The 108,519-nt window shown below is 41.5% G+C and overlaps 9 protein-coding genes across 20 annotated transcripts in view; 4 read left to right on the plus strand and 5 right to left on the minus strand.

Annotated features, from left to right (window-relative positions):
- LOC146649625 (uncharacterized) overlaps positions 1–1,964 on the minus strand; it is a 4,793-nt gene extending 2,829 nt beyond the window's left edge. The window contains exons 1-5 of one of the 2 annotated variants that reach the window (XM_085387787.1): positions 1,810–1,964; positions 1,460–1,596; positions 1,289–1,382; positions 820–1,152; positions 556–741 (exon numbers count right to left, since the gene is read on the minus strand). In XM_085387787.1, coding sequence (XP_085243913.1) covers positions 556–741; positions 820–1,152; positions 1,289–1,382; positions 1,460–1,596; positions 1,810–1,848 — 789 coding nt within the window. In that variant the 5' untranslated portion in view covers positions 1,849–1,964. The other variant, XM_085387788.1, reaches the window with a different exon arrangement.
- Positions 1,965–4,955: 2,991 nt separating this feature from the next.
- Positions 4,956–21,320, plus strand: LOC146649626 (peroxisomal succinyl-coenzyme A thioesterase-like). Its single transcript, XM_085387789.1, has 11 exons — positions 4,956–5,028; positions 5,546–5,751; positions 8,850–8,949; positions 9,410–9,594; positions 10,342–10,502; positions 11,184–11,303; positions 15,511–15,593; positions 15,666–15,763; positions 15,871–15,950; positions 16,736–16,877; positions 18,627–21,320. The coding sequence occupies exons 1-11, from the start codon at positions 4,976–4,978 to the stop codon at positions 18,749–18,751; spliced, it is 1,353 nt and encodes a 450-aa protein (XP_085243915.1). The 5' UTR covers positions 4,956–4,975; the 3' UTR covers positions 18,752–21,320.
- Positions 21,321–21,630: 310 nt separating this feature from the next.
- Positions 21,631–34,063, minus strand: lg17h12orf56 (linkage group 17 C12orf56 homolog). Of its 2 annotated transcripts, none has more exons than XM_085387738.1 (14): positions 33,650–34,063; positions 29,352–29,547; positions 29,133–29,148; positions 27,770–27,953; positions 27,498–27,653; positions 26,758–26,828; positions 25,911–26,055; positions 25,725–25,819; positions 24,994–25,083; positions 23,945–24,032; positions 23,798–23,872; positions 22,868–22,945; positions 22,604–22,785; positions 21,631–22,480 (listed from the first exon to the last, which is right to left on the minus strand). In XM_085387738.1, the coding sequence occupies exons 1-14, from the start codon at positions 33,899–33,901 to the stop codon at positions 22,369–22,371; spliced, it is 1,740 nt and encodes a 579-aa protein (XP_085243864.1). In that variant the 5' UTR covers positions 33,902–34,063; the 3' UTR covers positions 21,631–22,368. The 2 variants fall into 2 exon arrangements, with proteins under 2 accessions (XP_085243864.1, XP_085243863.1); XM_085387737.1 differs by having other exon boundaries at positions 27,770–27,956.
- Positions 34,064–36,645: 2,582 nt separating this feature from the next.
- LOC146649628 (CD9 antigen-like) lies at positions 36,646–55,809 on the plus strand. Of its 2 annotated transcripts, none has more exons than XM_085387764.1 (8): positions 36,646–36,841; positions 48,628–48,730; positions 52,592–52,689; positions 53,301–53,375; positions 53,465–53,566; positions 53,675–53,764; positions 54,009–54,092; positions 54,831–55,809. In XM_085387764.1, the coding sequence occupies exons 1-8, from the start codon at positions 36,773–36,775 to the stop codon at positions 54,894–54,896; spliced, it is 687 nt and encodes a 228-aa protein (XP_085243890.1). In that variant the 5' UTR covers positions 36,646–36,772; the 3' UTR covers positions 54,897–55,809. The 2 variants fall into 2 exon arrangements, with proteins under 2 accessions (XP_085243890.1, XP_085243891.1); XM_085387765.1 differs by lacking the exon at positions 36,646–36,841 and adding an exon at positions 40,499–40,656.
- Positions 55,810–56,197: 388 nt separating this feature from the next.
- cwf19l1 (CWF19 like cell cycle control factor 1) lies at positions 56,198–63,704 on the minus strand. Its single transcript, XM_085387743.1, has 14 exons — positions 63,555–63,704; positions 61,860–61,944; positions 60,782–60,866; positions 60,473–60,574; positions 60,175–60,389; positions 59,973–60,088; positions 59,692–59,776; positions 59,159–59,311; positions 58,889–59,036; positions 58,708–58,787; positions 58,403–58,612; positions 57,612–57,731; positions 57,423–57,520; positions 56,198–56,765 (listed from the first exon to the last, which is right to left on the minus strand). The coding sequence occupies exons 1-14, from the start codon at positions 63,575–63,577 to the stop codon at positions 56,621–56,623; spliced, it is 1,665 nt and encodes a 554-aa protein (XP_085243869.1). The 5' UTR covers positions 63,578–63,704; the 3' UTR covers positions 56,198–56,620.
- A 131-nt stretch (positions 63,705–63,835) lies between these two features.
- On the plus strand, positions 63,836–73,937 carry dmtf1 (cyclin D binding myb-like transcription factor 1). 3 transcript variants are annotated; one of them, XM_085387732.1, is made up of 17 exons: positions 63,836–65,978; positions 67,843–67,958; positions 68,895–69,029; positions 69,366–69,451; positions 69,674–69,785; positions 70,299–70,375; positions 70,458–70,615; positions 70,697–70,729; positions 70,816–70,925; positions 71,010–71,238; positions 71,316–71,467; positions 71,580–71,765; positions 72,037–72,119; positions 72,192–72,350; positions 72,425–72,646; positions 72,972–73,077; positions 73,534–73,937. In XM_085387732.1, exons 2-17 carry the CDS (start codon positions 67,850–67,852, stop codon positions 73,566–73,568), a joined length of 1,992 nt encoding a protein of 663 aa, XP_085243858.1. In that variant the 5' UTR covers positions 63,836–65,978; positions 67,843–67,849; the 3' UTR covers positions 73,569–73,937. The 3 variants fall into 3 exon arrangements, with proteins under 3 accessions (XP_085243858.1, XP_085243857.1, XP_085243859.1); XM_085387731.1 differs by having other exon boundaries at positions 65,947–65,978; positions 68,895–68,990; XM_085387733.1 differs by lacking the exon at positions 63,836–65,978 and adding an exon at positions 66,020–66,038.
- A 1,948-nt stretch (positions 73,938–75,885) lies between these two features.
- On the minus strand, positions 75,886–82,819 carry tmem243b (transmembrane protein 243, mitochondrial b). Of its 6 annotated transcripts, none has more exons than XM_085387784.1 (6): positions 81,386–81,532; positions 80,741–80,837; positions 77,833–78,006; positions 77,556–77,606; positions 76,379–76,483; positions 75,886–76,295 (listed from the first exon to the last, which is right to left on the minus strand). In XM_085387784.1, the coding sequence occupies exons 3-6, from the start codon at positions 77,908–77,910 to the stop codon at positions 76,176–76,178; spliced, it is 354 nt and encodes a 117-aa protein (XP_085243910.1). In that variant the 5' UTR covers positions 77,911–78,006; positions 80,741–80,837; positions 81,386–81,532; the 3' UTR covers positions 75,886–76,175. The 6 variants fall into 6 exon arrangements, with proteins under 6 accessions (XP_085243910.1, XP_085243906.1, XP_085243907.1 ...); XM_085387780.1 differs by having other exon boundaries at positions 77,833–78,104; XM_085387781.1 differs by lacking the exons at positions 80,741–80,837; positions 81,386–81,532 and adding an exon at positions 82,706–82,819 and having other exon boundaries at positions 77,833–78,104.
- A 6,479-nt stretch (positions 82,820–89,298) lies between these two features.
- Positions 89,299–95,580, plus strand: dclre1c (DNA cross-link repair 1C, PSO2 homolog (S. cerevisiae)). Of its 2 annotated transcripts, none has more exons than XM_085387333.1 (15): positions 89,299–89,556; positions 89,648–89,699; positions 90,018–90,102; positions 90,200–90,259; positions 90,386–90,441; positions 91,106–91,207; positions 91,374–91,446; positions 91,738–91,878; positions 92,242–92,343; positions 92,564–92,700; positions 92,784–92,838; positions 93,274–93,362; positions 93,525–93,622; positions 93,875–93,949; positions 94,182–95,580. In XM_085387333.1, exons 1-15 carry the CDS (start codon positions 89,448–89,450, stop codon positions 94,805–94,807), a joined length of 1,860 nt encoding a protein of 619 aa, XP_085243459.1. In that variant the 5' UTR covers positions 89,299–89,447; the 3' UTR covers positions 94,808–95,580. The 2 variants fall into 2 exon arrangements, with proteins under 2 accessions (XP_085243459.1, XP_085243458.1); XM_085387332.1 differs by having other exon boundaries at positions 89,300–89,556; positions 94,179–95,577.
- Positions 95,581–100,974: 5,394 nt separating this feature from the next.
- On the minus strand, positions 100,975–104,537 carry LOC146649633 (overexpressed in colon carcinoma 1 protein-like). Its single transcript, XM_085386466.1, has 5 exons — positions 104,406–104,537; positions 102,199–102,223; positions 102,046–102,081; positions 101,783–101,859; positions 100,975–101,048 (listed from the first exon to the last, which is right to left on the minus strand). Exons 1-5 carry the CDS (start codon positions 104,473–104,475, stop codon positions 100,975–100,977), a joined length of 282 nt encoding a protein of 93 aa, XP_085242592.1. The 5' UTR covers positions 104,476–104,537.
- Positions 104,538–108,519: the final 3,982 nt, after the last annotated feature.

Below are 108,519 nucleotides of genomic sequence, written 5' to 3' on the forward strand. Positions count from 1 at the left end.
GAAGAAGCTTTCGATCCAAGACTATGTAGAAGCTGAAAACCTGTGCTTTTGAAGTCCCTGTGGCCAGGAGATATGGCTGAGGGTTTCCTTCATTGTTCATGAGGTGATCCTCAAGGCTCTGGCAAGACTGAAACACAATAAAAAGCATCACTTTATAAACCCTTAGGTTAAGAAAAAGTGTTCCATGAACCACAGTATCTGGAACTGGATCACATTATCTTGACAAACCTTGTGAAATTTAACCAGATGATCTATTGCCTCTCCAACACTCATCTTCTTTGGCTGTTTCCTTCCAGCTGGTTGTGGCGTGAGAAGGTGCAGCAGAACAAGAAGAGAAGCCATGTCGCTGTCCCACTCTGCAGACAGTGTTAAGGAGTTAAATACTAATGCTGGAAAGGGGAGACAGAACTGAACTTCACTAACATATAAAAACTGGTTGAGGGTATGAGCAGAAAATAAGTGATCCATACACACATTATCCACACTGCTGCTTTTTTGATAACTTTTAAAAATGAAAACTAAAATTACTACACTAATAAAGTGTTACTTTAGGACACTACCTGGCTCATCAGCATCATCCATTTCTTCGTTCAAAGCAGATTTCAGCAATCTTTTCAGAAGACAAGTCTCTTTAAGGTCTCTGGCTTCCCTGGCAACCTTGTCTTTAAAACTGGTGTTCCATTTTTCCAGGAACCTGGAAGCAGTCTCTACTCCAAACATCATTGCAAAGTCCTGCAAAATCTAACAAAGGAGAAGTATGTCCATTAAAATCAATTTTTTTAAGTCAAGTATTTTTCAGATCCCCATTTGTTTACCTACCAGTCCTTTAGTGTCCAAAAACCGAGGAAACATCTGAAGAATGTTTGCTGATTCTTGTGGGTCATGGAGTATCTGCTGACGATAGTAGAATGTCTCTCTCATCTTCTGGAAGACTATATCTTGGTCAGTGGTGTGATGAAGAAGAGACATGGCTTCCATACATTGATCTCTTGTTTGCTGGTCATTAGTGAAACCAAACTTCCTTTGTGATGTGGGCCCTCCTTTCAGTTCCACCCTGTTCTGTGATGCAGTGGGGGGTTTGGATTGACGTTGCACAGTCTTGATACGCCACTCAAGAAAACCTTTGTTGCTCTGAATGTCATAGAAATGCTCCTACAGAAAGAAAGAAATTGCATACATTGTAGAGTGTGTATATATATTTATATATATGTGTAGGGAGAGAGACAGAGAGAGAGAGAGAGAAAGAGAGCAAGTCTTATTACACACTACAGTTGCAGAGCAAACTCACATATCCCTTTTTGGAGTACGGATCCTTCAAAGATGGGAAGAGTGACACGATTCCAAGTGCATGAAACTCCTTCGTTGCTTTACTTACAGTTCTCCTGCAAAAGCAGAAGTGTTTTTTGATAAGATCCTTGCCAGTTTTAAAAATGAATAGAATAAACATCATTCCTCTTACCCTTCCTTTTCACGCATGTGAGCTACAATGATGTTCACCATTAATCGCCTGGTGGAATCTTTCAAACTCCCAGTTTTTTCATACTCATGGATGACAGTCACCCCTGCTGGTTTGGAAGTCAGAATCTGCTCCACTGTCTAAACACATTTGATACAAAGAACAAAAAAATTGACAAAAAATGAGACTATTTTAACCCAAACAACAATTTCAATCTGTGGATTATACATATGAACTACATGAAATACTATATCAAATTATTTTTCTCTAATCTGTTTTATCTTCGTGTTTAAGCTTTTTCAAGTAATGACAACTAAAGAGTCAAATACAAGTCTATTAAGTAATGTATCTACATTTCTTGCATGTATGCTGTCCAATAGAGGCTGAACCATTTGAAGTCCGGCATCGCTTGTGTCACTGCTCTGACTGCTGGTGGTTGAGACAGACAATGTATCTGTTAGACTTGGAGAGGAGGGCTCTTCCACATGTTGCTACAGGACAGTCAAATCTGAGGGTGACAAACAAAAATATTACAATATAAGGCATATACAATCAAAAATCAACCACAACAAAGCTACCATTTACGCACATAGGCACATACGTAAATTGTATGCTTTGATTAAATTATACTTTCTCCCAGGAGAACAGATGGTTATTTTGTATTTTATTATGGTAATATACAATTTACATACCACAAGGTGTGAGTGTCACATAGTGTGTTAGGTCTGAGCAGTCACGCAGCTTCTTGGATGATTCTGTTTCCAGGATGTCTGAAATGCATGTGATAAATCCAACTTACTGTTGAGCCATGAAAGCAGCATTTTGTGATTGTTACCACAGGATATTAGACAAATTAAAAAAAGGTTTATTTAAGAGTAACTGTAGAAATCAAATCCCACAAAATCTATCAGAGCATATATTTACTTACCTTCAGCTGTATAGATGACAAAACACACCTCTTTGACTCCTGCAAGTTCAGGAAAGACATCCTCATCCACCTCTATACCCTGCTCATCTGTGACTTTCAGTGCTGCATTTTCTGGTATGAGAAACTTCTGCTGCACTGAAGTAAAATCATCACTTAGTTAATAACAACATTATCATTTCCTCTTTAATGACTTGGTACAAACCATGTATAACTTACCTGCACTCATAAAATCTGTGAAGCTGACTTCTTCCAATTTGACATATTTCTTTGTCTCTCTGTGTTTTACTTTTATCAACATCTTGGCCACCTATGGAAAAAACCTTTACTAATATGAAACATAACATGTGGAAGAAGAAGAGGCTGTTTATGATAACTTTATGTGAACTGTGTATAACGTAATCCATAAACACTTTCTAACATTGCGCTAGCCTGTCCACACTAGCTACTGCTTAAAATCTATTTAGCTAGGCTAGGTTTAGCAGACAATGTGACCGCATGTTTGCCGCGTCCTTGTCTTTTCAGGTGTGGCGAGTGGCGACAGGGTTGTGTGCATATCTGTGAAGCAGGACTAACTAACTTATGTTAATGGTACCTTGATATCTCATTAATGCAGGCTGCACCTCTCTTTGGTTAAATACGGCCATTACCATGAGTCTAAACATAATATTACTGTAGTTAGCTAACGTTAAATGAAACATTAGTGTTAAAAAAAAAGAAATACAAATGAACGTTTTCATTGACAACGTGAAATGTGTATCTTCAAATACAGTAAGATAAGTTAGTTAGCTAACTTTTGACTAATGTTAGCCTAGCTGCTATCAATGAATCAGCGTAACATGCAGAAAACACGTGTAGTGCTAGTTAGTTAACTTTATATTTTACTTATGCATCCATGTAACTGAATATATATATATATATATATATATATATATATATATATATATATATATATATATATATATAAATAAATAACATTACTACACTCACAGAAAATTCCAAAATAAATAAAGTATTTTTACCTCCTACATGTCGGAGTCCAAGAGACAAGCACAGATAGACAGGGTAACGGTCGACAGACAAACAACACCAGCAATGTGTTGAATTAGACTCCTTAGCACTCAGTGAATGAACACCTAAATATTACACCGCTTGAGAGTACTCCCCAACACTAACTGTAGTATAAGGTGAAAAATAAACTCCTGGAATGTAACTCTTGTGCACTTTTATGCCTTACTCCAAAATATTTAACTCCAGAGATTTGCTGTGCAAGTTGAAATCCACACACAACCAGGAAACCTGAGCACAGAGTTTTACACAGTTTTTTGCTTTGTATCTGTAACCAGACCTTAACAAAAAAAAAATTGTAACTTGTATAAATACTTTTTACAAACAAATCTTTCTACACACACACACACACACACACACACACACACACACACACACACACACACACACACACACACACACACACACAAATTCTCATCTATAAATGCACAAACATAACTTTTTCAGATATTTTGGTTTACAAGGTCACAAAACACAGTTCACAAATATGCATCTGAAGTACAAAATATTTATGACCGCAATTTGAGCCCATAAATATCCACAAAATGTGTCTTTTTTGGCTACAAATTAATAAAAAACAAACATGAACACAAATTCAAAATTCTGCAAATGAGCTGAATCCTGAATACATGTACACAGAGGGGCTGAGACCTCTGTGTCACAGTCTAGCTGCAAAGCTGACTGTGTGGACTGAGGAGGTGGACCCAACAGCAACACACGAAGAGACAAAACAAAACTTGAGTGTGGCAAACGAGCCGTTTATTTAAAAAAGAAGACAAACTAAACAATAACCTAAACTGGGTGAACTAAGACTGAAAAACAAAGAAACCTTGAACATGGGACCAGGCATGGATACATGGAAAAAAACTGGAAACATGACGTGAACTTGGCAGACGTCCTGACGACGAATGACTGGAAACACACAGACTAAATGCACACATGAGGTGATCAGCGGAAGTGGAAACACATGGGGGAAAAACCTGATATGAATGAACAGGGGGAGAGTAAAACTAAACACATTTGAGCGTAGAAACACAAGATCTCATCAAAATAAAACAGGAAACATAATGAGACGCAGACATGACAACAAGAACTTGACAACACAAGACATGCAGACATGAAACACATGAAGGGCGAGGAAGACTTAACACAGGGGTTGAAGACACAAGGGGAATCTAATAACAAAGAACTATAACAGCAACCTAGGCATAATAGAAATGGACTTAGAAAACCTTAATGGACTTAAACATAAACCATAAACATCAAAATACACTAAAACTCAAAATGCTGGGTCAAAAAAAACGCAGGATAGTGACACTGAGGTTTTTAGACAGCACCAGATCACAAATCATCAGAGTTGCTGAAAGGAGGCGTGGTTTCATGTCTGTTTATTAAAGGGGGTAACTGCATCAGCGGCAGAGCCAGGCTGCTGACCTTGAGTACCAGCTGCAGCTGAAGTTTGGACATTTTTATTTTTGCCTGCCAGGAACTGAGATAATACGAATGAGAGGTTTATCAGAGGGATTATGTGGAGTGTGACCAGGCCACTGCTACAGGAGTGTACACTCGCCTGCTACAGGTAGCTCAATTTGACGTGGTAGACCGCCTCCTGAGCCAGATATTTCTTTCAGCTGCATCCTCACATGGCACTAACCATTATAGATTCATAATCATTTTCCTGGACAGACGCAGGGGTTGTCCTTTCTTCTTTTGAGATACAGTTACTACATACACAAATACTTAAATACATGTATAAATGACAGCAAAGGTTGCTAATGTGTGCCATATGATTTATAAACGAAAGCTAAAATAATCCAAAACAACAAGGTGTAATGGCTCGATACATGCCTTATTATCCATGTTAAGAAATCCCAGAAAGTTAACTTTGTTCATAACACACACACACACACGCCTTTATTGTGAGTTGATGCAAAACAACTAGAAATAAAATTAACATCTGATTAAAAACCAAATAAAACGGCTTTTTTGTCTGTGTGTTTGCATCTAAATCTGTGCTTTTAATTCAGCTTAGACCTGAACGTCACTGACGGACCGACCTGTCACTGTTACTCACCTGTCACGGTTTCTCTCCACAGACTGCTCTCAGCCATGACACAGGCGGTTCCTCCGATCCTCTCCATCACCCCGAGTCGGGCTTTGGTTGATGAGAAATTTCAAGTGTTGGTGGAGAATCTTCCTCCAGGATGTCCGGTAACCCTCCACTCCCTCCACCACTCTGAGGACAAGGACGACTGGGAGGCATATGGTCACTACGTCAGCGACCACAGAGGCGTCGTATCAGGTGGGTCACCACTGACTTAGGATGCTGTCTCAGAGCTGGTCTTTGGAGGGTGAACAAGCTAAAAATGTTTGTATTGGACAGTTTTTATTGGAATGTGAACTCGACTCCCTATGTGAGCAACTTCCTGTCCTGCTCATCATGCTTAACCCTTGTGTGGTGTTCGTATTTTTGTTACTCAGCCAGTGTTCATGGGTCTGGTGGACCCGCTAGAGTTTTGGCTTTCCAAATTAACACTATCAAACAATTTTATGTTAAATTACTCAACAGATGTTTACTTCATCCCAATTACAAGACATATGAACAGCAAACATGGTTAATTTTTTCCCTTTACCTTTGTTAGATCACATTTATGAATTAATGTGCTTCTCGTTTTTCTTTTATATAAAATGTTATAAATAAATCAGTTATAATCAAGTGGAGTGAGTGGAAAGACACAACACATTTACACGTGAAAAAATAATTAATTGTTTAATTTTTCTTTTGAAAAAAACTGAACACGGGTCTCACAGACCCGAACACCATACAAGGGTTAAAGAGATTCTCACTCTTTTTACCTCAGTAAGCTTTAAAACGCTTACCTGATGTTTTAGTTTGGGGTTTTGGCAGTTTGTGTTTCTTGGTTGATGCTGATGACTTCACTAAAACTGCTTTATTAGATTTTCTTTAATACAAAAAAGGCACTGTTGAATTTGGAGTGTGCTTTCTGATGTGTAACTCATTGTCTGTTTACATTAATGATCAATGCGGAGATAGGTGACTTAGAGTCTTTGAATTGTCTGCTGTTTAAAGAACATGTCACAGTTCTGTCTCATTGTGACTCAGCATTTTGAGTTCTTATGTTTTGGTTTGATTTAGCATTACGGGTTGTATTCCTACTTCTTAGGTTTTGTTATTGTGCCCTCGTGTTTAGTGCAGGTAAGGTTCAGTGTCTAGTCTGCATCTTTGTAAATTGTTTCTTGTTCTCTGTTTTATTTTGAAGGTCCATGTCTTATGGCAATGCTACTCGTTTCGCTTCTTCTGTCTCGTTAGGTCTTATTTCTCCCGGCTGTGTTCCCACCTGTTTCTCATTCCCTCATGTTCTTGTCTGTGTATTTATAGTGTGTATTGTTACCTTAATACAGTTTTACCCGGTTCGTAGATTCCTCAGGCCTCCAGAAAGAACACCGGGGACTCAGTAGTCAATCTACAACACTTTTATTAATCCACACTCATTGATTACACTTATTGATTACACCTTCTAGAAGGGAGATGTACAGGACCCCGGAACTCCTCTGCAGATCTCAACCCCTTTGTCCGTTTCCCTCAGTTTTGTAGAAGTGACCCCATGATAAATTGCATACCCCATGGTAAGCTGCAAACTCTGTGTCTGTGTGTATGCACAAGCCTGTGAGTGCCTGTGTGTGTGCGTACCCGTATGTCTATGTGAGTGCATGTGAGTGAGTGTATGCGCGTACTTGTGTGTATGTGTGAGTGCACGTGAGTGAGTGTGCGTGTGGATGTGTGTGCGTGACAGTTAAAACACTATGTGCGTATATTTCTATGTATGTGCCTTCTTGAGGGCCATAAAAGTCCATCTCCCTCCCAAACCAAAGATATTTAGTTACAAACTTTGAGACTCCCACCCAGGCATGGCCTGAGGAATTTCCACTCAACATTAACTCCTTTTTGTCTTAATCTCACAGTTCAAGTGGGGGAGGGTCTCCTAGAAATCTACTTCTAAGTTCATGACACAATCAGGCCTTTATTACATTGAGGGCAGTGTCAGTGTCTCTACAATAATTCTAGATTCTATGTTAACACATTTCTAAACTCTAAATCAGCTAAACATTCCTACAGTATCCTCCAGTGTTCAGCGTTGTGTCATCCCTCATTGCTGTGTTACGCTCCTGGTGTTTCCTCCTGAACTTCGATCTCCCAGTATAGTTTTGTTTTGTATGCTTTTCCCCTGCCAGCAAATAGAGCTGTGGGTTTTTTTTTTTTTGGTTTGTTTGTTTGTTCAAGTTACCGCGTCTGTGAGTAATGCGTTTGGATCCTTTCCTGCCTGCCTTCACACAGCACATTCACCGTGACAGAACATCAAATACAGTCTTGTGCACCCTGGAAGATTCCTTCCCTGTCTGCCTTGATTTAGATAAAAACCACTGAAAACCGAACCACATCTGGACCTTAATAATCAATAAACTAACTTGTTACATTGCTTGATTTCAATTACTCAAAATATCATGCTCATGTATCATAATTAGGGAGTACTACTAAAATACTAAGTTTATTATTATTAGTAGTAGTAGTAGCTGTATTAATAATTGCTGAAATTATGATGCTTTCATTGCTGTGGGAATATTTAAATCCATTTATTGTACCTTCACACAACATTGATGTATGTGTGTGTCTGTGTCTCTTCAAGGTGAGTATCACCTGCTAGTCTCTTAACAAGTGTCACTGGGTGACCTTGATCAAGTCCTATTCGTGAATCCCAGGAGGTGGAAGGGCAGGACTATGGGCAGATGATCAAACTACTGACTTCGTTTACATTATATACAACACTGAAAATTAATTTACCGATGGCCACCTAATAAACAGGGTCTTTCTCAGGATATGGGGGCTATTTTTGATTTTTGGTAAAGGCCATCTTCCGGATCCTATTTCTGTGATATGGTTTGGAAGCGATTCTGAGATTTTAGTTTGTCCCATTTGATCACTGGCAGAATATAGTTAAACCCACTCACACAGCACACTCATTCTTATATCCCATATGTTGATATCCTCCTGTTACAGTGATTGTTTTCCAGGTTGTGTTGTTCTTGTCAGTCTTCTGTGTCCTTGGCACAGATATGCTGTCCTGTTTTGTTAATTTAAAAAAGGGTGGGAAAGAAATTAAGATGGTAACTGATTATTGTCAGTGTGAGCTCTGCTCACAGACTTTTTACTGTGGTATTAATCAGTAAAGTAAGTAAGTAAAACTCTAAATGAAAAACAGTAAAAGAAAACACTAGAAAGAGTTAATTATGATACAATCAGATGGACTGGTAATGTAAAAAGATATGAAATAAAAATGAAACCAAGTCAAATGGAATAAAATGGTTTTTATTTTCTTATAGTTACAGAGGATTTGAGTTTTGGAGGCACGTATACGGGAAAAGAGCCCATGGGCTTGCTGTGGAGCATGCGGCCGGTCCCAGGCAGCCGCGAAGGCCTCAGGTAAGGATTCGGTGGTCATCTTGCCGAGCTCGTGGCGTGTAAAGGAGCTTACGTTATCACATCAATATTTATGTCGATTATACCAGTTTCGGCATGACAAGGACTGACTTGTACGCCTTTCGGGAGGTAACAACAGACATAATTAGGCTGCATAAAGCCAACGGTGAAAGTCTTTGTTTAAGAAAAATCCTGTCTCCATAAAAAAAAACAGCAGCCTGTAATGTCATAATAAGGAATTACAATACTCATCTTGGCAACACTGTACAGGGAAAAGAAAGGAGTAATAGATATTTGTTTAATTTTGTGCATTGAAGGACATATGACTAACTAACACCATGACTAGTGTGTGTGTGTGTGTGTGTGTGTGTGTGTGTGTGTGTGTGTGTGTGTGTGTGTGTGTGTGTGTGGGTGGACTACCCTTTGTTTATTCTGTTCAATAACTCGTATCATTACTGGTCAGGTTAAGGAAGATAAACGTGTGCACACCAATGCTGGTCAACATCTCAGTCCACAGTGGACACGAGGACTTCAGGGACCGGACCCCTCTGGCATCAGCACTCGCAGAGAGATGGTACATGGCTCCTGGTGTCAAGAGAATTGATATTAATAAGCAAGGAGTGCAGGGGACCCTGTTTATACCACCAGGTACACCGGAAATAAAACATTTACTACTTCTTTTTTTCTTCTTTTTTTTTTTTTTTTAAATAATCTGGATTTTGTGTGATGGATGGGTGACACTTCTGACCCCGAAATTACTACATGAGGAATATCCTCTTTTCCTGACATCAAACTGTCATGGTCCTGGGCGTTTTGTGTTTAGTGATTATTTTCCTCTGTTCTAGTTATTCTGTGTCCTCCCCCCTTGTGTCCGGTTAGGGTTCTAGATTTCCTGTTTTGTTCTGAAAGTCTGTGTCTGTTGTCATTGTGTTCAGCTTGTCTCCTCCGGTCCTCATGTGTATTGGGTTCAGCTGTTCTTCCCTCCTGTGTGTGATTACCCAATTACCGTGTGTGTGTGTGTGTGTGTGTGTGTGTGTGTGTGTGTGTGTATATTTAGTGGGTGTCGGTCTGTGTTCATTGTCGGCTCGTCTGCGTTCTATGGTGTTCCGTTCCCGTCTCTGCGGCTCTCTGCCCCACACCCCTTTTGTATGCTCTCAGGTTTGTCATTTAGTTCTCCCAGTTTAGGTTTCTTCAGTTGTTTTCTCATGCTTCGTTGTCTCTTCTGCCACTGTCACCTGTAAATAAACCCTCACTCATATCATCAGTCGGCTGCCTGCATTTTGGGTCCTCCTTTCACTCCACAACACGACTGCTGCCCCAGCCGTGACACAAACAGAACTAAGAGTAGAAAAAACTGACTAAAATACTGTGTTTGATTCTGTTTTTTCCCCTCAGGTCCTGGACCCTTCCCTACGCTGCTAGACATGTGGGGAGGCGGTGTAGGGCTGCTGGAGTATCGCTCTGCCTTATTGGCATCTCGTGGTTACGTTTCTTTCTCGCTGGATTACCTAAGGTCTGAACACCTGTCAGCAGATGTAGAGTTTAAGTACTTCGAGGTTTGTGCGATTTACATACTAATGTGTTTTATGGGGTTTTTTGTTTTGTCTTTTTGGACAAATAATACTTTTCCTTTTTTTTTTTTTTTTTTTTTTACTTACACTTCCAGTTTTACATGATTAGTAATTAAACTCTGGGTGAAATCATTAAAAATAATAATAAAAAAAAAATCTTTCAATCTAATTTTTCTTCAATGCCGTAATATCTAACACATTTCATTTATTTCACACTTGGTTCAACAGTTTCCACAGAGTTCTTTCAGACAAACCAACCACACTTTCTCTCGGTATAGCACTGCAACTATGCCTGAAAAGGAGCAGGAAGAAGAAAATATTCTTTTTAAACCCTGCCCCCTATCTGCAATCCAATTTATATTACAAGTGGGCACCAAAAATCAAGGAACAAACTAACATTTATCTCCGGTTCTAACGCAAACCAAACAACAAATTTACAATCAGCAATATACCACTTCACATAGTAACAAGGAGAAAAGATAAGTAAATAGAATAAAATGAGGCAAAAAATAACGGATCCTTTTTCAATTAACTCCAATTTCATTCATATTCTTCATATTGAGTTATCGTTTTAGACATGTAACACTTTTTAAAACAATGTAAATTTATACATATTAAAACCTTGTTTTAATATCTCATTAATTTCCAGTATCACTCTCCTATTAGACAGCATTTAACATTATTAGGAACCATCCTCAAGTGATACCAGACAGAGTTGGAATTCTTGGTATTTCCCTGGGCTCCATGGTGGCCTTCAACTTAACAGCCTACAGCACCATTATTAAGGTAAACGTGGTGGGTAAGATTTCCTTCCTTCTTGATGCAGTGATATTGTGGATTGACAGTGATGAAACTGATTGTCAGTCTCTTGTAACAGTTTGGTGTCCTGTGGATTTGGTGGCTGTCAGGCGTGAGGGCCCCGGTGGTCTGATCGCCACTTGAAAAGTCTGGCTGTAGGTACTTAGGATGTGGCTTCTCTGTTAGGAAAGGAGCCTGAACTTCTTAACCACCAGAAAAGTCAGAAATGAGACCGTCTTTAGCATCCTGAAGAGGGTCTCGACTCTTTCACTATGGAGTTGCCCTTGGTGAGAGGCAGCATGCAGGTGTGGGTATACTATTTTCTACTCGGTTTAGTGGGTCCTGACTGCTGTTTGCACCTAATAACAATTTTTCTTAGACTGGTGGATAAGGTGCTGGAATGTGCTCCATCTTGGCACTCCATTGTCCTACTGGGTGAATTTGGCACTTATGTGGGCAGATGAGGTGTAAAGTGACGATGCTTGATGGACCTGGCCTGCCCAAACATACAGGGAGTGCAGAATTATTAGGCAAATGAGTATTTTGTCCACATCATCCTCTTCATGCATGTTGTCTTACTCCAAGCTGTATAGGCTCGAAAGCCTACTACCAATTAAGCATATTAAGTGATGTGCATCTCTGTAATGAGAAGGGGTGTGGTCTAATAACATCAACACCCTATATCAGGTGTGCATAATTATTAGGCAACGTCCTTTCCTTTGGCAAAATGGGTCAAAAGAAGGACTTGACAGGCTCAGAAAAGTCAAAAATAGTGAGATATCTTGCAGAGGGATGCAGCAGTCTCAAAATTGCAAAGCTTCTGAAGCGTGATCATCGAACAATCAAGCGTTTCGTTCAAAATAGTCAACAGGGTCGCAAGAAGCGTGTGGAAAAACCAAGGCACAAAATAACTGCCCATGAACTGAGAAAAGTCAAGCGTGCAGCTGCCAAGATGCCACTTGCCACCAGTTTGGCCATATTTCAGAGCTGCAACATCACTGGAGTGCCCAAAAGCACAAGGTGTGCAATACTCAGAGACATGGCCAAGGTAAGAAAGGCTGAAAGACGACCACCACTGAACAAGACACACAAGCTGAAACGTCAAGACTGGGCCAAGAAATATCTCAAGACTGGTTTTTCTAAGGTTTTATGGACTGATGAAATGAGAGTGAGTCTTGATGGGCCAGATGGATGGGCCCGTGGCTGGATTGGTAAAGGGCAGAGAGCTCCAGTCCGACTCAGACGCCAGCAAGGTGGAGGTGGAGTACTGGTTTGGGCTGGTATCATCAAAAATGAGCTTGTGGGGCCTTTTCGGGTTGAGGATGGAGTCAAGCTCAACTCCCAGTCCTACTGCCAGTTTCTGGAAGACACCTTCTTCAAGCAGTGGTCCAGGAAGAAGTCTGCATCCTTCAAGAAAAACATGATTTTCATGCAGGACAATGCTCTATCACACGCGTCCAAGTACTCCACAGCGTGGCTGGCAAGAAAGGGTATAAAAGAAGAAAAACTAATGACATGGCCTCCTTGTTCACCTGATCTGAACCCCATTGAGAACCTGTGGTCCATCATCAAATGTGAGATTTACAAGGAGGGAAAACAGTACACCTCTCTGAACAGTGTCTGGGAGGCTGTGGTTGCTGCTGCACGCAATGTTGATGGTGAACAGATCAAAACACTAACAGAATCCATGGATGGCAGGCTTTTGAGTGTCCTTGCAAAGAAAGGTGGCTATATTGGTCGCTGACTTGTTTTTGAATGTCAGAAATGTATATTTGTGAATGTGGAGATGTTATATTGGTTTCACTGGTAAAAATAAATAATTGAAATGGGTATATATTTGTTTTTTGTTGAGTTGCCTAATAATTATGCACAGTAATAGTCACCTGCACACACAGATATCCCCCTAAAATAGCTAAAACTAAAAACTACTTCCAAAAACATTCAGCTTTGATATTAATGAGTTTTTTGGGTTCATTGAGAACATGGTTGTTGTTCAATAATAAAATTATTCCTCAAAAATACAACTTGCCTAATAATTCTGCGCTCCCTGTATATTGAATGTGTGTTGCAAGCATGTAGCTAAGGCCCTAGTCTTCAAGATCTTGAATTTCTACCTCTGATAGAACTTAAGGAGGGAGGCTGGGGATACAGAGTCTGAGAGAGTCTGAGTGGACCATGTTCCATTTATTGTCACTGCCAAGATATTTGTACAGAGTTTTGCCCATAAAATCATTGGCACCAGTCATAGTGGTTTCCTCAGAACCAGATTTACACCAGAGAGGAAGGAATCCATTGAGCTGGAGAACGAGTATGTGGTGGAATTAAGGCATGACGGGACCACAGATCCGTGTTTTGAGCCATGTTTATTTTTACATTTGTCCCACCACCACAACAACCCTCTCAATCCTGCTTCTCCGTGATTTAACACCGCAGGCGTGATCTGCAGGTGCGTCCACAAGGCACCACAGACCACGCCCCACCACACACCCCATCGCTCGACTGAGGCCAGGGAGCCATCCAGCTGAACCTACCTACTTCCCCCGCCCCACCGGCCTCAACCCAACGACAGGGCAGTGTCTTTTGCTGAGGCCGCCCAAGTCTCCTGCGGTGATGGCAATGCTGGTCCGGAGGCCGGCCACACTTATAGCGGCAACGCTGGCCCGGCGGTCGGCCACCTGGCGAACTGGCATGACCGTGCAGGCACAGCCGTGAGCACCTGCTCACTGCCGGCTGGACCGGCATCAGCCCGTGTCTCGCTCTCGGCCCCAGGTCATGCAGGTCCCCCTAACACGGGGACCTCCGTCTCCCCACGCAGCTCCTCCATCGTCTCTGGCTGGAGCAGCTGCTCCACTGCTCCACCGCTCCGCGCAAGGTGGTGCCCAGGGGCATCTTTTCAGGTGGCGCTCGGTCTGTTCCCACAGCTCTTCCTGCTGGTGACACACCTCCACCGCCTGCTCCCGCTGGATAGCCGCCGTGCCAGCGATCATCTGGGACAGCTCCTCCCTTCCCTGGCTCTGTTGTGGGCCTGTCATGCCGCATCCTGGGTTTCGGCACCAGTGTGGTGGGGTTAAGGCACGACAGGACCACAGATCCGTGTTTTGAGCCATCTTTATTTTTACATCCATCCGCATGGACCACAGACCACGCACCACCACAGAGTGCTATCGAGCTTGGATATCTTCCAGAACTCTTGCTGCAGCTGACAAGTGCTGGCAGGCCAAGCAGAGTGCAGCCCTAGAAGCCATGGAGGAAAACTTTCAACTGGTCTTGAAGCAGTTCCAGAAAACCATCAGGTGTCTCAAGTAGGGGAAGCAATGCTGTACTCACACTGTGTACAATATGCATGAGACCCAGTCCGGGAGTCGAAGGAGTATTTCAACAGTCATCTCAATCACACCTACTCGCCTTCTTTAGAGAAAACAGAGGCGGATAATGAGGGGGACGACTCGCTCACAACTCGTGGAGAGGTCAACCTGGGGTGGACCAGCTCTTTATCCTCTTAAAGACATTTGAGGGTCTGTGGGAGTTTGCGCAACCAGTCTGCATGTTTCGTAGACTTAGAGAGGATATGCCCTGGGATGTCCTGAGGAGGTTGGGATCTCTGTCTGATTGTTGCAGGCTGTTCAGTCCTTGCCCAACTGTAATGAGAGCTTGGTGTTTTTTTTTCCAACAATAAGTTGGACTCACTCAGAGTTTGACCTGAAGTCAGTCAGGTCTGCCTTTTATCACAAATTCTGGTCTCAATTTATGGGACAGAAATTCTAGGTGGAACCAAGTGGCAGGCATACTCCCTTTTAGTGGTGTCAGGATCACATCTGGTTTTTGCAGGTGACGTGGTTCTTCTGGCTTCATCACCTGATGACCTCCAGCTTGCACTGGGACCGTTCACAGCTGTGTTCCCAGTTGGAAAAGAGTGGAAAAGTTTTTGGTTGAAGTGTAGCTTAGTATTTTCCATTAATGTGTCTATATGGGTTCTGCTAACTTTGTGCAATTGAGAAAAAAAGATGTACATTTACATTTTTCAGTATGACAAAAATAAGCACATAAAAGAGACCTTCAATGCAGATGGTCAAAATGGCAATTCCAGGAGGTTTAAACATTCCATGTTTTGTTGAAAACTAAGTTGGAAGCTGGTCTTTGGGTCTTTTAATTCAATGTGCAACATCAAATGTTTTGATTTATCATTGTGTTCCAGCCTCGCTGCATTGTTTGCATCAGCAGCAATCACTATCACCCACCTGGGACCACCCTGAAGGCCGGGTTTAAAATACTAAGCAAGTACGTACTGTTGACTGTTTGTCATGAAAATTTAATGATAATACAAATTATTGTTACTAATATGTATCATAGGCATTTTCACAAGGCACATTTCGATGAGAACAACTATATGAGCTGGAGAAGTTTTGCTCTGGATCTTATCGCTGACCCCTCAAACAACGTGGAAGTGAGTGCTGTATTATACTGCATTATACTACCAGTAGACCTAATGACCTCTCCAAACCTGAGTTGGACCTCTTAGTTCCTGTGGGATTTTTAAATCTGCTTTGTTGACAAGTGGGGAGAATTAACTGCCCGATGCTGCTGGTTAATGGCTGTGACGATCAGAACTGGCCTACAGTGGAGACAGCGGAGGAGGTTAGTGATGCTCTAAGACACGGGTCTCAAACCCGTGGCCTGGGGTCCACTTATGGCCCACGTCATCCCTGCTTGCAGGCCGTATATTGACATGAAGAAATATAATGCAATTTGGCCTTTGAAGTTACTTTTTTTTTTTGTTAGGGAGAATTTGTTTTTTGTTGAAAGCAATATTAAAAAAGGTTCTTTAAAAAGCAAAACATTATTTAATATAAAGGCAATATGAGCAGAGAGCCCAAACATGTTGAGGGACTGGCTGTGTTAGTTCAGTGAGAGAGTTATTTGTAAAGAAAACTATTTTCACTAGTAGTCCAAAACTAATGCGTACACTTATTTCCGCATTTTTATTTTGTTAAATACAAACAAAATTATAGCAGAAGTGCTGCCACGTGTCTGGCCATTAAGAGAGAGTACCAGTTTGTTTATTTGGTAGTTTAATGAAAGTTAGTTAAGAGTGAGGGGGGGGGAAGAATATTTCGTTCACATTCGAATTTATGGTTTGTTATACAGTATTTGAAATTTAAAAAAAAATAAAAAATTTGTGCGTGGTTTCTTGTTTTTTTTTTTTTTTTTTAAGTTTGTTTTCTACTTGAACACCAAAGTGGCCCTCCAATGAGATGACAGTGCCAGCAATGGACCACAGCTCATTTAAGTTTGAGACCCCTGTTCTAAGAGCATTGGTTTAAAAGATGTATTCACACTCCAAAAACAATAAAAATTTCAGAATATGAACTTTGTTAAATGATGATGTCAGCATAAAATTAAAGTTGACCTCTGACCCACAGGTGGCCAGGTTGTTGCGTGAAGGTGGAAAGGAACACCTGCTGAGCAGATTAGCGTATCCGGGTGCTGGACACCTGATTGAGCCGCCATTCTCTCCTCATTTTAGAGCTACGAAGTTTATCATACTAAACAGTAAAAAGAAGGGTCAGTTTCTTTCTCTCTCTCACATACTCACACACACTTCAACCTGACTTCCAGGAAGAATTTCTGGTTGTAACCACTATACAGGGAGTGCAGAATTATTAGGCAAGTTGTATTTTTGAGGAATAATTTTATTATTGAACAACAACCATGTTCTCAATGAACCCAAAAAACTCATTAATATCAAAGCTGAATGTTTTTGGAAGTAGTTTTTAGTTTGTTTGTAGTTTTAGCTATTTTAGGGGGATATCTGTGTGTGCAGGTGACTATTACTGTGCATAATTATTAGGCAACTTAACAAAAAACAAATATATACCCATTTCAATTATTTATTTTTACCAGTGAAACCAATATAACATCTCCACATTCACAAATATACATTTCTGACATTCAAAAACAAGTCAGCGACCAATATAGCCACCTTTCTTTGCAAGGACACTCAAAAGCCTGCCATCCATGGATTCTGTCAGTGTTTTGATCTGTTCACCATCAACATTGCGTGCAGCAGCAACCACAGCCTCCCCGACACTGTTCAGAGAGGTGTACTGTTTTCCCTCCTTGTAAATCTCACATTTGATGATGGACCACAGGTTCTCAATGGGGTTCAGATCAGGTGAACAAGGAGGCCATGTCATTAGTTTTTCTTCTTTTATACCCTTTCTTGCCAGCCACGCTGTGGAGTACTTGGACGCGTGTGATGGAGCATTGTCCTGCATGGAAATCATGTTTTTCTTGAATGATGCAGACTTCTTCCTGTACCACTGCTTGAAGAAGGTGTCTTCCAGAAACTGGCAGTAGGACTGGGAGTTGAGCTTGACTCCATCCTCAACCCGAAAAGGCCCCACAAGCTCATCTTTGATGATACCAGCCCAAACCAGTACTCCACCTCCACCTTGCTGGCGTCTGAGTCGGACTGGAGCTCTCTGCCCTTTACCAATCCAGCCACGGGCCCATCCATCTGGCCCATCAAGACTCACTCTCATTTCATCAGTCCATAAAACCTTAGAAAAACCAGTCTTGAGATATTTCTTGGCCCAGTCTTGACGTTTCAGCTTGTTGTGTGTGTCTTGTTCAGTGGTGGTCGTCTTTCAGCCTTTCTTACCTTGGCCATGTCTCTGAGTATTGCACACCTTGTGCTTTTGGGCACTCCAGTGATGTTGCAGCTCTGAAATATGGCCAAACTGGTGGCAAGTGGCATCTTGGCAGCTGCACGCTTGACTTTTCTCAGTTCATGGGCAGTTATTTTGCGCCTTGGTTTTTCCACACGCTTCTTGTGACCCTGTTGACTATTTTGAATGAAAAGCTTGATTGTTCGATGATCACGCTTCAGAAGCTTTGCAATCCCTCTGCAAGATATCTCACTATTTTTGACTTTTCTGAGCCTGTCAAGTCCTTCTTTTGACCCATTTTGCCAAAGGAAAGGATGTTGCCTAATAATTATGCACACCTGATATAGGGTGTTGATGTCATTAGACCACACCCCTTCTCATTACAGAGATGCACATCACCTAATATGCTTAATTGGTAGTAGGCTTTCGAGCCTATACAGCTTGGAGTAAGACAACATGCATGAAGAGGATGATGTGGACAAAATACTCATTTGCCTAATAGTTCTGCACTCCCTGTATTAGGTACACCTGAAAATCAAGGGTTTGAATTTTGAGGTCCCTTAAAAATATGTTTACACACCAGGTTGCTAAAATCTTCTGCTTTGTGCTTTATTAGTTAGCTCTGTAACTGTGTGTTTTTCAGTGATATTACTGTGGGGAGGACACACTAAAGCTCATTCAGATGCTCAGGAAGACTCCTGGAGGAAGATCTTGAGTTTTCTGCAGCTTCACTTGTACCATAGCCCGAGTGTTAAAGCAAAACTGTGAGAGTCACATGATGTCGAATCACTGGTGTGATATACTGACCATGGTTTCATTCTGCAACTGCTTTACTTAGATGAGTCAGGCTATGTCCACACGTACGCAGGTATTTGTTAACACTAGGATTCTGTGTCAAAAAAGCTCAAAGTGTGTTGTTGTTTCAATGCAGGCATGAAGCCATAATAATTTTATAACCATATTTCTTATTATGAACCTTGCTTGATTATGTAAGCTCATAGTGAGTACGTGTTTTCCCCCCATATCATTAGTCTAAACTGTTGCTTTAAGACCCTAAAAACACCTTTCATCCATACACAGTACTTTCAATGCTAAGAAATATTATTATATACACTACATACATACTTTCACTGATATTTTCAGTAATTTTATTCTATTTAAGACAGTGTATTATTGTCTTAATGTAATTGTTTGACTAATTAACCTCAGGTGAAGTCATGGTTGCCCGCCAGACAACGAGAAAACAAGTAGCTATTGTACGTAATAGGCAGTTAAATAAAGAAAACAACAAAATACATAAAGCCGTGAGAGAAAGAACTCTTAAAGATACCTGGAAAAGAAGAGAAGATAAACAGAGACCATAGAGTCCAGCTAGCTTAAACACCAATGCTAGCAACTCAAGCCAACCAGACACATAAAAAGAAAAGTGTCAGTATGGCTCAAAGTCATGTGACACGAAAGCGGTTTGCAATACTTGATTCACCGCGATATGGATCTCTCAGCAAAGTGCAAGGATCTCCAAAACAGATTGAGATGTATGGATCTCAAAAGGAAGTGAAGGAAAGGATACGGTCAGGTTTGTGAAACAGCTACTTCAAGAATGATAGTGACGTTCCTCAATGCAGCAATAAAAGATAAGATTATAGAGCAAGCATGGAGCCAGAGACAGGTCTTCTTCCAAGATAAACGGATCTTCTTCAATCAAGACTACACTCCCAATGTAGAAAAGAGCTAAGGTTCACGAAATCATAAAACAACTAAAATAAAAAGAAAGTGCAGGCGAAATGTCTGTACCTGGCAGAAGTGAAAATTAAATTGGATACCACAGAGAAGACCTTTGCAACACTAACAGAGGCTGCTGAAGGAGCTCGAAGTCAAAATGCGCTGCAGAGAAAGAGGGGCACGGAGCTGTCAACACATTGTTAGATAGTTAAATATGTTTATTGTTTAAATAAGGGAAGCATATATTATTGTACAGAGATTATGACTTATTTACATTTTGTAAATTATAATGTAAGCAGAATCATTAACCCAATCAAGAGAAAAAAATTTTAAATGTGTATGCCCAAAATGAAGACTGCACTTTTTAAAAGGGATTGCACCTTTTGTGGCAGATAAAGGAGGAGGAATTATACTCAGGGGAGGAGATTTTAATTTGTACTCTGAAGACTAAACTAGACATATTACTGGTAATGATAAAACCTCAGTCCAAAATGATCTACTAGGCATGATGACTGAACTGGAACTGGTGGATGTCTGGTGTCATTTTCATCCTAACAACAGAAATTTTACATTCGTGTCCCAAATACATGGAAGATACACAAGGATAGTGAAGATATGCGTACCTATTTTAGAGTTTAGAAATGTGTTAGAATGTAGAATTATTGTAGAGACACTGACACTGCCCTCGATGTAATAAAGGCCTGAGTGTGTCATAAACTTAGGAGTAGATTTCTAGGAGACCCTCCCCCAGTTTGAACTGTGAAAGTGAGATAAGGAGAGGTTAATGTTGAGTGGAAATTCCTCAGGGCATGACTGGGTGGGAGTCTCAAAGTTTGTAACTAAATAACTTTGATTTGGAAGGGAGATGGACTTTTATGACCCTCAGGAAGGCACGTACATAGAGATATACGCACATAGTGTTTTAACTGTTACGCACACACATCCACATGCACACTCACGTGCACTCACACATACACACAGGTACGCACATACACTCACTCACGTGCACTCACATAGACATACGGGTACGCGCACACACAGGCACTCACGTGCTCGTGCACACAGACAAAGAGTTTGCAGCACACCGTGGGGGTGTTATGATGGGGTCACTTCTATAAAGCTGGCAGTAAATAACAAAGGAGTGAAGATTTTGCAGAGGGACACCGGCCTGGCAAGTCTTCCCTTCTAGAAGAATGCATGCTTAAATGAAGATGAATAAAGGTTTTGTGAAATAACTACTGAGTCCAGTGCATCTCTGGATGCTCGAAGAATGAAAAAGAACCTGGGTAAAACTGATTTCCCAACAATAGACTTTTCATGTCAAAAATCGACATGTATAGGATAAAACAGATGACAATTGAATCAATCATTGTTTCTGACCATAGCCCAGTTGTTATGAAAATGAATATAAGATCAAATGACAATTTAAAGACAAAGTAAAAAGACTAGAGAGAGAACATCAACAATATACATTTAAAAAGCTAAAAGAAGCTAGACAACAATTAGATGAGCTACTACCATACAAGGCAGAAGAGGGTCTCAGATATTAATAAAAACTGTTATTGGCCTTTCAGCTCAGAAAAGCACAGTTCCTAAGATCAGAAATCAAGAAATGAAACTCAAACTAAAGAAATATTCAATACTTATGTAAAATATTACAGACAGTTGTAAAGGAGGAAGCACAAAAACCTCGGAAACAAAAAAAATTGAGTTCCTTAAACCCCTTAAATTGGCTAAAATATCAATGATGGAATAAACTAAATTAGTAGTACCTATCACAGAAGCTGAAATAAAATAAAAGAGTCAATGCTAAATTTAAAAACAATAAATAACCCCCCATATTATGCAAAGTATATAACTCTACACTAAACTCAAGAGACGCCAAAATCATGGCTGGATGCAATTATTACAGTCATGCATATGGAAGGAAAAGATCCTATGCATATCATACCGTTCATGGTAACACCGGTATAATGTTGGGCAACGATAAGAAAATGAAATATCGCGATAGAATATGGGTAAACGCGCATGCGCAGAGCCTTTGTTTTCATACGCACATGGCGGAAAAAGCCTGGCAGCGACTAAGAATGAGAAGGGCAAAAGCGGATCGTTGAATGAAACAGATGAACCAGAACTGGTTTGTAAAAATGCTGCAACTTCAGTGGTGTGGAACTGGTTTAGCTTTCGTCTGTCAGATGCACAACAAAGCACTATTTTTGGTAGAGCATGCTAGCGGGCCGTCGTTATTACCGTGTTTTTTGGAAAATACGGCACACTTAAAATCTGAAAATCGACAGTGTCCCTTATAATCCTGTGCGCCTTATTTATTAATTCTGGTTGTATTTACTGACCTCGAAACAATTTTATGTGGTACATGGCGCTCGAAAATCTGTCTAATGTTTCAGTCCGACTTTGCTAAGCTACGAAGCCGCACCACTTGATGGACTGTCAGAGAACCGCTTCAGGTTATTAGGAGTGCACATCATTTGAACAGTCTTTACAGGCCAAGCATATATCTCCATCTCTCTGTCTAACAGTAAGATGTCTGTGATATATAATAATCCAGAAACTTTAAGCCGAGCATCCCGAGGACTCCAAATCCTGCTTCCTTCCCTGAGGATGCCTTTGTGTAAAGTGAAGGCTAGGAGCACGCTGGTGTTCAGTCACCTGAGCAGCATAAGAGTTCGAATGTGCTCGACAAGTCTCAGAGTGGGTCGGCTGATAGGATAGTGAGGTGGCAGCTTCACTTCAGAGCCCGACGGCATCACAGAGTATCTGCAGGACCAAAACAGATCTGAGCTGTCAGACTTTGGAGCATTTACACATTTCTTCTTTATAATAAGAAGTTAACGTGAGCACGTATGTACTTAGTGACTGTTGTGGCTGTCTTGAGCATACCTGAACTCCTCTCTGAAATGCGAGCGCAGGTGCTGAGCCAGCTGGCTGTTGTACTGCAGACAGGCCAGCAGGAGGTTGAGGCGCTGGAACAGCAGGACGGACTGAACGGGACTGGGGACCGACACTTGCAGGCCCGTCAGAACCAACACCACCTGCTGGACCTGGTAACCAATGAAGGAGAGCTGCGGGGACGGAGAGGGTCAGCGTTTGAGTAATTCTTATCATTCTGACAGAAATCACAGTTAAATCTGATGAGACCTTTACCAGGTGGGGATGAGGCTGCAGGACTCTGAGGATCCAACCGACAGACAGGAAGTTTTCAGCAGAGACACACCTGCTGGTCTGAAACACGAAGAGTTGAACAAAAACTGTGTTTGTTTCTTGTTATGTGGATATTCAGAGCTTTCTTGGACCATATCATAGCAAATAACAAATGTTTTAAAGCTATGCAATCTGTATATAGCAGTTGAACTTTTTAGATAAGTCTACTGTGTACACAAGAATAAGAATAACTTAATGTATTAAGCTAAACTGGCTGACACTTTCATATTATTCTTGTGATTTCTTATTGGCCCTGTTTATTTAATGCAGGCCAGGTGACCCTTTTCTGGTTTAAAAAGGATGGCGAGCCAACAAAGGGCAGGGAGCAGGATTCTTAACACATCATTTCCCCCGTTTATGGACAATAGCGCTTGGACATTTCTCATGGACACCCAGATAAAAATCATGGACTTTCTCTCATCAGTGTGGACCAGTGTTTTTGAATTGGTGGTGTGTTATTTATGGGGAATATTATTGAACTTGAGAAACTGTATTGCTTGATCTAAGCTACAAGACTGTTTAGTTGTCTTTGTGCACCTTAAACCGGGCACCACTGCACCAGGAGTAATTATTTAAGTTTTTCCTTTTCTTTCCTTGTTATTTTTCCTTGGTTTTGTTTAAATACATTGTACCTGCAATAGCGTTCTGTGTTGTGTGTATTTATTGATTACTGACCATCAGCTTCAGTAGCCGTTCTTTAATCTTCTGATTAATAATATTCTGCTTAATACCTGACGTGTATTAATTCATTAGTGCTTCATCAGTGTTACAGTTGTTTAGTTTTTGTAATTCCCAGGAGAGCCTGAGGTGTTGCATAAACACATTTTACTCACAGCTGAGAAGCGCCCCCGTTGTACGCTTTATCAAACTCACCACGTGGCCTACGAGCAGCAGTTCAAAGAGCAGAGAGGCGGCGGTGTCCAGATACTCAGGGAGTAAGGCCTGAAGCTGTAAGAGGCACAAGGTTTAATGCATCGAAGGCACATGAAAGACACTTGATGTGAGCAGAGAGCAGCTCACCTCTGAGTACGTCAGAAATCCTCCGCTGTGAGTTTGTGGCTGAGGGTCACATATTAAGGCAAGCAGCATTCGGGAGGCCAGAGCACCTCTGCAGGGAAACAACAGTTAATGCAGAAAAGGGAAGGTGTGCTAACATCTGGAAATGAGCTTTATAACTCTTCTCTGGGTTTCACCAGACTACAACAAAGGAAAGCAGCTCCAGCTGCAACCAAAGAAATGATAGAAAATCTCCCTGAGAATAATCACATTTATTATTTTCTCACTTTTTATTTACTATTGTTAATAGATAAACCTCACAAACACACTGGAGACACATCAGTCTATAAGCCATGAATCTGTGTACATTTCTCTCATTTTAATACAGAAAAAAAAATAAGTAAAGACTCCTCTGGAGCTCAGACTGAATTCAGTTTTTGCCATCACACTGGCATCATTATCCATCTATCGTTCAAGCCTGTATGATTCAGATTTATACCAGTTTTTACAAGAATTTTTCTTTTATAATATTTCACAAAGACACCAGTCTTCTTTTGTAACCACATCCTCTTCAAAAAGGCAGAAATCCTAAACTTCAGCAGTACGGGGAATCTCATATCTCGGCATTTTAACTTTTCCTCAGGTACTTTGGTTTCTGCACTGCCTCCAATGACTCGGATGATTTACTCCTGATATATGATTAAAAAAAACAACTGATGTTTACTCGCCACTTCTTTAGTGGATGTTATGAACTCAACCCTGAACTTCAGCCTCGTGTGATATGCCAGTGTTCTCTTCCCATTTAACTTAATGTGTCCAGTATTCATTTCATTTTGATCCTAAACCCTTCGAGTAGTTCTGTAGTCCTCTGTGTCATTGTGTATCATCACTGTGTCAGTTAGTGTATTGACTTCCTTAGATGTGGATCCCTCACTTGTAGATACATAGAAAATCTCTTTATTCCAATCTAAGCTCCTTTTAGGCCTTTACAGGAGCTGCCAACAGATATTTCAACATACCTGAAATGAGGACTGTTTAATGAAAGGAACAAACATACACTGTGTTCTGTTTACTTTTTGGCAGAGAGCAGGCTGAGTCTGGCAGCTTCGACCTCCGTCTCTCTGAACATGATGGCGAGCGTGTCAACGATCAGAGAGCTCAGTCTGAAACACAAACAGCAGAGCTTCAGTCACATGCTCATCATCATCGTCATAGCAACACACAGCAAGGAAGATATGACCTGCAGTTAGTTATTATATTGTTACTATAAATATTATCACAGTCGCAGATTCTTTCAGTGTTTTAGGTAATATTGCGGTCTTCATCCACTCACTCTGGATTTGTTCCTGAACAAACTGAATCCTGTGAATACTGCTGTTGTTGGTATAACCGCACGCAACAATAACAGGACCTGTTCTCAGTACCGATAAGTGCGAACATTAATGGGACTATAATGTAAACTTCAGCTCTTTACATGTTCTTTATTATCTACTTTATGAATGAGGAGGTGAAACTGCTTCAGGCTCGACAGGAGAAGGCAGAGAGAGGAAACCTGCCAGTGAGCAGGTTAGGTTCACAGTGTGTTATGCTGTTAATGCAAACTAAGTTTAAGTTAGCTTGTTTAAAGAAAACTCAGTTTCCCTCATCTCAGGCTTCAAAAATCTGAAGTTTTCACAAAACCCACTTTCTGGAAACAGCTGTGAAATAATGCACATCATCTCTGTAATCGCCACGCTGAATACAGTCAAAGAAACATCTGAAATCTCGCCTCTGTGGAGCTATGAACACCTGCTAAGGGGCTTACAGGAGCTGATCTGCTGTGTAGAGTCCACCGAGGCTCTGGCGGCCGTGAAGACATCCCTCCAGAGTGCAGAGCAGGAAAGTACACACCTCACTGGACTGGAAAACAGAAAATGAGTCATTCACTGCAACTCACAGGCACGTTCTGTACGTCAAACACACAGTGCCGAGCAGGTTTTATAAACTTTACCCTCCAGAAGAGCCGGCGCAGGGTAACGCTGCGGTGCGCGGCGGTCCTCAGCTCCTGCAGCAGCAGGTACATACTCTCCACGCTGCTCCCGTCCTGCAGGAGCTCGGAGCTCAGCTGGCCAAACAGGTGAGCCGTCCGCTCCCAGCTTAAATATAACATCAACATTAATACCGACGTTTGAGCCTGTTAGCAATAACAAGTTTAAATGAGCCTAAACTCGTCACAGTCTGCTGTGATGAACCTTCAGGGCTCAGATGAGGTTTCTCAGAGCAGGTCGAAATCTCTGGAAATGTTTTTATATAAATCTTTATATTGGAATATGAGCGCTACAGCACAGCCAAGATAAAATAATATTTCAGTTCATTAAAAATATTTCATGGTCTCATTATTTAAGCTCCACTCAAATGTAAACTAAACAAATGTACGTGTTTGCAAATATTAAATGTGCAGTGAAACATCTGGAGCTGATGCAAAAGAGGTGCAGTTCTCCTGAATGTGAACTTCTGCATGATTATGCGTGGCTGATGCAGGCGGCTGTAGCTGCCAGCTGTCTGATAGGCTTCACCTCAGCTAACTGCAGTCACTGAGCTGGAGCTTTGTGGGGAGCTACCATACTGTAATCTACAGCTACTCCAGGACGCCTCGGCTTCAGTCTCAGAGAGTATCCACAGCACTAATCAGTAGAGTGGAGTCCAAAACCAGTGGGTGCCGTCACAGTGGCTATGTCCAGTGTAGTCTATGAGTGAATGATTTCTGTTTCCACAGTAACAAACTGACCTGTGACCTTTATTCTGACTGGACAAGCAGGAAGTTGTGTGTCTGCAGTCTGCACAGAACAGTTTATTACCTGATGGCAGCAGCAGACAATGAAACGCAGTTCCTCCTTCTGTAGAGCGGATCTAACAAAAGGGTGGACCTCTGAACACACACACACACACACCTCAGAAATCTGAGCGAGTACACCATCAGACACATGTTTTATACTTTTATACTTTTTCATTTTATACTTCCTGTTTTTTCTTATTTTGTATTTTCTTTGTGTTTATGAGCCTTTCTGATCTTCTGGTTCTTGGTATTAGTTCTTTATCGTTATAACTAAACTAGTTCTCAGTGTAGTTACAGATTACTTTAGGGTGATTAGTTCCCTTTAGTGCTCCCATTCTGTCCTTTTATCTTTCTCGCCCCCCTTTCAGTTGTGCCTCACTTCCTGCTTCATTTTGATAGTTGTTCCTTGTGTTTGCTTTCAGTTTTGCTTCTTTTGTCTCATCCTCTGTGATTTAGCTCAGCTGTGTTTTGTTCTCCCAGCTATCTCCACTTCCCTCATTACCTTTCTGTGTCTGTGTGTATGTAACAAACAGCTTACCTTTTGTTACATACAAAAGTTAATCCCTGTTTTCTGTGACTGCATTTAAAGTCCATATCATTACACAGGACACGCTCTGTATAACCTGCACACTGTGACATTTACTTATCTACTCCAAAAATCCACAGGGCACCTTTAAGCTCCACTTTCATATAAATAACCACAACATTTCTAAAGCTAACAGTCAATGTGTTAAATACTATTCATAGACAGTCTTCACTCACAATACTGAAGCTGTTCCACAAGCTCTGCAGGTGGAGGTAAAGTCTGGACTTCTCTGAGACGGCGTACAGGTGGAGCTCCGCCTCCCACTCCTCCTCGCTGTCCACGCAGCCTCGTCTCAGCAGACGTGACAGGACCGAACCGATCCTCCTTTGTAACTGTAACAGCACACACAACAGAGCTCGACCAAATTTACAGAGACGTGTGACCCTTGTCTAAGTTACTTCAAATTGAATTTGAGTAGATCTTCATCGGAACAGCCGCACGTTTATACCTGACCACTCTCGAGGGTCTTCAGGCTTTTCTCTGAGAGCAATGGCGATGAGGCAGGTGAGACTAAGGGGGAGTAAAAGGGGGGAGGCTGCGGGACTCTCGTGAGGCCGAGAGTCTCTGGGTTCGGGCACGAGGCTGAGCGGGTGTGCTTTAACACTGGGGGGAGCTCCTCCTTCCTCCATTGGCTGCTGGAGAGAAGAAACAGCGCAGACATCAGGTTTCTGTGAAGTGTCTGCATCATCAACTGTGTGAGTTTCATGTCGTATTCCAGCTGCACAAAACAATTAAAAACACTTTCCTGATCAGCTAATGGTCTCGGTTGCTAGTTTGAAGTCTACCTGAACACAACACAAGGTTCATGTAGTAAATTAACGTCACACTAGAGCCAAATAAGCCTCTAAAATATGCTTTGCTTTTCAGAACTTCTTTATTGTTTTTCTGCACAAATGTTGCAGCTTAAAAACAGAAAGAGCTCTCAGGTAGATTCACACAGTCATGATAGTCGTGCTCCTGAGACTTCACGCTGTCAGCTCATCCTTAGGTTCAACTTTACAAGCAGTCTAAGGTTTGGGAGTGGCAGTGAAAGAAAAGTGTGTACGTTTAATGACCTACCGGGGGTGAGCACAGCTGAGCAGCAGGGAACATTACCGTGAGACAGCTTTTACATTTTATGCTGTTTGCGTCTGTTTTACAGTGCTTCGTCGTTACCAGGCAACAGTTCAATGACAGTAAATCTGTTCCTTCCTCCCTCCATCTCCTGCCTCATTCACAGAAGAACTCAAGGAGGATCGGAGCCCCGCATGCAACCAAGTAAAAATGCAAACTGTCCAGCAGCGAACCAGCAGGTCCTCTTGCTGTGGGAATTTATAAAAACGTGTTTGGAAAACACATCTCTACATTTCAATCATCAGTGGGCACATTCTGCTGAAAAAGGATAAATGATGGACCAGCAGTACCAGGTGGATGTTACCTGCTGCCTGGTGTGTGGATGAAGCACTGCAGGTGTGATATTGAGGAGCAACACTGGAGTCACTCTGTGAACATGTTAATGAGCAGCAGGTAAACTAGTCCCTGGAGTAAATAAGTCATGAGCTACCTGAGACACTGGGGTGGTCATTACATACTCAGGTAAAGTGGCTCAGCTGTTAACAAGTTCACAACAGACAACCACATTACAGTGTTGAAGTATCCCACACATAAACTTTCACTGTCTGCCTCACTCCTTCCTGGGAGCTTCTAAAATGATTATAACCAAATTCAACACTGGCATTACGTAATGTGTTTGCAGGGAGGACTTAAAAGCCTTTATGTGTGAGTATCCTCAAATAAAACATGCTTCTGAAGTGTGTCTGTGTTTTACTCACCTCTCTGTGGAAAATCCTGTGGAGGAAATGGAAACACAGGATGGCTAGAGTTACAGATAAAGAAACAAGACGACACATAAACCTCACTGGTGTCTTTCCAAAGGATCAAATCTCTGAAGAGACCATTCCACATGTCTCTGACTCGTCTTACAAAAAGCATAAACTTCAGTCTGATATCATTGCGTAGCATCATCAAATTACATAAACTGTCTCAGTTACCTTGTAATGTGCTTGTTATTTCAGGACAGTGGCTGTTTCGGCGAGAGGACGGGGCTGCAGGAGGAAGGCCCTCTTTCTTGGCTCTCTTTAACCAATTGCGTTGCTTCGCTGCAGGTTTTTTGGTGACGTAGACGATCCGTATGTGTTGGCAGCGTTCCTGATGCTTCCCACTGAGGAAATCTGGGATGTCGTTCACCTGTAAAAAAAGACAATGCTGTAAAGATTATAAAATGTGACAATATGAGGGAGCAGAATCAGAAATAAGACAAAACCAAGCGGTGCAGAAACGAGTCGACAGAAAACTGACATTAGCGCATCGATTCTAATGATTGACTATTTTTCAAGCAAATTTTGGTTTTGTAGAAACTATTAATCAAACTATTAATAAAAAGATGAATCTATACATTATCATGAGTTTCAGCCCTTAAAATAAAAAAATCGGATATTTACAGAATAACAAGATTAAATAAAGATAATGTTTATATTTTGTGCCATATACAACCTTTGAACATATATACTGTGCACTTATAGTGGGTATTCTCACATCTTTCATGGATATTGATCATCTGCTGTAGACTGATTTTGATCCTGTGTGTAATAAAAGGATGTAGGATAATCCCACACTACTTCAGTAATCTTGAGGTCCGGGCACTGGGGGGTCCGATCCATGACTGATATCACTCTACTGTGTGTTTTTCCCTCCTGACAACATCTCATCTCTCCCTCAGATCTGGTTCAACAATTTTCAGTCGTTCTTGTGTCATTTTAATAATCAACCTTTTCTCTGTTTCCCTTCCTTAAGAACAGCTTCTTGACAGCCGCTCTTCCACTGAGACCTTTTCTGATGAGGCTTCAGTGATCAGCAGCTGATCAGCTGAAGGTCCTCCTCTCATATTTTTCATGGATATTGATCATCTGCTAAAGATAGATTTTAAATCTAAGTTTTCAGCTAACAGATCTTTGTGAATAATGTTGTTGTTGTAAAAATATTATTTTGTGCCTGTGAAACTGTGTCATCTTTGGCAACTTAATGACAGAAAGAATGATTGTGTTTTTTATGACACACTGCTGTTGTCATAAAATAGTAAACTGGTTCTTTGCTAATATTCTGTTATGTGTGGAGACAACACTGGTTCATCTGAGTTAAGATCCTTTTTTATGCTTGGATCATAGTTACTTTGAAAGCCTGGAGAAGTATTGCTAAAGAGCACTTAAAAAAACAGCAGAAACATCTATAAAATACAAAGAAATCAAAAACTTCTGGATTGTATTTTGTCAGATTTTATTTTATTGAGTGACTCTAATTTATTTAACTGCTTTTTCAATGTTGCATTGAATATGTTGGCGACTGCTTTGTCACGGGAACTTGAATAAAGCACGTCTCATCTTCTGAGCGGCTTTAATTTTGCGTTTGCCAAAGATCGCGTTACAAAAGACCTGATTTCTGTTTGTTACAGTGAGCAGGTTCGAGTCCCAGTAAGTTTCCATGAGCTCCCAGTGCTCTGAAGATCCTCCACAAAGTGGCTAAAGGGTGGTGCTGAGGCCATGGAGAGGCCAGCACAGGTCATCAGGTGGTAATCTTAGAGTTAATGCAGATGGGATTAACTCTGTTAGGGCCGAGTTAAACCTCTGACATAACGAGATGAAGTTAGAGGCTCGGCGTGACTTTTGCTGCATGTATTGCAGCTCTGTATTATGTGGCATTGGAACTATTTTAAGCTTTTAAAGTTTAATTAAAATCTGAGGATAACAGCTTCCTCATTAACGGTTTGTCTGTGCTGTTCTTTGGCAGGTTGATATACATGAAGTACTTGAAACGGTCACATGGGCAGCCCTAACAATAAGTACATACCAACATTACTGACAGCTGTTAATCATACCTGAGTCCTGCTCCGTGATTGGTTTCCAGGCTTCCTGCAACTCAGGTGCTCTGAGGCTCAGTGCAGCTCAGTATGAGCAGACATGAAATATGCAAACCAGAGCAGGTGTTACGCTCTTGTTCTCGCCATCAGCAGTAAAGGTGAGAAGTGAAACCTATAAATCGAACTAACTCGTGTGTAATCTGAAGAGTTTAACAGGGATTAATCAGCAGAAGCCGGTTAGTCAGTGAACGCATCATGTGACATGCATGTAATCTAACGTGCTTTAGTCGTGGTTTGGCTGTCACTCAAGGTTATGTCAGTTAAGTCTCCAAAAACCAAAAACTTATTGTCACGGACCCGGTGCCGGGGACTCGGGGTTCGTGAACAGTGTGGACCTTTATTGTTATTAGTGTATTGGATGTATGTTTGCTGCACTGTGTTCTTGTGTTCCATGCTGGTGTGTGTGTGTGTGAGGCTGGAGGATGAAGGACAGCCACCTGCAGGCCTGATGGGTGTGGCCCTGCCAGCTGCTGGTCACGCCTAGCTTACCACACACCTGCTTCTGATCAGGATCGTCGGGGGAGCTACTTAACAGAGCGATGGAGCTTCCTCCGGCGCAGGATCGTTGAGTTAGACTCCATGTCAGTGTTTGTAGTGCTGGTCAGTGTATGCCTGCTGGAGTTGGTGCCATAACGGCTGTGTCTGTGTTTTTTTTCCTCAGGAGAGTGGAACACAGGACTGCAAGACACACGGGGTGTGTGAAGGCACAGGGGCAGAGAGCACGGGATACCAGCACTTGGGAGAAGACACGTCACGGGAGTCGAGGGAGCACTTTTGGAGATTTAATGTGTGGTGTATATTTACCTCACTGTAAATAAACCCACTGTTCATTTCATTAAGTCCAGCGTTTGGGTCCTTTCTCCAACATCCCCCACGGTCTGCCCCCCAGACCGTGACACTTATTCAGTTTACTGTCAAATTAGACAGAAAAAATTGAGCTTTAACATATTCTGCTAATAGAACTAGCTCTAAAGATCCACTAATTACCTCATTGGGTTCAGCTTTAAAGATGTCACAAGTCAAAAATAATAGAAATCTATGGGGTCCTAATTATAAACTGCAAACTTCATCCATATTTATCTCTAAATGTTCTTTAAAAATCTGGAGCTTGGTTTTAAACCTAAGCGTGAAGACTTAAACGTCAATATCAAGTTTAGATTTAAAGTCTGACTGTAAATTCTCATCTTTACGGCTCTGGTCAGAAAAAAGCTAGACGAAAGGCCAGAGCCATTTAAATGTGTGTGATGCTTCTTCAGCCCTAGCTCTCAGCCGAACTTCACTGCAGGAATATCAACCAAAGTGCAAACAGGTCACAACCCTTTGGGCTTTGTTTTGCTGTCTTCTCTGGTTTGTTCACAGTTTAGGTTTCAAAGATAACTGAGATTTTCCTTGACTCAACATCCACTCTGTGATGTCAGTCTGGAGATTATTTCGTCTTGATGCATTCTCAATCATCCAGGTAAATTAATCTCCAAAGGTTGATTCTGTTCATCTGGATGTAGCGTTTTCAGTGGGAGAAACGTTTCGTCACTCATCCAAGTGACTTCTTCAGTCGACTGAAGAAATCACTTGGATGAGCAGAATCAACCATTGGAGATCTGGTGAATATTTGTAAAAGAAATACAGATATTTTCTTCTACAGCCACTTCAAAATGTAGGCCTTGTCTTGTCCTCTTTCACCTGATGTGATACACGTTGCAGTTTTGACACAAATCCCTTCTGAACACATCCTGTAGACTCATTACAACACAGCTTCCAAATGCAATGTTAGGATTTAACTATTAAAGTTTTCGAGCCTTTACTGAACAAATGAGACATGAACACTTCACAGTATGCCTATTTTCTCGATTCATTGATAAATATTTGGTCTGCACAACAATATCCATGACAGACATTAAAACAGTCACGTCATCATTTAAGATAAAAATACTGGAAATGAGTGCTTTAACTCTGTACTGTTTCTTTTAAAAGTTTACTTTTATTTACCTTAAAAATAACTTACCTTAAACGCCAATTTAATAGAAAATCCAATAAATATGGTAGAAGGTTTTTCTGTTGATTTTATATCAATATTAAAAATACATATATTTTTTTATCATTTATTGAAAAAACCCGACGTCTTAGGTCTTCACAGTATTTACACTTATTTTCTCCAATAATAACAAATATCTATCGGCAAAATACTAATTTTTTTTCAAAATATCGTATCTTACTTTATTAAAATCAGGTTATAACAGGTCATGTTCAGATTTTTTGTTTGTTTTTTCGTTTAATAAAATCAGCTTTTGGATTTTGTGTCGGTTAATTAGGGCGGGATTAATGCAGTAGAAACAAAAATAAATACTTTTTTAAATCACTTTTTCTGTTCAAACTCACCAGCTCGATGTAACGCACGCGCCTGAAGCTAACGGCTGCCGTGAGAGTGCGTGGCGAGTACTCGGTGAGGTACACGCACTCGTCGCTGAGCACCACGTGCATGTACACCTTGTTGATGGACTCGGACAGCACCACGCACGGCTCGTAAGCCCGGATCCGTTCGTACACCCTCCGCTCCAGCTTCCGCTGCAGGAACGAGTCCAGCCGCGCGTTCCGCCGGCACAGCAGCGACCCGGAGCCGCTGTGGGCCATGACGGGACCGCTCCGTGGAGCCGCCGGTAACGCCTCTGAGATTTCAACCGCCGCTTTGTCGCGAGGCAGGTGCTCACAGGTCCAGCTCCATCCGGTACGTTTGAAAAGTCGAGTTAAGATGAACACACGCCGCTGGTTCTGTCCCGGTTCTGGACAGTGAGCTGTAGGTAAAGCGCCAATGACTCGAGCCGTCAGTGCGTCTGCTCTCTGATTGGTCAGCGAAGAGGAGCGGAACATTGCTGATTGGCCAAACGCAATAATTATGTAGTAATTACTGTACTTAAATAATATATGTCATGATTAAATATATATATATATATATATATATATATATATATATATATATATATATATATATATATATATATATATATATATATATATGTTTTACTGAGCCGTCTGAGTGAATAAATAATGATGCACATGAAGCGTGTCGCTCCCAGTGAAGGGATGGAAACTTACTGGGGCTCGAACCTGCTCACTGTACCTCTTTTTACATGTTTTATACAAATAATGGTTTGATATGGAATTAAACCTCATTTTATATTTAACATTAGTTATTAATTAAATGATTCTGTTTATTCATAATATTTTGGGGGAATATTTGTTAATTTCTCATATTTTATTTGCTTAAAATAGATTACAGGTTGCAGTTTTATGAATTTCTTGTGATGGATATTAGCCTATAAATTAGATTGTTGTAATTTAATAGCATTATAAAAACATACAGTCTGCGTTAAACCTTTTGAATGATAATAAAATATTTTTTCTTTTAATTTCGATGTTGTTGCACTTTCTGACTCTTACCACTAAGAGACGGCAGACTGCAGATTATCACAGTTTCTTCCTGTCTCTCTAACACGGTTCAGTGAAGAATAAATCTTTGTGCTGCTGCTGACAGATTGCGTCTGTGTGAAGCATGAAAAATGCTGAAAATGTGGCATTGTCTCCTTCATCCTCCTTGTCCTCCTCATCTTCCTCGGGATGACCGTTTCAAGCGCAAAGGCGGTTTGAAGGGAAGTTTTGTAACGGGATGAAAATGTTAACGGAGGACCACACACACACACACACACACACACACACACACACACACACACACACACACACACACACACACACACACACACACACACACACACACACAACATGAAGGTTGTTGTTCTTGCAGTGTTGTTTCAGAGTCAATCTTTTTCACTCAAAGAGGTTTGGTAAAGATTCAAATTCATCTTAATCTGCTGTTTGATTCTGTCTTAAAAAAATTCTAAATTTTGTGTTTTCAGCATCCTCAACTCTGAATAGACTCCAAAACACCACAAAAAAGTGAATGTTTATAAAGACTAAATCATAAAAATTATGCCCTTTCTCTTGTTGGGTTACAGCTGTCACTGCTTGCAGTTTTAGTTTACTGGTCCTTGTGAGCCGATCAGTACTGTACTCCTTTATCACCATCAGCACCATCTTCCTCACCATCACTGTGTCTGTGTGCAGCTGCAAAGAGCAGCGGTGGGCTGACCGCGCACACTACCGTCTTTGTTCTGCAGAAGAAGAAGTAAACACTTTGCCAGCAGACAGAGGGAGAATATAGCCTCATGACAAACACACACACACACTGGATTTGGTTGGTTATGACCTTTGTGGCATTTTGAAAGTATCAAGGATTGTAACATCTAGTCTTTTTACTGAATCAAAAGGAGATGCTGGAGTTTCATGAGTTTGTGTTTGTCATTTAAATTCAGTCTTGCTTAATACACAACATTCAAATTACTGTCACCTTACAGTAATCCTGATACTTGTACTTGATGTGTTCAGTTTAGTTATTTGCACTTGCGTTCAAACTACTTCCAGTCTTCTTCTTCTTCTGGCGTTGTTACAGCGGATGATCTGCCTCCATCTCCTCCTATCCCAGCATCCTTCTTCTGCCCGGCAGTTCTATCTTCATCATCCTTCCTCCAGTATGTCTTCTCTCCCTCGTCTGCATATGTGCAAACCATCTCAGGCTCTCTGACTCCAAGCTGTCCCCCTGTCCTCCACTTGCTTCCAGTGAATATCTGAACATGTTCAGCTTGGCCTCCAAACCAACATCACAGCAGAGGGTTAAGGTTTAATTAATAACTACTAGTTAGCACCTCCACCCTGCCAGCAATCTCTTCTTCTTGTGCACTCTGTTGCTTTGGATGGTGACTTTCATTCCTCTTCTCTGCAGAGCATCCTTCCACTTCTCCAGGTTCTCCTCCACCTGCTCCTTACTCCGGCTGCAGATCAAAGTTTCATCTGCATCTGTATTCTCTAGATGTTTGCAGATCTCCAGTAAATTGCCCAAATTGCTCAGAAATGTAAATTTTTACAGTTGCAGCATTAACAGACACCCCAGAGTAGCTTTTCGAAAGGCAAGTGTAAACAGACTCACACGGCTTACAGTCAAACATTTGAATGTTTGAACTCTGATTCTGATTTTGATTTTAATAAATATGAGAGAGCACAGTGTTTATTTCTGACTGTGGTATTTCAGTTTCTGAGGCTGTTCTCTGTAGATTTGACGGAAACGGGATTTTTGTTAGACTTGTGGTTTCGTTTTTAATAAATCTGGAGAATTGTTTTATTCAGAAGTTTGATGTTTGGTCCTGTGATGAACAAAAGTCCAAACAAAAGACAAAGACGTACAGAGATCTCTCTCTCTCTCTCTCTCTGTGGGTGTCGAGCAGTCGATGGTCTGTTTCCTCCCAGCAGCAGCTGATCTGATCGGAGGCTGTCTGAGCAGAGCCGAGCAAACGGCGACAGGTCGACAGCAGGAACCACGAACATCACTGAGCGAGAAATAGGAGATAATTTCAAGACTGAATTAGTCCAAACACGGCTGAACACTCCGCAGGGATGACGGCTCTAACTAGCTGGGAGCTGTGCGTAAAGTACGCGCTCTTCATCTTCAACTTCGTCTTCTGGGTAAGTTTAAACACGCGGGATGAAATATTTAAAGCTCCAGCCGCCCGTGTTTATTCATTTGCGCACAGAAATAAGTCTTCATCTCTCAAATTTGAGCCTGGAAAGATGAAAATGTATTTTTGTGTGATGTGGTTTGTGTTTAACAGAGATGAACCGAGGAGCGTTTTGTTTTGATTTAGCCTATGGCATTTTGAACACTAGTGTGTTTTGTTTAAAGTCGTTCCGGTTTGTGTGTGCTCTTTTATATGAAGCTGATAATATTAATTTTGTGTTTGTGTAACTATCCACTAAAACCGCACTTCGCATTTTTCTGTTTTCTTGTTTCTGACATTCTGGGATGCTGTTGCAGCAGCTGTAGACAGCTGACAAATTAAAGGAAAACCCCACGGAAAGCGTCAATAAAGTGCAGACACACGACAAACCACCGGAACAGCTTCGGTGTTCCTCAGAGTACTAAACAGCCTGCTAGTTGATGGTGTTCATTTCTGGTGACTTTAAAGTTTCGTTGGTTTTGCAGTAGTTCAGAAATCCAGTAGGGGGCGTAGATGAGCCTAACACGTCATTCAAAGACAGAGCGGTTGCCTAATCAGTGCTTTCACCTCCTACTCAGGTGTCCTGTGCAGCGAGGAAGCTTAAGGCAGTCTGAAGGATGGCTCCTTAAAAGTCTGAATGATTTCTCAGGGCAGAGGTCAAAGGGTCGAAGGGCCAGCCTCGGGTCCACACCTCCACCTCAGGAATGTAAAACACTCCTTTACATGTTAAAAGTCCTGATGTACATTTTAAATTCATCCATCAGTTCAAAGAAATAACTTCTTTTTTATTATTAAAATGAAAAAACTCTCACAAATCTTATCGTTTTTTAAAACGTATTTTTACTACCACACTACAAACTCATATTGAAAATGAAAAAAGAAAAGGTTAAAAATCTGAAATAAATCAACCATCCATCAACCATCTTCTAATCTAGCTATCCATCTCAGGGTCTGAAAAGCAGGGTACACCCTGGACTATATGAACTGAGTTAAAGGGAATCAAATGTCTGATTTGTTCCATATGGGACATTAAAGTGGAATATTAAGTGCTTCCTTATTGACTCTGGTAAGCTATTGTTGATAAGCTTCATATCATTCAGCACAGGACAGATGGGGATTATTTTGAACTGTGAATCATCCAAAGCTCCTCTGATGGAGTCTACGAATAAAAACATGGAGCTGAAAATGAGCAGAACAAATCTTTTTAAGGATTAAATTATTTGTACCAGTTTTTTCACTCATTTATGTCGAGCTGCTCACTCACTTTCTCTGATGAATGATCGAGTTCAGTCAAGCCATCAGAGTTTGAGCTCAACAAACAACAGCAGCTTATCACTAAAGACATCCTTAGAGAGAACGAGAGTGACGAACAAAAGACAGGCGGGGAGAGATAACGGAGGCCGACAACAAAGCCGGCGTTGTTGGTTTCACTGGGTCCACTGGGAGCCGATGCAGCGTTGAGTTACTGCAGCAAACAATGAGTCTCCCAAGAGGTGTGAGGATACACCTGTGGAGTTTTTGTTTGTGATTCCTCTGAAACAGCTCGTCTTTTTTTTTTTTTTTATCTGTTTTTAAAGCCAAACGCAGGAGTATGGAGGTAAAACTGACAGCATGAGTCCAGCTGTGCAGCACAGAGGTTAAACTGGAAGAGTGTTTTTATCTTAAAAACAGCACTCAACATGTTTGTTTCTCTTTGTTTCTTTTCAATCAAAGAGCATACTTTTAAAATGCTTTATTCCAATTAGAATCAGTTACGGCTAAGCAAGTCCCAGAAACTGCAGTCCTCTAGCATCCACTGGAGGCCCTATAGAGTGAGGCAGTTTCCACAGACTCCAGTATTAAACTGCCCAACTTATCTGAGATCCCCATGTTGGCATTATTCCTGCATTGCAATAACGTGATTAAACTGCTGTGATATTATAGCTTTGAAATGTGAGGGACGAGAGAAAGAAGTGCCTTTGTTTACATAAACCTCTTCTGAAACAAACGCTAAGCATTTCAAGTGTTTCCTTTATTGATTTATATAATATAATAAATATATTATCAAGTTGGGTTTTTTTGGGGGGTTTTTGTTACTCATGTTGGTTTGCTAGAGATAGTTTTTAATAGCATGAGCCAAATTCTGGGCTAATTGTAATTGAACGCTGAGACAATGTGATTGGTTAGCTGCAGCGTCACCAACATTATTGTGATGATATAGTAGGATGACCAACTGTCCTCTTTTTTTGCACACGCTGACTTCTAAAAGCTTATATGACATATTTTTATTTCACCATTCATTAACCGCACAGAGAAGGCATAGTTTAAATATGTTAACGTTTTCTTTAAGCAAACTGTATTATTAAAGTTCTTTGTGACTGGCGCAAGTGTCCTCTTTTTTGGAAATCAAAATATGGTCGCCCTATGATATAGGGTTAACTTTAATGAGGCTTTGCAGACACTTGATGTTAACTTGGACACCTCGAGTCAAACGGACTTAGAGACCACGTGTCATGAGGGGAAACTGGGTTCCCTGACCAGTGGTTGCTGAGAATGTGATTGTTAAAGCTTCGGTTACACAGACCTAGAGACCAGTCAGTGACAACCACCCTGGCAGCCACCTGTTGCTTGGGAAAATTAAGTATTCCCCAACCTGTTGCCAAAAACCTTGTGGTTGCTTTGGAAGTTTGCATGTAGATTTCCTCTCCAGCTACTCTCTGAGCTGTAGTGAGACAGTGAAAAAAGGATTTCCCTTCAAATTAAAGGTTGTCCCCTTTGTAACACATTGGCTGCAGCGCTCAGACACAGCTTTTACTTTGAAGGCGAATCTTGTCCATTTCCAATTTTCCAACCTTTACTGCTTTAACTGCTTTAGTAGTTTAGAGTAATTGCAGACAAACTGCAGACAACCAAAGAAACCAGAAGGAGGTTTTTGGTGCAGCAGCTTCTTTAGAGAGAGGCAGAAACCTCCAGGAACTACTGCCACATTATTTCCCTAGCAACCGGCGGTTGTATCATGTCCAAATTGGCAGACTGCTCTTGAACAGTATTTGCATGATGTCACCTAAAAAAAAGCAGAAATAAACATGTTTACAGCCTCTGTGCTCTCTATGGATGGTTTAAACCTTTCTATGAATTGTACTGTGGGTAATAATTCATCCCCATGGAAAACTGACATTAGTGGTGTGGCCACTTTGATTTAAAGGCTGTTATTGAAGCCACATAAATGAAAGATAATCAAACTTTAAACTGAATCATTTGATATAAATCTTTGTTCTTCACACAGGAAGCAGATTTTCTCTCAGCCTCAAGTCTAGCAGCCAATCAAACTGGGAAACACAGTGTCGATTAACATTTATGAGCCACATGTGAGGTATATGAAGGTTTTTAATTAATGGTGGTCCACAGTGAGTTAGGAGTTGACATCTTGTTTCATAAAGGAAGTGTTAAAGGAGGTAATACAAGAAGTACTGAGGCACCTTTCATGAGTATTTAGAAAAGTCAAGAGGTGTTAAATGCCTTCACCTGTGTTAGACAAGCTGGGTTATGCAGCACACATCCGATTGGATGTGTGCCCCTCTAGCTCCTCCCTCAGCCAGGTGAGTGCTCAGCAGGGTGTGGCTCACAACAAAAGCTGCCTCTCTCTGTCACCTCTCTTCATTCTCCTTCTCCTCCTCACTGTGTGACACTCAGGGCGCTTTTTCTTCCATTTTTCTGCGTAAGAAGATATAAACAGATCCGAGCACCATGAAGAGACAACAGTGCATCAAGTACCTGGTGTTTATCTTCAACTTTCTCTTCTGGGTACGTAGCCTGGTTTAGTGAGTGGACTGAAGTGGTTTGGTTGCTTTGGATTATGCTGCTTTGTTTGATTGTTTGATGGTTTCTGTGACTGGATCAGATTTCAGGAAAGACTCACAATCTAAAACACAGGCAGTTTATGTTTGGCTGGAGCCACAAAATCTTTAATAATTTGACTATTTTTGATGTTTTGGGAGCTTCAAACCTCTAAAACCATCATTAAATTTGTGCTTTTGTCATCGAGGCTCTTTGAAAGAATCAAAGTGGCCTCACGCAAACCCACGTAGCACTTCCTTCTGGGGAGTTTCAGCTCACAAATCTTTGCTTTTAATTCGCTTCCAGTCTTTATTTTATGTCCCACACTAATCTCTGTAAATGCTGCAGTTTGTTGCTTCTGCAAACTAAATCATCAGTGCTGTGACAGTTTATCAACCTCACAGTCCATCACAAGACTGTCGAAGTTCTGGTGCCTTTGAAATGGTCACAATCTCGGTCACCTCCGATGCAAAAGGATTTGACTTCAGGAGTATTATGAGTACATGGTCTGTGGCAACCACGGCCATTAAAATATGTGAAATCATCACGTCATACTGAAGGATGGGGGGGGGGCTTGTGAATTGTGGTCAGATGGATGGATGAGTGATTGATGACTCACTGTTGCAGGAGCTTAAGGAATTTTCTAGATGGAATTTCCTAAAAATGTTCCCCTTTATGGTCAGGTAGATGGTCAGGTGGAACTGACATGGAATGACACGGCACATCTGAGTTTTGACATATTTGCTAAAACTGATTCAAAAGTTAATGCAGTTTAAGGCGAAGGAATGAAGATGGGCAGGAGACCGAAGAATGTCATTTCCTTGACTGCAGACAGATGGACATGCTTGGAAAACGTGCAGAGCGACTCAAAATGAAAGAGCAAGATAAACGAGTGGCTAATTTGCTCAAGAACTGCAGTGACTGTAGGGCAGCATGAAATTACAGCCTGACTTGGTGGTTTGGTGCAGTGCATGCAGCATGCAGGACAGAACAAAGAGAACTGGCCGGGTAGCTTTGAGCCACTTTTATGTTAAGGTGATGTCACACACATACAGGTGAGAGAGTGAATGATCCCCAAGCCTCCTGATTCATCTCCAGGATGAGGGATTTTACAGAAATTACAGAATCAAGTCTAAAAATCACAGATTTTAAACAGACTGTGAATAAATGGCATTAACTATTTTAAGCAAAACTGCTTGCAAAGAAACAGTTCTCAAACTGTGGGTTGTGGACCACGAGGTGGGAAATATACAGGGACGGTAACAGAAGCTTCAACCACTACAGTTCAACTGGAATGCTTTTTAAATGGTTTTGATAAATGCAAATAAAAACCGGTTAGACATGAGGTAAAACCCGAGGTGTAGGTCTGACCTACTAAGTTTAAACGGTGTGTATATATTAAGAAAAGACATGATTTGCATATGACTCAGGTGTGCTGAAGCTGCGCTGCTAGGATGTCAGGTCATTATTTTACAATGTGCACCTGTCAGAAATTTATGCCAGCACTGATGAGAGGACTGGAGTGAGTGATAAACTTCCAGGCGACTGGAAAATGTGTATCTGTGTCTCTGCAGTGCGTCACCTCCGGCTGTTAAATGGTCTTTTGTCCTGTAGGACTCCATCTCATTGGTGGACCACCCTGCCCTCTAATTTAAGTTCGTCTATTGGCCCCCTCCTCCAAACACAAACGTGAGATTAGACTGATTTTACATTGAGTCGGCCTCGAGTGTTTCTGATTATTAACCTGAAGAAGTTTCCCACAGTGTGAAGAGCTGTAGGTTCAACAGCACCACTAATTTTTTTTTTTATCACACCTGGAATCAGTTTTGCTTCACCTGTCCTCACAAGCAGTTACACTTCACCAGACTCCATTCACAAAAACTGCAGTTTTATTTTCCAAAACATGGGAGAAATTCTACTTTTGATTTGCTGTTAGGTGGTACCAGCCTGTGCATCGCCAGAACTCCCAAACTAACCTCGTCATGGTTATTGTTGTTTCTGCATGGCTAATAGTGCTGCAGAGCAGCTCTGTGGTTAATGAGAGCCAACATGAACCTCAGGGGAAAATGCTGTTTTCATCTCCTCCACACACAACAGTCGAGTCCCTAGAGTGTTTGTGGTTCACTAATACCAACATCCCCAGCATTCAGGATGCCAGACGTCCTTTCCTTTCTTTTTTCTATATCCCTTTTTTTTTTTTTTTTATTGTTACAAATTAATGACAAATGTTTATTTGGGTTAATTCATGTTAAATATTCTGCAAATGTTGGTAATGGTGCACTAGACAAGCGTGAGAGCGATGTGAGAAGGCTTCTCACATTAACTCTGCTATTGTTCATAACCAGCGATTTTCACTTTACTTTAATTTACTGAAACTGAAGTGGACTGTGCGTGCCCTACATGAAGCCGTATGATTTGTAAGATCATTCTTCTAAACTTGGCTGAAAATTGAGTTTACTCCCTCAGATTAGTGTCTAGGAGGCTCATGGTTCGTGATAAAGTTGCCACCTGCAGTTATGAAAGCTGAAACTACCCACAGAGACTAAAATAGTTTTCATAGCTGCCTGTAAACATGATTTTTTTTTTTTGTTTGTTTTGTTTGTGTTTTTGCTTTTTTTTTTTTTTTTTTTTTTAAGTAAAGCGGGATGTTGTAACCTGAGTGTAGACAGGGATCGACTCAAGTGGACAAGAGGAACTGCAGTTAATGGTAGCGCATTGATGATGTCTCAATATTCATATACAGATACTGGAATTTAAATCTATTGATCTGTGAAGAGATTCATTTGAATATCTGCTGACTAGTCTGGACAATATACTATATATAATTAGATAGGGATGATTAAATGAAGAATGAGTGGAAAGTTATCCATCATACATTAACTAATACTTGCATTCAAACAGTAGCAGGTAAGATGTGGTACTTTAGTCAAAGGAGCTTGCAAAGAAAAGCGTCTGGACTTCTTTAAGTTGCTTGAAGACGTTTCACCTCTCATCCGAGAAGCTTCTTCAGTTCTAAGGTCAAATGGTGGAGAGTCCCAGATATAAACCTAGTGGGAGTGACCCCCCACAGAGGGACAAAAGGACCCCCTGATGATCCTCTAATCGCCTGAGCCAAGGTGTGAAACATCTTCAAGTAACTTAAAGAAGTCCAGACGCTTTTCTTTGCAAGCTCCTTTGACTACGATGACCTGGATGACTGAGAACCTTCACAGACATGTGGTACTTTACTTTCACAACATGATGGGGTCATTTCTGACTTCTGCTGTCTATGACGGATATTTTAAAATGCTCTATTTTCATGTTAACATGGACTCCTGCTATTCTAGCCCTGTTTATTGCAACGCAGTGTAGAGATGAAGTGGAAAGTTGTGTTGAGACTGAGTGACACTAGTGAAAGGTGCAGAGGCTTAAACCTCCATTCTTTACAGAGCGAGTGGTTGGATCAGACAACGACTGCAAGGCAAATAAAGCAAACTGATCCTGCGTTCTTTAAGCTCGAGGCTACGTTTGGAAAGATTTACTGATGATGATCATAAGGTGTGCCTGGCTGACTTAACGCTGACAAACCAGCGATGGGATGATGTCACATGCTGACAGTTACAGGTGTGGCTCTGATTGCTGGAAGATTTCTACTTTCAGTTTACTCACATTGAGGTCACACTAAGTCGAGCAGCCCAAGGCGTTATATAAAATGACCCTCCTTATGATGTTTCAGGCAAGTCTGTGCATCCCAGTTTGGATGACTGACTTACAGGTTAATCTGACATGGAGCCTGAAACGCACAGTTGTGTGATAAAAGTGAATGAAAGCAATGGTGTTTGCTTTTAGAGGTGTATGAATTATGCAGCTGATGCCTCTAATTCTCCTACATGTTTACAGCCTGATGCTGTTTTAGTCTCTGTAGGAAGTTTATCTTGCAATTGACTACAGGCCTCGCCTACGAGTATTCATCTTCATGTTTTATCTGTTGGAGCATTTATTTGATAACCTGGCACTACAGTGTTCACAGTACAGCCAGTCAACTTGTGCTGCGGGTTTAATGAACGTCTAGTATTTTACAGAAAACAATGGCGTGATGATCCTCCAACTCGGTTGGGAATTTACAGCTGTGCTTCAGCATGTTAGCTAATACTTTTTAATGAATTAAATATTTGCTACTTGAAACATTTTAACAGATTGTTATTTAACTCTAACCCTCTGTTGCCTCTAACGCCCATATTAAAGTGTTTCTTTGTTAAGGATTCTGGTTAACAACAATAAAAGGATGGCACACTAGCTAATGCTAGCATACAAAACTAACAATGAAAGGGAATTTTTCCCAATGACATTAAAAAACAAGGTAAGCTGCTACGCTCGTTGTCATATTATTTGTATGCCTTGGTGAGCTAACGCTGGCTAGAAAAATAAAGCTGTCCAACAGGGTAGAATTGTCAGAAGTAATTTAAAATTTTGAGTTGATATCTCAAAAAAAAAATTTCTTAAATTTTATTTCTGCATTTAAATTAAACATAACATGCTTATACAAATCAACCGAGAACAATTACTGTCTTTAACATTTGTGAACTTATAAGCATGAAAGGAGAAAAAAAAAAAGGGAAAAAAAGAAAAAGACCTTCAACTTTCAAAACCTTCCTATTCATTTGCCACTTAAATTTTTTAAGCAGCTTGATTCATTGATTCACTCATTCATTTGGGCAGGAAAACCCCCTCGGATATCCATGGCTCATCTTCAAAAAAACACTTCCTGCGGGGGGTTAGGTCTCCCTGTGTTTAGACATTATTATTGGGCAGCAAATTCAAGAGCTCTATTGTACTGGCAGTGGGGTTCGCCTATTGATTATTGTCATGACAAGCTTCCGATCTGGCTCCAGGTAGAGGCAACAACAGTATCTGAAGCCTCATTACCGGTCTTATTGTTTTCTAACACGGGTTCTTGTAATAATTCGCTCAGTCGTAATTTTGTTGTTAAACACTCCTTAAAGATATTAAGTCAAATGAGGAAATCTCTCAAACTACCTGATTTTTCAGTAGGAATGCCAATAATACATAACTACGTGTTTAAACCAGGTAAAATGGATAGGGTGTTTTTAGAATGGGGGGGGGAAAGGGATTGAAATACATTGAGGACTTATATACAGATGACAAATTTATGTCCTTCCTTCAACTTCAAGAAAAGTTTCAGTTACCTCAATCACATTTTTTTTCGTTATCTTCAAATAAGGAATTTTGTTCAACAAAACTTTTCAGACTTTCCACTGAAGCCACGAAGTTATACATACTTTGATATAATTCGGAAAGCAAATTTTAAACATTTGATATCTCAGTTTGTTAAGTGCTTTACAATCCCAGTTGATTCCGACCAAATTAGGAAAACATGGGCTGAAGACCTTGGGGTCTCTCTGTCTGAAGAGCAATGATCAAATTGTTTGTCCAATATTCAGAAAGGCTCAATAAATGCCAGATATAAACTAATCCAGTTTAAAGTCATTCATAGACTACACTTTTCTAAACTCAAACTTAACCGGATCTATAATTCTGTATCTCCCTTATGTGACAGATGTAAAGTTGGTGAAGGTTCCCTTGCACATTTATTTTGGCATTGCCCTGTTTTGAATGCTTTTTGGAGCCAGATTTTTATGTGGTTTTCAAACCAATTTAGGAAAAAAATACCACGTGATGGTACATTGGCTATACTTGGATCATTTGCATCAGTCGAATCTTTTTCCTTTTCACAAAAACAGATAATTACAATGGGTATGCTGGCTGCAAAGAAACTTATTCTTTTACAGTGGCGGTCTTCTTCGGCCCCGTGTTTTAACAGGTGGCTTAATGAGATGGTCTGTGGCCAGGGTGGAGCAGATAAGATTTGATAGAAAGGGGAAACTGGCGAGTTTTTGTATGATTTGGCAACCATTTCTAGAATTCCTAAAAGAATAACTGATCATAATTTATGCCTCACACTCCACGTGAATTATTATTATTTATTTTTTTAGTCTATTTCACTCTTTATTTAGTTAATATTGTTATAAATTTTTTTTTTTTTTTTTGATATCTCAAAATTTTAATTTGCCAAGTATTTTGGAATTGTATTTGGAGTTATATTTGAGTTAGTCAAACTTTCAAGAGAGAATTCAAGACCTTGATTTACAGATAGCACCCCCACCCCAAAAAACCAAAATCCTGAATCATGGTCAGCAGACCGTAGGAGGAACCAGACGGAGGACATGTTGGGGCAAAGTGTTGCCATTCGGCCTGAATGCTTTATGGTGTGCTTCATATACTCCCTGTTGCACAACAACAGACGTCAGCGTCATGCTGCAGGACATTATGGGAGTTATTTGGGTGGCAACAAAGAGTTGATGTAAACTGTTTTGTGGTTGCTGAGGTGATTCTGAGTCATGGTAGTGGGTAATTACTGTTTGAGACAAAGTATGGCTGTCATTTATTTATCTGTGGATGCCTTCATATCTAAGTCTCCGTTGTGCAGAGGCTCCACATGTACTGAAGTCATGTTTCCTGGATGGCTCCTCTGTGATTGGGTTGGTCTGGATTCAGGAGAATAAGCCGGGCAGCAAGTCGAACTTCATTCCTCAAACGTTAGCCTCATGTTCACCTTCAATGAAAGGGATTCTTATTCATCCACACTAACATACTTTGATTTGAATATGAAACCATTGCATTCCATACTAGCTGCACATAGTTTTGCAACAGTGAAGCATCACATCATCATACCTTACAAAAGCCAGTTCTTTCATTTTGCTCTGAGAAGCTGTTTTTGAACACCTGTCTAAATGACTGTGATGGGTCCATAAGTTCAGGGATGAGTTCATGGTCTCCGTAGTTTTCTGTGTTTTTTTTTTTTTTTTTAACACAACCTCAGTTGTAAATCACTGCAAAGCAGGATTAATCTGGTTATTGTCTAAGGTAGGATGCTTTATACTCGATCAGCTGCCACTGTGTGGGTGTCCACCTCTTCATGTCTCTGCATGTTGTTTAACCCCCAATCTCTAAATAACGTTCACATCAAATACTCTCCTTGTTCCTGCACGTCTCAGATTATCGTGCTGTTATAGTCTGGTTCTTATGAGTTAACTCAGATGTTTAGGATAAAGTTGCCTCTGATGTACTGTACACTGCAGCATCTTTTCCTTTGTTCTTTTGTTGTGTGCTTTATTTTTTTCTACGGTCATCGTTCGAGTATACAGTGTAATGACAGTGGAGTGCTGTGAGGCAGGTCCAGGTGAGCCCTGTGGTTTCAGTCAGGTGATACTTCTCAAATCCAGCCTCATTCGGGCTTTTCACTTCTTCTCTCTGTATCTAACTGGTAATGTGTTGCCTGTGTCTTAGACCCCCGGAATTATCGACCCGCGCCTACAGCTGTTGTTGGATTTGATGAAAGTGTCTGTTAATGCGACAGACTTGAGCTGTATGTGCCTTCATTATTTTAAGAGTGGATAATAACTCAATAACAATTTGAAAAAGTGCTCCGGTGGTGCTGGCTCTGTTAACTTACCTTGTTGTGAGCACAGTGTTCTTCCAAACATCAGGAACAAGGTCACACGTGCTGCAATGCCTGCTTTAGAAGCATTTCTGCAGGTTCAGACCACAGACATGGACATAGCTTCTGCTTGTATGAAAAATGAAGTCTGCGTCAAACTGCCTTTACAGCTGCATTGGGGTTTTTTTATGCCCACCAGGGGGCGACCCTTGCGGTTGGATAGAAGTGTAGAGGCTCAGTTTCTCTCTGACTTCAGTCCTTTTCTTGGCTCAGTTGCTAGTTCTGTATCTTTTTGCTTAACATGAGTTTCTCTGTGGTTTATCTGTAAATATCTGTAAATGAGGACAAATGTGCAAAATGACACTAGTATTTGAATATAGTCTCACGGAGAGAACATTAAACCTCCTTCAGAGACAGTAAACATGTTTTTCGTCTTGCAGCTGGCAGGAACCGGCGTGCTCGCTGTGGGACTCTGGCTGCGTTTTGACTCCAGGACGGCAGGACTGTTCGAAGGGGAGGAGTCGCCCTCTGTCTTCTTTACGGGTAAGGCCCCTGCTGGTTAAACCCTGGATGCAAAACACTTACATGGAAACAAAAGACCATGAAGGAGAATAACCTTGAGGATGGCAAGAACCCTTTATAGAGCACAGGTGAAGCATCTTAATCGCAGCAGCTTCACTTTTACATTTTTGGATATCTCACAACCATAAACCACAAAATAACAAAAAGAACATACAAAGATTCAAACTGCACAGAAGGACGGGGAATGATCAGCTCCTCCTCCACTATCATGGTCTTTGAACCTGCCATGGAGTGATGGTGGTGGGTGTTGTTGTAATTACAGCTGACGTGTCTGTAGTGTAGCTTTGACGCACATTACGAGTCTGTTCGTTTTATCATGCTGTCCTATCAATGTAAAGTCTGACACTGCTCATTTCACTCCAACCAGCAGAAACCGTGCCGAATAATCTGCAGCTGAAAATAGTCCCCAGTAACCACTTCGTCCTGTTTATTAACAACCACAGCGTTGTTTCTAGAATGAAATCTTTATATTTGTGGAGGAAGTCATAATTTCAAATTAAATGCACTACAGCTGCATTTAGCTCTGTCGGGCTCTGGACGTGGATATAACCTGACCTCAGAGAGGCGGGGCACTCGGAGGGCAGCTGAGGCCAAAGTTGGTCCACAGCGAGGCGGCTCGTCCAACCCAGCAGATCCCTCCACACATAGCGCTCATTCTTCCCGGCGCACAGGGACTCCTTTGTTCTCAGACTTCTGTATTCCCGGAGGAACTGTCCCCACCCTCCCGTCTTTGTGCGTTGCATCCATCAAACTGATAAGAGAAGTGGGCAGAGAGGAGACGGAGGACGGGCCTGACATGACAAACATCTTAATAACGGCTTTGGAGGAGTATTTGTGTGTGTGGCTCATGCGCTCACTGTTGTTGTTATCCGACAGCCTGTTTATGATTCATCCTCATGAAGTCACCGTTGAAGTGTCGAATCATCGCTCTAAATCACCCTGCAGCTGATTCCCACTCACCAGATCGTGACTGAAGGTGTTTTTGATAAATAACTCATTAAAAACAGCTTCTGGTGCCTCTCAGGCCTTCGTGTCTGTTCGAATCAGAGCGGCAGCAGCCCTATGAGCCAGAATGCAAATCACTGATGTACATTTACATTTTTAAAAGGCTTGAGCAGGTAAATCAGGGCTGATTTCCAATCAGCCTTCCACATGCACTTGTACACTCACTGACACTTTATTAGAAACAAAGCATGGGTTCTGTTAGAGTTGATGCTTTTGAGATTGTCATTTGTGCTAAGATATATAGACGTGGACAAAATTGTTGGTACTCTTTGGTCAATGAAAGAGAAACTCACAATGGTCACAGAAGTAACTTTAATCTGATAAAAGTAATAATAAATTAAAACCAATGAAAGTCAGACATTGCTTTTCAACAATGCTTCAATTGAATTATTAAAAAAAATAAATGCATGAAACTGGTCTGGAAAAAATTATGGTACCCCTAGAAAAGAATGAAAATAATGTGACCAAAGGGACATGTTAATCCAAGGTGTCTACAATCTTGTAATCAGTCAGTGGTCCTATATATGGGACTCCAGGTAGTCACTGTGTTTGGTGACATGGTGTGTACCACACTCAACATGGACCAGAGAAAGCGAAGGAAAGAGTTGTCTCAGGAGATTAGAAATAAAATCATAGACAAGCATGTTAAAGGTAAAGGCTATAAGACCATCTCCAAGCAGCTAGATGTTCCTGTGACTACAGTTTAGGGCTGGGTATTGTCACTGATTTCTAAAATCGATTCGATTCCGATTCACAAGGTCCCGAATCGATTCTATTTGCCTCAGTCAGAAATATTAAAATTCTGATCACGTATCAAATATCCATATTTTTATATCTATAAAAAGAAAGCTGACACTTGAGACTTTATCAAAGGTGTAAGCATCACATCAGATGCCTTTGTGTCAAAGTAACTGAGGATAAAACAGAAAAACATGAAGGTGATTTTCCTGGCCTGGGATTTTATAGCAGATAACCTTAAAAATATTCTGCAGTAGATCAAAAACAAAAGAAAGTCATTAGTCAACATATGAACATTACCTGATGCTGCTGAAGTGAAGCAAAGTTACAGAGGTTTTATTAGAGACACAGCTAAGCATTTTGCAATTTTGCATAATTTTAAAAAGTTTAAATTATCGTTATCCAAGCTAGAATTGATTTTAATTGATAAATCAATAATCAAAACCCAACCCTACTACAGTTGCACATGTTATTCAGAATTTAAGATCCATGGGACTGTAGCCAACCTCCCTGGACATGGCCGCAGGAGGAAAATTGATGACAGATCAAAGAGACGGATAATCCGAAAGGTAACAAAAGAGCCCAGAAAGACTTTTAAAGAGATCCAAGCTGAACTTCATGCTCAAGGAACATCGGTGTCAGATTGCACCATGCGTCGTTGTTCGAGCCAACGTGGACTCCATGGGAGACAACCAAGGAAGACCCCATTGTTGAAAACAAATCATAAAAAAGCCAGACTGGAATAAGCCAAACTACATGTTGACAAGCCACAAAGCTTCTGGGAGAATGTCCTGTGGACAGATAAGACAAAATTTGAACTTTTTGTCAAGGCACATCAGCTCTATGTTCACAGACAGAAAAATGAAGCATATCTAGAAGAGAACACTGTCCCTACTGTGAAACATGGAGGAGGCTTTGTTATGTTCTGGGGCTGCATCTGGTACAGAGTGTCTTGAATCTGTGCAGGGTGCAATGAAATCTCAAGACTATCAAGGATTATAGAGAGAAATGTGCTGGCCAGTGTCAGAAAGCTTGGTCTCGGTCACAGTCATGGGTCTTGCAACAGGACAATGACCCAAAACACACAGCTAAAAACACCCAAGAATGGCTAAGAGGAAAACATTGGACTATTTTAAAGTGGCCTTCTATGAGCTCTGACCTCCAATCCTATTGAGCATCTTTGGAAGGAGCTGAAACATGCTGTCTAGAAAAGGCGCCCTTCAAACCGGAAACAACTGGAGCAGTTTGCTCATGAGGAGTGGACCATAATACCTCCTGAGTGGTGCAGAAGTCTCATTGACAGTTACAGGAATCGTAACGAAAGGTTGTGCAACAAAATATTAATTTGTGGGTACCATCATTTTTGTCCAGGCCTGTTCCATGCATTTATTTTTTTAAATAATTCTATTGAAGCATGGTTGAAATGCAATGTCTGACTTTCATTGGTTAACATTTATAGAATTTTTATTTATTATTACTTTTGTCTGTGACCATTGAGTTTTTCTTTCATTGACCGAAGGGTACCAACAATTTCTTGTGTATGTGCTGATAAAATGTTTCTCGTTATTAGGTTTCATGCTTCTACGATGGAGTGAGCAGCCTCGTCACTTCTGCTTTTTACACGTTAGTCCGTTGAAAGGTCGCAAACTGTACGGGGTGTGACTGGTTGATAAGAAGTCCTGCCTTGTATGGTATGGCGAGGGGCCACACACACACAGACAGACACACTCGCTCAGATACGCTTGCATTACACTGTCACATGGATAACTGAACCTGTTCTTAATCCTTTAATTTTTTTAAAATCTGTGTCAACAACAAACCTAAGAATGGAGCATCAAGTTCTAATGTTAAACTGTTGAATTGAACATCAGAGTGAATCGCATCCCATTTAACAAAACAAAAAAATGTTTTGTTAAATGTTTTGAACAGTGTGGTGCTGATATCACTGAGGTTGAGATTATGTGCATAAATTTTAATTTAATCGTGTCTCCTTTGTTTGTAACTGGCCTTGGGAACTTAAAGGCACAGGTGACCCCAGAATGCTTGTTTCCTCTGGCCCATCTGAATGTTTTGTTGCAGGCGTGTACATCCTGATCGCAGCAGGGGCTCTGATGATGGTGGTGGGTTTCCTGGGATGCTGCGGAGCCATCAAAGAGTCTCCTTGCATGTTGGGACTGGTGAGTGATTTCTTTTGTGTTTTAGTTCTCCACATTACATTAAAGACGGGTGACTTTGCTGTGAATCATGAATTCATGCTCAGATTTTTCAGTTGGCACATTTCAGAGATGTTTGGGCTGTAATCACACCGATCACCAGGAAAGACTCCTCAATTTCACCACAAGCGTGTTGGCTGCTGCAGCTCCGGTGTGATGTGACTGTTGGTGGCGATTCGCTGTTATGTTTTTACAAAATGTTTTTGTCCTGCGATTGAAATGGTCATATGAAATTGGTGGATGTGATCACATCCACCAATTTCAATCTACTCTGAGCCGTCATTTTAAATATTAAATGGCTTTAGTTTTAACTTACATTTCAGGTCATCTCTTCCTTAGTCATCTGTTATTTGAGCTCTGTGCACAGAAAAGGTGAACAGCAGAGCTGGTGCACAACAACAACTTAAAGTGTTGATGTTATGTTCACCACACATAAATCTATGGTTTTTTACCACTGGTTGAGGAAACTTTGGACAAAAGTGACATAAAAGTAAAAACCCACTCAGTTTCCTTTCAGGACTGATAACCAAACAAAATCATGTCTACACTCCAAATCTTCTTGTTTTCCGGTTTAGTTCTTCTTCTTCCTGCTTCTCATCTTCGCTGCAGAAGTGGCTGCCGGGATCTGGGGTCTTTCCAACAGCGACCGGGTAACTAACTCTCCCCTTCTGTCTCTCGCATGTATGCACACATTCTTTGTTGATTGACAGGAGTGTTAACTTTGTCCGTGTGTCTTCAGGTGGTGGAGGACATCACAGAGTTTTATAAACAGACTTACGCCAACTACAAGGACACCAAACAACCAGCGCTGAAGGAGACCCTCCGCCTCATCCACTTTGGAGTGAGAACACACACCTGGACACCTTTTATGCAACTTGTTTCCTTATTTTGAAACAGAACAGATGACTGCCTAACCTGTGTGGGCTATTTCCCCCCCCCCCCCTTGCAGCTCGACTGCTGCGGTCCAACAGGAACGGTGATCGATGCTGCCAGAGATATCTGCCCCAAGCAGGAGGGGCTGGAGATCCTCGTCACCAAGGTAAGGCAGACTGCAACAAAAGGGAGATGACCTCTCATGTCACATCATGTAAATTTTTACTTAAACATTTTAAGATCTAAGAGATTTGTACTAAAAAGTGCTACAGCTAACATTTTTCTCTAGGGTATTCTGGCTTTGTAGAAATCAAGCTCAGATTTGCATCAGACATTTGGTTTAAAATAAGATGTGGAGCTCACACCTGTTTTTGCTGTTTTTGCTTCACGGTCCTGCTTCCCTCCTGCAGAGCTGTCCCGCTGCTATTGACGAGGTGTTTAACAACAAGCTGCACATCATTGGTGGAGTTGGCATCGGCATTGGAGTCATTATGGTGAGTCTGCCACTAATGCACATGTACTGAAACCTTAAGTAAAGCTATCATATGGTTGTTAAACTGGCACAAAGCCTAGAATGTGTCAGGTTTAGAAATGGTTTAGAAAAAGCCAAGTGTCTCATTGTTCTAGTAGTGGGTCGGGCTCGTGATTTATTTATTAAAAACAAAGCCAATTCACAAATGTTGTAAACCTGGCCCCAGTAGGGGCGACATCTGTGGTTGCAAAGACACTTTCATATGTGTAGAAATCTATGAAAAACGACATTACTACTTACTTCATATATGACATCAATAAACACTTTACTGGTGAGTTTATGGCTCAGTCATGAGTAAAGAATGCTAAATATGAAGTCTGATGATGACTAGCTATGATTTTTATTGGCTAGCTACCAAACTGTGTGGTAGTTTCACACTAACTAGACATTCTACTTGGTTTGGCCCCTGAAATTTGACTGGCCTGCCCTGATGCCACCAAAAAAATCAATCCCCAAGGACTATTTTCTTTCATAGAAGAACAAGAAAAATATTAAATATTTACATTCAAGAAGGTGGAATTGGTAATATTTTTTTTTCAGGGTTGGTCCATTTTTATCATAGAAAATATTTAAAATGAACTTATCAAGATTGTGAAATTTTAAATAACCAAAATACAAAATTATGGAAACTTTGACACTTTTGTAAACAGTGTGGTTTATTTCTTAATGCCACATTCCTGTGTCCTGTGACTCTCTGCAGATCTTCGGGATGATCTTCAGCATGATGCTCTGCTGTGCCATTAAAAGGTCTAGGGACTATGTGTAAAAACCCATGAAACGCCGTCCACCTTTAACTCTGCTGCTGCTTCAAATCATTTAAGAAAGAATAACAACATTTGTCCCTCTGTGTGCTGCTTGGGTCCGTACAGGATGGCTTCGTCGACCTGTGAGAGTATGGCTCCTTTTCAATGACGCCTCTTTAATTCCTCCACTCTGTGGGGTCTGCAGCGAGTTATTTATACCCAAAGTAACCTGATAAGTGATAACTGATACAATCTTTTAAATCAAAAACCTACTTTTCATAATAGGACAGGTTTGAGCATATGCAGGTGAAAGGAGACTTTTGCGACTCTGCTGCCCCCTGGTGGACGCCCCATTTTCTTTAAATCCTTTCCTTTAAGTTATGTTTACAAAATCTGCTAAACGTTTGAGCTAACAGGGTTTTTGCAGCTAAATGAATGTTAATGACCCATGTTTTGTTTTAAAGCTGCGTATTAAAAGCTTTGATTATTTTTTATTTTATAAGTTTTATGCAAATGATTTAATGATTGCAGTTCATGTCTTTAAGATGTCAAATAAATGAACTAAAACAAAGATTTGTCTTAAATGGAGTGCTTGCTGTGAGTGCTAAAGGGGTACAATACAGTCAAATGTACAAATGTTAGGAAAACATTTAATGCAATTTTAACACTCTAAAAAATTAAAAATGAGCTTAATGGGTTATTCAATTTTTATTTATTTGTAATATAAGGTTTGGCAACACTTGTGTACAATTGAATAAAAAATTACATTAAAAAAAATAACGAATAAAACTATCTGGACTTGAATTTTTGTATTTCTGTAGGGGCAATGCACAGTGGGAGGTGTGTTAAACTACATGGTAATACTGAAAATGTGACCATCAATCCAAAATTACATTTTAAATTTGATTATATTTACAAAAAAGAGGCATTAAAAGTAACTTTACCCATATGTGTGGTAGAAATAAAATATTTCTGAGCTGGTTCATAATTTTAAATATTTCATCAATCTCAAGATTTCTGCTCTTTTGTCAATTTTTTTTTTTTTTTTTTTTCCCCCTAGCGGGGGGGGGGGGGAACCCAAACTACACTACAGACTGTTTTCGAAAACCATAACACGCGTGTTTATAAACGGGTGGCAACAAAAGGTTACTATTCACATTTTAGACGCTAGAAATCATAATTTAATTTTTTTTTTTTTTCCCCAAACACCAATAAAAACAGACAGCCCAGCAGTGAGGTTTACAGTTATACTCCCATTTCCTCACTGTGACTATTAAAAAGAAATACACACGCTTTGTAAAACAAAATCTGATTTTAAAAAAAAAAAAAAAAAAAAAAAATTGTTTGAGATATGATGCAAATTTTTACTGAGCATTACACCAGAGAATTGAACCCAGTTAGCTTAGCATAAAGACTGGTCACAGCTTTATCCAAAGGTAACAAAATCAACTAATGCTAACACACGGTACAAATGAGATGTTAATTAGTATCCAGTCTCCGTACCAAGTTAAACTTAACTCTATGCAATCTCATTCTACCTGAAACAGTGGATTGATATAGTTAAGATGACAGTGAATGTCATAAAAGTAGAAACAAAAGCAAGAAGACGTATTAAAAATGCTGTTTGACTCAATTTTCATGTTCAGGATAGATGAAGAGGAATGCATCATACCAACAACTGTCCTCACAATGCATTGCATCATCCATGGTCCCCACAAAGCAAACTGTACAAGTACGTGTGTGTAAATTATTCATCCCAGGTGAAGTCATATGGCTGGAAGTCATCTCTCAGCTGTTTGCAGCTCTCCTCCTCCTCCTCTTTGCTTTGTTTACACTCTTTCCAGTCGGCTCGAGTCGGGATGTTTAGCACCGCCTCACTGGCCAGAACCTCCCTACGCACGCACACAAAAACCCCCACACCGTTACTCTGTGACACTGACATTATTCTCCCACAGTGCAATTCTGACCTCCCATCAAGTTTTTTTCCCTAAAATTTCATGACTGACATTTTGGAAACAGCAATTTGTCATTTTTAGATCAGTGCATATTTATGTGAACAAAACACATTAACAGTGTGCAGAATTATTGGTAATAATTATTTACCAATATTACTGAATAACATGAGACTAAAAAATAATTTTCTGCAAACCAAAGCATCTTTTCCCTGACTTAAACAGGTTTGTAGGTATGTTTGTGTATACATAATGGGTAAGTCCTGACTGTCCAGCTCTCTGGAGCCCCCTGTGGAGGCTTTTGTTTTTACACTTTCTGATATAACGTAATTTTTCTGATGACGTTTTGATAATTCTGTTATTTTATAGAGAACACAGGTATAAACAGAATGACCTGCTTTCTCTTTTTATTTTAATAATCTAATCCAAATGTGATTAAAAACGCATCTGGACAACATTTGCATTTATACATAACATTTCATAAGAAACAGTTTTATTTTAGCTTTAAAAGATGACACTGACAGTGCTGAAATTTTATGAGGCTCTTCTTTATATTTACAGGCAAACAAAGGGTGTTTAATGGGGACTGATGCTCACCTTCCAAACTGCAGAGGAAAATGTTTTTGAATGCGGTAGAAGAGCTTCTCCCCCGAGTCCAACTCTACATAGAAATATGGAGTCCCTGGAGGAGCAATCTGAACACACACGTTTAATTCAGCTTTTCAAATAGATGTTAAAAATCCCAGAATAGCCAAACCACTGTACTCCAGGTGTGTTTACGGGTACCTGCTTGAGGTCAGTGTGTTCAGGAATCTCCATCATCTCCATCTGTTGCTCCTGAGCCTGGACCATGAACGCCTCCTTGATGTCCTCTGTGGCACAGCGGTTCAACGGCACCGGCACAACCTGAATGACAATAATAACAAGAAGATGATAAATAAAGTGATCAGCAAATGTGGCAGTAAATAAAAAATCATTTTACGTTTCTCTTCCTGCGCTTGGATCACAGGAATCACACTCTAAATAAAGATACAAGGAGTTTAAACGTGCTAATTTATTGCCCAGGTGTGACTTACTTTGTGAATAACTGGCTTCTTGTATGTCAGCAATAGCAGACTTAAAAAAATATTTATCTAATTCTACGCTCAATCTCAAATTATTTTAGCAGCTTTGCATAAAGTGCACAAGTTTACCACATCTTTGTTGACCTTTTTGTTTTAGTTTGTGTTACTTCATCATTTATTACAGTGAAATATCTTGTGTACCTCCATAATCAAATTTAAAATACAAAAGCAAAAAACAATTTATTAAAAAATAGAATTATGAAGCTTTAGCTAGTTATTTTAGATTAAAAGTGGCACAAATGAAACGCTCAACTTTTATCATTCTTTTCTTCTCAAATTTTGAAACGATAAAACCAAATATGTAAAATTTTGCACTCTAAAGTGAAAAATATGACTTTTTACACTTCTACACACTGCATCTGTCAAAATTAGAAAATATTCACCCTACAGTATCATTAAAAAACAATACGAATAACACTGAATTAAAACATGTTTTCTTGGTCGTGTTTCTACCTGCAGCTGCAGATGCTGGCTCCTGTAGTTCCTCTCAAACAGCACACAGCGCTCTCCTTTGCTCTTGTAGAACTTCCTCAGGGCTGACTTGTACTTCTCCATCTCCTCCACCACCTCCGAGCTCAAGTCCACCACCGACTGGTAGTGTCCGATGGGGAGGATCAGCACATGGCGAGGAGTCAAACCGCCTTTGGCCAGCGCGAGGTAACACTGCAGAACAAATCATCCTCACTCGGCTCTAACGCTTTTACGTGAAGTCTCGAAGGAGCTTCTGTGATGTAGATTTATGAACAGCATGAACTCACGTGTGTTCCTATGCTGATGACGAGGTGCTTCTCCACCTGAGGGCTGGCCAGACAGAACCAGCATGGACCCGAGGGCTGAGCTGCACACAGAAAAACAAATTATCTGTGTAACCTCACAAAACCACACTAACTAATGAGTTCTTTCTTAAACCAGATATAAACAGAGTGTGGCTGGACTCACGGTGCCGGCGGGGCTGCTTGGGCTGCCCCTGATGATGCTGCTGGTCTCGCCCTCGCCCATCTCCATCAGAGTGCCTCTTCCTGCCGTGGCCCCGAAAGCCTCCACCCTGCTTCTTGCTCAGGTCGAAGAAGTACTGATTGGCTGGCTCCTGGCACACATATAACAACATTTTGTACTTTAAAACCTCAAATACACATTCAAAGGTGATTTAGATAAGAGTCGAGGTGAATTCTAGTGACTATGAATCTCCACAGAGGACTCCAAACAAACCTCCTCCTCTGTGGCGCTGAAGGCCGTCTTTTGTGTGTCCATCTTGTCTTTCGTGGGGCATCTGTACGGGTTTTCTGTGACGTCTTGCGGTTGCTTCACAAGCTCTGCGGGGTCCATGGTCTTCATGGGGATTATGTTGAAGGCGTACAGATACTGCAGACAGAAGGTTTTCACTTGTCATGACACATCTGGAGAATTTTTCACAGCAGGAACCTTTTAGCACAGATCTGCTCTGTTACCTGCATTTCCTGCAGGAGAACCAGGGTCTAAATTAGAGTTTTAAAATAACAGGGAGAGTCTAAATTTAGTTCAGCTGAATTGGCTATTAGGGCTTCCTGTTTGCACTGGAAACATTGGTCAGTGAAGAAAACTTTAACTTCTCTGTGGTTTCTAAGCATTTTTTAAGGACTTTATTAATCACAGATTTTGATGTTTTCCTAACTTTTAAGAAAACCTTGACACAAAGTTTTAATAAATGCAGCTATGCACATAATCTCCATGTAACTGATTCTTTGTCTTGCAGGGAAACGCACCTTCTTCTTGGCGGGGTTGTTGACGGCCGCCAGAGCAATGAAGCGGCTGACGTGTTGAGCATTTTCTTGAAGAACAATGTGATTCCTGCCGATAGACACAGTGAAAGATGGGAGTAACATAAAACAAGAACCAAACAGTTGCTTCGAATCAATCTGACTTCTGCCAGGGGGGTCACCCCCTACTGGCCAATCAAAATAATGCAGGTTTAAGGCTCTTTGATATCCAGAAGAAATTAATTAACAGGGTCATCAGTGAGCTCCCTCACCACTCTGCAGCTTACCTGTATGGGAGTCTTTCATAGTGAGCGCCCTCTAGTGCTGCAAAGTGGTATCGTGGTTTCAGTTTGTCTGCGAGGCTGGCTATCGAGTTGCTTCCACAAAGTTTTGTGTTCACTTCCTGCCAAACAGAGTTCAGAAGAATCCATTCAGCATCTCGTGGGGTCAGAGGCAGTAAAATTAAAGCAGCATAGACATCTTCATTACCGGGTTGTTTGCGTAGTGCCACACTCCTCGGGGCCACTGCGATGTCAGCAGGATGTCAACACCTTTAAATTTCGAGCTGCTGGTCAGAGGAGTCATGAGGGCCACCAGATCTTTGGAGGTGAAGCAATGAGCCGGCGCTGGTTCCTGCCGGGCTTCCTGACCGCTGACATAGGCGATCTGCAGTCCCGACACGCCGGTAAACACACCACGCCGGCCTGTAACGCACAGATGAGAGCACTGTGTCACATTTTGGTTTCATGTTTTTATTAAAAGGTCATGAATATGTGTGATCGCTTACCGAGATATGTGATGTTTTCAGCAAGCTCACAGCCATCGGCGTTTGGGAAATTCTTTACCGTTTCCTGGCTTGCTGCTCCGAGGATGTAAGTGTGGATGGGAGCTGAGGAGGCGCAGAGAAAAAAAAGAAAAAGAAAAAAAAGAGGCTTTTGAGTTTCCTCAGAAAAAGCCAAAAAACATGCTTGCTTTCAGCATGAACATAGGAGGCGCTGTTGAGTTCTTATGCAATGCTATTAATGTAACAGCGCCCCCTGTGGTCAAAAGCAACAATAAAGATGAGCATCTGCCCAGATGTTCCAGATTTTTTCACCTTTCTTGGCTCCGGTTTTGTACAGCTGCCACTCGGCTTCAGCTTCCGGCGTCGTTCCAAAAAACTCTCCAACACACAGCAGCAACTGGTGGAAAACAGATGTGAAAATCACCACAACTTAAAGACGATTACAGGTGTTTTAATATGATAACTTAACACACAGTTCTATACAATGATCTACCAGGTCATTGAAGGTAACAAGAAAACATTTAAGGGGATGGATGGGGGAAAACTTAGATGGAAAAAAAAAGAATAAAAAGTTTTATGAGAAACAAAATGAGATATTTACCAGAAAAAGTCTGTAAACAAGTGTGTGTTGAAACTAAATAAACCGGTTGATTTAGAAGAAAAAACGCAAAATTGCCAGAAAAAAAGAGAAACAGCTGACAAATTCATGTAAAAGCAACTGACAAACTTACAGAGGAAAACTGGTAAAAGAATAGAAAATGGCAAATTTCTAAGAAAAAGCTTACTGTAAAAAAGGCAAGTCTATGTGGAAAAAGGAAAAACAAATTATGATAAAAATGTAATAAATTAAAATAATTTTAAAAAAAGAAAAACATCCATCCATTCACTTCCGCTTATCCTTTTTAGGGTCGCGGGGGGCGCTGGAGCCTATCTCAGCTGTCATAGGGCGAGAGGCGGGGTACAACCTGGACAGGTCGCCAGTCTGTCGCAAGGCCAACACACAGGGACAGACAACCATTCGCACTCACATTCATTCACACATTCACACCTAGTGACAATTTGGGTTATCCAATTAACCTATCCCCACAAGCTGCATGTGTTTGGACGGTGGGAGGAAGCCGGAGTACCCGGAGAGAACCCACGCAGACACGGGGAGAACATGCAAACTCCACACAGAAAGACCCCGGCCTGATGTTGGAATTGAACTCAGGACCTTCTTGCTGTGCGGCAACAGTGCTAACCACCGTGCCACCGTGCTAAAATCACAGCTAGTATAACAAGAAAAAACTGTCAAATTTACATTTAAAAAAAAACTAAACAGATATAAAACCCCACAAATCATTTAAAAAAAATTAAATGATAACTGGATAATGTGACGCATCTGACTCACATCAAACTGCCCAGTCTTCTTCTGGATGGCCTGGACTCGGTTGAACAAAGCGTTCAGACGGCCTTCAACGTCCCCACACGCCAAACTAGAAACACGCATGTTTTAATATTTTAACAATCAAGGCAATTCATAGATGATTTCCTCTGGAAAACATCAGACAGTCTCCAAACATCTGTTGTGTTTTTGGGACTTGAATGATGCCTTACTCATTGGTAAAGTTGGACACTGAAACATCAATAGCACAAAGTGCCTCTTTTATTTTTATTTATTTATTTATTTTTAGAAAGAGGAACAATACATATTAATGAACATTTTAACAAATGTAAATATGCCAGATTATGGCCTTGGGCTAATTTCCATCTGCAGACCCTCTGGCAGGTTGGTGTTAAACACAAGTTAGTAAAAACATACAGAGACACTATTTACAGGTCATGTGACAAGGACAAAAACAGTGATCACATTATACTAGAACAAACAATGACAAGAAGAGTGGACACAGAGGACAGTATAGACAACAATAACGGAAACACATCAATTATATTGCACAAACCCCAGTATTGCACATGCCCTGACTGTCGTGATATCGCGTTCACCCATTGCACTAACAGTTGTTTTTACCTTTTTGTAATACACTAACTCTTTTTCCCATCCAATATAAAGCATGATTATTAAACATGATCACATGTTTGCGTGTCCCTCAGCCGCCCTTTTAAGTGACTCTTAAAGATGGGTAGACTTGATCTGACAGAGCATTCTGTGAAAAGGTGGTCCGCCTGAATGCCAGTTCACAATCACCTCTAACAGTGGCTCGAGTCAGTTGAGACCTGCTAGACTTTTGTTTAATAAAATCACTCATGGTGGAGGTGCCAGACCATGTATAACTTTGTATATTAGACAGGCAGATTTAAATAATTTGAAATTAGTAAAATTTAAAAACTTGTATTTTTCTAAAATTTGACAATGGTGATATGAAAAAGGTTTTTTATGCTCTTTTGTAGCATACTTCGATTGGACCAATAGCAGCAGAGTTCGTATTAAAATAACATTAAAATAAAATAAATCAACAGAACTCGTGGATATCATTCTGTTTAATTAAAATGACGTTAATATATTCTGGTAAAGTGCAGATTTTTCACCACAAACTGCAAATATCAAACATGCCTCTACGTCTGGAGACTGTTTAATGCAACCTTGAATCATGCAAGTTTTTAACGAGGTTCTGTATATTTCAGTGTAATACATTATGCCGAAATAAAAGTGATGACCTCGTATATTTTCAAACCTTTAAACACATTTTACATTAGGCGGACGGCTTTAGAACCCATCCTGGGGGTGGATGAACACTGACGTTCAGCAGTGAAACGCGTATTTATAACATATAAATCTGAAGTTAATAAGAAACGCTTAAAATTTCTGAAATTTGTTTTAAGTCTGATGAGAGTGGTCACATTTTTGCATCTAAACAGTTCCGAAAAAGTCAACAATTACAAGACCCTGACCCGGTGAGGTTTACACGCCTGTTAACGGAAGGGTTTTCATATTTTTCTTTTACCAACGTGTTTGTATTAGAAACGGAGATCCTCTAACATCATAGCTGAAACAACATAATCAACATGGACAACATAAACAGCATCGATTTAACCAGAAGCTACATTTAACCGGACGCTGCGTCCTGTGTTCACTGAGCAGACTTACACTCTGAGCGGCTGCTCCTCCATGTCCCTGAGCAGATTTTTACTCTAAATCTTAAAATGTGGGATTTGGATTTTAGCAGCTTCCATTAACCGCCCGTCGCTAGTAACTGTCCGACTAAAACAAAGGCGGAACTATTTGTAATTTACGAAGCGGGAGTACACGCGGCTGCGCGAGACACACTAAGAAAGACAAACATTTATTAAATTAAAAATGATAATTTTAATTTCTAAAAACTACAAGAGAAGTAGCTCAAACAGTAAGAAATATTCCATGTGGCTACCCGGACAGATTTCAGTGCGGAAATAGTTGTTGCCAGGTTTGATTTGAGTGGTTTGAAGAAGCTGCCGTGTTTCAGTACGTTGTTTCTGTTTTTTCTGTAGTTTACACCTGTTCTTAAATCCACTCAGCTCTGTAATCCTGATTTTACTCTGTTTTAATTATTAAATCTGCAGTGTGTTTGTTTATTTTATTTATAATTCATATCAATAATGGGACAGAAGACTAACGAATGAATGAATTAAAGGACTTCACCAGGGAGGTAAAATCAAGCATTAACTAACAAAATAAGCAAATAAAAATAAAATTCTAAGACTTTAAATAGTTAAATTAACTGGAGTATGGGTCCTACTCGGGATACAAACTGAATGTACAAAAAACACAAGTTCTCAGTAGTTTCTATAGAAAGCCCTGATAGATACTGATAGATAGCAGAATGGGATAGGATCCTCTCCAGATTTATATGGGCGGGTAAAAAGCCAAGAGTTAAGTTTAAAACACTTCAGCTTCCCAAGGATAGAGGAGGACTGGGCCTCCCTTGCCTACATGACTTATTATAGGACAACCCAAATAAGGACTCTGGTGGGGTGGTGTAAACCTGGATATTGTTCAAGATGGAAGGAAGTGGAATTTTCCTTGGGAGGCAACTTCCCTATCGGGGCACTGATAGGAGATCCCTCAAAGTTACGTCTCCTGGGAGCCCCGGGCAACCATTGGATGGTAAGCTCAATACAGACATGGAAAAGAGTACTTAAAAAGTATCAATTAAATCACAGAGCTGGATTTCTTAGGTGGTGGGCTAATAAAGGTCTCACCACATACAGTACCTTGTTGAAAGACGGAAAAGTGATGAGTTTCCAGGACCTTAAGAATAAGTTTGGGTTGCAAAATCAAGACTTTTTTTAGATATTTGCAACTGAGGGACTTCCTGAATAAAAGCTAAAACATCACCAGTTATCGACTGGGAATGAAGAAATTATTTACATATTCGAGAATGCATTTAGAGATGCACCCTATCAACAAATTATTTCTATATTATATCGTTCACTGACCAACCTGGGGTCATGATACAAGATATGTTAAAGCAAGATGGGAACAGAGGGTAATCTATCCCTAACAGGAGAGGAATGGGATGGGATCTGTAGGCAGCAATGGTCGGTAACAAGCGCCTCCTCGTGGAGGGAATTCAGTTGGAAGAATGTAATTCATTATTTTAATACCCCGGCTCAAAAATCCAATTATTCCCATAAGACAACATGCTGGAGGCAGTGTGGACATGCAGCAGCAAATCATTTCCACATTTTTTGGGAATGTCCTTGTGTGGCTCCATTTTTGAAGGAAATACATAAGGTCCTGGAAACAATCTTCCAAAAGAAAATACAATTTAATTTTGCAGTATTGTACCTAGGTAACTTAGAGTCTTAAACTATGTAAAGCGGATAAATATTTGTTCAGTGTGCTGTTGGTAGCTTCCAAAAAGGCCATAACCCGTTGTTGGCTTAATGAGGATACTCCTACTATAAATGAGTGGACTGACGTGATATATACTATTTTTGTTATGGAAAGAATAACTTTTAGGCTAAAGTTGCAGGCGGACTCATTTGACGAATACTGCTCGAAATGGTTGAACTATGTACAAAATGGGAGGCCCGATTTTGTATAATCTCGTTGTATTTTGTGGTTTGTTTGTTTTTGTCTTGTTCCCCCCCGCCCAACACACACACTGTGATTAAGTTGTATTGTTGTACATGTTGTATAAATAAGAAAACCAATAAAACACAAATGAGAAAAAAAAACTTGTTAAATAAAAAAAAAAACAACAACAACTCATCACACATTTGCCAGAGAAAAATGCAAAATTCACGAGGGGAAAGACAACCTCATATTTTTTACTCTTACAACTTTCAGTTTTATTGATTTGTTACATGTTTTAATCAAACAAAAATGTGTTTTCCTTTTTACCTTTTTATGGCGCTTCAGTCGTAGATGTCGTTTATTAAAAACCATGAAATATAATTAACATAGGCATGAACAATTTACGGATACTGTACGGACCTGGCAGCCCGCTGGCCTTCGCGCAGCCGAGCCTCCATCCTGGCACTTACCTTCATCCTGGTAACTTGCAAGTTCCCGGACTAAAAACAGGAAGTAAGTAGCCAAATCAAAAGTAAAATTCACCGTCTGTTTGGTAGTCGAAGCCAGTGAGAGGTGCGGAGAAAACTCGGAGCCATAAAAACTGCACCAAAGCCGAGAATAAAGCGCAAAAACAGTGTCAAACTGCACAGACGCCATAAGCTGCAGCTTGTCGACTAACATGGCGCCGGAGAGTTTTCGTCTTTCATTCAGCTGCTTAGCTTTCAGCAGGCTAACGGTTAGCATGGAGTCAGCGTCACTGAGTGTTGGGAATGCCGGTCTTTGTTCGTATCACATTACAGCTTATGCGTTAGAACAGCGCTGGTCTCTTTTCTAATATTCATGTAAGCGTACCATTAAAGATGCGTTAGTCTGCGCAGAATCGATCTTTTCATCAGTGTAAATAACGATGCACAGCAGCGTCCGCCAAACTCCGTTTAAAAACCTCCAAATTTGATAGAGTTTTGATAATTAAATGCCAGTAAACATATCATTGATCGTAAATTGAAGGAAAACATTAAAGACTTAAATTCTGTGAACTCGCTGTCAAAGAAATGCGGAATATTTGAAAATAATTTACACCTTTCTTTGTTTGTTATATTTCCCCTCAAAACAGTGGGGGGCGGCAGCGAGCAGGGTAGAATTATTACATTTTATAAATCACGTAAAAAATGATAGGTACTCCCCTGAATTTACCGGCCGCATCTGATAATAACAAATGTTATTATACTTTATTGTTGGGGAAAAGAACTGTCTGTGAGCATTCAATTTTTCTTTTAATCCTTCTGTTTTTCAAAGCAGCTTGGCGTGTACACAATAAAAGTAACACATGTTAACTTGTATGGTTTACAGTATTTATTGTCTTCATAAACCGGTGTAAGATCACATGCATCACACATCTACAGTGACACTGCTGGAACTGAGTCACAGTGATGGCGCTTAGCTTAAAGTGTCAGATTTCAGAAGGGAGTTCTGACTGTGATTTTTAGTTTAGTTGCCTATCAGCTCTTTTTCATTATAAAAAACATCTGCTAAAACATTTGATACTTTCATTTTTGCAAACTCAGCATCATAACATGTCTTAAAAATTACAAAAGCAACACTTCTATACCTCACCTAAAATTAATAAATGATGTTTTATTTACCGTGTTGTGCTTCTTTTTATTAAGAGGGTGCTAACTGTGCCATGTGCATTGTTTTTATTATTATTATTGTTGTTGTTATTATTTTATCACTGTCAGCGAAATTTGAGTTTTAGGCAGTTAGTGTGATTTTTTTTCTATATATAATATATGTACATATTTAAAAAATATAATTATGTGATCAATCACCCAAATGACCCATTTGGAGCTAGAAAAACCCTGATGGTTGGACAGAAAAATGACTCACTTGGAAAGTGACATTTTATTACTATTTTTTTAAAGAAGCAAATAATTAACAAGCTTAATCAGGACTGAGATTAGTCATTAGTCAGATCTAGTGTGTAGAAATCTTGATTTTCCCATCTTCAGGCACCCACAGAGTCGAAATCCGTCCCAGTCCTTGCAGATCTTTGCTGTAAATAGTTTTTCTTATGAAGGTTTCTAACTGATTGAGGTGACCCTGAGGTGTTTGATGCCAAAATAACAGCCGGTTGAACCCTGTAAATACCAAAGAAGCTGCTTCAGCACTTCTTCTATTATATCATTGAGTATAGCAGACGCTGATCGAGAAAAAAGAGAATAATCCTATATAGGGCGCCTCTAACCTACAAGCCGCTTTGCAGCCTACTATGAACACACCAAATTGTGATAATTTGGTGTGTTCGTAGAGAAATTAGTACCTGAGAACACCTGTGGCTGTGAAATCACTCTGAGTTCGTCTTTGTGTCTCTCTGCAGCTGCAGGATGAGTTTAGCAGCAGAGGACGACGACGCCGGCGCTTTAGAAAACGTCAAATCTGTCACGCTCACTCAGGACAGTGATGGAAGCATCATACTGCACTGTCCTCCCTCTGGTGGGTCCACACACACACACACACACACACACACACACACACACACACACACACACACACACACACACACACACACACAAATCCCATCAGTAACTAATCAGTACACTTAAAGTATGTTCAGGGTTTTTAATTTTAACATTCTGTGTGGTGATTTTGATTAAATTAAAACACTTTTGTTTTTTTAATTGTCACATTTATTTATTTACTTTTTTGCTCCTGTGTGTTTGTTTCTCTTACACTGCACCTGAGTGGAAACAGAACAGCCAGGGTTCAAATTTGTGATGTTTTCTTGTCATTTTTCCTATAAATTTGAGCGTTTTCCTCATATTTTTCAGTTTTTAAGTTTTTTTGAATTTTTTAAATTCATGTAAATTGGTCATTTTTTCTGATAATTTGTCTTTTTTTCCTCATAAATGAATTTTTCTCCTGATAATTTTCCAAGTTTTGAAATTACCCAATTTAAAAAAAAAAAAATTGTTGTTTTTTCTAATAAATGTGACACTTCTTAAAACGTATACGTAAGAAAAACCCCAATTAATATAAAAGTGAAACTAAAAATAACAACAAAAACTTTAGATGATGTTTTTGTCAGATTAAGGCTATAGAAATAATTGTGTGTGTAATGGATTGGATTTATATAGCGCTTTTCAAGGCACCCAAAGCGCTTTACAATACCACTATTCATTCACTCTCACTGGTGGAGGCAAACTACAGTTGTAGCCACAGCTGCCCTCGGGCAGACTGACAGAAGCGAGGCTGCCATATCGCGCCATCGGCCCCTCTGGCCAACACCAGTAGGCAAGTAGGGTAAAGTGTCTTGCCCAAGGACACAACGACCAGGACAGAGAGCCCAGGGATCGAACCGGCGACCTTCCGGTTACAGATGCGATTCCCAACCCCCTGAGCCACGGTCGCCCTGTGTGTGTGTGTGTGCAGACGAGGACTCGGAGCCACTCCAGAAGAAGCTGCGACTCTCCACACACGAGCAGGAAAACTCGGACACGCCTCAGTTCTCCGTCGTCACGTTGCCAGGTCAGACGAGCTCTGGACCGTTCCCCGTTCATGACTACAGTGAGTCACACTGAAATCACCTCACACGGTTGCTGCTAACAGCTGCTGCAGCTGCATCCTGATCAGAGGGTTTTCATTTACTCAAACTCTAAATTTACTCAAATCCAGCAAAAATAACAGAAAATACAAGTGAGGTAACTCAGATTGTTCAGATCCTGGTCTCCTTAGCCAGAAAGTACCTGCTGGTGACGTCATCATCCTCATGCTGGTTTATGGTGTTTGCTGTTAATGTCTGCATTAAATGGCACAAATAAAGCTTCAGATATGTGAAGTTGTTTGGGTTTCTGGCGGGATAATAAGGTTCGAGGGTAAAAGATTTTCCGTGTCGTTTCTCAGTGTCGGACACTCAGGCGGAGACCTTTGAGGTGACGATGACGCCCACGGCGGATGAGCTCTCTGAGGACAGCGTCACTCAGATTCAGGTGGTGCTCAGGCTCCTTTTTTCTTATTCTAAGCGTTCTGTGTTTGCTCTGTATAGTTTCCTGTAAGGATGAGCCACCAGTTAAAAGTGAGCTGTTTCTGCTTTAATAAAAACAAAGTGACGGAAAACAAAAAGGAGTTTTATTTATATGAAATGGATTAAATGTAAGAGAACGGGGTGTGACTGAACAGAGGTTTTCATTTTGATCACTTTGTGTTTGCAGATCCTACAGGAAGATGAAGACTCCCTCTCAGCCAATCAGAAGACGGAGGTGTCGCCTGTCAGTCAGGCCTGGTTCACAACTAAAGAAGACAAAGACACGCTGGCTAATAAAGGTACCAACGAGGCCAGAACCTCTGTAGCAGACAGTGAATGCAGCTCACTGAGAGGCTTAGAGAAAACAGCACGGCCCAAAAGAAGTCAGACTGTTTGGAAGTCTGTGTGAAAATGAGCTCAGTGAACTCTTTCCTGATGACTTCATGGTGTCAGACTCTAGTTTAGAGTCCTGTTGAAGACAGCATGATGTTTATTTAGGACTCCTACTGCACACCTCGTAGTCCGCCTCGATGGATGTTGGAGTCCGTTAGCAGCAAAGTACACAATAAAAAGTTCTAATAAAGCCAAACTTAACAAAGGGAAAAAAAAAGTCTGGTTAAAAGCTGATTTTTCTTCTCCTTTTTGACTTTAAATGAAACCAGAATGTATAAAATAAACATAATTTTTTACTCAAACCAGCGACTGGAACCATGAACTCCTCAGGAAAGACTTTCATATGGCTGGAGTCCAGACGAGTCACCCCCTGCTGTTCATTAGAAACAATGCAGGTTTTCATGTCTCTTCCTTTTCAGGTCATAAGTGGAAACAGGGCATGTGGTCTAAAGAGGAGATCGACATCCTCATGAGGAACATCGACCAGTACGTGAAGGTACGTGGGGTTGGTCCCTGACATAATTTCTGCCTCTGTGACGTCTGATGACGTTAAACTGTTCTTGTGGCCACGATCTCAGGGCCGCGGCATCGAGGACCCGGCAGAGATCATCTTTGAGATGTCCAAAGAGGAGAGGAAGGACTTCTACCGCTCCGTGGCGTTGGGATTGAACAGGCCGCTGTTTGCCGTCTACAGACGAGTCCTCCGGATGTACGACAACCGCAACCATGTCGGCAAGTGAGTGCACAGAGAAAAGATGGTGTAAGAAAGGCAGTGCAAGTTTGTTGGTTTTTGTTTAAGGAGTGGTTTGTGTCTTAGGTACACTCCTGATGAGATCGAGAAGCTGAAGGCGTAAGTACAACTTTGTTTTAACGAGCGCTTGATGACGGTGTAAAATGGATTTCACACTAACCCGTGTTTATATGTGATGCGTTTAGGTTGAGGGAGAAACACGGGAACGACTGGGCGACTATCGGTGCTGCACTAGGTCGCAGTGCATCCTCTGTGAAAGATCGCTGCCGGCTGATGAAGGACACGTGCAACACAGGTACTGCACAGCAGCCGTTTGTACTTGTAGAGATATTTAAATGCTTGCTTTTATTTTGAAATTCGCTCTGTTTTTAAAAACCAGGTAAATGGAGCGAGGACGAGGAGCGACGGCTTGCCGAGGTCGTATACGAGATGGCAGGGGTGTCACCGGGGTCGGCGGTCACAGGAGGCGTGTCATGGGCGACGGTGGCTGATCGAGTCCGCACACGCTCAGAAAAGCAGTGTCGGTCTAAATGGCTGAACTACCTGAACTGGAAGCACAGTGGAGGAACTGAGTGGACGAAGGAAGATGACTTGAATCTTGTACGCAGGTACGGCGGTGTGGGCGTGCACACGTGTGTGTGAGCGAGCATAGTAAACCATGTGTAAGCTTGATACCGTGTTTCAGGATATCAGAGCTTGACGTGGATGATGAGAATGAAATTAAGTGGGAGGATCTCGCCGGCGGATGGAGCAGCGTTCGATCACCCCAGTGGCTCCGATCAAAGTGGTGGAGCATCAAGAGACAAGTGGCCAATCACAAGGACATCCCCTTCAGTGGTATGGATACACACACACACACACACACAAATTAATACCGTCATTTATTTCCTCATGTTTCTGATTCTCTTCTTCTATTATTAAAATCTCGTGATGTGGTTTGCGTCGCTAGTCCTCCTGAAGGGCCTCCAGGAGCTCATGGCCTCCTCGCAGTCAGCATCTGTTCCGGGCAGCCCCTCCTCCCTTCAGATCCGACTCACCCGATTAGACGAGAACAGCGGCGGAGCCAGCCCCGCCCCTAGCTCTGTGGCCGCACTGCAGATTCCCTTACAGATCCCGCTGCAGATCACACACCTGGGTGAGCCTCGCACGCCTGCACTACACCACCCACATGTTCACTTCCTCTGCGTGTGCTGCTGCTGTGGCCACACTATTTTTTTTTATGGAGATACTAAACCACCATAGAAGAAGAAGAATTAGAACCAGACTACGCTGATGAATCAAGAGAAGAAGGTGACTGAGGTTTACCTGTTGGACAGCGTGTAACAGGTGTGCTGCCTGCAGCTGAAGATGTTCTTGTCCTGACAGCGAGACCTCTGACTGTTGCTCTGTTTGTGTTTCTGTGTTAGCGTCAGATTCAGCGGCAGCAGCTAGCGACAGCGAGACCATCACACTGAATGCTGGAGCGCTGCAGACCTTTGAGATCCTGCCGGTAAGCACCACGAGCGCCTTTCACAATAAAACACATGAATATGAATGAATTTAAAACCTTTTCTTTGTGCAGTCGTTCCACCTGCAGCCCACCGGCACCCCAGGAACCTACTACCTCCAGACGACACCCAATCAGGGCCTTCCATTGAGCTTAGCCAATAACAGCACCGTTACCCTGACGACGAGCTCCTCGCCCTCATCTCATGAACACATTATCCTCCACAGTCTGTCGGTCAGTTTATTGCCCTGCTGAGGGTAAACGTGTGTGTGTGCGTGTGCGTCTTTTCACATGCTTTCCATCTCCAGGCCGACAGTCTCTGCTCCAGCGATGGCGTCATCATCCAGACTGTCACCTCTGACCCCGCCTCCTCCTCCTCTGAAGCCCTCAGCCAGCAGCAGCTGGTGGTGGAGACTGAGACCCGGGGCCAGGACGATCGTCTCGACGCCGCAAGTCTGTTGGAGGGGTCGGAGAGTGTCGCCACGGAAACTCAGGAGCCAATGACGAATGGCTTCAGTGACACAGACAAAGTAGAAGCTTCAGTTTTTCCTCACACGTTGTTTGCGTGCTTTTAATTCGAAAAGCTTTCTGTTAGTATCGTTCTGTTTTTGTTGAGAAATAAAGGGGTGGACAAAATAATAGAAGCCAGTTTTGTGGATTAAAACTTTTTTATGACCAGAATATGTAAGAATTTTAACTTAAACAAAACAAATAAATATATTTGTACAGTGAGAAAAAACAAGGGGGGAGGGTGGGGTCACAACACAACCAAGTCAGCTGTGTTGTCCTTGTACCCAGAGGGAGCACACAATGATGACTGAACAATACAACAGTGTGTGTTTGTGTGTGTGTCAGGGCCTGCGTTCCCCCCCGATGGAGGCTCCAATGGTGCATTCTGGGATAACGTCTGGGAGTGCCGTGCTGATCGTGTCTCCTCCCAACATCAGTAGCACACTAACGGGTAACACGCACACACAGTTAAAGTAGAACGTAACTGCGAATCTATGCTCTGCCTCCTGTCAGTGAAACTATGGCAACCGTGACCCATGAGGCTCAGCATCTCCTTTACTGCTCAGAGACGAGTCCCTGTGTGCTGCGTGCGCTGCTTTAAATTCACACTGTTTGATTGGGTTTTCAAGCCTTCGTGTCTTTTAAATGATGAGGTTGTGCTTTAGTGTCCACGCCGCCCAGCTGTATGGCGGGGTGGTGAAAATACCCAGGCTTCCAAATCTGATGCCCTCTACCCCTGTGGTGCACTTGGAAATTCTGATGATTAAAAATAGAAAAATAAATTAAAGAAACAAGAATTGTTTAACATGAAAAATATAGCCTGAAGTTTCTCTCCAAGTGTGTAATCAGAGTATTCATACTGCTGCACGAATTTCACCTGAGCATCACTTCCTTTGTTTTTCATCAGATCCCATCTTGGAAAACCAGGAAGTCTCTGACTGAGTCGGACTTCCCGCTGCAGCTGTCGCTCAGGGCGACACCTCCACCCTTGGGCTTGACCCAGCATGTCAGACTGTGATACTCCCTCCTCTCCTGCTTCCCGTTTCCTCTTTAACGGATGCAAGCACTTTAAAACTAAACGGAACATTTTTGGAGTCCCTGAATGAAATGACCGCAGTGCCAAAGAGACTCTAAAGCCTGGACACTTTAATGTGAATGGACCCTTGGATCTGAAAAATCATCCTTTTTCATTTTACATGAAGTTGTTTTGTCGGGATGGTGACAATGATCAACAGAACTCAAAGGAATAGTTCAATGTTACACATTTTCCACCTGTTTTTTCATGACTTAAGTACACCTTTATTTATTTATGCTCATTTTTGAAGACTTTAAATCGTAAACTGCTGTTTTCAGCAGGAACTTATGTGAAATTTTAAAGTAAAAAAAACATAATCCTGAAGCTGTGGTCAGGTTGGCTTTTATTGTGAAAGGCTGGGCTTATTTGCCCTAAAGAGGTTTATCCTGTTCCTCTGTAACACACAGCTCTGTTTCCATTGTTTCATAGCTGGTAACGCCTGTAACACCCGCTGGATTTATCCGCAGCTGAAAATAGTCCCTCAGAGAGCATTCATTCCAACAGATGGCGCAGAGATGGGAGTGCTGCTGGTTTTGATGTTTTTTGTGAGTTTTGCTTGAACTAGTCAGAAGTCATAGCTGCCCACAGAGGCAGTGATTTCTTACGGTTGGTGTAAACATAAGCAGCCTTGCATGATTAATGCGGAATCCAGTTTATAGTCTGGTTTGGTAATTCTGGGCAAACCGGCCCTTTAAACAGGCTGGTTGGAGGATTTACTCCAAACTAATTAAGCACCAGGGTTCTTCTTGCCATTGTTCCCTGGTTGCTAATGCTGCCTCGTGCTGTGGACGTATCAGATTCTACCTGATCATCATTCAACCTACCAAACGTCGCTACTAGTTAGTTTTCTGTCTTCTTTCTGTTAGACTCAGGTTTATTATCTTTAGATGGAAAATAACCTCCCGCTCCTGTTTTTTTTTTTTTTTTTTAAACTTTATTGAAAAGAGGATCTGAAGGCTTTTAAACCCTCGATGGTGTTTTTTGGAAAATTGGAAAACTGAAAACCTTATATGAATAACAGGTCATAAAGCAGGAGCAGCAGGAGGAATGGATGCTTGAGGACTGAATGGATCTGAAACAGCCAGATTAATAACAGTGACACAGCTTTATGGGTAAAGCCATTTACAAAGCTTTCATTCATTTCCACTGGTGCTACAGCTGGCCTGAGAGAGAAAAAGGGTAGAGAGAGAGTGTGTGTGATTTAGAAATGCTTAGTGCAAAGAATTGGCAGTCTGTGTAATTCGGCATTTAAATCCAACTTAAAATCCTCTCAGCCACATGTGGACAGTAATTATATACACGGTTATCAGAAGCCGACAGACGGAGAAAACACAGGTTTGCATATTTCCGATGTGCTGCTACAGCTGCCTGCTAACGTCTACAGTACTGAACTGCTGCTTCCCTCCATGCTCACAGCCTGCATCCAGGTTAAAGGAAAAGCCCACCTGGTTCTCACCTGAGCAGGTAACAGCAGCAGAATACATCTGAATTTGGGCTGAGGACAGAAAGCCCCCTGAATGCACCACTATGGGTTTTTATATTAGTTAATGGTAACAGACGACACACACCACCATTAGCTTCCGTTTTCTCTCCTGAGAAGGGGTGGTGGTGGCATGGCATACTATAATCCATAATTAGCAGATTCTCAGACTAACAGATAAGATGAGGTTATGGTATGACAGTGGCCTGGTCCTTTGTTCCCTTTGTGAGCTTGTCTATGTTTGAATTGTTCTGAAGAGTCCACTTTGGAAGTAGATTTAGGATAAAACATGTTTATGCCTTCATAATGTCCACAGTCTGTATATAAAAGATGGACATGGCCATTGTGACGTCTCAGGTTTATTGGGCACCACCATGGTTCATCTCTGCTGCAGCTGTTAAAGGTTTGAACAGTGTATCAGGATAAAAATATGTTTATTTCTGTGTTTTAACAAGGGAGTCTACCGACTCACTGCTGGTGCCAGCCTCTAGTGGCCACTAGAGGAACTACAGGTTTTGTTTTTGGACACTTTCTCCCTGGGAAAAAACAGAGCGAAGCTGGTGAGTAAAGGAGCTCTCTGACATCCAGCCTGCATTCCTGCCTCCTGCTGTCCTGTTAATGGGACCTTTGATGGCGTTTTGTTGGAGTTTAATGATCAAAACTCATATCTTTAAAGAACTGCAGATCAAACGTGAGAGTGAAGGAAAGATAAATGTAAAAGACGTCAGATTTAAAGCGACTCTGAGAATCAGAGGTGGATTTTTTGTGCGTATAAACAGTCGACTGTGTGTTGTGCTCCAGCAGTTTGTCACCTCTTACAGTACATCATCATCCCACACTGAGTCAAGTCTCTGTGCACAGTTCCCACTGGTGCTGATTCCACACCAGGTTCAAGTTTATGTAACAGTTATTATTTTGGTCATGTGACTCCTTCACGCTGGTCCTGCTCATGAAGGCTACGTGTTCCCTTGTTCCCGCTTCCTTGGCCCTGCCTTTACCTGACGTCATGGAAGTAGAGGTTGGCACATATACACAGCAGCACGATGGACGCCAGCATGAAGTAGATCAGATTCCTGAATTTGGGCTCCAGGTTGCCCTGCCGGTACCAGAATATCTGCAAGACAGAGAACAGACGTTTAAAGGCTCCCTTCTGTGACCCGGCGACCTTTGCGTGAGCATTTGGCCATGTTTGTTTACCAGCACTAACGTAGAGCTGCAGGTCAGCAGGATGCACACGGCGAAGAAGATGTTCAGCGGCCGCGGAGGCATCGTGGGAAACACAAAGGAACAGATGACAGTCACCTGCAAAACAAATGCTCGTGAATAAAAATACATGCTAGTGAACATACGTCGCTCTTCTGTACGTTCTTTTGAGCACAACCCGCATGAAGCGACAGTCGCAGCCAGAGATGGTAAAGACTTCTGATAGCTGTGGTTGCTAACACTTTTGGTCGTGCAACCGTTTTGCAGTCAGCTGACATGAACTTGTCCATTCTGGTCATGCGACACAAACTGAAAGCGTTGTCCTTCAAAGTAAGGGTTTCATCTCAGAGCTCATGTTTCAAAATGTGCAACTTTTACTTTGAAGGTGAATGTTCCATTTTCTGTTTGCCCCCCACTTTTTGGGGTTTTAATGCCGTTCCACTCAGTGAGTGTTTGCAGATATGCTGATGTCTCGTGTGCAGCCTACAGGAAACCATAGACAGCTGCGATTTCACCTAGCAACACCAGGTCTGGGAACAACATTCTCCCCTCACGACCTGTTTTTAATATCACATCCAATATGGCCGATAGCTCCAGGGCGAGATGTCGCTGACCCTCGGGAAACACTTTTCTGATAAACTTACTGGCTCAGTCCCACGTTTTTAGGCACACTGAAGAAAAGATAAAAGCTGGTGAACTTTGGTTTGGTTTGGTTGAAAGGAGGGTTACCTGAGGTATGCTCATTGGTTCACAGCTTGTGATTGACAAATCATTAGCCGTAAGGATATCCAGCTACCTGGTGGATAATTTAGCTGCACAAATATTAAATGATGCTGTTAACAGTTATGAAAATAATCCCAAGTTTGAGTTCCTTTATTCTACTCCTTACGCTGAGCTTCAGACAGACAGGCAAGGTCAGGCTTTGTAATTCTGTCTCAGGACACCAGCAGCATGGGTTTTAGATCAAAGAGGTCTCTGGCTGATGGACAGATGTGTTCAGGGACAAAAAAAAAGAAAAAAAAAAGATTGAGACACTGCACTGAGAGGAGAAGAGCAGCAGCTGCTAGACTGGCTGGTTTCACCTCCGCCCACTCAGGAGCGGCTTCTTCCTGTGTGCCAGAGCAGGTGTGGTGACATTTTTTTAGGTCTGTATGAACGATGCAGAACTCACCAGAACCACCACAGACGTAAATCCCCCCACCGCCGTGTTGATGATTCGATCCTGCAAGAAACAGATCAGATGAGTGCATCACCCTGAGGATTACGCACTGCTGATCAGACCTGATCATTTTCAGCTAAAGCGACTCTAATGAATTACTTCAATACAAGCAACAGTTAATAAATATTCAGATTAATCCGCTGCTGAAAGTAGTCCTCAGCAGCTTTTGCTCTTTATACACAGCCCAGTCGCTCTCCTGCAGAAACATCAGTAATGGCTGACATCATACCCGAGCGGACGTCTCTCCAAACAGCGGTCTGTTGTCCAGGCCACTCGTGCCATACGTCCTTGTAGTGAAGTCATCCATGGCGGCGCCGGCAGTACAGCCCCGACTGATCGTTTCTCAGCAGCGCCACTTCATGGAAAAGCTGCGACAGTTCTGCTGCATACTAGCCGTGTCTTTCTGCACGCCGGGGAGAAGACGGTCAGTGTGGGCGGAGCCGTGGGGACATTATAGAGGTGTGGGCTAAAGGGACCAGGTAGGCTGCTGCTCCTCCTTCACTTTAGTGACAGAAAACAGAGACTGTTAACAAGAGGCAGCGTGGGCAGCGCTCCCTGAAAAGCATTAAATATCAGAGTGTCAAAGTTTCTCTGAGGAACGACATGATTGTCTGTCAGTAGTGGTCAGCCGCTGCCGCCAATCAAAGGATACGTCAGAAAGATTTACACTGTAGTTCCTCTTGCTTCACTTCCTCTTTGTTTAGGATAGATAACAAACCACAGCTGCTGATATCGATACAGTGAATGGTACAGAAAGAGGAAGCTCAAATCAAAACCTCACAGACTCCTTTAAAGAGCTGTGAGCTACAGCGTGTCGTTAGTCTGGCGGTTCACAGGCCGCTCAGTGAGATCATGAGCCTGTCGCTGCTTGCTCACACGCTGACCTCACTACTTTACAGTGTGACGGAAAACCGGGAGGAGAAGCAGAAAACATCGCTCTGCTTCTGCAGTGAAACTGAAACAAACACCTGCTGCTGCACAGTTCTTATGAACACCATTAATATTTCATACACAGCAGAATTCACTTTATATAGAAAACAAAGTGACAGCTGTGGCTGAGGCACAGAGAAGCCAGCCACATCTGGAAGAAGATTCCACCTGATCCCCCCAGAAGCAGCAATGCCTGTTCTCTATAACAGAAGCCTTGAAACCCCCGTGAGGGATGCAGTGATAAAAACAAAAAATAAAATAAATAAAATGGAACCTCGGGCCTCCCGACTTATAAACCCTCCTGCAGCCTCATTGCCCGTTCCATTTGATTTTCTGTTGTTATAAAAACACCAATAAGGACACATTTACCGCTAAATCTTTACACTGGTGACACAGTGGCCTCCTCCAGGCTCTCCCAGGCTGCAGATTTTCCTGTGTTGAACCTTAGTAAAGCCTTTAAAAACACTTAAAGTGTTTATTAGAGAATTCCATCTATAAAGCACGTAGCAGCTTGGCGTTTCGTGCTCGGATTTTAATTTTATCCTGTTTGTTTTTGTTATCTTTGATAACGTTACAAAAATAAAGAGTTTCATCTCAGGAGAGTTCCTGACTAAAGAAAAAACACAAATATAGTTCATGAGTGTTTAAGGATGAGCATATTAGGAAATTATTTGAACTCAGAGGTCGCAATACTTATTTATCGTATTGTTTTATTACTTGTTATTCTGTTTGTTAAAAAACAAAAATAACAACAACTACTTATTTATTACTTCTTTTTTTTTAAAGAAATTCTGTTTCTTCATTATTTTGTTTCTTTTAGCTCCGGGACCGTGTGTACATAATTTCGTTCCACCTCATGTTAACATGTGATGGAAATGACAATAAAGCTCCTTGAATCCTGGAAGAGGAGTCTGGTGTCAAAGGTCGGCGGCACCAGCGCACGTTTCTGTCACAGATTTTATCCGGTGTAGTTTCTTCAGACACCGACATCAAAGCTGGTTTTAGAAAAATGAACAAAAGCCAGATGTGGACATTAGACTGTGGTGCCCACAGTGGCTGTCCCACTGATCACTGAGTCACTCCTCTGCAGTCTGAGGGCCTTAACAGGAAATACTGGCAATGTGGAGCTAAACTTTACTAAAGCTACAAAATGTGAGCCTGCAGGGTGACGACATCGCCACACGGGCACAGATGCATCCTCTCAGCAGATTCAAGCACCACTTTCATAAAGGCGGCTGCAGACATTTCTTCTTTTCTGGGTGAGAAGGCGGCAGGAAAGGAAATAAAACCCTCAGCAGAGCTTTCTCAGCAGAAAAAACAAGAGTGCAAAACAACAGCTCTTTTATCACCGAGCGTACGGTCGGCCCAAGGCGACATTCCTCCTAAGCCTTGTGATTCACTAGGCCGCTTAACAAGAAACCCTGAGTCTGAACAGAGGCACCGAAAAACAAAAATGACACCCCGATAAATCCAGATAAAGGAAGAATACAAACACAGCAGCTTCATACCAACACAAATCAGAGGAAAATATCGAAATCTGCACTTTAAAACACATGAAGACACACCAGGACTGATACAGGCAAAACTAAGGAGGAGAGAGAGGTTGTGTAGTCATAAAGCAGTGGTCATTCTCAGAGTACAGCGAGAATTTGCCAGGAAAAAGCATAAGGCTATAACATCAGATTTATGAGCAGAAAAACTGTAAAATCTTTGTCAAATGTGTGCTGCTTTAATATGTACGATTTTCTCACAAACCTCTGACTTTAGAAAGTTTTTAAACTCATCAAACATGATTAAAACTGATTTTTAAACTCTATTCCACTGTAAACGCCACGTTTCTGAGATCACTTGTGTCGATCTCAGACAAAATGTGGCGCGACAGTTGAGTGCGCCTGCGTTTTCACGGTACAAACACACGGGTGTTATCTGATGTCCTTTCTTTGCTTGTGTCGTGCACACTTCAATCATCCCGCTCTTGTGCAACTGTGGCACCAGCAGAAAGGTTCCAAGGAGCACTCTCGATAGGAACCACGTTCCCACAGCTGTGATCGATCAGCTTTAACCTGGACAAATGTTTGTAGAGTGCTACACGTTTTACAGAGCTCAGAGCTTAATAAATGTAAACAGTGTGTTACTGTAATGAAAAAAGCATTAAGCACAAACAGCCTGACAGCGAAGTCCCATGTGATGAAGGTTTGATTATTTACCTCTGAAATGTTAGCAGGACCACAGTTTTGGTCAAAAACGTCTCTCTTGTCAGTAATGGTTGGTTTCAAGTTACAGGGACATAAAACCACAGACAAGCTGCATAAAAATAAAAACACGGGGAATTACTGAAAATAACTTGTTAGTAATTATTATTGTTTCAGTAAATACCAATTTCCAGAAATCTCAAAGTCTTTAGCATTGAACTGTCCTCCAACACAGAGAAATTAAAGAGCTTTAATCTGCTTTGAAAACATAGTCTGACTCAAATTGATGCTGTGCACTCTGCGGGCTCAGTATATAGCTTATCGTGTCTGTAATCGCTCAAGTTCACTCAAAACAGCTCAGTAGCTTCACCTGAGGGTTAACGACCATATGTTAGCACTACGAGGAGAAAACGCTGGAGAAGAGCTCGTATCTTAGCCATTAATATTATTAAGCATGCATAGAAATGGAAAGAAGACGGTAACCTTAAAGCTGCCTTCAGTAGTGTAAGCTAACCTGAGATTTACCCGTGATAGGGCCAGCACCGAAGCGGGTGATCTGAGCTAAGCTAACTCCAAACAACTGCTCCCCGGCTGCTCGAGAAGTGCCCACAAATTTACCAAAAAATCTTCCTCTAATCTAAATCTTCCAGTGAAACATACCTGCCTCCCACTTCTGTGTTGACTCTACTGGAATCAACTTCAGAGCGATCAGGGTCACAGTTAAAGGGAATTAAAGCCCGGCAGGTCCGCATCGAGCTGTTATCACAGCCGATCTGTAAGATAGCCATTCCACTTCCTGTCGGTCCCACTGTACTCAAAATGGCTGCACTTCACCCTGGAGCGCAACAGGGGGCGCTCCTCAGTGAGCAGGAGTGAGTGTAGATACACGGCTAAAATAGTTACTTAGACTTGCTTATAGCTTTAAAAGGTCACATTTTATTGTATTATTCGCTAACACCGTATTTATTCTGCGTCTGAATTGAAATAAAACGGCACTACGTTTTAGTTTTTCACGCTGTGAAACAAATTTACCTATTCTGCCAATACTTGCTGAGTTGCCTGGTAAGGTATTTACGACAGTAGGCAACTCTTGATGGCACATATTTATGGACGATAAACATGCGTACATAAAACATAGTGGAAACGTTTAAGTGTTCGGAATATTTAGTTGACTGAGATGAGTCAACGTAATGGTACAAAGAGGTAGCTGCTACAAATTCTCTGATGCTGCCGCCTTCTTGCCTGAAATCAAAATGGCAGCTGCCGTAAAGTTGCTAATGGTGCTGTGACGTCCCTAATAAGCACAGAAATACTTTTTTAACTGCACTTGAAATCTGTGAAAAATTAAAGTAGAATGATGTTTGTCATTGTAAAAACATATTTGTTTAAAAATACGATGAAAATTTTTAGAAGATAATTGTAACAAGGCAACATTTACATTTTTGTGTCGCCGTCCATTGCGGACTAGCTCACGAGCGCCCTCTAAGAGACAGCAAACACAAAATGTCGGGAGTTCCAGTTTCCATTAAAAGCTCTCTGTTGTTAAAGGCGAGTGGAATTATTGTTGGGCCGACGCTTAGGCCGAACTCCATAAAAACCAACAAAACAAACAAACAAAACTGGCCGTTTATAACCAAAAGCGCCGTGTCTAAAAAAAAAGTAAGAGTAATGTAACAGTGGCCACTAATAGGCACGCTATTTTAACAAATTGTTTTTTAAATTAAGTTTTTTGCAGTTTAACCCGGTAAATATATTATTTTATACAAAACATTTCTTTAAAAAAAAAACAACGATTTCAGGTAAACAAAAACGATTTTTTAAAAATTGGATATTTAAAAGCAAAATTTTCCCGTAATAATTTCAGCACCCTGCTAAGTTAAATCACTCAAACTCTGAATGGAGTTCGGTGTGAAGAATAAAAGACTTCTGTCATAGCAACTTAAAGCAGTCCTGTAATATGAGTAATGGTATTTCACTCACCTCCTGCCTGTAGCAAGGCCGGATCAACTTTCTTTAATTACAAGTTAATAAGCATAAACACACTCCAGGGGCAGCTAAATAACCACTGGGTTTGATTTGAGGTGGGGGAAGCCTGAGATCTGAGAAGCAGTGGGCCCATACATAATCTCACCCCTCATGTTAGCATCACATGAGGGCAGTGTGACAAGCCCTGAGATTAACCCCAGCAAAACAGACCCAAAGAAAGAGAAACTCATGCTTGCTTGAAATCTGTTCTAGAAAATAAATTCCTGCAATGAGTAACTGAAGCATTTTCTCAGAATACAACTTCACTTCAAGATAACGTGACTCACTTTCGGGCCTTGAGTCTAACTTCTTACACAAGCATTATTATCTATAAACCATCAGTAAAACTGATTGTTTGATAATTAAATCGGTTTTTCTAACTACTGTCTAACTCTCGTGGAAATAAAAACCCTATTATTTTCATATTATATCAGCTCAGGTGGTTTACAGGGTTAGAAAACTGTGTGCTCAGTGCTGAATTAATTCATCTGTTAAAGAATATGATTTTATATATATATATATATATATATATATATATATATATATATATATATATATATATATATATATATATATATATATATATATATATATATATATATATATATATGGCAGCTGGATAGCGTAGTGGTTAGACTACACGCCTTTGGAACAGAGGATCGCAAGTTCGATTCCTGCCTGGGGCGTCTGTATCCAGTAAGGGTCCTAAGGCTAGACCCCCTATGCTAAGCAAGCCTACCGCAGACATGAGCGAGACAGATAAATATGAAGGCATGCCGGCTCGGACGTCGCCCGGATCAACAAGGTCCGCGTCAGGTGTTGAGGAACCAGGGCACCCTGACGAAAAGTGGGCTACTGGAACAAGAAGGCATCGGTGGGCAAGAGACGAAAACAGGGCGTTGTTGGAATGCTACTATGCAAGTAACCCCGGCGGAAGGGGCTACATGAATAGGATGAGGGACAAATGGATTCTTCGATACCCAACATCCACAATGACGGCGAAACAACTAGTAGCTCAGTGTTCCAACATTCGAAAGAAGGGACTGCTCTCACAGCTAGAGATTGACGAGGTACAACACAAATGCTACGGCAAGGAGGAGTCAGGACGCCAGGTCAGGGGGGAGATATCATCACCCCCACCCGAGATTGGGTACATAGCCCCAAGTGCGATAGGAGAAGGATCGTTGAGTGCGAGAGGAACTGACCTGAAAAATAGGATCATGGCCAAGCTTGAAACCTGGATCCCGCGTAGCCGGTTACCAAGATTACGTGAAGTTCCCTCAGAAGGTCTGCTAGATGATGTTAATGCAGCACTACGGGCAATACCTACAACCACGATTACCGACACTAACAAGCTGATCTACAATACGGCAACAGTGATCAGTGAGATGCTTGGCTACAAGTTGAACAGCGACAAGGGGCAGTACCCTCCATGGAGAAGGAGGCTAGAGGGCAAGATCAAAGTAGCACGGAGGGAGGTTAGCCAACTAACGGAGTTGCAGAAAGGTGCGACAAATAAGGTGCCTAAGAAATACAGCAAGCTGTCCATACCTGAGGCCTTGGAAACTGCCAAGCAAAGACTCACAGCCTTGGCCAGCCGCTTGAGGAGGTACACCAGAGAGATAGAAGGCAGGAGAATAAACCAGCTGTTCTCCACAGAACCAGCAAAGGTGTACTCTCAGTGGCAAGGGAACAATAAGAGAACAGCACCACCAAGGCTGGAGACGGAGCAATACTGGAAGAGCATATGGGAGAAGGATGCAACCCATAACGGCAATGCTCAGTGGCTAGAGGATCTGAGGGCAGACCACAGCGACCTCCCTGAACAGGGTCCAGTAACCATCACAGTGGCAGATATCCAAGAAAGGGTCTCCAGTATGAAGAGTTGGACAGCACCAGGGCCCGACATGGTTCACGCCTACTGGCTGAAGAAGCTGACTGCACTCCACGAGCGTCTGGCAGCACAAATGAACCAGCTGCTAGTTAACGAGAGACACCCGGAATGGCTAACTGAAGGCCGGACGGTCCTGATCCCCAAGGACCCCAAGAAGGGACCGGTCCCCTCCAACTACCGACCAATAACCTGCCTCAGTACTACATGGAAGCTCCTGTCAGGCATCATATCGGCTAAGATGAACAGGCACATGGGTCAATACATGAGCGGGACACAGAAAGGAATTGGCAAGAATACCAGAGGCGCAAAACACCAGCTACTGGTAGACAGAACAATCAGCCGAGACTGCAAGACCAGACTGACCAACCTGTGCACTGCCTGGATTGATTACAAGAAGGCCTATGACTCAATGCCCCACAGCTGGATACTGGAATGTCTAGAATTGTACAAGATCAATGGGACCCTAAGAGCCTTCATCAGGAACTCAATGGGGATGTGGCGTACAACACTAGAGGCCAACTCCAAGCCCATAGCACAAGTCACCATCAAGTGCGGGATCTACCAAGGAGATGCTCTGTCCCCACTGCTGTTCTGCATAGGCCTGAACCCCCTCAGTGAGATCATTAACAAGACTGGCTACGGATACCGACTACAGAACGGAGCAGTTGTCAGCCACCTCCTGTACATGGATGACATCAAGCTGTATGCCAAGAGTGAACGAGACATCGATTCACTGATCCACACTACCAGGCTATACAGCAATGACATTGGAATGTCGTTCGGACTGGAGAAGTGTAGTCGGATGGTAACAAAGAGAGGGAAGGTAGTCAGAACTGAGGGGATTGAACTACCAGAAGGCAACATTGCAGACATAGAGGACAGTTACAAGTACTTGGGGATCCCGCAGGCGAATGGGAACCATGAAGAGGCCGCTAGAAAAGCTGCAACCACCAAGTACCTGCAGAGGGTCAGGCAAGTCCTGAGGAGTCAGCTGAATGGTAAGAACAAGATCCGGGCCATCAACACGTACGCCCTGCCCGTGATCAGGTACCCTGCTGGGGTAATAGGCTGGCCAAAGGAGGAGATAGAAGCCACTGACATAAAGACAAGAAAGCTCCTTACCATGCATGGAGGGTTTCACCCCAAATCCAGCACCCTGAGGCTGTACGCTAAGCGGAAGGAAGGGGGCCGGGGACTGGTGAGTGTCAGCACCACAGTCCAGGATGAGACAACGAACATCCAAGAATACATTAGGAAGATGGCCCCAACTGACCGAGTGCTCAGTGAATACCTCAGGCAGCAGAAACCCAAGAAAGAGGAGGGAGACGAGGAACCATCATGGAAGGACAGGCCCCTGCACGGTATGTACCACCGGCAGATAGAGGAGGTGGCTGATATCCAGAAATCCTACCAGTGGCTGGACAAAGCTGGACTGAAAGACAGCACAGAGGCACTAATCATGGCAGCACAAGAACAAGCTCTGAGCACAAGATCCATAGAGGCTGGGGTCTATCACACCAGGCAAGACCCCAGGTGCAGGCTGTGTAAAGATGCCCCAGAGACAATCCAGCACATAACAGCAGGGTGCAAGATGCTAGCAGGCAAGGCATACATGGAACGCCATAACCAAGTGGCCGGCATAGTGTACAGGAACATCTGTGCCGAGTATAACCTGGAAGTCCCGAGGTCAAAATGGGAGATGCCCCCAAGGGTGGTGGAGAATGACCGAGCTAAGATCCTGTGGGACTTCCAGATACAGACGGACAAAATGGTGGTGGCTAACCAACCGGACATAGTGGTGGTAGACAAACAGAAGAAGATGGCCGTAGTGATCGATGTAGCGGTTCCGAATGACAGCAATATCAGGAAGAAGGAACACGAGAAGCTGGAGAAATACCAAGGGCTCAGAGAAGAGCTCGAGAGGATGTGGAGGGTGAAGGTAACGGTGGTCCCCGTGGTAATCGGAGCACTAGGTGCGGTGACTCCCAAGCTAGGCGAGTGGCTCCAGCAGATCCCGGGAACAACATCGGAGATCTCTGTCCAGAAGAGCGCAGTCCTGGGAACAGCTAAGATACTGCGCAGGACCCTCAAGCTCCCAGGCCTCTGGTAGAGGACCCGAGCTTGAAGGATAAACCGCCCGCAGGGGCGTGCTGGGTGTTATATATATATATATATGATTGAATTACTAAAATATCTGATCTGTATTCTTTGGTGCTCCGTTTTTCCAGATTTGCAGTCAGCGTCCTTCCGCTCTGCACATGGACTTTGGCTCAGTTATCAGTGAACACGACAGGTCACAGTAAGGCTCCAGCCTGATGTAAACAAAAGCACAAGGGCCCAGGTTTTAAGCCCATACAAACAGATCTCCCCGCTAGTTATCGGATTTTGCTGGAAGTAAGTCATGTCGATTTAAAACCTACAAGCAGGATTTTAAATACTGTATTTTGTAAATTTAAGTTTGTATTATTTATGTAAGTGTGTATGTATGTATATACTAATGCTATAAAAAATATTCTGTTGGACTTTCTTGAAAACTGGTATCGGCTTAACAAAGTGGTTAAATATCATTTTAGTTCTTTTTAGATTTTATTAAAAAGTAGCTCCTTAGATACTGCAGAAGATGTTAAACGTATCATTCTGTTCCTCCGGTAATCGGCATTGAAATAATCCCAAAAGCTCCATTTTATTTTAAAAATATTTTAAATAATTTAAAACCCTTTGCCTCTCGGTCGTAGCTGGGATAGCCCCCCAAACTATTACATTTTTCTTTTTGTATTACATGTAAGTACGGAAGAGGATTAGGCCACCGGGGAAAAAAGTGGCCATATTGTTTTGTTCCTGCAGCATCTGGACTCCCCAGGAACCTACGCCAGGATCCTGTTTGTGGACTTCAGCTCTGCCTTCAACACCATCCTTCCAGACCATCTCCGAGACAAGCTTTCCCAGATGAATGTGCCTGACCCCATCTGCCGGTGGATCACTGACTTCCTGACGGACAGGAAGCAGCATGTGAGGCTGGGAAAGAATGTCTCGGACTCCCGGACCATCAGCACCGGCTCCCCTCAGGGCTGTGTTCTTTCTCCTCTGCTCTTCTCCCTGTACACCAACTGCTGCACCTCCACCCACCAGTCTGTCAAGCTAATCAAGTTTGCAGATGACACCACCGTTATTGGACTCATCTCGGACGGGGACGAGTCTGCCTACAGGAGGGAGGTTGAACGTCTGGTGTCCTGGTGCAGCCACAACAACCTGGTGCTGAATGCCCAGAAGACAGTGGAGATTATTGTGGACTTCAGGAAGCACACAGCCCCACTCCCCCCCATCATCCTGACTGACACCCCCATCACCTCTGTGGACTCATTCCGCTTCCTGGGTACCACCATCACCCAGGACCTGAAGTGGGAGCCCACCATCACCTCCGTCATCAAGAAAGCCCAGCAGAGGATGTACTTCCTGAGGCATCTGAAGAAATTCAACCTGCCAACACGGACGATGATGCAGTTCTACACTGCAATCATCGAGTCCATCCTCACCTCCTCCATCACCGTGTAGTACGCTGGAGCCACTATCAGGGACAAACAGAGACTGCAGCGTGTTGTGCGCTCTGCTGAGAAGGTGATTGGCTGCAGACTCCCATCTTTGCAGGACCTGTACACCTCCAGGACATTGCGGCGTGCAGCTCGGATCTCAGCTGACCCTTCTCACCCTGGACACAGTCTGTTTGACCTGCTGCCCTCAGGCAGGAGGCTCCGGTCCATTCGCACCAGAACCTCTCGCTATAAGAACAGTTTCTTCCCCTCTGCTGTTGGACACATGAACAATAACCATATGACTGTTCCCGCTACTAACACATGACCCTACGCTGTGTCACTGCATCATTCCATGATTGGCACTGATCACCACCTGCACTTATGTATATATCTTTCAACGTAGCACTCTTAATTCTTATTCTCATGTATATATCTCATGTATAGCTCATGCACATATCTTTCTACGTAGCACTTTTAATTCTTATCCCTACTTTTATTTTTTCATGTCTATTTAAGTGCTATTTATGACACTATGTTTGCACTGAAGCACCGCAGCAATTTCCTAATGTTGTAAACCTGCTCAACATTTGGCAATAAACCCCTTTCTGATTCTGATTCTGAGAATTCTGAGAAAAAACGTCATGTCCATATGTAAGCCATGCTGAAAGATCGAGACAAAAAACAACAACAAGTAAATAACAATATATAATTCATTTGCATTTAGAAAAATGTTATAATTTGGCTTTTTTAAATGGAGTTCTGCCAACAGACGCGCGACAGATACCAAAACGTTTTATTTGAAGTAAAAGATCTGTAGACGACTTTTGGACGGACCCTGCGCTTGTTGGTTACCTGGTAACCATGAATTTTCTTCTTCTACGTTGGAGGGCAGCGGTCACAAAGTTTCATTAGATGGCCACAAACGACATGCCATCTCACTGGTGATAATAATATTAAGAAAAGAGAGTCTGGGATGGTGGCTGAAAAATTATATTAATGTTAAATGAGAAACTGGAACATCTTAAACTCACTCTGATGAAATACCAGAGGATAAGAGTTCGCTAGCTCGACAGGAATATAGGACTTCGAGTTGACACTGGGTGGCGGTAGTACTGGCTAAATGGTCTTAAAAATAAAGCGAAGAAGGGGAGCTCAGTTCCGTGGGCGGGACAAACAAACAAACCGGTATTGGGAATAAAAATATGTTGGTTTCGTTAAGTTAAGTACGCATGAACAATTAACAGGAAACTGAAATAAAATAGTCGCAGTGAAGATGAGTTCGTTTGCGGGTCGGATGAAGGAGTACCCCACCATCTCTCTGGACCGGTTCGACAGGGAGAACCTACATGCCCGGGCATATTTCCTCTCCCACTGTCACAAAGGTGAGCCTGGCACCTGCACAGTTGTTAGAAACGGTACATATTACATGTGTGGCCTCCTGATGGCGGGTGTCCTCTCTGTTTCACTGAACAGATCACATGAAAGGGCTGAAAGGACCTCTGCTGAAGAGGAAGCTGCAGTTCAGGTGAAGCCTGGGTGCTGTTAAACTGATATTTAATCCAGTGATCCTCAGATATTTGAGTCAAAGTTGAGATTTGTCTCAGACTTCGGGTGAAGAATTACAATTGTGACCTTTCTGCACTAATTTACCATCTTTTAAACTTACTGTGAAACGTTACTATGTCACACAGGGTGCAGTTCAGCTGCTTGTTGTGGGCGTTATGGGCATCAAGCAGCCCCATGGTTGATCGGAAAGATGAATTGTTCCTGCTGTGAAATTAAAACCTAACACTGCTTTAATGAGCGTGTAACTCAGGGCTGAATATAAATTTGTTGTTTGCAGTCGCACTGTGAGGCTTTACTGCTCCTTTGTAACCAAAGAGCTGCTGCTGAACAATCCAAAGTACGCTTTTTGGGAGGAATACATCGTGAGTACACATCTCTGCTTTTATCAGATTGTTTTTTAAATATTTAAACAGAAGATATATAACGTGAGTTATCTCTCCTGTTAAATCATCTGTTCAGGTTCCTCTTGAGCTCGAGAGCCCGACTCAGATTTCTCTCGTGGACGAAGCATCAGGAGAGGTACTGGGTGCTCATCGGTTTGAGTCTGGCTCTGTGTCGAATTTGAAACTACTAAAAGTCAGACATGTAGCTGTAGATGCAACCTGTCATCCATATGTGTGAGTTTGTTGTTTTTAACCCTGACAGAAAGAAGAGGTCGTGGTGACGTTGCTTCCAGCAGGTCACTGTCCCGGCTCCGTCATGTGAGTTTAATTTTCCACCAACATTTGTATGTTTGGAGGATTTCACTTTTCCCAAGCTTCATGCGGATCCTTTACAAAACACCCAAAACTTTAATCACAACTCAGAACACAACTCACACAGAGAAATCTATTGTTTAGATCTTCTGATCTTTTACTTATTGAGGTTTTGTTACAGCTGGTCAGGAAATATATGATATAAGGTGACTTCAGGGTCAAATGGTAAATGGCCTGTATTTGTATAGCGCTTTACTAGTCCCTAAGGACCCCAAAGCGCTTTACACAACCAGTCATCCACCCATTCACACACACACTCACACACTGGTGATGGCAAGCTACATTGTAGCCACAGCCACCCTGGGGCGCACTGACAGAGAAAGTATGTAACCTTGTGGGTTTGTTACAGAGTATAACAAACACCAGGAGACCCAGGAGAACTTAAACACATCTCTTCTACAAACAATTCAGTTTCACCTCCCCTCCCACCTGCTCAGTCTGAAGCTCCCGTTTTTGTTAATTTTTCCATAATCGGCTAAATAAACTTCACTCTTTAACATCTGTGACTTCGAGGAATTCAAAAATGCGTTCTGTGTACACTTTAAAGGGGTCACATGATCAGGTGAGAAAATCGGAGACCAAACAAATTGGTAGTTTGTTTGTATCGCAGGTTCCTGTTTGAGGGTTCCCATGGAAACGTGTTGTATACAGGAGACTTCAGGTTGCCTGTCGGAGACGTGTCCAGAATGGAGCACCTACACTCGGGCAGCAGGTCAGTCACCAAACATCGCCATCATCCTCGTTTCATCCTGAGTTTCTCTGATTCGCTGTGTCTGGAATGCATTTTCTTCTTGAGCTGTGATTGGACAGCTCACGTAAGCTTCAGATGCGGATTGTTTTGGAGCACTAAGTTCACGCCGCTGTGTCGCGCTTCACAGGGTCAAAGACATTCAGAGCATCTATCTGGACTCCACCTTCTATGACCCGCGCTTCTACCAGATCCCATCGCGGGTACGTGCTGGTTTTCAGTCACTGCTGAGATATACAGTTAACACACAGGGACAGGTGCCAGTTCATTAAGTACACCTCGCTCAAACTTAATATTTAGTACATGAACCTTTTATTGTAAATAAGTCATAACCTCACTGACATTTCCTCCATTAAAAAATCTTGTTTGTTATAACTTGTGTTATAACTCAGGATGATTATGATGAATTAGAAGCAGTCAGTTTTCTATGATTTTAATCGGTATTTGAGCCTGTGTGTGTGTGTGTGTGGGTGTGTTCGTTTGTTTGTTCGTAGGAGGTCTGTTTATCCGGAATCTCTGAGTTGGTTGGAAACTGGATCAGTCAGAGTCCTCATCACGTTGTGTGGCTCAACTGTAAAGCTGCGTATGGATACGAGTACCTGTTTATCAACCTGGGAGAGGAGTTCAACACACAGGTCTCTTTTGTCAGCCTTCTTTCCTTCATCACCATACCATACCATACCATACCATACCATACCATACCAGCGTTATTTATAAAGCACTTTCACATAAAACAAGGGTTCACAAAGTGCTGTACATATACAAATAGCATAAGCAAAGTAAAATAAAAAATAAGATAAAATAAAATAAAACATGTTAAAACACACTTATGGAAGCTACATTGAGTATTTATTAATGAAAAGTTTAGAGGCATGGTGGGTAAAACTTCAGTAGCTGGTAAACCACAGACATCAAATATGGGGAGAAACTGATGCATGGATGGAAATATTAACCTCATAATCATCACTGTAACATGAAGTCCACTGTTTTTCCTGCAGATCCACGTCAACACTCTGGCGATGTTCAAGAAGATGCCGGAGATCCTAAGCTACGTGACAACCGACCGCAGGACTCAGATACACGCTTGTCGACACCCAAAGGTCCCGTTTTAGTCTCTCACAAACAAATTCGTGGTTCCTTTACTTCAGAAGTTTAGATTTGTTTTCCTGAACCTCAATATTTCTGAAAAACAACTTTGTGGTAGTTCTGCGTTTATGATAATGAACCATTTCCACTTCTGATACAAAACCTAAATCTTTTCTTCTTTCATTCTTTCTGTTCCTGCGACACTACGTTTTTATCTGGGATTTTTGTTTGTAGGATGAAGAGTTTTTCCAAGGAAATCGGCTGCCGTGTGGATGCACGGCTGCTGATGGGACGCCTCTTCGCATCATCAGCATCAAACCGTCCACGATGTGGTTTGGAGAAAGAACCAAGAAGACCAGCGTCATAATAAAGTAAGAACAGCTCCAGCGTCATGCACTCACTAGAAATAAAGTCTGGTTTTGTGCTCCAAATGTATTTTTGTGTGTTTATGCAGGACAGGAGGCAGTTCATACCGAGCCTGTTTCAGCTTCCACTCCTCCTACTCCGAGGTAAACGCACTTCCACTCACACAGTATTGTATTTGGACCTTCTTGTTTGAAGTCATTAAAGATGTGTGCTAAACAATCACTCCATTCTGGTTCGGAAAACAGTTCGGAGAATTAAAAACCCAAAATTATCTCAATATTCCTTGCCCATGATGAGTAGATATATACTTGTGTCGCATCAGTGCTGATGTTTGAGGCCATGTTCATTTCTGTTTGGACAATGAAACCAAAGCCCCACCCATTTGCTGTTCAAACCTTTTGTTTATGAGGGGCAGCCAATCAGAAGAAGACTGCACTAAGAACTACTATGATATCAGTAAGAATTATTTTGAACTGTGAATCATGCAAAGCTGCTGTATCAGAGTCAAAGCTGGAAGAGTAGTCCACTTTAAAAGGACTTCATGTTGTTCCTGTTGCTATGCTTCTCCTGATTTTCAGATTAAGGACTTCCTGTCATACCTCCAGCCGGTGAACATCTACCCCAGTGTCATCCCCATTGGTCGAACACTGACTGAAGTCACACAGATGTGAGTCAACTTCATTTTAATTGTACAAATGTAAAAGTCTAAACTTACTTTTACTTGATTTATAATCAAATGTAACTTGTGGTAACTTTAAAAGGTTTTACTGCTGTCTTTATTCAACAATCTAACAGTTTAACACGACGCCATTTCTGCATGTCTGATCAGGTTGAAGCTGATGTGCAGGAAGCAGTCTGATGAGGCGGCGTTTGTTTACAAACCTCTGGGAGTCCTCAAACGCAGCAGGGTGCAGCGACCTACTTGTGGTAACACAAACACACTCGTAATGACAGGTGCTCTCCATAACAGCACGCGGGCCTGCCGCCACGCGCTTGTTTACAGATCACTGCTTGGCCCCGTGTTTGCCTCTCACGCGTTGCCCTTCATTCAGCTTCTTCACACAAACACAGGAGGCGACGCTTTTATAAGCGTTTGAACAACAGGCAGGAATGTGTTGTGTTGCTTCAATAAGATAGACCAGTCATTAAAACAAGGCTGATGTGTGTTTGTGTGTTCAGACTCAGAGAGCGATGATGAGCTGTTTGATGGGCTCGATGTGGCACCAGTGAGGAAGAAGTTGGGAGTACAAAAAGGTAAGTCTGCAAGTTACTTGCTGTCACTTTGATTTGCACCAAAGCAGCTGAAATGGATTCACGGGGTCTGAGGAAGTTCAGCTGAGATGATCGAGTAGGCCCTTTAATTTTCCTGAGCGCTGTAGGATATGAATGTCACGACAGGAAGTGATGTCATGTTGCAGTATTTTTTTGCCCTGAGTACTTCACTGTTACTGTTTGTTTGATTTTGTTTCTTTTGTTCTATAAGTAGAGGGAACTCTCGAAACAACAGCACTCCCTGTGTGTGTGGAGGAGTCTTTACCGCTGACCATTGCCGATGCCCAGCCTGCTGCTCATAACTACGTCGACTGCACTGAGTCCAACGGCGAGGAGGAGGAGGAGGAGGAGGAGCAGCAAGGTGACGAGGAAAAGGTTGGAGCCGGACAGCCGGAGGACATTTCATCTCAGCCTCCGAGGTGGGAGGACTTCTTCACCACCGAGACTCTGACCGACAGCCAGAACAGCCTCAGGAGCCAACCACAGTCCTGCTGCTCTGAGATGACGGGCTCGCAGACACCCGATCTGTTCAGCGACGAAGAAACTGCCCCCGATGGCTTCAGCCTGACACTGTCCGGCTCGCAGTCCAATCATTCCTCTCAGAACATGGACTCGTGTTTACCCGACACCCTGATCATCCAACCAGAGCTGGATGGGCAGAAGCAGAGGGAGGAGGGGGATGATGGAATTATCCAATCGGAGTCTCAGCAGTCGTCAGACTTTGATATTCCCTGCACGCCGGAGTCGAAGGTGCCGCGGCGTGATGAGCTGTCTCAGTTGTACAGGAAGCTGGCTGCAGGAGAGGACATCAGGGCTCTGGACTACAGGCCCGAACATTAATGGGGAGCTCCTAAAAAAACTGTGCAAACTAGAAAAGTAAAGCCTTAAAAAGCAGCCGGACGAGGCCAAAACAAGCAAACCACACAGCTACCTCCGTTTTAGTGACGAACCTCCAGCTCTGAGATCCCCCACTAGCACACTGGGGCAGGAGGAGAGGTTAACATGCATTCAGTACCTGCTTCCAGCATGAAGAGTTTCTCAGCCTAATTAGAGAGCATAAATAGACCAAACTTTAATGTAATTTTCTTCAGACCTGTCGTTCTCACTTAGACCCTTAAGCTGTCACATTCCTTCTGCAGGCTGAGCTGAAACGTCCTCTCCTCCAGCGTCAGTGTTGGCCTCCAAACCCCACAGACTTCAGTTTGTTAAACCACACACTCGTTCCTGCGCACTTTAAGCCTATTGGTGGATTCTTGCACCTGTGCAGGTCACAGCTGACACTCGTTCCCTCTCTGCTGGCAGTTTGTGGTTTGTTCTGCTTCAGCTGCTGACAACAGGAGGGGAATGTTTGCATTAAAGCTAAAGTTTTGTTCCAGAAACAAATAAAATATTTATTTTTAACTCAGGTGTTATGGCTGATTATTCAAATCAAAATGGTAAATGGCCTGTATTTATATAGCACTTTACTCGTCCCTAAAGACTCCAAAGCGCTTTACACATCCAGTCATCCACCCATTCACACACACATTCACACACCGGTGATGGCAAGCTACATTGTAACCACAGCCACCCTGGGGCGCACTGACAGAGGCAAATGTTGTGTTTGATGGGAAAAAGCAGTAAGAATGCCAGACATTGCGAGTTTTTTCCCCCAATAATTCCTAAAATAAGTGGAAGAACTGCTCGACCAAAGCTGTGGTTGTGTAATACACTGCAGCTCAAACTGAATCACTATCCATGATGACATCATCAAAAATTCCAAAACTACAAATATATTCTGTATAACAATAATAAAGCAAATCTTTACTCTATAGAAACTGAGTTGGAATCATTTAGCTTTAAACCAGGTTTTTCCAGCTGCATGTGAAACAGCTGCTAGCTATCTGCTCAGCTTCACTTCAGCTTACTGAAGTCCCAGAACTGGACGTCTGCACCTTGTTGGTGCTGTTGAAGGATTTTTAATGCAACTGTCTGACCAATGATTCTAGTTTCTAGGCTAATTTAGCAGGTAACCAAGTGAGGACTCTCACTCAAAGGACTTTTTTGCTACCAGCCTTATTCACTCAGTGTGTTCAAGTGCTTTTTTTTCTACGTTTCAGCACTTTTGCACAGTGCTCAGTACCGCTGCTGGAGTTTGAATCCAGCCTTTGTCCTGATGTGTGGAGTTGTGCTCCACCTATTATCTGGATGGATATCTCCAAGTACTCTGGCTTCTTTCCATGGTCCAAACACATACATGGATCAGATTAACTCCCTTATCTTTCCAGCCCTGGAGTTTTCCTCTGTTTCTCCAGAAGCCACAGTGGAAATAAAGGAAAGGAACCAACTTACCTGAAGCTTTTGTCCTTCGAAAATTACATGCTTCATAAAATCTACTTGGAACTCAGAAAAAATAATTATCGACTGTCAGAGCGACAGTCGGACAGTTATTGTCTGTATCGTGCTTCCAACATATAACACGGAGGGTTAAAAGTGAACTTAACTGCTGGTTTTCTCCTGATGGCTTTAGACACATGGTCGTCTGATTTATTTACAGACAGAAACAAAAAAGCTTTTTACAGTTGATCTAAAACTCAAAGGTAATTAACACCATAAATGAATGCAGTTCATAAGGTTTACAGTGAATGCTAGAAAATTTTTCATCACGACTACCACCACACTTTGCCCAACATCAAAGATTTGTGGCAGATTTTCACATTTTAGAAGCTGGAAGAGCTGCATTAGAAAATCAAAATAATAACTGCCGAATGTGGATCAAGATGTCGTCCACTGAAACTTTGAGGAGAAGGAGAGAGCCGGTGTTGTGCCAAAAACTGATTTCCGGTATTTGCCAAAAACTGATTGCTTGTATTTAAACTGCTATAAATAACTTGTTGGTGTATAATATGTGAAACATATGTCAAATGTATCCCTCATGAATGATATCACATTATCTTGAGCAACAAACAACATTCCTGTAACAAGGTAGAAGCCGCAATCACTTTTTGGCAGTGACTTTTATGTATCCTTTATGTATGCAGTTAAAAAAATATTGTTGACTTTAAAAATGTCTCTTTTAAGAGTAATCTGGCCAAGAGGACAGCTGAAATTGCAACAAATGTGAAAATAGTTCTGTAAATATATTTTAAGTGGACAAAAGGGAGCTGATTGATTATAATGTAAGTGCAGTAACACAGTCACAAAGATACTTGAGAAACAGGTAATTTTTTTAAATTTTATATATAACCCCTTTGTAATACCTGTTCACCAAAGTCTATTTAGCAACATACATAACAATATTACACATAAAAAAAACAACAAAAAAACACGCAAACATTGGAAATCAGTTTTTGGCACAACACCGGCACCACTGAAGCTGGATGACGGCAGGTTTCCTGCTCAGTTTCATTTATGTGTGAATACTCTGAGGAGGCGTATAAATTCCAGGGAATTTCCTTGAACTTGTATAGTATGGTTTTTAGGTAACTAAGGTATTATTCATGTAAGATAGACAGCAACTTCTTACTCACAGGTCGTAGACTGCACCATTTTTACCCCAAGCGGATCAAAACCTATATAAAATGAGCATCATGTTTTATTCAGTCAAACTTTAGGTTTGCACCTGAGACCATAAAATCATCAGCAGGTCATAAAGGAAGTGTGAAGTGGAGCAATTTCCCCTAAACTTCATTTTCCCCTACAAGATGGGTTGCCCCCTGCTGGCCATAAGAAAGAATGCAGGTATATTCCACTTCTTGTTCCTGGGGAGCCACGCCCATTCTTTATAGTTTACATCTGTGGTTACAACAACTGGAGAAGGCAACATTTACGTCATAGTATGCCAAAGTTTGGTTGGAGTCCACAGCAAGGCCAGCATTACTGTGGCCGTGTGCAGTGAACTTTAAAATGAAATCATGAAAATAAGATGGGCTGAAGTTGCCAATTACATGCAGTCTGTGCTGATAAGGCAGTTAACTGTAGTGAAGCATTAAAAATCTGTTGCCACATAGGCACTTCATAGACTTCAAACAGAAAATCTTCCACAAATAGTGACGTAGTTGCTGCAGGACGGCAATTTAACAGCAGAATGAAACAGGCGCTGAGCAACCTGGTATTAGGAACATAACCATTCTGCAACCAGCTGAGTCCTGTGCTGCTTTGAGATGCATTGCAGATGAATTGCACTAAGTGGTGCAAAATGACTGAATGATAGCATTGTATTGGCAATCGGTCAAATTATTTGCAAACCTTCGCCAATCAATCCAAGAGCAACTGCAGACAGTCTGAGTCAAACTGCAACTGTTTGTAGACAGTCGCCAAAAGTTGATTCTGTTCATCTGGACGTAGCGTTTTCAGTGGGAGAAACGTTTCGTCACTCATCCAAGTGACTGACTGCAGGTTTCTCCAACCTTATAGACAATACATTTGCATAATGACTGAAACTAGCACCACTGAAGTAACAATGGGCTGTGAGGTCAGTTCGTTAATCATTAATATGCAAATTCTCATGACAACAACCACTGATCAAAAATCACGATTGAAGACCACTGATCAATGGCCATGAGTACCATACTGTTTATAAGGTTGGGGAAACCTGCAGTCAGCTGAGACTGAAGAACTCACTTGGATGGGTAATGAAAAGTTTCTCCCACTGAAAACGCTACATCCAGAAAAACAGAATCAACTTTTGGGGATTTACTTATCTGGATGATTGAGCATACATCAAGATGTTTGCCGACAGGTTCCATCCCACAAGGCTACCTGTGCAATTGCATTGGGATCAAATGTAATTGCCCAGAGGTTGAGAGTGTTGTATGCTTAACTTATGGGTAGTCTTTTAGTTTGCAACAAACAATTCAACTAACAAATTTCCCTATCTGCCAGAAGGTTGCCATCCTTTTTCCTCTAATGTGACTGAGCTGTAAGCTGCATATCGTGTTCTGTGAGCAGTTTAATCTCACGTGAATCATTCAAAAATCTTGAAGCCATTGGCTGACAATACAAAAACATATAAAGCATACCTAATGACTTAATTTTTCAATGACAAGAGGAGCTATGCCATAATATTCACAAAAACTGAACAAAAGTAATAGGGACAGATGACAGCTACCAATCACTCCAATGAGGCCAAATGCTGAGCTCCCACTGGTGCATCTGCCTGGAATAAAAAGCCTGCAGCGTTACGTCGCCTGAGCAGCAAACTGTGACCAATTTGAATGTCCAGGTCCAAATCTACGTCCGGACTCTCTAACCAGTTTGTCAGGGTCGCCGCAGTCAGCTGAATCAGGTGGAGTTGATCCCATTCAAGCCTCTGAGGGGACGCTGAGAGATGAAATTGGCTCTGCTGGGTGCTGCTGCTGCTCAGTGGAGACTCGGTGGGTTCCTGATGACAACACAGAGGAGCTGATGAACGCCTGCAGGGTTTCTTTTTCCTCACTCGACAAACTCTCTCACACTGTGTCATTCTTCCTCTGTACCTATCAGTTCACAGAGAAGCACAGACTGAAATAGGCTTCGATGGGCAGCATTCAATCTATACAGAGCTCTTAGTTTGGATGTCAGTGTGACCTAAAGGTCATTACTGGTATTTTCTTTCTTATTTTAGTCTGTTTGCCATGTCTTTATATTTCAAAGTGTGTTTTTCCATACTTTTCAGGTCTTTACTGGTGTCATTTTATTTTTATACCTTACACATACAGTATAAAGTATAAAAAACAGTTTTTCTATATTTTATATATTAGGGATGGGTATTGTTTAGGTTTTATCCGATACCGGTGCCAAACCGGTACTTTTGAAACGGTGCCGGTGCTTAAACGGTGCTCAAACCGGTGCTTAAAGAATGGAGAACACAAAATTGGTCCAAAAACCTCTCATGTTCAGCTGGTTTTTTTGTAAAAAGATAACAATGTTAGACTTTTCTGCAGCTATGGGGCATATATGGTATCACTCTTGGTTGGAAGCAGTGCTTAGACAATGGAAAAAAACACAAACTTTATCCAAAAACTTCTCATGTTTAGCCGTTTCCCACTTTTTCTTTGGTCATTTTAGCCTTTTTGGCCAATATGTTAAATGCACTCGTAGCATCACTACATTATATAATACGGAGCTGACATCGCACACACACACACACAGACACACACATTAATAATAAAACGCTAACGAACACACAGCGTGCCCAGAGTTCTCTCTCTCCCAGGCTCTCGTGACCCTGAAGATCCAACAGGAAATTGAGGATGTGCTTGTTTACTTGTCACGAGTTCTGATCATATTTGGGATATAATGTGGGCAGAGACATTAGGTTTATGGCACTGTGGTTCCTCCTTGTTTATGTGTTCAGACTTTGCATTGCACTCATTTTCTTTGCTCCTACTCAAAACAGAACAATAGCTCCATCATAACCCCACAGCAAACAAACCAGGACGCAGAGCATAGAAACTCATACAAGGTCAAAGGAGGTCAGACTTAGTCTGGTAATCATTTATGTCATTATATTCAATTGGTTTAGATCACCTGTATGTCACAGTTTATTGGATTTGAACACGCCTGGTTTTGAAACAGCTTCCATTATGTTCTGTTCAAAAGTCTTGAGCCACCACTCATTTCTTTATATATTCCTTCCAAGCAGTCAGACTTGGAAGGTGCCCTTTACCAGTAGTTCTCCAGGTTTTCTGCGAAAAATTCTTTCAAAATTTTTCTTTGGACATTGGCTTCTTTTTTCCTCATTTTCAGTCCACTTCTTGTACATGGACATTTTCAGAGGAATTGTTTTGTTTGTTAAGCCTCTGAAATCTGACCTATTAATCATTTAAGCATAAAAAGCCACCTAACTCATGAGACAACTTAGCAAGAAACCAATCTTTAGACACCTTGTTACTAGCAGCCTGTTACAGAGACACATTCATTTTCATTTATTTAGTTCAGTTTACAAAAAATGCCAAAGATAACACAATTTAACAGACATAAAATAATATTTTTACACCAACTAGGTGATTCCCAAAGAACTGATAGCTGAAGACTTGCATACCTCATCAGAAGTGCAGTTTGTCCTTAAACCAGAAGAATAAACTGTAGAGGTGTAGGACTACGTGAAACCATTTAAGACCTGATGGAGAGATGAACCCAAATCAGAAAGTTTTGATTCTAATCTGTACATACTGTACAGAGGAGGTCAGGAGAGAGGTGTAACAGTGATCAGCCACTGGTGTTGGAGTATGGTGGAATAATGAATACAGAAATGAATACAGACGATAAAATAAATAATTGCACCCATTTTCCTATCAGAACAAATAAATGAGGGGTGGCTCAAAACGTTTGCACAGTACTGTATTTAGCAAGCACTTCAGCTGTAGACCATTGGAAACTAAGTCCAGGTGTAGAAAACCATTTAAGTTAATCCAATTTAAATGAATGAAATGCAATGTGACATTGCTGTGGGATAGATGAAACATGTCTATAAATGGGAGAATCAGCTTAGAGGTGTCTTTCTGCTTGAACATCCTTACTCAAATCCAAAAAATAGGAAATGAAAGAGGTCCCAAAGTAGATTCCCGTGGGAAAACATTAGCTTAGATCTGGATATCTTGAGGTTGCTAAACTGCAAAGACAAACTAGTTCTACAGTCTGAGTTCTCTACACGAATTTTATCCAGTTTAAAAAGAGTCCTTCCTCCTCACTTTCACCAGGTGCTGCTCATGGGTGAGATCATTGGAGTTCTCAATCTGATGTTGCAGAATCTACCCCTTATGAAAGTGTCTGGAGATCACTGCTGATGTGAAATGGTGCTGTATAAGTATAAAAAAATGAAATTGCTATCAGCTGATACTGTGGATGTGTTACCTCTGAGTGAGCCAATCTGGACTTGGGGTATGCTGCTCAGGTCTGTAGGCAACCCCACGTACACACCTCCATAGTTCCTGATCTCACACACACACACACACACACACACACACACACACACACACACACACACACACACACACACACAGAGAGAGAGAGAGAGAGTCAGCTGCACAGATCAGCTCATTAGACATATATTGGATGGCTGTGATGAATGAGATAAAAAGATTTTATAATTTTATAATCAAAAATGAATGACTGACTTCCGTTTGTCATCTTCTGGCACTGACTCAACTGATCTGTCGACACACACGCACACACAGAGTCAGCTGATTTACGTTAACAGACAACATGAGAGAAAGGTCAAACAACAGTGACATGTTTCAAGATGAAAATATGTTTGAAACTTTACTCACAGCTTTGATGAAAACTCAGCAGGATCTGAAGTCAGTGACAGAAACGAGATCAATCGAGAGTTAAATTCATTCCTGCTCACTGAAATCACTTTGTAAAAAAACAATTTTGACATTTTCACACACTGAAAATTCCGTATTTGTTTTATCTAGAGCAAAGAGCTACAGTGAGAAAGTAGACAGGCATGAAAACTTTACTTTGGGTATTTGTGGTGAAAACTTTGTAAAATTGGAAAAACTGATGATTTGTTTTTCAAAAGTCAGATTTAAACAGCTGTGACAGCTCAACAATCACCAATAATTTCCTCACCAGATAAATGATCTTTGACACTTTGACACATTCATCTTCCTGTCGTGTTTTATAAACTTTTCTCATTAAATCTTGATTATTAAAAGTTTCTCCCTCTCATTTCTCTCCGTCCGTCCTTTCCTTCCTTCCTTCCTTCCTTCCTTCCTTCCTTCCTTCCTTCCTTCCTTCCTTCCTTCCTTCCTTCCTTCCTTCCTTCTTCCCTTTATTTTTTTCTTTTTCTTCATTTGCTTCTTGCAATCCTTGTTTCCTTCCTTTTTCCTTTTCTTCCTTGTTCCTGTCCTTCCATGTTTCCTTTCTTTCTTTCCTTGTTCCCTTCCCCATTACCTTATTTTTTCCTTTCCAATGTTCTTATGTTCAAAATTTAGGGTATGAGGTTCCCATACTTAATCCTCAGATAATTCTAATATTTTATTGGGAATAAAAATGTGAAGCATTTCATATTAAACTGTTGTATAACATGTGCATCAGTAGCAAATATGCCCAACAGCAAAAAGGAGACACAACAAGATCACAAAAAAAAAAAAAAAAACAACCAGGGGGAGACAAATTAGTTCAAAGACAACACCAACCCACCCCCACCTACCCACCCCACAAAGGTTATATCATAACTGTTTCATGACAACATCAGCCTGTTTTCTAAAAACCACACTGATGTCTGACCATTGACCTATGACCTTGACGCTCTATATACTTAAAAGGTAGATTTTTTATTATCTTTACCCAGATGACTGAGCAGAACTGGCTTCGAGATTTTAATCTATATTCATGCAGTGTGTGACTCTGTGAAAGTTTGACATCACTATGACATCATAGGATGTCTTATTAAAAAAATGAAAAAGTGTGTTGCACGGCTCCCACCATGCTCTTTAATATGATACATTACTCGATATTGTTTCTTGAATTCTTTTTTTCAAGGTCAACTTTGACCTTGGGCACTAACAATCAAGGTCAAATCCTTAGCCAACTTAACTACTCAAGTTCTCCAAGACCTCGTATAATGTTGTGAAGTTTGAAGACGATCTTTGAAAAATTGTGGGTAATATACAGTTGTTACAGATTTGTACATCTGGTGTGACCTCGACTAGATTTTCACCAAAATTAAATTAGCTCGAGCTGTTATTGGTATTGATCATCAGATAAAACCTGAACATAATATCTTGAAAACCACAGATGCTAGACTTCTAACAAACAGCCAGACAGACATAAACAAATGGAAATGATTCTCCCTCCCTTCAGAGAACAAACCAGGAGTTTCAAAAAATGCACAAGAAAAAAAAAAAAAACCCAACCCAAAATGAAATGGAAAATGAGGTAAGTGATAAAGACATATCAGTCCATCAGATAGTGACTCACATGACGCTTAAAAACAACCAACATGGGAGACGAATCAGCAGAAAGAGACCGAAAACAAATAATAATAATAAAAAAAACCAGACACTAACAGAAAATTACTCACAAAACCATCCTGAAGACATGCACAATGACTAAAATCACACACTAAATTATTTTGAAACAACCCAAATGATAACAATAAAAAAGTACAATCAGTCAATCCTGATTGCTTTTAATTATAGTTAAGTAAAAGCACAAGTGAACTTTGAAACAGCAAAACACCACAAACTGCAACTGAAACCTTACAGATGAATTGCTTTCCAGCGTTTCCAGGAGTGTCAGAAATCCCTGAAAACTTTAATTGATTTTGAGCAGACAGACGTGGACTCTGCTTTCACCTCCTACAGCTTCCAAAGTCAAAAACTCTACAGACTGGACCGCTAACACCTGCAGGACATAAAAAAGTTACTAAAGCACCTTTAGTAACTCTAAAAGCAAAATAAGACACCTTAAACCTGCCAGCTGCTCCATATGACTAACAGTATGTTCAGTTTTTCAGTGTCCTCACCTCTGCTGCGGTTGCTGCTGCTGTTGTTGTTAGTCATGTGTTTGGCTGGAGAGGAATTTCCACATCCCATTTCAGAAAGAAAAGGAAAAAACAGTAGCGAGAGGAGAAATGGAGCGAGAAGAGTGAGGACAAAAACGTCTCTTATCTCGCTCTTACTCTCAGCTGAAGCTCCCAGTATAGAGAGGATTAGATGATGGCAAGGGAGGGAGGGAGGGAGGAGAGACGGAGAGTGTGTTGACCCCTGCTGCTGAGGGAGTAGAACTTCAAGTGTGTGTTTCAGAGTGTGTGTGCTTTAAAATCTCTGCGCAGTTTTGGAGGAAGCAGATCAAAGTCAGCTAGAATTGATTTAATTGGTGCATTTCTGCTCAAATGGAGCTGAAACAGGATTAGAGGAAAGTGGTGACAGAAGAGTGTTTAGCGTTCCCTGAGCAGGTTGGATCTGTGGTGTCTGGCTCTTGACGTCAGCTGTTGTCGAGAAGAAAGCAGTCTGTTCGGAAGTACTTTTATTATTGTTCTTGGCCTCCAGCCTCCTTCCTCACTGCTCCTTCTGTGCTTAAACCTACAATGAGTCATGCCACCCACACTCTAACCTCACATCCAGCCTCGTTGCTGCTCTCACCTCAATTACAGGCGACAGCAAAGTGACTTTCAGGAAATAATTTATTGTTCCCGCCGTCTCCAGCAGGAAGTGGAAAATGACTTCTGGACTCGTGCTGAGAGTTTTTCATCTTCACCAAAAAGTTTCAGCGTGCCGAGTTTGGAAGATTTGATGATAAGATTTTGCTACTATAATAAAACAAGGATGACACGCTCCTTCAGCGGCTGCATTAGAGTGAACCAGAGAAACAGGTCAGAACAATTAAAAATTAAAGGAAGGAAGGATGTCTTAAGGGTGAATAATTTGGAATTACAAGCTCTATTGTATGTTCACTGATGAAAACACTCTTTCTCTGCAGGTCTGAAACAAACAACCTTCAGACCTGCAAAATGAAGCCAAAGCTGCAGTTCCTATAATGACCACTTGAGGGCTACAGCAGAATAAACAAACTGTTTTAACCTCTGTGGACAGTTCTCTTCATAACAGCTGTTCAGAGAGCAAATTTATTTTATAATGCATCTTTTTGGATTTTGTTTAAAATAATGTGCAGCTGCAGCTGAGCGCTGTCTGTAAGGCTTCTGCTTAAAAATTCAACATGGCCGACGCCATCAATGCTAACGCTCAGGCTGCAAAGATGACGTCATGCTGGCTACATCCACCAGGCTTTCATCCGACACATACATTTTTTATGTGATCTTTTATTTATACACGAACTGATGTCATGCATCATTCTTGGGCTTGTCTGCAAAACACATCCAATGCAAAAGACATTCAGGTATCGATACAAAGAGTTCAACATTGTTTAAGCAGAGAAATAATAATCAATCATAAAGCTTTCCAGCTGCACAAATCTGCCTAATTCCAGGAAACAGAGGCAGGGTGCAGAACAATCTGAGGTACAAAAGGAAAATTGACCAAACAATAGAAATTTTAGAGAAAGAACACATAACCCAAAGTGTAATTCCACATTAAGGACACAGGCGGGCAGTATTGTCATGAATGTGCTGCAGTGGGAAGTAGGAGTGAGTCAGAAAGAACCAGCATTTCCATCAACTGTTGAAAAAATAAATCAATACAAAGTTTTTTTTTTAAATTTCTATCTCTGCTCCATTTCCTTTTAGGGAAGAAAAAGTGCAAGAGCTGTCTGCTCTTTGGTCCCTCTACCATCTCACACTTCTGTTTAATCAGTTTTCTGTTTGACATTTATTCAGCTGTGTGAAAACTATAAGTTTAATCTCAGCCAAACCGATTTATTGGGGAACAAATAAAACACTGAAAAAACGCCAAACAATAACATTTTTAAGTTATCTAAGTGACTTATATATCATGTTTAACCTGAGTAGTGAAAGACCGTGGGGGGTTTAAAAACAATGTGCTGGGAGTTCGCTGTTCTTGCTGCTCTGGTGAGCCTTGACCGCCCGGTCTGCTATTGAGGTGGTGGGTAACAGATGTCTCTGAAAACGTTGGAGCACTTTTGCAAAAATGTGATATATTGATAAATCGAGCAGATATTTGAAGTTTACACAGATACATTCTCACCTGAAAATATCTTAAAAGTTTATTTTGTGACCCAGAAAGAGTAATATTAAAACTATGCAGCTGCTGCCATCGTTGTTTTCCCAAAGATTCCAAACTTACTTGAATTTTCTAAAAATGATATTATCTTTGGATCTCTAAGAAAAGAAAAGAAGCTTGAAGATGTTCTAAATGTAATAATTATTATGGGTAAATTCTTCATTCACAAATGTCGTTTTCTGAAAACAAAGCTGTCCTTTTTTACTCTTCACAAAGAACTCTGCCTCTTCTTCTCATCTGTAAAGTTTATGGACAAAAAACAAGCTCTGGATCTGTATCATATGATTAATGAACTAGATCTGTTAGAAAACCCCTAAGGTAAACCCCTCTTTTATGTCTTTTAATTATCTTTTGTTTGTTTGTTTTGTTTTTTTGTTTGTTTTCTTTGCTTTTTTTGGGGATTTGTTTTTGTTTTATTTATTTATTTGCTGTTGTTTGTACTTCCTGTTCATTATCTATCTTCTGTATGTTGGAATACAGCCTGTTCTGATACTATTTCAAGTTGGGAAGAAAATCTTTGTAGAGATTGCCAGATTTGTTGTACCCCCCCCCCCCCCCCCCCCCAACAATTAATGTCAACACTGATTATTATGCACTATTGTTTTTGTTCAAGGAGAGCAAAAAATATAAAACTCTCTCTCAGGTTGTTTGTTGCCAAAAATGGCCACCTTTTGTGTTTGTTCACAAAATGCTATAAAATTTATATTTATTAAAACATTATCTACTTTTACCGCCTTGACTCTGTAAATTAGCACCAGTCCTTTTCATCAAAACCAAAATTTTATCTACAGTCTTTTTTTTTTTTTATCTTTAAATGCCAGTTAGGCTATATATTGGTTTCCGCCCCAGTCATAGCACAGAAACTGCTCTGTTAAGAATTACCAATGACCTTCTGATGGCAGCTGATTCTGGTCTCCTATCCATCCTCATCCTTCTTGATCTTAGTGCGGCGTTTGATACCATTTCTCTCCTGAACCGTGTAGCTTCCATTGGTCGTACCCCCCTTGCCTGGTTTACCTCCTGTCTCTCAGACCGCACTCAGTTTGTCCAATTTAAATCCCATTCCTCAACTCTCTATCCTGTTTCTGCTGGTGTGCCCCAGGGTTCAGTATTAGGGCCTCTTTTATTCATTATTTATATGCTCCCTCTTGGTTATATATTCCGAAAATATAATATCAATTTTCACTGTTATGCCGATGACACCCAGCTCTACCTTTCTTCTAAACCCAATTCATCTCTCCCACCTACCTCCCTCTCAAACTGTCTTATTGAGATTAGATCCTGGTTCTCCTCCAATTTTCTCAAACTTAACAGTAATAAAACTGAAGTTTTACTTGTTGGTACACCATCTATCTTAACCAAATCCCACAGTTTTTCCATTAACATTGAAAATGCTCCTACCCTTCCCTCCCCTCAGGTTAAGAGTTTGGGTGTCATACTTGATAATACTCTTTCATTCCAGTCTCACATTAATTACATAACCCGGTCTGCTTACTTCCATTTACGTAATATTAACCGACTCTGTCCCTTCCTTACTCCTCATGCTGCTGCCATCCTTGTCCATAGTCTTATTACGTCCCGTATTGATTACTGTAATTCCCTCCTATTTGTTCTCCCTAAAAGGTCCCTTCATAAACTCCAGCTCCTTCAAAATTCTGTAGCTCGGGTCATAACTTGCACTCCGTTAAGTGCTCATATTACCCCAGTTCTTCAGCAGCTTCACTGGTTGCCCATAGAAGCCAGGATAAACTTTAAAATCTTACTCCTTACATACAAGTGTATCCATAAATCTGCGCCTTCATATTTGTGTGACCTGCTCCATATCACCACTGCATCCCCCCTTCTCAGATCATCATCTGCTATTCATCTTACTGTTTCGTCCTCACACCTTATCACTATGGGGAACAGAGCTTTCAGTCGCTCTGCTCCTCAGCTCTGGAA

The sequence above is a fragment of the Rhamphochromis longiceps genome, linkage group LG17 (genome assembly GCF_057381845.1).
Source record: "Rhamphochromis longiceps isolate RC_006_pf linkage group LG17, R_longiceps_female_GT1.1, whole genome shotgun sequence".
Taxonomy (NCBI): Eukaryota; Metazoa; Chordata; class Actinopteri; order Cichliformes; family Cichlidae; genus Rhamphochromis; species Rhamphochromis longiceps.

Excerpts from the sequence above, each read along its gene's own strand:
- dmtf1 (XM_085387732.1), top strand. The coding sequence starts at position 67,850 with ATGAGTTTAGCAGCAGAGGACGACGACGCCGGCGCTTTAGAAAACGTC. Across the intron at positions 67,959-68,894 it reads ACTGCACTGTCCTCCCTCTG|ACGAGGACTCGGAGCCACTC; the intron begins GTGGGTCCACAC and ends GTGTGTGTGCAG. Across the intron at positions 70,730-70,815 it reads GAGATCGAGAAGCTGAAGGC|GTTGAGGGAGAAACACGGGA; the intron begins GTAAGTACAACT and ends TGATGCGTTTAG.
- tmem243b (XM_085387781.1), bottom strand. The coding sequence starts at position 77,910 with ATGGATGACTTCACTACAAGGACGTATGGCACGAGTGGCCTGGACAAC. Across the intron at positions 76,484-77,555 it reads TTACGTCTGTGGTGGTTCTG|GTGACTGTCATCTGTTCCTT; the intron begins GTGAGTTCTGCA and ends TTTGTTTTGCAG. Across the intron at positions 76,296-76,378 it reads GCAGCTCTACGTTAGTGCTG|ATATTCTGGTACCGGCAGGG; the intron begins GTAAACAAACAT and ends TCTGTCTTGCAG.
- cwf19l1 (XM_085387743.1), bottom strand. The coding sequence starts at position 63,577 with ATGGAGGAGCAGCCGCTCAGAGT. Across the intron at positions 59,312-59,691 it reads ACAACCCCGCCAAGAAGAAG|TATCTGTACGCCTTCAACAT; the intron begins GTGCGTTTCCCT and ends TTCTGTCTGCAG. Across the intron at positions 59,037-59,158 it reads TCAGCGCCACAGAGGAGGAG|GAGCCAGCCAATCAGTACTT; the intron begins GTTTGTTTGGAG and ends TATGTGTGCCAG.
- lg17h12orf56 (XM_085387737.1), bottom strand. The coding sequence starts at position 33,901 with ATGGCCCACAGCGGCTCCGGGTCGCTGCTGTGCCGGCGGAACGCGCGG. Across the intron at positions 26,829-27,497 it reads TGTGGAACAGCTTCAGTATT|AGGTCCACCCTTTTGTTAGA; the intron begins GTGAGTGAAGAC and ends GTGTGTGTTCAG. Across the intron at positions 22,786-22,867 it reads TGCAGCCTCATCCCCACCTG|CTCTCCTTCATTGGTTACCA; the intron begins GTAAAGGTCTCA and ends CCGTCCCCGCAG.
- LOC146649628 (XM_085387764.1), top strand. The coding sequence starts at position 36,773 with ATGACGGCTCTAACTAGCTGGGAGCTGTGCGTAAAGTACGCGCTCTTC. Across the intron at positions 53,567-53,674 it reads TCCGCCTCATCCACTTTGGA|CTCGACTGCTGCGGTCCAAC; the intron begins GTGAGAACACAC and ends CCCCCCTTGCAG. Across the intron at positions 53,765-54,008 it reads TGGAGATCCTCGTCACCAAG|AGCTGTCCCGCTGCTATTGA; the intron begins GTAAGGCAGACT and ends TCCCTCCTGCAG.
- dclre1c (XM_085387332.1), top strand. The coding sequence starts at position 89,448 with ATGAGTTCGTTTGCGGGTCGGATGAAGGAGTACCCCACCATCTCTCTG. Across the intron at positions 91,879-92,241 it reads GAGAGGAGTTCAACACACAG|ATCCACGTCAACACTCTGGC; the intron begins GTCTCTTTTGTC and ends TTTTTCCTGCAG. Across the intron at positions 93,363-93,524 it reads CTGACTGAAGTCACACAGAT|GTTGAAGCTGATGTGCAGGA; the intron begins GTGAGTCAACTT and ends ATGTCTGATCAG.
- LOC146649633 (XM_085386466.1), bottom strand. The coding sequence starts at position 104,475 with ATGGGATGTGGAAATTCCTCTCCAGCCAAACACATGACTAACAACAAC. Across the intron at positions 102,082-102,198 it reads GCTGAGTTTTCATCAAAGCT|ATCAGTTGAGTCAGTGCCAG; the intron begins GTGAGTAAAGTT and ends GTGTGTCGACAG. Across the intron at positions 101,049-101,782 it reads CCAGATTGGCTCACTCAGAG|GTCTTAAATGGTTTCACGTA; the intron begins GTAACACATCCA and ends TCTCTCCATCAG.
- LOC146649626 (XM_085387789.1), top strand. The coding sequence starts at position 4,976 with ATGTGGAGTGTGACCAGGCCACTGCTACAGGAGTGTACACTCGCCTGC. Across the intron at positions 15,764-15,870 it reads CTCAAACAACGTGGAAGTGA|TGGGGAGAATTAACTGCCCG; the intron begins GTGCTGTATTAT and ends TTTGTTGACAAG. Across the intron at positions 16,878-18,626 it reads ACTAAACAGTAAAAAGAAGG|TGATATTACTGTGGGGAGGA; the intron begins GTCAGTTTCTTT and ends TGTGTTTTTCAG.